This window comes from Pogona vitticeps, chromosome 3, assembly GCF_051106095.1.
Source record: "Pogona vitticeps strain Pit_001003342236 chromosome 3, PviZW2.1, whole genome shotgun sequence".
NCBI lineage: Eukaryota > Metazoa > Chordata > Lepidosauria > Squamata > Agamidae > Pogona > Pogona vitticeps.
In genome coordinates, this window is record NC_135785.1 from 111051240 (window position 1) to 111184590 (window position 133351).

General features: G+C 41.4%; 2 protein-coding genes across 6 annotated transcripts; one reads left to right on the plus strand and one right to left on the minus strand.

The window, feature by feature from the left end:
* Positions 1-48940: 48940 nt before the first annotated feature.
* Positions 48941-57315, minus strand: RPS24 (ribosomal protein S24). Of its 2 annotated transcripts, XM_020809460.3 has the most exons (7): positions 57182-57315; positions 56604-56669; positions 55528-55737; positions 53745-53855; positions 53040-53057; positions 50042-50065; positions 48941-49027 (listed from the first exon to the last, which is right to left on the minus strand). In XM_020809460.3, exons 1-5 carry the CDS (start codon positions 57182-57184, stop codon positions 53052-53054), a joined length of 396 nt encoding a protein of 131 aa, XP_020665119.1. In that variant the 5' UTR covers positions 57185-57315; the 3' UTR covers positions 48941-49027; positions 50042-50065; positions 53040-53051. The 2 variants fall into 2 exon arrangements, with proteins under 2 accessions (XP_020665119.1, XP_020665120.1); XM_020809461.3 differs by lacking the exon at positions 53040-53057.
* Positions 57316-59859: 2544 nt separating this feature from the next.
* POLR3A (RNA polymerase III subunit A) lies at positions 59860-121067 on the plus strand. Of its 4 annotated transcripts, XM_072995028.2 has the most exons (32): positions 59860-60044; positions 61266-61401; positions 62840-62977; positions 64377-64548; positions 65940-66091; positions 67566-67805; positions 68789-68951; positions 70877-71013; positions 73311-73414; positions 75300-75441; positions 78915-79055; positions 81059-81128; positions 82652-82779; positions 83729-83867; positions 86393-86557; positions 87698-87870; positions 88690-88801; positions 90141-90259; positions 91217-91354; positions 92950-93120; positions 93776-93889; positions 94570-94605; positions 103833-103919; positions 105540-105622; positions 110820-110990; positions 111614-111707; positions 111826-111918; positions 113543-113707; positions 114415-114579; positions 114988-115119; positions 117393-117525; positions 119567-121067. In XM_072995028.2, the coding sequence occupies exons 1-32, from the start codon at positions 60001-60003 to the stop codon at positions 119713-119715; spliced, it is 4206 nt and encodes a 1401-aa protein (XP_072851129.2). In that variant the 5' UTR covers positions 59860-60000; the 3' UTR covers positions 119716-121067. The 4 variants fall into 4 exon arrangements, with proteins under 4 accessions (XP_072851129.2, XP_020665118.3, XP_072851130.2 ...); XM_020809459.3 differs by lacking the exon at positions 94570-94605; XM_072995029.2 differs by lacking the exon at positions 78915-79055.
* The last annotated feature ends 12284 nt before the right edge of the window (positions 121068-133351 follow it).

A 133351-nucleotide genomic window follows, 5' to 3' on the forward strand; every position in this document is an offset into this window, starting at 1 on the left:
TATCTTAGTTACAGTTCATTATATTTAAAATTAGCTATTTATAATTAATTATTTTGAAACTTACTACTTCACTGCTTTGTCTTGCGTTAATACAAACAGATGACCAGTCAGATCAAGGCCTTTACTATCGGGTCCCGTTTTTCCACCTGGTACCCCCAACTTCAGTTGAATCATGCAAAACCAAGTTACTTCAAGTCACTGACTTTTCCTCAGATCCACAGAGCATTCACAGATTTGGGCAGATGACCACAGCATATCTTGAAGGGAGGTATAAGGGAATTCCAGCAGAGGAGTGGAAATGTGTCTATGGCTGCAATCAGTTTGAGGACCTAACACTACTTATTACTCTGTCCTCTATGATAACCCCAAAGAAAGATTTTTGTCTCCCATTATTCATCTGTATCCCAACTATACTTCAATGGAAATAATAGTAAGACTACTCGCTGATACACAGCTGTATATTACGTACTCTGTTGCAGAATTTGCTCTAGAAGCTAAAATGTTGAGGATTTGATTTGTTAAGGTTCATAATATTACATAAATGCTGAATATAGTGACTTTGATATTATACACTATGCCACCATTCCCAGAATGGGTTTATTGACACCTGCAGCATCCTTTTGTTTTAAACATTTTTATGTAAGTCTGCCTTTGTAAAGGCCTATGGCCAGAAATAATAAAGGTACAATGTGTGTGTAAATAGATGACCCAACCAGTAACCTAATTTTAGTAACCTAAAAAGGTATTTTAAATTATAACCAATTTAAAATACCTTTATAAACAAATTATTTAAAAATTCTAAATAGATTTAAAAGCTATTTTAAAAATCAAATCTCAATTATACACAAATTAAAAACTCATTTAAATGGATTGGAGTAGGGATGACTGTGGTAATCTTCACACTTTAAATTGTTCCCTACTCCATTCTGTGACTCCCAGAGGCTTCCCCCGGAAGAAGAGATGCCTTAGGAATTTCTGGAAGCTAAGGAGGGGTAACCAGGAAGCTTTTTATTCTGCAAAATGGCCACAGAATGGCTGCAACTGATAACATTATCTAAGTTGTGCAGCGTAGCTTTTACAACAGGATTTCAGTCAAAATAAAAATATACCAAAAAGCCATATAAACAAGTGGGGTTTTTAACAAAAATGATAAACTATTTTAAATAGCACTGTAAAAAGTATTTAAAAACAAATTAGAAGTCCACAAAACTAATAAAAAGACATCATAAACCAATTAAAATCTATTAAGACAAATGAAAAAAAAATAAATTCAAATCCATTATGAACCTATTATAAACAAATCAATAGCTAACTATAAACAAGTTAAAAGCAATTTTAATAATCTGAAATTAATTAAAATAAAAAAACGGAAACAAATTTAAAGCCCACAAAAAATTTAAAATCCCATTATGAACAAATTTAAATTCTGTTATAAACAAATTTGTGCTAATTGTAAATTGAAACAAATTAAAAACCTATAATAAACAAATTAAACATTGTATTCTCGAAAGCTTTCATAGCCGGGATCCGATGGTTGTTGTGGGTTTTCTGGGCTGTTTGGCCGTGTTCTTAAGGTTTTTCTCCCTAACGTTCTGCCAGTCTCTGTGGCCGGCTTCTTCAGATGACAGGAGTCAGAACTCTGTCTGTGCTCTGGGGATTTAATAGGCTTATAATCAATTAAGCATTGATTATAAACCTATTAAAAACTCATTATAAATTTCCTTTATAAGTTCAACTGCAGGTGCAAACCACATGACCTTTGAGCTTCTTTCCGACTCCATGATTCCATGATTCCCACATGCTAAATTACACCATGGTGGAAAGAATACAGCCTTTAGTGTAGTTGCTAAAGAACATCCTTTCGGCCCTCCTTGCTACAGATGCACATTCACTAAAGCAAACACAGGAACATTTGTAGGTTATTGGTTAGGCCAAACATCTGAAGAATGCAACCAAAATCATAATAGTTTTGATTTCTCTAATCCATCAGGCACATTCAATCTGCCATCGCAGAGAGTTGTGACCATTTGATTTTATATGCTGGGGAGGATACCAGCTGTAAGTGTTTGAGCAGCTGAGAATACAGCACCTGCTGTCATATTGGTAAGAAAATAACCAACATATGTGAAGGAATTTCAAAGGACCCTTCAAAAAGATCATGGGACATCAATTCTCAAAATAGTGCTGCTGCTCTCAGACATTACAGAAAAGCCTTCCATATATCTGAGAAAATGTATGTACAGTATCTGACACAATTAATCCGTTCGTGTTTCAAGACCAGAACTTAGAAAGTTACTACTAAAATGTAGCTCCTATTACTTGTTCCAGCGTTTGAAAAGTAGTCCACCTCTAAAAAGAGGTGTTTTTAAAATCAGAGAGTCATCTGGAGAGTCATGTGGCCCCCAACCCTGTATTAGCATCTAGGAATGATTTTACTCTGTGTGCAGCAGCTATCCACTCTGAAAACAGGCACATATCCTAAAAGGTCAGAGACACATATAAAGGCAACTTGTGTCTCGAGGTCACACTAGATTAGAGCCAAACACAGAGCAAAATATCCTAAGATATATCCAGAACTGAGAAATGTGACCCTCAAGTTTTTTTAAGTCATATATAAGCTGAAGACTATATCTGGGAAGCAGCCATATATTGAAAGACTATAGGAAGGGTTAAGATGATTACTGTACTGCCTCCTAGCAATAAATGGTTGCATTACCAGCTAGTCCAGCTCCACATCCATCACATTCCATGTGCCATGACAGTATTTCTAGAGAATCAGGATTACCAGCTGCCAGAAAGGTTTCAAGTGAAGACACATGCAACATTTTTGGAGCAGATGTTTTAAAACATCTCCTGTGCCCCCCTCCATATATTTTTCCCTAGTCATCCTGAAGCAAGCAATGACAAAAATGACTTAAATCAGTGGTCCCCAACCTTGAGCCTCCAGGTGTTCTTGGACTACAACTCCCAGAAGCCTTCACCACCACCTCTGCTGGCCAAGATTTCTGGGAGTTGAAGTCCAAGAATATCTGGAGGCCCAAGGTTGGGGACCACTGACTTAAATGACTTAGCAGGTTTTTACCATAGGTTGGGGCTGAAATAGGAACAACCAGATCCTTTTCTTTCATTGTTTCTTCAGTTGGAAATTTTACTGTTTGGGATTTTTGTTTCCAGAATCCCTCAACCAGCATGGCCAGTGACCATGTTAGGAATTCTGGGATCTGTAATCCAAAGAGGTAACTTCTAAGAGCTTCGATGTTGCAGCTTGGATGGGCTGTCACCCATGCCACCATCAGCTCCTCTTCTTCAGTCCCTGGAAGAATTTAAAGATTGTGAAGGACAATTGTTTGATGTTGTATGGGAATGACATCCATTCATATTCATAAACATATGTGCCGGATAGAGTAACTGATGCTTGAGGGAAGGGCAGAATTAATAACTCATCAAATGTTCATTTTGTTGTGTATATGCTAATCACCAGCAATAAAATAGATGTCAGAACTCAAGAGACATCTTATTGAATGATAGCTTCTGAACTCTCTTGGGGATTCTGAAAACTGTAGTCCAAAAAAGTAACCTGCCTAACCATCACTCTTGCCTCTCTTTTGTGTACTGTTCTTCCCTAAGATGATCTCCAGTGCCATCTGTTAGGGGTTGCAACAGGTTCAGATCAACCAGCATGTCTTGTTGAATTTGGTTCCAAAGTATACCAATCTGAAGGGTCATAAAAACATAATGTAATTCAGTTAAAACCGCCCCCTTAGGTGGCCTTCACAATGTTCAGGACACATACTTGGAAAGAAGTTGGCTAGAATTGTGGGGAAGTACCTCTAAGGCAGAGCTCAGAAACTTACTTTTTAAAAATAGATGAGTTATGAATATAGTTCCAAGCCCAAAAGTAACTGGTGTCCCTTACATTTAACTATTTTAACTTATTTTTCAGTTCCTCAAAAGGGACTGTACTGTTGTTTTCCATTACATTCTTTAAAACCCTTGAATGCCTGCGGTACAAAACACATTCTCATCTGCCCAACTCAATGACAACTCAGCACCCATAACAGAACAGGAAGGACCAGCTCTAAGTAGTATGTTGATCCAAGTAATGGATCTGCCCCAGGGTGTTCCCCAAGAGGGGACTTGCACGCCTGGTGTCTTCAGTCGTACTGTGACTAGAGTTGCAAGGTCAACAGGCTGGTATATGTATTACCTTTGCTTCCCTCACAACTCTATCTGCTCTGCCATTATGACCTCAGAGGCCCCACCCCTTATCATCATGAGGACTTGCCCTGTGTCATCTGAAGGACTTGCCTTCAGGCCTTAGGTTTTGAAACCTCAAGGTATGTGATGCTGTTTATTGGTAATTCCAACGATGGGTTAGGCACAGGATGGGACAAGGTCTGGACTGCTTTTTAGGTCATCTGGCTGTGTAAATGGGCATTACAGGAATCCCAATGCATGGACCCAAAATCCAGGCAAAACCTAGCAAACCAGGTAATATAACAGCCCAAAAGAAAAACAAAAAAGCATTAAATGCTCCTAGCAGTTGCTGCCATTTTTTTCAAAGCCTCGTATTCTATGCTGCCTTTCCCACAGCACATATGACACATCAAGTTTTTCCTGGTTGTATGTTTTTTGCTTGGACCTTTGGAAGCTCACTCCAGCCCATAGGAAATGGCACTAGTTGGGTGGCGATATGCCAAGGATTTAATGCCATCTCACCACAGAAACCAAACCTTCTCCTCCAGCATCACTCATGTGAAATATGTCTTCCCACCAGATGATCTTGAGCAGCATAATAAGCTCCAGCCAACACCCCAAGCCCTGGTAAACCTAACTTGGTGGTGTTGCTACAGCTGCTAAGAACATAGGAAGCAGATCATGGAGCCATCTACCTCAAAATCAAAACTAACACAGATCGGCAGAAGTTCTTCAGAAATTTTGACAGAAATCTTTTGCTAGAGATGTTAGCCTATGCTTCTTATAGTTGCCTTCAGCTTGGAGTCAACCACCATTTTCTTCAACTTGTTTTTCTCCGACAAGAGCCTGAATCTCACGGTGGCAGTCCTGAATCTGGATGTAGCAGCAAAAATATTGTGTTGCAGCTAAACCAGTACCTCAGGTTCTTCAGCCAAAAAGCACTGATTTCTCCTTTTTTCCCTCCCTTCAGTGGTCAGCTCCAACACATTACACTTTTCAGTTCTCGTTAGTATTGTAACTTTCTAAATGTTATGAGTTTTATGATTCCTTGCTCTTTATTCATTTGTCATAGTTCTTTTTTGTTGGTCCAGCTTAAAAATAGAAAAAAACTGACTGGGGGGAATTGGATATTAAGGGAAGACTTCATCAGGGTGGGTGCTCATTTTTTTTTCTCCTTACCAGTAGTCACTGTGAATGCAGACATTCCCCAAGCACAGACATATTAGTGGACCTCCAAGTCTTGTGTCTGAGGAAATTTTATTGCTGTTGTTGTTGGCCTTGTTTAAGCATTTGTCCCTCACCTTTCTACCTGCCAGAGTTCTCAAGATGATTTACAACAAACTGAAATTATCAAAAACAGGTTAAAATTATTTTAAAAATTTAAAAACCCTGAAACAGATTATAAGCATTTTAGAACAGATCAAAAAGATTCTCCAAACGACAGTTAAAAAACAACCAGAGAGCTCAAAGCCTCTTGGAACAGCATAGATTTAGCTGCCCTTCAGGATCTAAACAGAGATGGAGCCAGGCTAACTTCTCACGAAAGGGAGTTCCCCAGTCAAGGGGCCGCTACTAAAAAAGTTCTGTTTCCCATGACACAGTGTCTTATTTCATGTCTTCACAGCTCACAGCATTTTATTTATAGTTCCCGGCACACAGTATCTTATTGTGTGAATTTTGCATGTACGGTATTGTGTCCAAAGCAAAAAAAATATTAACATTTTAGCACTCATTTTTAGTCTGAAGTTAGAGATCTATTGTCTGAACTGTTAATGTCACCTTAATGTTATTTGCCTGGGACTAAAGAGCTGAGATCTAAACTGATGGGGTTTTCCATTTCCTCTTACTGTGATATAATTAATGTTTCCTGAAACTAGCCAGGCTTGGGATATATTAGTTCAATTGTAACTAACTACACAAGATACGCTACAACTAACTCTGTGAATCAAAACTAGTCAACTTAGCACATTACTACATTTGAAACCAAAGTTGCATTGTCTCTTTAAAAGAACATAGAGAGATGGAAAGAACTGCTATAAGTATGATTCAATAAGACACAGAGATTCCAATGTGTTTTGTACTCATGCTCTTCCAGCTAAGGGCTTGAGGACATGGCAGAACTTGTGGTACACCACTCTGTCTCAAGATATGCTCCCTAATGAGAGCCAGTTTCATAGAAATGCTGTTGCAACTCCACGCTGGAAAACCATCACCATTGCTGCAACTCTTCCAGCAGAGGGCCCAGAACATAGATGAGGATATGTCATGTGTGGGCCAGGGACAGAGTCCATGTATGCCACTACTGGGCCAGTGTGATATGTGTCACAGAGGTCAATAGGGGGGCTGTCCACACAGTGGGAGCACCTAGGAGTTATTGGTGATGTATTTTCTTAATTCTATTTGCTGGCTTACTTACCTACTTAGCATTTGATATTGGGCCTGTCAATACTGTCATTAATAGCTTTGACAACATCCTAACCCTTGGATTAGCTATTTTTTAAGACCACAAATGGTTGCACAGGCTGGAGGTTTCTGGAAAGTGTTGTCCAAGACACGGAGTTTTTCCTCATATTGATGCCATCAGCTAAGATGGGGGCAAAAGTTTGGCCATTTCAGGCTGGTCAGAAACAGACTTTTAAGTATCTGCCACTGGTTGGAAAGTAGAATTAGGGAGAGAGCTGCAGCTATTCTTCTGAAATGATTCCCCCTACCACCCGTTATTTGTTCAGCCTCTCTTCTTTCAATGTTTTATTACAAAGTGTTTCACAACTCTCTTGTGTTCTCTTCTGAGAACGAAACTGATCCTGTGAGACTGGGGTAGGGAAAGGTAACACTCTGTCTGTGGGACCCATCAGCCCTAACCAGTAGACTAGCACTAAGCAAGTCCAGGAATTGTAGATCAATAATGTCTGGAGGGCCACACACTCCCCACCCCTACTGCAGGAGGCTGACCTTGGAAGCTCTTATCACTTGGCGGAGCAGACAGCATGAAAGGTTATTCCTCTCTTTTACTGAAAAAGGCATTAGAAAGCATGTGCCCCTGTGTGCATCCCATGGCCTCAGGCCCTCCCAAACAAGGCTAATCATCACATGAAGCCACACAAACACGCAGGGAGCTAACTTGTATTCATCCTCCCACTCCAGTTGGGCTCTCCAAACCAGTTGATGCACAGGCAGCCCTGGAATATCCTGACAGTCCCTAGTCCGAGAGCCCAGAGAACAGATTCTTCCAGGACTTTTTTTAAATTATTATTATTATTTTATTATAGTATTATGATTCTCTAAGCTGCCTAGAGTGGTCATATCGACCAGATAGGTGGGATATAAATAGAATAAATAAATAAATAAGACCGCAAGTCCCAGCAGCTTCCAGCCAGGACAGCCAGTGGCTTTCCTGTTCCTTTCACCTTGTGGGTTTTACTCTTGTGGGTAGAGTATGCAGTATAGCTGCACTGGAGGGTAACAAGGGTATAGTTTCATACAGAAGTGGGTCCTTCCCCATGTGCCAACTCTTTAAAATTGTAGGAACAAGCCGTCAAGGAAGGGATGTTCAGTTTAAATAAAAACTGTTTCCTTACTTACAGGGCTAGCACAAGAGGTAAGTTCAACAGGCCCTTTCTGAAGCCCCTCATTCCCAGGAAGGGGGCCGCACTGTTGCAGACTTTTGAATTTTTGGTTAAAATTCTCCTTTTTGATACACAACAGAAGTACAGAGATTCACAGAGTAGAATATTTTCAAGTCCATCCCTTTTTTTCATTAGCTGGCACTTACAGTCTCAATAACTCACCCTGAGAAAATAGTAAAAATAATAAAATGGTTTAATTATTTACAGTTGGGAACAGCAAACTAACAAACAACTGACAAACAATTCAAACATTGATTTACAAGGAACTGACAATAAACTGAAAACAGACTAGAGGGAAAAATGAACTTTCAGCATAGAGGTGGGCTCTCTTACAATTCTGAGGTATGAAAGATTGATTGGGTTAGTGCTAGATAGAATGCAGTCAACCCAGCCCAGAATGGTCCCTCCCAGTCAAACAAACTACAAGCAGCATGCAAGTTTATAAAAACTCCAACACTAACTGCCAATCTTTCAATGCTTCTGACCCTGTTGCTCCTCTTTCTTGCTCCTTCTTCCCTCACTGCAGCAGTGAGCCATGAGAGTGCTCCAAAGAATGAGAAGCACCTCCTGTATGCCTCCACAGACTGGACACAGAGAAAAGACCAAGTATATGTGCAGTGGAAATAGTGCTTGTTGAGTGGGGGACACCAAGAGCATTCAAGATTCACCAAGATCATCTTGCCTAGTTCCTCTTCCACAAATACAACATGGAAGTGCCCATACCTAAATAGACCCCGGGGGGAAATGAGAGGACTGAGAACCATTTTGAGGGGATGCAAGCACCCTTGACTCCTGCAGTTCCTGCTTGACTGGTTGACAAGCTTCCTTTCTTCCACTGATGGAAAAAGAAAGCTAACATTTTTATTGGGGGGGGGAGTTGCTACTCACTTTCTTCCATTTTTGTGACTTATGAGACACACAGCCGAGCGATAGAAATCTCATCACTTACTCTTATCTAAGGGATATCCTCTAATTTGATAGGAAAGTGCGAGAGTGTTTTGAAAAATAGATCTCAGCACAATTTACTGTAGATGCCCTTCAAGCCTCTGCCAGAGGAATCATTTATCATATATGCGAGAACATGCCACAGCAAGGATTTCTGAGCCTTATCCTAAATTGCATTTTATATATGGATTAATGAATGAAGTAATAAATCAGGAAAGACTGCCGATTGCACTTGGTTCACTGGCTATGGCATCTTTTCAGCATCTTTTCCTGCTAAACACCACAGAGGATGCTGGGAAGAAGATTGTTATTATTAAAAGGTGTAAGTATTCCTCTTTGTCCACAGTCACCAGTCCCCCTTTCTTTTTCCCATGAACTCAAACGAAATGTTTTGTGAAGCTAGTGAAAACACTTGTATATGTGTGAGACGGATATGAAAATGTACTTCCCACTTCCTCTCAAGGGTCAAGCTCTGAAAAGGACAATCCCCAGGCCGTAGTGCAAACCACTCAACAACATACTTGCTACTCCCATGCCCTTATGTTCTCCCATCACAAGGAATCCACTTTTGCAAATTCCTTTTTTTTAAAAAAAGAGGGCAAGAATTAAGAGAAATAGATGAATGAACAGCTCTCAAAAGCTGGGACTGGACAGACATATTTGTGAGTTTCAATTTGTCCCAGCTTTCCCACAGTTCTTGCCACCCAATATACGAAGATCTTTGCACATGTTGGTGAATTCTTATCGAAAACTAAAAAAAAATTGCCACTCACTCATAGTCAAGAGTTTGAAATACTTGGGGCATTCTGGGAGCTACAATTTAAAAAAAAACTATCCTAGCTTGCCTAATAAAGTAGACCCCGGAGACCTTTCCAGTCAGCAAACCTCAAGGTATAATTCTTAAATGGAAGGATATGCTTTAAAAAACAATCTTCAAAAGGAGAAAATGAACAATGGGAACTGCCTAGAATATCACAAGATGACAAGGCAACCTTCAATCAAAGACCGGAGCCACACACAGAGGCGCTCATCATCTCAATAACATAAAACTGAGCTTGTCAAATGGTTCTCGCTTACTCATCTGTGCCTTTACTCTGTGTTTGTGCAGTAGCTTTTGTGTGTGAAGGGTTTCAGGTATCATTCTCTCACTAAAATGGAAGAAGGCAAATTCCCTGTTGCAGCCATACAAAATGCGTGTGGTTGATGATGGCTCTTTGGTACTGATTTCTTCAGAGTCTAAAAGCCTGTCTCCAAAGGTAAGCAACCACATGAACTTTGCTTCACAGCTCTGCTGAAACTATCTGGAAATAATGAAATAACAATAAGAACAATAACATCAAAGAAATGGAATAATATAATGCAATTATCTTGAAAGTGAGGTGAGCATCAAGGAAGTATTTCTGTTGTCAATAGCAGGGGGACTATCTGCTGTTTCTATGGAAATCACCAGTGGGCTGGGGGGAACATCATTATCTAGCTGCTGGGGTGGAATGTGTAACTATGCCCAAAGCACTAGGCAGGTTTTTGTTTCTCTCTCTCTCTTTCTCCCCCCCCCCCACTCGCCCGCTCTCATTTGCATCCCTTCGCTTTCATCCACATGTAAACAGGAGCATAGTGTTCAGACAGGTTGTCACCAGCATCATCTTTATCCTGAGGGCTACTACTGTGATATACAACTAATCCCTTTCATCTCGTCTACACAGAGTTAAGGAGAAGGCTGAAAGATTCCACTACAAGAAGTATGTAAAGCTCATTTTTACATTAAATATGACAAACCTGGAAAGAGATGAATAAGAAAGCACCAAACCTGTGACATCAGTTGTGAGATCCTTCAGTTTGTCACAAAACAATCTGTCTTCACACTTATGTCACCCGTCTCCAAAGGACTGGATTATCATATCAAGTGCTTCTTTTATTTCCCCGAGCTCATCTCTGTTTGTTGTAAGCGAGATGGAGAAGAGTGAGGGGGAAGACACCCTTATTCCTTTAAAGAAATCACAGGAACCAAATAAATACCCTTTTCCAAACACATTCCACAGCCCCATTCCATAGTTCCAGTATCATTATCTACAGTCAGGGAAACTGGAAATTTACATAGCCGCAGATAACACCACAACAGTTGTACATACTGAGAAAGCTGGCATAAGGGGCAGCAGAAAACACGGAGAAGGCTGAGAGGCACAGAAAAAGAGTCCCAACCCAGGGTGGGCAAGGCATGGCCCAGGGGTCCCATGGAGGCCTCCCCTTCTCCATGAGGTTATGGGCACTTTCTCTGACTACCATAAGTGTTCGGTAGGTTTTGGTATTCTTTGCTGCACCACTTTGCCACACAGTGTGAGATCAACTTGAAAACGACATTAGACACCAGGCCTGCCCAGATAAGTAGCATAATAACTATTAAAAAAAGAGAGACCTATCTGGCAAACAGGGTATTTATTGACATTGACCCAAAGCTTTGAACCAAACTCTGCACAGAGGACGTACGGGCAGAAATCACTTGCACGCACACAGCCATACACCATACTATTTCAGCTACCAAGCGCTAGAAAATCACAGATGCCACTGGGGAAAAAAAGGCATATCCAGCTGCAGGCAGTCAAGGAAGCAAATATGAAAAGATGGCTCAAGACAAGTCACATACCATCAGGAGTAGAGTCATATTTGCTAAATAAATATAGGCTCAGTTTGCAGAGTGGAATTCTTCTACTTTCCATATGTAAGGACATCATGCATAACACCTGGAGAGGGTTTTACTGGCCAAGAATGAAGCCACAGCTTCAGCTCTTGATAGAAGGTCATGACCAGGTTCAAGGTCCTAGTACATACTAACAAATGAAAACCTAAACAGTTTGGGGCCTCACTACTTATCTGAACATCTTCCAAGCTCTGCTGCCCATCTTACCCAGTCCTTGCAGACCTCATGTCTGTGGGTGTTGACACCTAGAGGAGCCCATAAAACAGTAACCAGAAATCGGGCCTTCTCAACAGTCATGCCCTCTGTGCGGAATGCCATCCTGCAGGAAATATGCCAGGAAACCTCTCTCCATACCTTTAAGAAGCCTCTGGAGAAGTACTCATCAGCTAATGGGACAGAGAAGAAGAAGAAGAAGAAGAAGAAAGGCCAAATGAGGGGAACTGTTATCTTTTTCACTGATTCTCCTGCTGTGTCTTATTATAGTTAGTTTAGTGGTTTTTACAGTTGGTTTTATAATACTTTTATTTGCATTTTGCTGTACACCGCCCAGAGTAGAAAAACTTGCTAGATGGGCAGTATAAAAATCAATCAATCAAACAAACAAACAAACAAACAAACAAACAAACAAACAAACACAAATAAATAAATGCAGGGCCGGACTGGCCATCTGGAAATTCTGGCAAATGCCAGAAAGGCCGATGGTCAGAAGGCCGGTTCCTGCCTCAGCCGGTTCCTGCCTTTGCCTAGCAAGCCGGCGGGGAGGGATGAGAGAGGCTGCAGCGCTGCTGTCCTCTCCGCCCGGGAGGGCTTACCTTCCCCCTGCACTTGCCCAGCGGGATGGTGGCGGCGGCGGCCGGCTGGCAGCCGAGCCAACCCCAGCCAGCCGGCCTCCCTGATCCCGCTGCCCGTCACCTCCCTTGGAGCGCAGCCCGCTCTTGGCTCAGGGCTCGCAGGCCTCTCTGGCCCCAGGGCGGGGCCGGTCACTGCCGGGGTAAGGATCGGGGGTGGGGGGGAAAGGCTGCCTGTTGCCGGACACCAGAGCAATGCGGCGGCCGCTGGAATGCCGACGCGAGCCCAGGGCGGTGCTGTCAGGGGGGGGGAGGCTCGCCTTCTCCGGGGCGGGGTGGGCAGGGCGGGTGCGGAACCAATGGAAGGCAGCCAGAAAGGCAGCTCTCGGCCGCCGCCGCCGCCGCCTCCCCGTCGGGTCCGGGTGAGCGAGCGAGCGAGTCAGCCAGCAGCCGGCACCGGAGAGGCAAGGGGCGGCCCCACCCACACAGCTCGAGCCCGACCAGCAGAAGCCGCGAGCGCCTCCGCACGCACGCACACACGCCTGCCTGACCCCGCCTCCACGTGCCTGGGCGCGGGGGGCTTGTTTGTGATTTCGCCCTGCGCTCCCAGAGCTTGGATACATTGTCACCCTCGCTCGGCTCTCTCTCTCTCTCTCTCTCTCTCTCTCTCTCTCGCCGCCCCACCTCTTTCCCGGGCGCGGATTGGCCACCTGCAGGAGGGCTGCTGGGCGGGCCTCTGCGATTCAAACGCAGGTTCGGGCGGGAAGAGGTTGGCTCGACTCTCCCCCCCCCCGCCTGCCCGGTCCGACCCCGGAGGGCGAGCAAGAGGTAGCGACCTGGGAGAATGGGGGGGAGGGGAAGAGAGAGCCTGCAAGGCGCGGAGCAGGAGGCGGCGGCTGCTTCCGAAGGGTGGGTGCAGGGTTTGCCTTCCTGAAAACAGCCGCCCCCCCCCCAGGTCGCTCAATCTGAGATGTGGGCTTCTTTCGAAGGCACTTCCTTCCAGGGAATGCATAAGACTGAAGAGGAAGCTCACAAGTGTTGCAGCCGAGCAGTGGGGGGAGGGGTGGGGGCTCGCCTCCCACTGACATGGCATGGCGCCCCTCCTTATCTGCGATCAGCCGTCTCCGGCAGCCCTTGGTAATAAAAGGCGTCCGCCTGTGGTGGTGGTGGTGGGGGCTCCCCCTGCGCCTTTGCTGGCCCCTTCCAGCCAAAGCAGAAATCTCCGCGAAGGTGACACGCGCGACCCGATGGTGAGTCGCACCTTGACTTCCAAGAGCCCGATCCTCAGGGAATGCTTTGAAGAAGCAACGCCCTTTCAGCACGCCACAATATTGTGAATGGAGCCCACAACAGGTGGGCCTGTGTCCCAAAGCCGGTGGGCCTGTGTGCTCTAAATGCCAGGGCCGATTTTTGGTCCCAGTCCGGCCCTGAATAAATGTCAGTTAATCATAGGCTAATGTACATCAGGAAGCAATTCCAACCACTTGTTACTCCTCAGACCAGGGGGAAAGATTAGAATTGACTGCTTTACTTTCAGAGATTAAAAACAAGTCTGGTTACAGTTTATCATTATTCCAATTTCTGAGTGGTTGGTTCTCTTCCAGACACAAGGACTAAGCCAGTCACCAGTAAACTGAACCTCATTTTGCAAGATAAAGTTATCTGTAATACAATATTTTCAGAAAATGTGCCCCAGTTTGCTTCTGATAACTGTTTTTCCCCATTTGCAAACAACTGAGCATTTGACTGCTATGTTTACCCTCCTGTATAGTGAGGTGCCAACTGCTGTGAAAGCAGCTTTGAAAATTGGCATGCATGGCAATATTATCGGGTTCCAGCTTTGAGTCAGCCTTCCTGGCCCATAGGAATATTCCATTATAGGGTTCTAGCCTGGTTTAGGTATTCATGGGATGTCAAGTAAAGAAAATCAGATAAGGGCTTCTGCAGCAGGTTTGGGAAACTGCACGGAAGAAGTGTCCAACAATCTCAGACAGGAAGGATCTCTGTGCAGTAAGAGAGCAAAAGACCAAACATCTTTAAAACCAAGTACTCTCATTAGTACTTAACCACTTGCCGTGAACAAGAAGGAATGGACAAAGATCAGAAGTGAGAGGCAAAGAGGCCCCTGGTTGTTATGATGTGGTTACAGGGACAGCCGATCTTCAGAAATCCACCCAACACCTCAACCAGGTGCATCCTGTAGCTGCAGGTAGAGAACGTGTGGTCCTCTAAATGTGGTGGATTGCAACTTGGTCATCCTAGCTAATGGCAGATGAGAGCAGCAGTCCAGCAATATTTCATGGCTTCACATTCCCTATCTGTGCTGTAGATGCTATAGATGGAGACGTAACACCAAAGAAATAAGAAGTCTTACCTGAAAGGTAATTCAGCACAGAAAACAGAATTTAAAGAAGGAGGACACAGAAATCAAGCTGTCTTATATCACCCTGCTTACAGGCTCCTTGCTGTGCTGTTGGTTGCATGACCAATAGCATGACCAGTGTGCGAAAGAAAACACCTGCATCCACCCTCTCTTGAACTCAGCCCTTGGAATGCTGTCGGACGGAACTCAATGGTAGAGTGTGAGGGTTCACCTTGGTCTAGATTTGGAACGTTCATCTGTTCTTCTTTAGAGTAAGCAACAAAAACTGTTCTAACAGTTCCAACACATTAACATTTACTATACTGTATTTCAGGTAACTCAAAGAAACAGTTAACATTAACTGAAATGTCTAGCTTCTCCTCAGTTCTGGGAACTCCTGTGTAGCAACTGGCAGAGTTCAGGGAAAGATTGGAAACAAGACAATTATAACAGAAAGTGAATGCTTGGCAGTTAGCCAGCCTACCATTGTTTCAACCTTAAATATACCATTTGACTGTTATGTGTTTTCATCACTACTTGGATCTATTTGATTGGTGAGCTGTTGAGTTCTAGCCATGCACCAACAAAACATGGAAAATGCACAACCCCATCCTTCAGTAGAACTCTCTTATATCCTTTAGGAGCCCTCCGGAAAAGAGAAATGCATAGGAGTCCCAGGCAAGTAAAAAATGGCTGCTCAGAGGTTGTGAGCACAAACACAAGAATGGACATGTGGATGGGGGCCAGGTGATTGATGTTCCACTCTGCCTTTCTGCATTAGACACATTGTAGATGGGCGGTATATATGTTTAATAAAATAAAATACATAAATTAGGTTACTGACCATAGTTGCTGATATGTACCATCAAGTAACAGCAGACTTAAGGTGATCCTGTGACTAGCAAGTTTAGATCTTTCTGCCTGGTTAATTTTAGCAGACTGTATTCAGAAACCACACGTGGAAATTATGGTGCAGCTCACTGGAGAGCTTGAAAGTTTACTTTAAAATTTTGTCACTGTTATAATTCCCACCACCACCCACCACCAAAATAGTTCGTTTTTTACCTACAGTATGAATTATTAAAAGTAACTCTTTCCTTTCCTTCTTCTCAAAGTAGCTGAACTAGTTCGGTTTAAATTTCTAGAGGAGGAGACCCCTGAATGCTACTACAGTGGGGTCTTGACTTGAGAACTTAATCCGTATTGGAAGGCGGTTCTGAAGTCAAAAAGTCTGTAAGTCAAGTCTCCATTGACCTACAGTGCATTGAAAACCGATTAATCCCGTAACAGGCCGTTTTTGTTCCATTTTGGTTTTTTTTCTGGTCTTTAAGTCAAATCTCAGTCTGCAAGTCAAACCTAAATTTTGCGGCCAGAGAAGTCTGTAACTCAAAAAGTCTGTAAGTCAAGCCGTCTGTAAGTCAAGGGTCCACTGTAATTACTGGCCTGTGGTACAGAATACATTGCTTTCTTTCCTGTTTTATATTGCTTCAAAATCTGAAAAAGCACATTGTGATTGTTGTTGTTTAGTCATTAAGTCGTGTCCGACTCTTCATGACCCCATGGACCAGTGCACGCCAGGCCCTCCTGTCTTCCACTGCCTCCTGGAGTTTGGTCAAATTCATGCTGCAACTTCAATGCAATATTGAACTTCAATGACACTGTCCAAGCATCTTGTCCTCTGTCGTCCCCTTCTCCTTCTGCCTTCACACTTCCCCAACATCAGGGTCTTTTCCAGAGAGTCTTCTCTTCTCATGAGATGGCTGAAGTATTGGAGCCTCAGCTTCAGGATCTGTCCTTCCAGTGAGCACTCTGGTTTTATTCCCTTTAGAATGGATAGGTTTGTTCTCTTTGCAGTCCAGGGGACTCTCAAGAGTCTCCTCCAGCACCACAATTCAAAATCCTCAATTCTTCGGCAGTCAGCCTTCTTTATAGTCCAGCTCTCGCTTCCATACATCGCTCCTGGAAAAACCATAGCTTTGACTATGCGGACCTTTGTCAGCAAGGTGATGTCTCTGCTTTTTAAGATGCTGTCTAGGTTTGTCATCGCTTTCCTCCCAAGAAACAAGCATCTTTTAATTTCGTGGCTGCTGCCCGCATCTGCAGTGATCATGGAGCCCAAGAAAGTAAAATATGTCACTGCCTCCATCTCTTCCTCTTCTATTTGCCAAGAGGTGATGGGATCAGTGGCCATGATCTTAGTTTTTTTGACCTTGAGCTGCAGACCATTTTTTTACTCTCCTCTTTCACCCTCATTAAGAGGTTCTTTAATTACTCCTCACTTTCTGCCATCTGGGTGGTATCATCTGCATATCTGAGGTTGTTGATATTTCTTCCGACAATCCCCCTTCATGGATTGCTGCCTTGTCATGGCGAAGGGGCTTCAGTAATTCAGAGAAGCTATGGGCTATGCAGTGCAGGGCCACCCAAGATGGTCATAGTGGAGAGTTCTGACTAAATGCGATCCACCTATCTTTGCCAAGAAAGCCCCATGAACAGAAAAAGCACATGGCCCAGCACAAACCAGGGTTTGAACTATGTGATATTCCCCCTTCACCATTTAGCATGGCCAGACCACAGTGACCAGGTATTGCTTGTGAACCAGGATGGAGGGGTCCCAGTCATGAGCCACTCTCATCTGTAACAAAGCATTACAGTTGACATGGTAATAAAGTTACCAGGGAAAGAACTAATTACAACTAGCGATGTATTTATAACTAGGTACTAGTTCACATTTATTATTTATATATATTTTTTCCATTCCCTTTTATAATTTCTTTTGGAATACCTGTTCTATTTTTTAAAAACTTAAAAAAGACTTCAATTTAATGAAATAGCTCTCCTTATCCCTGGCTGAACACAAAACTTTTCAGAGTAAGAAATCCAGATTAGATTTTAAAATCCAGTAGTAAATCTGAAATAGATGAGTAAATCCATGCCACAAAAAAGTAAATTGAGGCTGCTATAATTGCTCCAATAATGTTTCTCTTCCTTAAACGTTGTTCTGCGTGTCAAAAACGCTCCTCTATCTTAATTACAAATCAAAACAAACCAGAGAGAGAGAGAATGAGAGATCACACGAGCCTCTCATTGAACGCCTTTGTTTATTATCTCATCTGCAGCAGTATTTTAATATGGCAACTTTCAGCTAGGAAACAGATGCACGGGGGGGGGGGAGTTTTTGGGTGGTGATGGTTTCACACCCTGCTTCTAAGGGCTTAATTCTCTGGGTAGGACAAGGAAACTTGACGGGCAGGAGAAGCGGGAAGAGAGGCGGAACAGGAACACGGAACTTTTGAGCAAATGGGCTTGAATATTCATTAAACAACATTTAAATTAAAAAAACCCAAACTCCGAAAGCAGCAACATATGGCCTGCTTTATTTCACATAAACCAAAGAGGAGGTTGTGCCATTAGTTTCTGCAGACATAACGTTCATTACAAATGAAGTATGTTTTCCTTCAGGGACTGCGGCACCATTTCGATAACGCCACCATTTCCCCAAGAGCGGCGGCGGGTACTTCACATGTGAAGCACTCTCGGCGCTCCGCGTCAAAATGTAAACACAATTCCCATCAATCTTCCGCCACGGATAGGACGGGGGGTGGGGTGGAAGGGTAGGGATGAGCAAATTAAACCCTTTAATAGCGATTTAAAAATAAATAAAAGGAAGAGGGCTTTCAAATGGCAATATTTCATCATGGATTGGTAGATTCTGTTATCCTTCTGCATATTCTCCACATTAGGCGCTCTTTTCCCAGACACGCATCAGCTCCCCAGCGGGTATTTTGGCGTCCACGTGTACTTGCTGTAAGCCAAGGGAGCCCCCTACTGGATAAACGTTTGCTTTGCATCTCTGGAGAATCTATGTCTTCTCCTTTTTGTAAAAGAGTCCTACGGTGTCTGTGGTAAATCTTAACTAAAGAAACCTGCGACTTCTGTTAAGGCTCTGAGGGTGTTTTTCCCTTCAGTCCAAGATATCTGGTAAAACGCCGTTCCAAGATTCTTAGCTGAGATAGCAGAAGTGCATCCAAAGGAGATGTTTTCTACCTTTTACAAAAAGTGGGTTCATATCCCCTCCCGAACCTATTCATCTCATGGCTAATTTCAGAAGCTAAAATAGGGCACAAATTCTTACCTGCTTTCTGTACTTTTAGAACAGATTGAAAACTGGACAGGTTAACATCAGCTCATGATTAAAATTATTCAGGGCCATGAAATTTATTTTCCAGTACAGACCCAGCTGTACAGCATGGAGCAAACAAAACTAGATATAGGGGGCAAGTTTGGGCTGATAACAACAGCCATGTATAGATACACAGAGAGAGAGAGAGAGAGAAAAGGATGGAGTAAAATGTAATAAAGAATGGTTCATCTTTCTTAGAAATAAGGAAATTTCCAGGTATCATTTCAAATTATAGGTGTGAGGCTCCACCTGACTGAATGGTCCCCTATATAAAAGCAGAAAAGGAAGAGGAGTCTTTTTACACATTCTGAAAGCAAAGGCAGATGATGTTTTTATTAGACCACTAATAAAATCAAAAACATAACCTATCTGTCAACACCGTACAGGTCTTCATCAGACATGTCAAAACAGAGCCCATCCACAGCCCAACTGGATGAAGACCTGTGTCAGGTTGAAAGCTGGTTTATGCTTGCGATTTTTTGGTGGCCTAAAAAAGGTATCACCCACCCACCCTTACCTTCAGATTTTGTGAAAGCAGGTATCTTTGCTTTTAGATTTGGAATTACAAATATTATTGCATTACAGGAATTGACATTTGGAAGTACAGTACAGTATTTGGATCAGATATACTTCAATATAGTTTACTATAGTTAAAAAAAAACAACTTGTTTCAGTCCAAAATCCAGCAATTTATCCAAAGTGAAAGCAAAAGCTTAAAATCATGCCCACTGAAATGCTTTGCAGAAGGAAATTTAAATCCATATGTATAATCTAATGTAACAATGGTTTTGAAACTCAGCAGAAGACTGCTAAGGAAGGGGGCATTCTAGGGTGAAAGAGTTCCTGAATTTACGTGTTGTCACTGAGAAGGCCTTGTTTCTCATCCCAGCTAGACAAGGCTTTAAAAACAAAATCAAGGCAAGTTCATGTGGGAGAAGGCCATCCTGCTCCACGATTTTGTGTTCTGGCAAGGGAACAGCAGGGATACACAGGAAGTAATAATAAGTTAACTCCTTCAAAGACAAATAATTCTGCTGCATCTTTGAAGGGGATGTGAAGGGTATGATCTCAACGTTTTCAACTGAATTCAGGACATACACCAATGTTAGTAGGTTAATATAGTCATATACAGCTGTCTGATTACAGTGGTGCCTCGCATTACGACGTTAATTCGTTCCAGCAAAATCGCTGTAGAACAAAAACATTGTGATGCGAAAATAAAAAGCCATTGAAACGCATTGAAACCCCTTCAATGCATTCCAATGGGCTGGAAACTCACCGTCCTGCGAAGATCCTCCATAAGTCGGCCATTTTTGGTGGCTGTCTTGCGAGGAATCCGTCCCAGAAAACAGCAGGGAGCCATTTTATTTACCCGGTGGCCATTTTGAAACCGCCGATCAGCTGTTCAAAAATCGTCATTTTGCGAAGAATCAGTCCCCAAAGCAGGGAACTTCTCATCACAAAGCGAAAAACTCCTATTCAGACCATCATTTTGCAATCGCACTTGCAATAGCAAAAAGAATGTCGTAATGCGGTTTCATCGTAATGCGGGACAATCATAAAGCAAGGCACCACTGTATTGTTGTTGGCATTTTGTGCCATCAAGCTGCCTCTGACTTATGGCAATCATATGGATAAGCAATCTCCATAATGTTCTGTCCCCCTCAGCCCGGCTCAACCCCTGCGAATTGTAGTCTGTGACTTCCTTGTTTGAGTCAATCCATCTCGTATTGGGCCTTCCTCTTTCCCTGCTGCCTTCAACCTTTTCCAGCAATATTGTCTTTTCCAGAGAATCTTGCTTTCCCATGATGTGCCCAGCTTAGGACAACCCCAGTCTGCTGCCCTGTTGGTCATTCAGCACTCTTAATCTAGATTTAACTTTGCTTTTGATTTCTTGGATCTCTTTTTTCCCCCTGTAAAGAGATCAAAAAATTGCAACGTGGGCTACAGGAAATCATAAAATGTGCTGGAAGAAATTGCAACGTGGGCTGGGGAGTCCAAGTGGGAAAAAGTGAATTGAAAGAAAGAAAGAAAGAAAGAAAGAAAGAAAGAAAGAAAGAAAGAAAGAAAGAAAGAAAGAAAGAAAGAAAGAAAGAAAGAAAGAAAGAAAAAGCGATGGGGGAAAGCAAACAAGTCAATGTTTTATGTACTGGTTATGAAATATTTTGTTATTCTCCAGCAGGATTGTGCTGTTATTTTTCTGTCTGATTATGTTGTAAAGCCCTTTGAATATATTTGTTACTGAAAGATGGCACGTCTTGCAACACAGGTATACCACAATTTGGAAATGCCCCTCTTCTTTGGGAATCCCAGAATCCCCTCAGTCGCCATAGCTACGTATCACAACAGATCCTTCTTTACATCTTTTATGGGACCAACACTCTGATTTGTTGAAGATTCAGACTGATGGTTTCCTGATGACAGAGATTGATGGGTTCCGACAGTTGGCATGGGTACAGCCCAGGCCAAACAGAAAGAGAACTCTCTGATGTCAGAATGAGGTCACTACCTGGAGAGCTTCTGTTTTTCTTCCAACCAAGTGACAGTTAATCATCAGGCTGAGCCTTCACGTGGTCAGGAGGACTCTTTGTGATGACTGGTGAAGAAGAAGAAGGAGGGTCTGTATTAATCTTTGAGGGTCCCTTAGGGTAGCCCATGACAATGACATTACCCTTTCCTGGATGGGAAAAGATTTTAGAAGGATTTGTAGAAAAAGTGTTGGTAGCGGTTTTCTGTCTTGTAAGGGAAATGGCTGGCATTTCAAAACAGGGATGTTCTCCAAAGATAGCATTTTCCCCAGAGCTTGCAAAGTTTCCGTTTTGGGCCAGAGTTCTAAAATTCTTGAGTCAGGATGAATGTGGGATATCAGGAGACCGTAAGAGCCTCTTGAAGGAGTAGGAGCCAGTCACTGAGATGACCTTCCACCCTTTTCTAGAGGACTAACATCTTCCTTCATTTCCTCTCAATTCACAGGTCTGGGGCAAGCAAAGACAAAACCATTATTTTGTGTTAAATTTAGGATCGAGAGAGAGGTGGGTGGGTGGTTTCTTCTGCCTCAGGTGTCAAAATAACTTGGCCAGCCCTGCATTCTACACACTTAATACAAATCGGAAAGCGGATGGTTTGAAAGACTCCTTCAATGCATAAACACTAACAGATATTATTACTGAGATATCTGATGAAGGAACAAGGCTATATAGGGTACATGTTACCACGGCCAAGAAAGAAGAGGGGACAGAACCAAAAGGTAAAGAAATGTGATGTCTTCTTTCTTAACTGGCAGGAAAAAGCAATGAGCCACAACAATGGGAGAAACCATAAAGTATTCAAGCACCCTGTCCTGAAACCATTCCTACAAATATTCAAGCACAATTTTATTTGGGATGATGGTTCTTCATTTCAGAGTACAGAGGTTGTTGGGATATGGATTTGTTTGCACCCCTTCTTCTTTTAAGAGTTCAATATTCTTGTTTAACCTTCCCTTCTTTTTCCATATTGGTCATTGTTGGAAAGAGTTGTGTTGGAGAGGATATTCTCTGCATGACACAAACAACAATCGTATCATTTATTTGTATTCAAAAGTTTTTTTTTAATCCAACAGAGCTTCCCCCAAACATCTGATGATTAACAATGTGCTCCTGCAGACCAACATTTCATAAGGACAACCAGCAACACCAAAGGATGTATGTTAACAACAGGATACCTTGTGTGTATTTCTCACCTATATACCACCCCAGAGTGGTGCTAGAGGACAGTTTGCTCTGGACCGTTTGCACCATGTTGGAAGTCACTCATCCATAAGGTGGTCCTAAGTCAAAGGCAATGTGATGGCTCATAAAAACATTCCAAGCAGAGCTTGGTAACTGTTCCGTTTTTGGACTATGGCTCCCAGAATCCCCTGTCACCCTAGGCATAGGTCAGTATAGACTGTTCTTCGGGTCCATTACAAGACCAATGCTTTGATTTGCTGAAGGTTTATATTGATGGTTCTGTAATCACAAGGATTGATGGGTTCCTACAGTTGGCATGGATACAACCCAGGCCAAACAGAAACAGAATTCTCTGATGTCAGAATGAGGAACGATCTGGAGAGAATCTGTTTCTCTGCAAACCAAGTGACCGTTAACAGTCAGGCTGAGCCTTAACATGGTCAGCCTGGATCTTCAGGACAGAGAAAGGAAAAGGTTGGATGGAGGGGGAGTTGAATTAATCTTTCAGGGCAGATGTGGTATAGCAGATAAAGCGTTGGACTACGGCTCAGGAGACCTGGGTTCAAATCCCTCCTTGGCCTCCAAAACTTTCTGGAGAATAGCAAAGGTAAACCACTCCTGGAAAATCTTAGGTACTTCACAAATCCTATCAGGGTCAGCAGAAGCTGGAACTACCTTGCCATAAAAGGACAATAAAATTGCTCTTTTAAGAGTGGGGAGCCATTAGAAGGATTTATAGAGAAGGTTTTCCTAGTACTTTCCTGCCTGTTTTGTGTGCTTCACAGAGCACATTTCCCTCAGAGCTTTTTTGGACCACAACTCCCAGAAACCTTGGGTCACGATGGCCAGTGGCCATCCCCATCTGGGAATTCTGAGAAATGGAAGTAATTTTCCCAAGCTCTAGTTCATCCTTTGAGATCAAGTAACTAGATGACTGTGCCTAAGAAAGAAAGAAAGAAAAAACCAACATCTTTAATTTTTATCTGATTGCACATAGATGGTCATGAGGAATGCCAGACAACAGGAGAGTGCAGGTTTTTGAACGAGGAGTCAGTCATTCAGGTGACTTTTAGTTTCTGCTTTCTTTCCACCTTTTGCTGTAGAAGTAACGTTTTTCTCAGTTTGCCCCTGATTCACAAGTCCGGGGCAGCCATGCTACGATGCAGAGAAAGGAAGCCCATTCAGGTGTCAAGCAGGGACAATAAATTCTTTTATGTGGTGATACCTTGGCTCCCAAAGAGGGAGGGATGTGTCGGATGTTCTGCCTCAAGTGTCCAAATACTATTGTGGCCTGTCCTGCATACTATGCACCTTGATTTAACACAGGTGGGAAAGGGGATGATTTGGAAGACTTATTCAATGCATAAACACTGAGAAATATTATTATCCACGTATGAGGAACAAGATGATAGACAATATATGTTTCCACAGCCAAGAAAGAAGGACAATCAACAATATCGAAGGTTGTGTGGCAGTTTGAACAAGCCATGGACAATGTGAAGAAAACCGTCCAGAGAACCTCAGAAAGGAACCTACTTTCTAGAATTAATGTGCAGCCATGTTAGTTTCTGAAAGGTGAGGAGGGTGTGGATTGTAGATTGAGTGAAGCCATTCCTGTAAAATATTCAAGCACAGCTTTGTTTGGGAGAGGACCTCTTCACTCCAGGGTATAGAAGTAGTTGGGCTCTTAATTTCATTCTCACATCCTTTTCTAAATGGTTGAATATTGTGTTAGGAGCCTTAGCTCTTTTTTAAAATTGGTCGTTTTTGCAAGGGGCTGTGCAGGAGAGGACATTCTGTCTCTCACACATACCTTTCATGAGGACAATCCAGAAGATCCATGGCTGTGTGGCAATTTGAACAAATCCATGGATGGTTTGAAGAAGCCCACACTAAGAACCGAAGTGAGGAGCCTGCTGTAAAAATTGAATGTGCAACCATGCTGGTTTTTGAAAGGTGATGAGGGTGTAAGAAGCAGGCATAAGGTCCAGAGTCAGAACTAGGACTTGAGAGACCTGGGTTCAAATCCCTGATTGACCACAGAAACGTCCTGGAGTGGTAAAGCCCCTCCTTCAAAATCTCACATACCTTGAAAAAAATCTATTTGGGTCGCTATAAGTTAGATAAAACAAGATAACACATAAAATGCACAGACTTTTTAAAAAGATAAATATATTACACAAATATCATTTAGTAATCCATAACAGAAAGAGCCATCTATTTTCACATTGCATTTCCTAATGTTCCATGACCCTGATTTTTGCAGAACTAATCAGGATAAGGCATTCCAAACTTTACCTACATTTATACTAAGAAATTATAGATATCTTTCACAAATTTCCTTTTCTCCCCCCCTCCCCCAAATAGGTCTCTGAAGAGTGTTGTGAGCCCTCTTGAACACAAACCACAGTGGACTTGCCAGAAAGATGGAACTGAACATCAGAAACCATTTTGCACAAACTGTTATTAGCCTCTGTGTGGCCATCTCTGCTCTCACTCTGCCCCAGGATCCTGTTCCCTCTCAGCAGATCCCTCCCTCCCCAGGAGTCTGACTTGCTGTGGCTCCCAGAGCCCCAGTCCTTATCAATACCTGGAACCAGAGCCCCTTCCTCTAATTGGGAAACCAAGAGGGACATGCCCAGGGATGCAACGATCCAGATTGGCAGATCTCTCCGAGCCCTCCCCCAGCCCCCATATCCCACCCCTGTGAGCCTCATCCCATCCCCCCACCTGCGGACCCCCAGACACCCTCACCCGACGGCTGTAGCTGCTGGGCTCCCGTGAGCGTGCCAGAGGCAATGGCAGAGCAGGAAGGAGGGTTCTCTCCCCCTCCCCCTCCTCGCCCCCCAGTTTTCTTGGCTCCCCTTCTCTCTGCCTCTCTTCCTTCTCCTCTTCTGTTTCCCTCTGGCTCTTCCAATGCTCTTTGGGTAGCCTTGGCAAGGTCGGAGGGGCAGAGGAGGAAAAAGAAGAGAAAAGAGAGGAAGGGGAGATGGGGAGGGAGTGGAGGAGGAGTGGGAGAGAGGAAGGGAGGGAGGGAAGCCATTGCTCTTCCTCCCTTTTCTGCCATCTAGTGATGTGTGCCTCCCCCCCCCCATTTATCCTCATTTGGGCTGAATCAAAGCCCATGACTTGGCCTTTTCCAAGCAAATTGGGCTCCAATTGGATTGTGTTGTCCCCCAGTGGGGACACCAAACTGTGAGAGGACTCCCCCAGCCCTTCCTTGAGTCTCCAAGTGTTTGTCCCAAATGAGGTGGACCAAAGGGCTGTGGGATGGAAGGGAGGGCGACTCAGAGGGGGTCAGAAAGAAGCGAAGGGAGGAACGTGGGGGGGAGCCTTGGAGACTCAAGAGAGGGGACCGGGGAGTTGAGTTCTTCCATGGTTCGGATGGGCATCCCAGCCAGGGAAGAACTCTGGGGGGGTCGTAAATCTTCCCTCATATTTGAGGCGAAGATTACGATGCACCATCGTTGTGATCTGAGCCAAGCCATGAGAAAGCTTGGCACCTCAGCACCGTCAGCCGCACAGCACAGCCAAAGTCGGGTAAGTGGATTGTGAGTGGGAGGGAGGAGCAGCCCACTGCCCTCCTAACTGTCCTCTGGCTCGGAGGGTGAGACGGGCGCCAGGTACGAGCGCACCACAAGCCTGCTCCCACACCAGGGAAGCAGGAGGTTCGGCAGGTCTTTACTTTCCCTGGCACTTGAAACAACGCTGCTATGGCCAAGGAGAAAGGGCACGGAAGAGGGGTGGGAGGCCAAGGAGAAGCCAGCGTCTGACAGCAGGTGCAAAATCCTATCTGTAACTAGAAGAGGAGGCGGTTTTGCAGGCTCCCTAATGTAGGAAAGGAGGAGGGTGATGAGGCGGGAGTAGCAGAAGATAGAGAAGGATCTAATCCTCCCTTTCTCCTTGCCATCACTGTTGCTGCAGCCAGAAGCTCCAGAGGGGAGTCAAAGGATGGGAGGGGAGTAAGGTTTTCCCTCCAAAGCTTCTCCAAAATAAATTGCATTCTGTGGTGGAGAATCATTGGGGGAAAGGATGCAAGACAGGACAGGAGCGTTGATGATGATGATAGTCCCTTTATATTCTGATTAGATCTTGGATGGGGAAAAAGATGGGCATGTTTTTCTTCTGTGCTGAAGTGAGGCTGGAGGGAAGATCTCCCCAGCGTGGAGGGGGCAGGAAAGGGATGACTCCAATCTCTTCTTGTGCTGGGCTGACCCTGCAGGGTTATAAGTCCTCCTTGACCGCAGGATCTCACCACTCTACCATTTCTATTGTACAGTCGTGGACTTTCCCTCTTCCTCCAGAAGCTCCTTGTGTTTGATTCTTCAAATAAGGAACTTAGTTCACATTTCTTCACCCAAAACATTCTCTTCCAACCTTTATGAGGATTTTTCCATGCCTCGTGAGGGTTCTGCTCAGAACTGATCATCCTGTCTTCTCTTCCCGAAGGGAAAGATTCTGCTTCTCTGAAAGTCTGCTTTTGCCTGATGGATCAGATTTCAGGGTAGCTGCACAGAGAGGGCAAAATGCAGACTCCTTTGCACTGAATTGAAGTGTCCAGTCCAGAAAACCTGTTTCCAAGCTTTCTCGCCTTCATGGAATGGAGCACCAGGGTTGTGGCGGTCGTTGTGTCCTCCTCTACTTGACTTTTCTCCTTGGCTGAGTGTCTTCACCTGCTTTGTGGTAAAGGACCTGGTTTGAGGGCCTCGGTAGAATTGAAGGTGCCCTGCAGTCCATGGGACCAGGGTGTTTTTTTCCAGGGGTCAATCATTTATGTTCTGTTCTCATGATTAGATGTGGTCCACTGATAAAATGTTGCATCTGTTCCCCTACCTGCACAATGTCCAGTGCTTTGTGTGACCAACTGGTGCAATCCATTAATGTTGTTGAATATCTTCTTCACACAAAAAAAATAATGAGGGATGTTTCTCAATAAACCTGACATTTTTGTTCCTGTTCCAAGCCTATGAATGTCATTTCTTTGACTCGTTAGATTTGACCTGGATCTGCTCCTTGTGATCAGAGTAATTCTGATCTCCTGAAATACCTTCTTCTGAAGCTCATTTGTGGCAGATGATTTATGGGCTGTGTTAAGGGTTCCGTATCTTCCATTATAGTCATTTTCTTTTCTCGACTTGGTCAACAGCCAAAGATTTGTCAAAGAACTAATAGCAGAGAGAGGTTTGGGATCTACTTTCTCTTTAATCGCATGGGGAACCCCGTCCTGCTCAGATCCTGCAGGAGAACAGTACTTTCTGTGAATGTGGTGTTTAACTCAACTCAAGCACTGACACAACCTAATGACCTAACAGGATGTTCAAAACTCTGGAGCCCACATTTCATTCCTGTGATTTCTTCCTTTGCCTTCTGTACGTGGTGGTTTTGACTCTTCCTGCTCTTGCCAGTCCCTTTCCTGGTAGTTTGCTTCAGGCTCATCTCTAACTAGAAGGCTCTCTCTTGACCATTGCCCCAATACAACAAGGGGAACAAGCTCCTAGTCTAGCTTGAATTCCATCTGGTGTCCATCCTTGTTGATTCCTGCCATGATGTCCACAGTCTTGAGTGTTTCATTGGGCAAATTCCTGTGGGTGCCATTTGGCTGGTGTAAACCAGGATCAGCTTCAGAGGCTCCCTAGGGATCCCTTCTGCCCTGGGGAAGCCTTTATTTCCAGAACCCCAATCGGGTTTATGCTGGAAGACCTACAGCAACAGGATTTTGTCAATTATCTGCTAAGTATCCCAGACAAATCAGATGGATTAGTTATAATTTACAATTTTGCTGTGGTTCCAAAGCTCCCCCCACCCCTCCCCCATTGGTGCCCAAAGCATCCTCTTTCCGTGCGGGAAACCATCCTTTGCTGTTTTCCTCCTTGACTCTTTCTGTTGCCTGACTGTCTTTTTTTTTTTCTTCCTTGCTTTGAGGGTTTGGTCTTCGTGGCTGGCCCCGCAGCTCCCCTTCGCCTCCATTGTCGGTCACTGCTTTTTTGTTCAGACCCTCTGCATGGTTCAGACCCATACAGAGACCCTCTGGACACCACAACTGGAAAGGTGCTGTATTTCTATTGCTCCACAACGAACCAGGGGAAGCCTTTTCTTAACTCTGATACATGCTGGGACCTTGGGAGGATTCTTTATAGTCTTACTTCTATATGCTTATTTAAATTGATTTCTATTATTGTTGTGCTTTTTGAGTAGGAAACCTCTCTCTCTCTCTCTCTCTCACACACACACACACACACACACACACACACAGAGAGAGAGAGAGAGAGAGAGAGAGAGAGCGACAGAGAGAGAGAGAGTAAAGTGACTGGCATTTTGGCTTGCTTGCTTTGTGTGTTTCTCTTCCAGTCGGTCCCTGAGCTTCCCATGTCAGGGACACCTCTCATTTACTTAGAGTTGCTCAGATCCTTTGAGATCTTTGTCCCGTACAATAATTCTGCTTCTGGTCATCTCAAGAAGGAGGGTGCTGTATTTCCAGGACTCTGCTTGGGAGTAGAGTAAAACTGCCCACCAATCTGTTTTTTCCATGGGTATGTGACTTACACTTTGCAGGATGGGTCTCATGGTAGACAGTTGTCAAATCTTTCAATCCTTTTCTTGCATTTCTTTTAATCTTCTCATTCCAATCAGTGGGCCTGATCCTTTCATTACTACTTCTGAGTTTAGTTGCTCCTCTTCCATTCTGTTTTTAAACTCTGCTGCCTCTTGGATCTGTGCTTCACTTTGAGTTCTTACTGGGGGATCATCAGTGGGAAAGGCTGAGGGGATTGGGCACCAACAAATGCTCCTGGCATTATGTGTCCACAACCCTTCTCCCTCCTTGGTTCTCCAAAATGCCTCTTCCTTCTTTTCTGCTTTTTGACTCGCCGTTGGTGGATGGAGGCGTGGAACCCATAGTAGGGCTACCACGTACCGCTCGGTGTCCACCTTAAGGAAGAAATTCCACAATGAACAAGCCTTGTCTTCACTCAGCGACATTCTATTGATGGCCGGATGCTTTCTCGCCTCTTATTTAAATCTTTTTCTATTACTGTTTTGTTCTTTTAACAAGAACGTTCCCTCACAGGACAGCACATAAAGATAAAGAGTCTTCGGACAAGCCCCTTGCCTTGCTTTTCCTGCTGTGGTCAGAGTCTCACCTCAGCACTAGAATTGGGGAGAGTCCCCCTTCAGTGGGGAGATTCCCTCTCCTTTCCCATCCGGGGGTGCAACACAGTCTGAACAGGGCAATGAGGAAGCTCAGCAACACCTGATCCCCTACCTTTCCCAGGCTCCCCCATCTTGGAGTTCAAGGCGGCTCTGGGGACCCTGGGAAATGTAGCTGCCATAGCAGCCTTGCATGTGCCTGAGGAGGAGGGGCAGGGAGGTAGAGGGGGAGGCCTCCCTGCCCCTCCCTGCTGCAGCCCGGAGCCGGAGGCAGTTCAGCGGGTGTGAGAGGGAGGGACGGGCCACACGGGGGGAGGGGGCAATCCGGAATGCGGGCACCAATCAAAGAGGCGTCCCCTTGACATTCCTGAATTGGGGGATTCCAGGGCTCAGAGGCATAAATTCTCCCAGGGGCATCAGTTATCCATGCCTTGAGGAAGGCTTGGGTGGCCAGGATGAGAGACTGGGGCAGGAGACTGAGCTGCAGCTGCCTGTGGGAGTAGTGGAGGAAGAGGTGGAATCTGCTGGGAACATACAAGATCCTCTCTATGCTGTGTTGGTGTTAGGCTGGTGTTTTACTTTCTTGGGCTGCATGATCACTGCAGATGGGGACAGCAGCCATGAAATTAAAAGACGCCTGCGTCTTGGGAGGAGAGCGATGACAAATCTCGAGAGCATCTGAAAAAGCAGAGACATCACCTTCCCAACAAAAGTCTGAATAGTCAAAGCTATGGTTTTTCCTGTAGTGATGTACGGAAGTGAGAGCCGGACCATAAAGAAAGCTGACCGCCGAAGAATTGATGCTTTTGAATTGTGGTGCTGGAGGAGGCTCTTGAGAGTCCCCTGGACTGCAAAGAGATCAAACCTATCCATTCTAAAGCAAATCAACACTGAGTGCTCACTGGAAGGACAGATCCTGAAGCTGAGGCTTCAGTACTTTGGCCATCTCATGAGAAGAGAAGACTCCCTGGAAAAGACCCTGAAGTTAGGAAAGTGTGAAGGCAGGAGGAGAAGGGGATGACAGAGGATGAGATGGTTGGACAGTGTCATCGAAGCGACCAACATGAATTTGACCCAACTCTGGGAGGCCGTGGAAGACAGGAGGGCCTGGCGTGCTCTGGTTCATGGGGCCATGAAGAGTCAAACATGACTAAACAACAACAAAGGCCACAAATGTGAAAAGACATCGGATTGCAGTCTGAAAAACACTAACCGGGATATTGAGAAATGTACTTTTTAATTTAAAAAAATGTAAACTTTCAGATCTTAGAACTGGAGGACCAGCTTGAACAGGAGTAAGGGGATCATCTGGGAAAAGCCAGAGCCAGCCTAGCCCAGGAGATTCCTTGCCCCCAGATGGGGAGAGGGGCTGTGCTAGCTGTCTCGTTTCCACCTGACAATGCCTGCAACTCCCTTGGCCTCCCTCTGCTGTGTTCTGGAAAGCCTTTGCTGCTACTCTTGCGTTCCTCATCATTGTCAGAGAAGCCATCTAGACTATGACATTATTAACTGTTTTGATATTGTTTACGTATTTGTAATGTCATGAAGGCTTGTGATATGGTTCCTTTGATATTTTTATTTATTTATTTATTTATTTATTTATTTATTTATTTATTTATTTATTTATTTATTTATTTATTTATTTATTTATTTATTTATTTATTTATATGCCACCCACACTACCCAGAGGTCTCTGGGCGGCTTACAACAATTAAAATTCAATACAGTAAAAGATAAAATAATTAAAATACAATTAAAATACAATTAAAATTGCCATCGGACCCACAGCTAATATTATTTCAATTAAAAGCCTTCTGGAACAGGAAGTCGAGAAAAGGAAGGTTTTGACCTGGAGCCGAAATGTCATCAGTGTCGGCGCCAGACGAAACTCAGTCGGGAGGGCATTCCATAGTCTGGGGGCAGCTGCCGAAAAGGCCCTTTGTCTACAAGCCGTCCCTCTTACCTCCTTAAGGGACGGCTCTTTCAAAAGGGCCCCCTGGATAGATCTTAACTGCCGGGTAGGTTCATGTGGAAGGAGGCGGTCCTTCAGGTATCCAGGGCCCAAGCCGTATAGGGCTTTATATGTCAAAACAAGCTACGATGTACTTGTCACAAGTTTTCTTCAGTGGGATTAATTTTTTTGCATATTTCCATCTGACTCTTTTGCGGACTACCTTGACCATATTGGTTACTAAAAGGTTTAGATGCTTTATTGCTATGTTTCATGTACTTGAATCTATGAAAGTCTTTGGCTGATTTTTTGAAAGCCTTCGTTGTCTGGGTTGATTCTTTGTAAGGATCACCTTATAGTAAGATACCATGAAAACTAAATAAAAAATAAATCTTTGTATTGGAAAAAGTCAAATTTATCTTCAGTATGTTTTTAAAATAATTATGGGCACTTCACACACTTAACGTAAAGAAGTGGGTGTTGTGAAATAGTCATTCTTAGCAAAACAAGGAACTAGCTTCCAACCTAGACATGTATCTCAAGATGGAAAGAGATCGGACTGGACATATATTGAGAATTCACGCTTTCAGCCTGAAAACTGGGCTAGGTTTTGACAAGCTAAGCAAAGGCAGGACTCTATCAAGCACAGTACCATCCTGGTATGACAGAGACTGGACACCGGCTTTTGGAAGCTGCTAAAGAGCAGTTTCTTTGGCCACCTGCTTTCTGGGATCTATCATTCAGTCGTCCCAAAACTTAAATTCACCAAAATTGGACAGGGTGGGGAGAAGAGACAGCTGAAGATTCTTTGTGAGTTTGGAAAGTTTCTGAAAGTTTGTGGTTCATGAATAGTGATGAACCATGAACCATCACGAATCACCTTTTTCCTGGTTTATGCCCATCTCTAATATTAAATATTAAGATGCAAATTACCTTTAAAACACATAAATAAGTATTGTGCACATTTTTAAAGTCCCAATTTTCAATAGTCCCGCAGTTCCAACAAGTTCATCTACATAACACAACAACAACAATATCTCAGAATGGAAGAGCTGGAAGAGACCCTATGGATCGTGAAGTCGAGCCTCTGTCAAGGAGGCCCAGTAGGGAATCGAAGTCCCAACTCCACAACCAGAAACCTAAGTCACTGAGCTATCCAGGAATTCTTTGTCTTTGCACAGAAGGACAACAGGAAGGGGCCATCCTACTTGCCCACCCTTGGAAGAGTCACTGGGAAGGGACACATCTGAGTCTAAAATAAAAGGGCCAATAAGAGTTGTGGGCCCAAGGGAAGGGGCTCCCCTTAAAAAAATCTCAGAACATGGGCATGTAGGCCATTATCTCCTTGGGTTACCATATTATCTGTCTGACCAAGTTTTACCTGGATTTTGGGTGTACTGTATCACCCTGTTCCAGTTAAGACCATAAGCTGGCCTGGGTTCCAAGTTTTCATTTTTATTTTTCAGCAAGTCCCTTGCCCTTATAGATACAAGGCCAGGTCTATGGTTGAGACCAGCTCCTTTGCAAGAAATGAATGCAAGCTTTTTTTAAAAAAATGCTAATGCTACAGGTGAGAAAATCACTGCTTTTCATCCTTATGCAGAGGTGAAAGATCTTACCGAGTAGTAATTTGACAAGATAATAATTTTCAGTGTTGTTTTGGGATGTGTTTAGACACTTTTTTTTGATTATGAGGAAATTCATAATTCTTAAAATCATTAGATCCATTGAGTTTGACCCATGCTTATCATCTTCTGCTCTTTCCCAAATTTATCCTCTCCTTTCTTCTCTCTCTCCCTCTCTCACACACATAGAGAGTGTGTGCCCCTTCTCTTAGCTAAAGAGGTGGCTCACCTCCCTCAAGCACTGATGATTTCCCTATTATAGTAACCCTATAAAGGTTGGGCTCAGACCTTTTGCTGTCTGAAATAGTGCAACAAATGCCATCTTCTCACTCTCATACCTGAGCTGCCTAATAAGCCAGGCAGACAGTTTCACTAGCCTTTCTCTCTCTACGGCACTATTTTTTTTTTACATTCTTCTTCTTGCTTTATGGTTTCCAGTTTACCTTGATTCATACTTCTCACATACCATGTTCCAATTGTATGTGTTTTGTAGCATCACACTTCCCTTTCTATTCTGTGCATGCCAGCCACTAGACATCCTTTCGGCTTTAATCCAGTTGTATCATTACCTATTTGTTCTTGTCCTTTGCTCTTCCCCAGTAGGTGATTGAGTGCTTTTTGACCTGGAAAAGCCAACTGTCTGGTAGGGCTTCTATAGAAGCCTGCTGCAAGATTTTCCTCAAGCCAAGGGAAAGAGGGGAATAAGGACCTGGGTTGTGCTGGAACAATTTGCATTACATTTAGTAAGCCCATCTGCAGCACACCTAACAAAAGCTAATTGGAAAGAGGCAAGGCCCAGAACAGTTAATCACTCAGAGATGCAATGGGCATCCTCCTTGGTTTTTAGACCATGAGAACTATGTAATGATTACATGACTATTGACTCTCATGATATCTTCAGAACAACCAAGTATATTTCCCAGCCGGACTGCAAAAACAAAACAAAAGCACCACAATCAAATATTTATTTTGCCAAATACAGAACTTGGTAGATTCCTTTGTTCCAGCCATCATCCACACAGAACACACAGAGAAGTGGAGAGGCTGAAAAAGCCACCGTCCTCTCCTCCTCCCTGTTGTGAAAATTCAGCCCGCTTGGTAATGCTCAGCTCTTGGTTTATTGTGGCCAAATGATAACATGGGACATGCACATGATGCGTCACAAAGAGCCACTCCTTCTCTTTTAAGCATGATGGAATGCCTATACATCAAAGCAACAGTTCAATTGGCTGAACTGGGGTTGCCTGGGTGATGATTATGACCAAACACTTGTCCCAGGAGGCTGGGAGCCAGCTGCATAATGTGCCCCGGAGAAACTCCATCTCAGAGGAAATCAAACAGACCTGAGCAAAAGGGAAAAGACACTTGGCAGGTGCTTTTAAGCAGGTAATTGAACTTGTAGGGCTGGAGGGAATGCTGAGAGGGGTCCAGGATTCCCCGATGACCATCATTTCTAAAAGTCATCAGCCACTGGCTGTTTTTTCCTTTTCGTGCCCTGGCTGGCTGCAGATTTTATTCCATGCACCAGGAGCAGAGTGGATGGGAAACAGGGGACGATCAGGCTGCAAAGAAATAGGCTCCTTCTTGCTTCTCATTCTCTTTCCACTTGGGATCATTGTTAGGGGTTTTGAACTGTGGTCTGCAAGCAGCGTGTGTGAATGGGGCAAAAACGAGTTTGCAAACATAATGCACACTGCAGGAAGGGCAATCGGGTGGTGAGGCAGTATATGCTAAGTGGGCAAAAGGCCCCGCCTTTAACTCCTGGCTTCTCCAAAACCCCTGTCCAGGACCCCCAGAGAGCTCCTGTCAGGCTAGGTGTTGGAGAGTGTCCCCTGACAAAGAGGGATGACAACCCTCATGAGCCCTTGCTGAAGGCTATGGTAGCTAGGATGAATGGGAAATGCAGTTCAACACCCTCTGGAGGTGGGCGCAGGTTCCCATCTACACTGCAGGCAGTGTAAATCCTGATGAGAGTTAAATTACTATCCCCAAGAATTAATATCTTTAATTCTTCAAGATGGCTTCTGCTTTTCTTGGCTAAAAGCAGTGTGTCAGAAGTTAACATCTCTAGGCTTCTCACCTCAGTCTTTTCTTACAGTGGGATTGGGGCACTTGTCAGTCAGAGGGTGTTTGAGAGAGAGAGACAGAGACAGAGACAGAGAGAGAGAGAGAGAGAGAGAGGAGGCAATATTAGCAGAGCCCCCATTTTCTCGCAGTAGATAATTCCAGATATATGGTAACTCCAATTGCCTGCCTGCCTCTCCTGGACTTGCCGACCCACGGCAGGGCCTTCACGTTAGCTAGATGACATACTGAATGGTGCCAAGACTATTTCCTGGCTTTTTGCCTGTCTCTAATGCATTAATCAATCAGCCAGAGATGGAGAGGTCCAATAGATATTTGTTTATTTTCCGCTGAAAGCAAGCAAATGGCCGCAACTTCACTCACAGAAACATGCGAAGAAGGAGCACGCTGCGCTCATTACAGATTATACTTTTATATGCTTCTAAATGAGTAAGGGGAGGCAAAGGATGGAGAGCAGGAGAAGGAAAGGAGAGTTTGCAGACGTCATCCCTCCCAGTTCCGGCCAGTTAGACTCCCAGGTCCCTTATCACTGACCAAGAACACATTTTCAGTTAGACTAGTTAGTTGCAGGCAACAGCCATTCAGGCAGCCTCCACCCTTTGTTGTTGTTGTTCAGTTGTTAAGTCGCGTTCGACTCTTCATGACCCCATGAACCAGAGCACGCCAGGCCCTCCTGTCTTCCACTGTCTCCTGGAGTTGGGTCAAATTCATGTTGGTCGCTTCGATGACACTGTCCATCCATCTCATCCTCTGTTGTCCCCTTCTCCTCTTGCCTTCACTCTTTCCCAACATCAGAGTCTTTTCCAGGGAGGCTTCTCTTCTCATGAGATAGCCAAAATATTGGAGCCTCAGTTTCAGGATCTGTCCTTCCAGTGAGCACTCAGGGTTGATTTCCTTCAGAATGGATAGGTTTGTTCTCCTTGCAGTCCAGGGGACTCTCAAGAGCCTCCTCCAGCACCACAATTCAGCAAAGTCAATAAACAATAAACAATCTTGGCAACTTAATGAATGTTTTGCTTATAAGTTGTAAACACAGAGATAAGAATTTATTTTCCACCATAGATTTTAACTGGCTTGGCTGGATGAGAACATGATCTAATAATTTTTCTTTCTGATCAAATGTGCTTAGAGGTTAAGAAAGTCATTTTATTTTATATGTTTTTACTTTTAACAACTGTTTTATTTTTCCATGCTTTTAAAGTACATATAATCCTTTTAATACATTCTTACTTTTAAGAACTTCAATATTTTAAGAGATGTTTTATCTGAATGTGATTGTATTTGCCTTTTAAAACTATAAGCTTTTTTATTTAATTTGTACTTACAGCTTAAGTTTTGTATTTGAATGCCTTCCAATTTCTCATAGTTGTAAGACTGCTTGGATGGAAATCACACCTGTAACTTTTAATAAGTTGAAAGGAAGAGTTTCCAAGTATCTGTGCCTACAGTTTTTCTTGCAACTGTAAGACTGTACAGTAATAGTCTTCAGTACATTCTGACTTGTTACTTTTTGAATTAATTCTGCCTGTATGTAACATAAAACTAATGTCAAGTAAAATAAAGTTGTAGAAAGTCAATAAATTATTGTTGCCTGGAAATATTACAACAGTGAAAATATACTTTGATACTCATATGAATTTTGATATGATTGTCTGTGATTGTTTGGTTTTATTCTGGAATTAACCCTTTATTAGGATAAAGAATGAACATGGACCTCTGATTCTCCCACCTCCCCCGAGATCTATAGATTTTGTAGGACTCCTGGGGGCATTTAGGTGTTGACAGAATAATTTCTGCAAAAAATATTTTCAGCAAACAAATATTCAGCACAGATCAATCTACATACAGTAGCAGAATTCTGCTTATTTCCAAGCATTCCTTTCCCTCTAATGCTGATATTTGGGGATGCTGTGCCATTGTCTCCCAAGAGTTGAAAACAATGAATGATAACACAGTTGTGGGAGATGATGGAGATCTGGAAGCCATCAAGGAGAAAGCGCTCTTGATTGTCACAAATGCCATCCAAGGAGCAACGGACACCGTGGGAAACCTGCAGAAGGAAGAGGCAGGTATTGTAAAATAAAGCTTGTTGTGTTTTTAAAGCCTCTTGGAGGGTTTGCAGTTCATCTGCCGTGGGGGAGGGGGTTCATCCATGTCCTTCTCAATTGCAGCAGCCAAATATGAAGTGCCAAATATTGCGTGGATGAAGTGCCAAGACTTCACAATCGGAAAAGGGCTACTGCAGATTGAGGAGTATATGAGGGTAAGGCATCTTTGCTGTTCACAAATTGGGCTTAAGGGCAAAGGGTTGGCCTCGGGGTGTATGAATGGTTAGCACAGCCAGCTGGAACAGGTGATCCCTATGCAAGTCATTCAGGAGAACAGGTTTGCAATTTTGCATATTTACTTGGAAATAAATCACAGTACACTCACTGATGCCTCCTATTTAGTAAGAGGCTTTCTCTGCCCTACAGATCAAAATAAGGAACTGGAACTGTTGTGATTAAGAAGCAATCCGTCTTAGAAGAAAGAGGAAAATAGAAAAGAAGAATAAAAACAGTCACGTTGTCTCTGTGGGGCAACAATACTCAGGGTTTTGTAACAGCTTTATTGCAATCTTTAAAACTTCACAAACAAAGCAAACTTTTAGGTTCTCCAGAGCCCTGATTCAAGATAAAATGTACAAAATTTAGTAGAGAGGGAAAGCACTTGATGGCTACAGCAGAAGCTCCTCTCACCACCTCCTGCCACTTATCTTGCTGTGTTTTGTGACATAAACATAGAGTTCGTCCCAATTTATGAGATTTCTCAGACATGGGTCTGCCAGAAGCGTGTTTCTAGAACACCAAAGTGAATTCTTCTTCTAAGGACATAGAGTAATTAAGAAAGTATTCTTCCAAAAAAAACCCAAAAACCTCCAGTTTGATGAATGTGGGATATTATGCTTCTGTAGCCATGGTTCAAAATGCCAGAAAATGGCCAAATACTGCTGCACAATATCATGCCCATGTTGCCAGTAAGAAAAAGGATGCCAAGCTTTACATAGCAAAGTAGAGCCTGAATGTTGATGACACCAAAGGCAACAGTCCAGATGGTCCACAGGATACCCTCTTCTGCTCACTACCATTCACATTTGTCAAAAAAACAAGCCCTGACAATTGCTTTGTGTTTGGGTGAGAAGTCAATAACTGATGGGAAAGGGAGTCAGCTTCTGGGATTTCTCCTTGCTTGGTATCACATTTTGAATGGTAGTGAGCAGAGGAGGATATTCTGTAGGCCATCTTGACAATGGCCATTGGTGTTGTCAACAGTCAAGCTACCCTTTGCTATGTAAAGCTTGGAATCTTTTTATAATTTTTGTTTGGGTTGCCACCAGTTTTAGAATTGCCTTGTAAAATGTTGATTTGCTCTTCTGCACTGTAATGCGTAAAAGATTCTTAAAAGTTAGGATGGCTCACTGGAAACCAGCCTCTGGAGGCCCACGTTTGTGCTTGCGCTGTTTCTCGTTCTACTAGTGCATGAGTCACAGTAATCTAAATATTAAAGAGATAATGAGACAACTGGTGCAATCAGTCAGCCACAGAAATACTGCGTAGCAACAGGCCCACTGAAATGAATGGAATTGTTACTTCTAACCAAAGTCCCATTGATTTCAATGTGTCTAAATGAGATGACACTGGCAGCCATGGAGGGTTAAACACCATTCTACTCAAGTTTTTCCCACACTTCTCTCCTCTTTCTTTTTTTTTTCAAAATCAGAAGTGACTGAAATGTGATTTCCAACTTTTAACTTTCAAGTTTTTGGGAACTATTAAAAAGTGTGTCTGAGGGATAACTTTAAATTGGACAATCATGTCCTGCAAGATTTCAGGGAACACAACTACCCATTTAAAAAATCTATTCTATTCTATTCTATTCTATTCTATTCTATTCTATTCTATTCTACATATTATAGGTTGATAAGCAACCAATGGGCTCTGGGGTCAAATGAAAGGCCTTGGCAGACTACATATCACCTGCAGGCCACACTATTCACCCCTTTATCTGAAAAGAAGATTTGATATTTGAAACCAACCTATTAGAAATAGTTGAACACGAACACTGAAACACTCTGAGGCTGTATGAAGGGCTGGCCTTAACAAAGAAGCCAAAAGCAAGCAGCTATTGCTTATAGTGCCGCATCTGCAGATGACAGATGCAGGAAGGTCAGCAGGAGACACAAAGGTGTCTTCAACACACAGCGGGCACAGCATTAAAAGCCTTCAATTCATCAATACCTTCCACATAATTGCCTCACCTCCCACTGGAAAAAGGGTTACCCAAAGTATCATCACAGCATGAAGCCTGCAAAAAGCAGCATGTTTTCCCCCCTCTAAACTAGTTATTAAAGCCTGATCCTTATTTGGGCTTCGTTTTTAAAACAGACAAGAACACCAAACCCATCTACAACAACATCTGTCTGAAGAACATTTTTAAACTTTGAGATAACGCCAGATTCCATGAAAGATCCGCCAATTGTTAGTTTTTCAGTTTATTCTTACTGGGGGAGGGAGGTGATGTTAGTAGAGATATTTGTGTGATTCCCTCCCCCCCCCCGGCACCAAAATGCCTTGCTTGGCCAGTGGTACCAGCCTCCTTCACTTTGAGACAAGGTGAGGTGCAATCTGCCTCACACAGCTGACTGTCTTGGGCCAACCCTCCGTCTACAGCAACATACTGTCAGACACAGCAGCTTCCCTAAATCCATCCCATACTACACCCAAGTCCACAAAATCCCATGCTTCCTCATTCTTCTCCTTGCACCATCCATAAAAATAACATAACAGGTGTGTGTGTGGGTGTGGGTGTGGGTGTGGGTGTGTTCGTCTCTGCAATACCTCCAGCCCATGAAACGGAGATACTTGAAACTTGCCACGAAATTTGGCATGGGCACTAAAGTGACCCTGAGGATATTGATCTCCAGGTTGTCTTATTTTTAGATCAGGGTAATAAATTTTAACTCATTAAAATATGTCCATAAGCTATGTTTCCCTCATAAGAAAGCAGAACAGTGGACGCTTTGCCTTTTTTCCCTTTTTAAAAAAAATCTTTTTATTATTGCTTTATTAAAATGCTCCAGTTCTATCTTTCAGTCCTGCCACTTTCCTAATGCCTTTTCCTTGACATGGTTTTTGTTCTCTTTTATCTCATTATAGCAGGGGATGGTGCCTTCTACCTTGAAAGAGGCTGAGGTGCATCCTCTCCTGGATAGCACCCCTCTGGATCCGGAGGTGCTTGTCAACTACCTCCTCATTGCAAATATCCCCCCTTTTTTTGGTATGGTGCTTGACTGTGTACTGTAGTGGCTGGGCAGCTTCCAACATTCCTGGAGGAAACTGATTGCTTGGACCCATTTCAGTCTGGCTTCAGGCCAGGATTCGGTACTGAAACAGCCTTAGCTGCCCTGACTGAGCTAAAGATGGGGGAGTGCAACCCTGTGGATCCCCCTGGACCTCTTGGCAGCTTTTTGACCACGGTATCCTCTTAGATAGACACCATGGAATGGGAGTAGGAGGCACTGTGGCTCTCTTCCTATCTTCAGAACCAGTTCCAAAGAGTGGTATTGGGGGACTTTCTGCTCGGCCCCATAGCTATCGAGCTGTGGGGTACTGCAGGGTTTTCCCCATGCTGTTTACTATCTATATGAAGCTACTGAGAGAGGTCATTAGACGTTTTGGGGTTGGGTGTCATCAATATGCTGATAATACTCAGCTCTACTCCTTATCATTGAGGTTGGCTGAGACTGTGCATTGGCTGTAACCCAATAAACTCAATAAACCTGGTTTCCAGGTCCATGAATTGGGCAGGAGACCTGTTCTGGATGGAGTCGCATGCCCTGTGAATGAGCAGATGTATAGGGGTTTTTTTGGGGGGGGGATATGCCTAGATTCATTATTGGAGGCTCATATGCGTAGGCTTAGTGACTCAGAATGCCTGGGGTTGACTTTGACAAGTCCTCCAGCTACAACCATTCCCAGGCAGGGGTAACCTGGCTGTTATAATTGATGCCCTGATAACCTCCAGGCTAGGCTCTTGCAATGCACTCTACATTTCGGTAGAAGATGGCACAGATGCTGCAGCAGGTGTAGAGTGCAGCAGCTAGACTCCTACCAGGAACATCCTTCTGAACCCACACGGCACCAGTTCTGAAGGACTTGCAATGACTGCCAATATGCTTCCAGTCAGAGAGCTGACAATGACTTAGAAAACCCTAAATATCTTCGGAACTGGATGTTTGAAGGAGCACCTCTCCCTGTATAAGACTGCATGATCACTAAGTGAGGAGACCTTCCTCCATTTTTTACCATTCAGAACAGTTTGTTATGTGGAGATGCGAGAGGAAGTCTCAGGGGAGGGCATTCAACCCCAGCTGTGCAAAGCCCTCCCCTTAGAGGCTTGATTGGAACCGACATTGGCATCATTTAGAATCTTTGGGGTTTGAGGATTGTGGCCTGCATAGGTTTTAGTGCAAAAGTTTTAATGTTTGAATGTTTTGATTTTGTGCTGTTTGATTTTTTTATAAAAATGTTTTAAATATCTTACATATTAAATTGTTTTATGCAATTTTGTAACCCATCCTGATGGCATGATATAGGATGGGGTATAGATGGATGGATGGATGGATGGATGGATGGATGGATGGATGGATGGATGGATGGATGGATGGATGGATGGATAGATAGATAGATAGATAGATAGATAGATAGATAGATAGATAGATAGATAGATAGATAGATAGATAGATAGATAGATAGATAGATAGATAGATAGATTTGCATTCCATGGATATTGGAACTAATCTGCAGGGATAAACATGCTTATATTTTAGTAGGCATGCAGAAGATTGCACGGTTTTTAAAAAGAAGAAGTTTTGTCAAAAGTGAGATGCCTTTTGCCCATGTTTGAAGGCCAATGAACTTGGTCCTCCAGTTCATTTCAGGAAACAGGAGCAGGTTTCTTTCTCAGAGGAAATTTACTGCAGAAAGGTGGTATTTAATTCTATTCTTGCTATTACTATTCCATTTTACTATTACTATTACAAGTTTTTTTCATATAGATTTAATAAATAGGGAGATAAACTATAACTTTGTCTGACATGTTTACCAACTGGAAACCATTAAGTTTCTTCATAGTTCGTCCTGAGAGTAGCCTCTTGTCCAGAGGTATAGAATCAAATGCAATTGCACACCTTTTAAAATGATGTGTATCTTGTCACAATACAAACAGTCAAAAATTTTACCATAATCTATAAAGTACAAAATAATTTTCTTCTTGAATTGTTTGGAAATGTCCTGTAGCTAGAATGTATTTGAAATATGATTTCTAATGCCTCTTCCTTTTCTAAATCCAGCTTAAAAATTAGGCAGTTCTCACTCCATATAAGCAGAAAGTCTTTATTGTAAAATCTTGAGCTTTACTCTGCTTGCATGGGAAATAAATGTGATGTCTGTATAATTATTGTAATCTTCGACCCTTTATTTTCTGAAATTTATTTATTTATTTACTTTTTTCTTTAAAAGGATCCAAGGCAGCTTGCAACAATTAAAACACAGTATTTAAGCTAATAACAGAGTGTACATTGAATATTTCCAATTTACAGGGCATAATTTTGCTTTCCATATTTGTTGGGATATTTTATTTATTGATAAATTCAGTGTAGTTTGAAATAGTTTTTAAAAAGAGGGTGTCCCTTTTATTCCTGATTATTTTGGCTGAAGATGTTTGTGTGAGGAACTGTATATGTTGTCTGTTCCTAGTATTTGTACAGCATTCTTCTAAAAACCAAACTGTTCTTCCACATGACTCGTAGATGATGGATCATTACGTGTGGAGTGATTTGACATGTATGTATGTTCTAGACCTCCCATCTGACCAATGGTCACTCTGGATGGTGTACAACAATAGAAACAATATCCCAAAAATACAGAAATAAAAACCATACAACGTACAGCACAGAGTAACCAATATAACATTGCATGGCAAAAACCGCTCATTACACTGTAGAGAAAAAATATATGTGAACTAATAAGCATCACAAATTTTGTGTGAGCAGCTAAAAATACATGTTTTTGCATCAAATCTGTTGGTTTACTTCAATATGTATTCAAATAGTCAATACTAAGGGGGGAGTTAAACATTAAGATATTGAATTTGAAAGAAAAAGAAACAAGGGTAATTTCCCCATATTTCAGATGTCGAGCAAGATGTTAACTTTATGTGACTGGAGGAAATGTGTCTTTTTTACCTCATGACTTTGGCTGTGAGGAACCCGTACATCAGTACAGCCCAGCCTTGTTTTCAGCTGCTGCTGTGTCCCTAGTGCCCTCTAGTGCCAGCTGGAATATGTGAAAGCAGTGTTGCTTTTTACTTGACCCAAGTCAGCATTCTGCATGACCATCTTTCTTGTTCTTTGTGGAAGCTATCCAGATCTTTTAAGTTCAAGACCCACACAGACTTTTTTGAGATTATCAGATATTTTCCTAACAGTTTCATGTGTGAATTACACAAATAAGTGCAAATCTTACTGGTAGTGGATGATATGTACATCATGAGGCATCAAATCAGTTCTCACAGCGACCCCGGTCTGTTTCTGAGGAATGTGAGATAAATATTAAGGAGTGGTTTTGCCAGGGCCTTCCCTCTGTGAGTTTAAAGGGCTAAAAAGGGATTTGAACCCAGGTCTTTTGGGTTCTAGCTTGACACTCTATCCACGCCACTACTTTGGCTGTCAGCAGCTAATAGAGAGACTGATACCTTAGTTTAAGTAAATAGAGCTACCAACATATTACTGTTCTCCAGAGCTTGCAGAAAGCATGATTGAAGGTTTACCAACGATATGAAGTACATCCTTTTCCTTACTGGGACTATCATTTATTTATTTATTTATTTATTTATTGGACTTATATACCGCCCCATAGCGCTACCAGCACTCTCCGGGCGGTTTACAATTTTTTAATTATACAGGCTACACATTGCCCCCCCCCCCAGCAAGCTGGGTACTCATTTTACCGACCTCGGAAGGATGGAAGGCTGAGTCAACCTTGAGCCGGCTACCTGGGATTTGAACCCCAGGTCGTGAGCACAGTTTTAGCTGCAGTACAGCGTTTTAACCACTGCGCCACGAGGCTCTTCGTTGACTATGTTTCATTGACTATGTTTTGAACATAAGGTACCTTCTTTGCTTTAGAATAATCAAGTTATTAAACACAGTTGTTTCAACAGCTCCTCTGGAAATAATTTACAAGAGGCATAAGGTACAGCTGCGATTTTTGTCTGTTTCCCCCTACTCTGCTTTGCAATGGAGGGGAGTTTTTCAATATGAAATTCTGTATTAAGTCTAGCATCTTATGCCTGCCTTAACTGCTTCTGATCCAAGATGCAAGTAAAGGAATTTGGTTAGAGAATACGATTGTGAAGTTGGAAGGGGGTAGGGATGGGACTTTCATATTAACCCCAACAGCGAAAACCACAAAAGAGGTGTTTTCTTTCATTGGTAAATTTCAGTAAAGAGCCTCTCAAATCATCTGGTTTTCTGAAATATAGGGACATGAAAACATCTGATTCCTATTGCATTTTCTCTATTACATTGCCACTATTTATATGTGAAATCACCTCACGAATATCCCAACAAATAGCATTGTCAGGCTTGGCAGCAAGAGTTGTCAACTGTCAATTAGGATTCAGAGAAGCTCCTGGAAGCGAGGAGCTGGAAAGTTTGAATCTTGAGAAGGCTCTGGAGAACTGGAATGGCTTCTCTTTTGCTGCTTGCTGAATTGTTCACCGTTGGTGCAGGAACTCCTCTGCTGGCCTCCAGCATGGATTTGGATCCTTACCATACTTACTGCTGGCCTGGTGCTGCTGTTCCTCCATTTCATATCCATGTTTAAACTGTTTGTTCCTTCCTTTTTCATCCTTTTGAATTCATTGCGCTCTCTGACTCTTTTTTCTCTCTTTTATAAATTAGGGGAGATTTCCCCTCATTTCTTTTATTTTTCCCTGGAGTGTCTGCCTGCTACTGACCGGGGTTGCTGCCTGTGCTCTGGGACTGAAGCCATCAAAACAGTAGAGGAAAGTGAAGTCTCCTAGGAGCTTGGAGTGGCTGATTGTTTTTCTTCTCCTTAAATGAGTGCATGTGTGGCTTTTAAAAAAAAATATTTGATTTTCCCTCTATGGGTTGTGGGGGGAATTGCTCTTAATCTCATGATGATTATTTGTTTCTCATTTGTACTGTTTCCTGCTGATAAATTGAACAGGAGACAGAGGATGCGATGATAAATGTGAACTTTACTGTTAATGCCTGCATAGATCTGATTTATCTCTCTTTTTTCTAATGTACTGTTTTAGACTACATTTTTATAAGGCTGTCCATCTTGTCCCTGGTTTTTTAAGAATGTAGTTTTGGACGTTCTATAGGGCTTAACTTGGTCTAGCACCAGAAACCCAAATAAAGGGAAACAAAAGAAGACATAAGACATAAGACATAAGAAATTTATTTGTCATTGCGCTCACAAGTGGGTGCAACGAAATGAGGTGCTCTTCCCCAAGGTAAAACTGGACAACACTACAAAAAAAAAAAGTTAAAATATACACAACTTTCACCATCCAAATATAGATACCCCGTTTTCTCTCAGCAATTAAAAAGTCCACCAAAAACTTATGGCCCCGCATTTAAACTCAATACTGCACTTGGGTAAAAACTGTTCTTGAATCTGCTCGTCCTTGCTTTCAATACCCTGAATCTCCTTCCTGATGGTAATAGTTTAAAGAGCTGATATCCCGGATGAGAGGAGTCTTTCAGTATGTTAGATATCTTCCTCTTACATCTGTTCTTATACAATTCTTCCAAAGAGGGGAGTGAACAGCCAATGATGTTTTGGGCCGTCTTGATCACCCCTTGAATTGCCTTTTTCTCTGCCACTGTGCAGCTCGTGAACCATACACAGAGACAGTAGGATAATATGCTCTCAATCGAACTCCGATAGAAGGTGATTAACAAACTCTCAGTCAATTGTTGCTTTCTAAGAATCCTTAGAAAATACAACCGTTGTTGTGCCTTCCTGATTAACGCAGCGGTGTTTGCACTCCAAGTCAGGTCATTTGTTATGATAGTCCCAAAGAACTATCATAAAAAAAGAACCCCAAAGAGTCAGTACTTTTCATGTTTAATGAAAGACACAACTCAAAATCAAATCAGGCATGCAACCTCAAAAGAACCCAGAACATATGCAATCTGAAAGTGTTCCCCATTCATGTCCTCAATAAGGGTCCTCTAGAACAGTGGTTCTTAACCTTGGGTTACTCAGGAAATAGTACAGAGGCTAAACTGACTATTTGAAAAGTTTTACGTGACCTGCAGTCCGGTCATTTAGTAACCCAACTCCCAGAGACCTTCACCACCAACTGTGCTGGCTGGGGTTTCTGGGAGTTGCAGTTCAAAAGCATCCGAGTAACAAAGGTTAAGAACCACTGCTCTAGAACATTGGTTCCCAACCTTGGATAACCTAGGTATTCTTGGACTGCAACTCCCAGAAGCCTTCACCACTAGCTGTGCTTGCTGGTGTTTCTGGAAATTGCAGTCTAAGAACAGCTGGGTTATTCAAGGCTGAGAATTTTGAGATTCTAGAGTGGTGGGTTTTTACATTCTAGAATGGGGGCCTTGTTGTTTGGCCTACCTAGACCTCAATATCATAGAGAAGCGGGGGGGGGGAGAGAACTCTGCCTCACATCTTTACAAGCTGGCTGCAAGTAAAGATCAGAATCTTATTCTAAGTTTGGGTCAGGTTGCCTAGTCTCTGAGAAAATGGGAACGACATATCCTAACACCTTACCTATACAGTAATATCATGAATCCATACTGGTTCAATTGCTCCTACTGCAGAGTTGTGCTCTACTTTCTAGTTAATTTCCCACTTTATTTTTCTGGAGGCACTACCCACTCAGTTTACAGAAGCCATAACAAATGGCTAGCATTATTCTAATGGCCCAATTTACTGACCTGAGGACATTTCATGACAGGAAACCTAAAGCACAATTTCATCAGTTCAGTGGAAGTTCTCCATCTATAGGCACATCCTCACAATAAATGACCGGACTGCAGGTCACGTAAAACTTTTCAAATAGTCAGTTTAGCCTCTGTACTATTTCCTTCTCAGCAGAAAAACTCCCCTCAAAACAAAAGTTAATTTGTTAGCACAAGCGAGGGTGAGGAACTTGAGAGGTAACACACTGGAAAGCTTCGGCGTGAAGGCCTAATTGCCATTTTCCTGATAATTAGGCCCCAGAGGCATCATTATCAGATCAGAACCATCAACTGAAAAGTAATTTCAAAGGATGATGTTAAGAAGTGAGAACTTATGAGGCTACTAAAAAGACAGCTTTGCTAACACTAAGTTTCTGCTCTGCTTCATTATTTAGAACTTATTATATTCCATGCATGCCAGTGGTTTTAAAATTTTCTGCATTCAGGACTCCCGGTTAATAATAAATCATGGGCTACAAGAAGCCTGAATGTGAACCAGAAAAAACTCAGTGAGGAACATTTGAGTCAGCTTGTGTGCCAAGGAAAACAGTATATAGGCTAAACGTATCACTGTTCCTTCTCACCTTGAGTATGAAGTCCAGAATACGCAAGTCATTCTTTTGCAGTTTTGGGAAAACTGGCAGCTGGAGGGTGGGAAAGATCATTCACAAAGCTTGCTCACCACTGCTGTTTCCACTAAGGGACATTAGCAAAGCTTCCAGTGTTTTCACCAAAAAGAAGCTGCTGGCACATGTAGGTTCCCGCCTGACAGACACCCACACCTGCCTCAGCACTAGAGATGGGCATGGCGCTGGGTGGTTCGTACCAGTTCATTTGTTGGCCAAACAGGTGTTCAGCACTTCAAAGCCCTGCCTCCTCCTGCGGGAACCAACTCAAGAGGCAGCGGCCTGGCTTCCCTGCCCTGCCTCTTCTTTCTCCTGCCACATAATGGTGGAAGAAAACAGGACAATAGAGTCAGTGGTCTAAAAAAATAGGAGCACAGCATGTGGTGGTGACAGAACTGGGAAAAAATAGGGTTGAGATAAGACAAGCAAAATCCTTCTCATCCACATTGGACAGCCCCCTTAGGAAGATGTGGCCTGTGCAGTATAACTCAGCCCTGGAAAATAAAAGGGTTTTTGGATGGTTAGGTAGATTTGGTTAAAGGGCTGCTAAGATTAGAGTAGAGAAGGCAAATTGTGGCTCTTTAGATGTTACTGGACTGCAACTCCAGTTTCCATTGGATATGCTTGCTGCAGCTTACAGGAATTGCAGTCCAACAACATTAAGTGGGCCAAGAAGCTGCTCACGACCCTAACAGGGAAGCTCTGCCAGTTGTGACTTGCATGATCATTGCAGCAGGCAGGCAAGGAGGATCAGAAATTCTCTGGTTGTCCACTAGTACGTCCCTTGGAAGGCAAACATAAAAAGCACACTTATTCCTTATTAGGCACATAAAATACAAGGAAAACTAGTGTTATGGAGTTTGTTTGTGGGGGTTTTAAAAACCTTTTTGTTGACATATACACACCTGTGCACATTAAGGAAGAAATTCCAAGGAACACAAGATTTCTGTTTTTATAAAATTTATTTGGAGAGCTACTGGTAAATCAGTACCATCTTCATATATTCTTCTGCCAGGATAATTTAGTTTTTCTGCAAAGGAAAGGAAAAATAAATGTCAGTTTTAACATTATGAACGAAGATTTCGTTCATCTTACAAATCTAAAAAAATCCATTGTCCCCAAACTTCATGAATTGATCTGCCGCCCAGAGACCTTCTGGTAGTGTGGGCAGCATGCAAGTTAAATAAATAAATAAATAAATAAATAAATGAACAAACAAACAAACAAAACAACATCCTCTCATCACAGGAAATGGGAGGGAAAACAATCGATTTGCTACACCCTGCCCTTGCTGAAGTAAAAAGGCAGCCTTTTGGATGCGGTGCCATGGATTGTCTCTGCAGTTAAATTTGCGCTGTCAAACACTTAAGAAAAAGTACTATCACACACCCCTGCTAGGAAGCCTGCAGATGCCTAGATGTGTATTTTGCTTTTGCTTGCTTTCCCCCTTTTCTTTTCAACAACTCTTCCACCTCTCTGACAGGAGAACAAATGCTATGGCATTGGAAGCAGACAGGGTGTTAGATGGCTTCCTTCCAAGGCCCAGATTAAAGGTCCATGTTGCTGAACCCCAAATTAACATGTAAGAAATGGCAAAACAAAATACTAGTTTACAATATGCTCAAGACAAGAAAGCTTCCACAGTGCAGATAATTTTAGTAATTACTGGGCATATGTCAAAACTAGATAAAAATAAAATTATGAGAAAAGTAATTATGCGGAGCCTTGTGGAAGTGGTTAAACTGCATTACTGCAGCCCAAACCCTGTTCCTTATCCAGGTTCAACTGCAGGTAGCAGGCTCAAGGTCCACTCCACCTTCCATTGGAGGTGGGGCAAGGGGGATATGTAGCCTGCATAACTACACTGTAAACCATTCAGAGAGTGCTTTAAGCATTATGGGGCAGTATATAAGCAGCACACTTTTGCTTTTAATTACCGTGTATTTGACAGACAGACTTTAAAAAGAATCTCATATCTAGCAATTAGTCAAAAACAGAATGCAATAATTAAGCTACAGAGCAGTGAAAACTAAGACTGTTGTACCTGTTAAGTCCTTTGGCTGGCTCACTGTAAGAAGAAGAAAAATTGTCAGTACATATATGCTGAAATATATAGATTTGTGTTCCTTTCACAAGAAATACTGCTTTAAGTAATGCAAACTTATGACTGCCACTATGGCAGACACTAACTAGTGCCAAAGGAAATAAATTGCAAAGTCAGTGAGTTGATCTTAGAAAACTAAAACCTAGACCTTCAACTTTAAGCAAACCTCTGGTCCCAAGTATGTTAAGATCCACATCTGTGGTACAACAGGCTGGCTGTGCAGTGAAGAAACAAAGGATTGAGGAGTGGGTGAGTCAAGGTGTTGTAGGACAGTATTGAGAGTAAGCAAAACAAGTTAGAGGTTGTTTGAGGGAAGACCTGCAAAGTGAACAATTTCAGCAGCAAGCTGCAAAGATTAAGCACATGTTGTTTGCAACTTAAAACACTTATAAGGACTTTTGTAAGCTAGGTAAAAGCAAAACATTTTAGATGCTCAATCTTTTTTGCTGTTTTAATTTTTGTAAGCCGCCCCGAGTAGACATGGTCTAGAGGGGCAGGGCAAAAATCAAATAAATAAATAAATAAATAAATTTAAATTAATCATCAGGATAATGTTTCCTGGAAGAGCACCCTTTAAACAATGCAAGTCCAAACATTTTGCCAAAGTCCATTTTGGAAAGATTCAAATGTACTTCAGGTGTTTGAAACAAATTTTAAAGTACAGAGATGAACGACCTGGAACACAGCACAACATATGAACTCGTACAGGCACAGCAGGTGTTTGAGGTATAACTGGACAGGAGCAAGGAGTATATGAGGGCCAACGTAGGGTAGGGTGAGGGCAAAGCTCCTGCCTCGTATTACACACAAACATAGGAAGATGCCTTATCCTGAGTCAGAGTACAACTGGTCCATCCAGTGCTGTCAACTCAGACAAGCCGGGTAGATTTGATTTTAATTAAAATCAGATTCTGTGACAATTTAAATAAAAAACAATTTAAACTTTGATTTAAATCAATTTGATTTTTAATAACATCATTGATTTTTTTCCCACCTTGCTGACAAGTGACAGCTCTCTACAGGCAGGATTTTTTCTTAATCCTATCAGGCAACCCTAATATTACCTTGCGTTCTCTAATCCAAGTACTAAACAGACACGGCCCTGCTTAGCTTCCAAAATCAAATCAATGTTTACAGGCGTATCGTTGCACATTCTAATATGGCTTCCCACCCTAGTTCATGAACTAGAACGGAAACTCCCAGCCATGGCAAGGGAACAATGCATACAAAACTAAAGTGCACATTACAAATGATGTCCCCCTACACTTCTGCTACATTTCCTAAGCAGATCTGATGGCACCAAAATACAAAGCAGAGCTGAAGCTGGAACAGAATAAAGGTATTATGACCACTTCTCCTTCAGTTATCAGTCTTTAGTGAAGAGGTGTGTCACATAAGGCCCACACCGTTCAAACTTGGGGGGGGGGGACTTTAAAAACACATTTTGAGGTCAAACAAGGCATACTTACTTCCAAAAATTGATTCTCCTTTAAAATGAATACATATTCAGCACATTAAACAAAAATGCTTTTTTCACTGACCTGACCTCCACTTCTGCCACAAGTGGTATTCAGTGGCTTCCCCAGCAAAGGGACTGGTCCCTGGATTTCTCCAAGGGGCTCACCTCTACCTCTGCTTTGTAAGCAGATCAGCATGCTCACTTTTAAAATGAATATACATGATTGAACACTTGTTCCTTAAGAACAAGTGCAGAAATCATGGGTTACTCCATGGATTTCAAAATTGGTCGAAAGTAAAGGTCGAGGGTATTCATATTTGAATATCCCCCACAGGTGCAGATAACGAGGGTCTGACCCCCTGGGGCCGGACCGACCACTCACAATTCCGCCGTTCCACGGAGCCTTCCTATCGCTCCATTGCTTGCTATAGATTACGCCAGTCCTGGCAGAAGGCGGGATGACGGGCCTCTCTGCCAGGTTACAGAGTGGCTAATCCATCGCAAGCAAGGGAGCAATAGGAAACCTCTGTGGAACTGGCAGCAATTGTGGTTGGGTCTGGTCCCAGGGGGCTGGGCCCTCGTTATCTGCACCTGTGTGTGTGGGTATTCTTATTCGAATGCTCCCATCTCTAGTCAAGACTTCAGATACCCAACCAGATGCATCTACTGTACTGTCCTAAAACTACAAACTGACATTGAAAGTGCCATGTCCCTTATTCCCTCACAATAAGAAGAAACAATTTTATTACTTAGGAAAGTTCCAGATATACACCATATCTCACCTTTAAAAAAGCCTAGGATAATGCAGGTGTTCTTTGACAAGAGTTACGGGGATACTAACCAGATTTCTATATCCAAAGAGTTAATCACAAATCTAAGAATCTGTATTATATAGAATTTGCCACTTACATTAGGAAGGGAAAAAGCAGCATAGTTCCTTGCCCTTCTTATACAACACAACAGGTATCTAGACTTTCAATTACTTATGTTTTTAACTTTATTCATTTTGGTCCTTCAAATTATATTTTATACATAAGTCACTTTGATCCTACAATTGACTACATAATTTGCTCTACTTAAGAGCGGAAGCCACAAAATGGGACTTGCTAGTTGCAACTAACAAATCCCATTCATTTCAATGGATCTACTCTACATAGGGCAATGGCTGTCCATTGGTATGGAAGTTTGTTATACTTTCTAGATGACTGTTAAATGTTGAGATTTAGGATCACGCTTATGGTCTCAATGCGAAGCCTGTTAATCAACTTTACGATTTTATGAAGACATTTTCATAACAGTTACTTTTCCAACCAAGACAAACATGCCTGAATCAGTGGCATATTGTATATTTGAACTAAATGTATACGAAGGCAGGGAAACTGTTCCAAAGCAAAAATACACAGACAAAGCCAGAGAGCATTAGGAATCAAGCAGGTGATGCATAATTCATGCAATCACATCCATGCTTATTCTCTGTACCTGCTAGACACTTCATTTCTGATCAACAGAATTCCAAGAAAGTAGAAAAGAAAGGTGAAAGTAAAAGGTTACTACTAATCAAAAGGGAGATTTTCACAAAAAGCAATTCAGAGACATCTAATGAGAAACTTCACCATCCTTCTAAAAGAACCAGAGATACTTAAAATCCCATTTTTAATCATGCTTGTTAAAAATACCTCCCCAGTATGAGTCTTCCTACAGTGTTTTTTGTTCAGTAACACTACCTTCAGCTAGAATGATCTAAGTGTCTTCATGTCTATTAAATACCAATGAGAGTTTTGCTCTTCACCTGCAAACCCACGTCATTTTCAAATTTCTCTTTAGAAATTTGTCATTAATATGTACATATTTGAAGGATAAGGTGGGGTTAATTTAAGGTAAGGAGAGGACGACTGTTGCTATGCATGGAAAAGAGGAACAAGAAACATGCTCCAGAATTCTCCATCTTAAGATGAAGACTTTGGAGACCAGATACTATTCTTTCTAATGCTGATATCTACGAATTAGCAACAAAGTGGACAACATAAAACTATTAGAACTACTCTGTTCTTGAGTTACCTTCTGCAATCCAGAAGAATTGGAGGGTGGGGGAGGGAATAACAAAAAAGTTATTTTGCAAATGAAACATCTAACAAGATTATAAACAGTGACTGCATTTGTAAATTCCGAAATTGTTGATCTCACCTTCTTGCCAGCCCCCACGCTCGCTTTAGCAGTTCCCCTGACCTTCTTCATCCTGTTCTTACGTTCTTTACGTTGTTTCCTTGAGGTCTTCTTCTTTTCATACAACCCATGCTAATAAGAAATAAACAGAGTTAATGCACTGAACACAAGGGAACTGCCAATTCTTCTAGAACCTTGAGAACACTAACTGCACATTACCACGAACCTTTATGGTACTAAGGTTATGATTTACCCAACACCATCAGTGCAAACAATACTCTTGTTAAATGTACGTACAGTACATAAAATTTATATTACATTTAGCATATCATATGACCATTTCCCCTTAAACTCTAAGGTCAGTATCTTACTGCTAGTCCCAACTACAGTATATACATTGTCTCAGTGGAGTTTACTTGAGTGTTGACTTTCTATTCATCAATTAAATCAATGGGTCTGTTCTTGAGTTGGGACTAGCAAGTGTCAATACTGGCCCAGTTAGGTACAAAGATTAGCCCATTTCAAACAGCTACATGCTTTTATAGTATAGTAGTTAGTGGCTGAAATCCTGTTGCACTGCTATTCAAAAACTAACTTTCGGAAGCAAAGTTTAAAAATCTCTGTAGACGTTACCCTGTTTCCCCTAAAATAAGACCTAACCTGAAAAATAAGTCCTAGTATGATTTTTCACAATGCTTGTAATGTAAGTCCTACTCCAAAAATAAGCCCTAGTTAAGTGAAACCCTGCCTTCCACCATTGTGCAGCAAACAGAAGATGACATGACTGTATTTGAATAAATGTTGTACATGGCAAAAATAAAACATCCCCTGAAAATAAGACCTAATGCGGTTTTTGAAGCAAAAATTAATATAAGACCCTGGCTTATTTTCAGGGAAACAGGGTATATGTTGCATACTGAATCACACAACTTGGTGTGCAACAGCTAATGTCTACAAAGGTTTCTTAACTTGAGGCAATTCAACTCCAAAAATTATGCCTTCTGCATAGAAGCACAGGATTTCAGCCAGTCACTAGAACCACAAAGGAAAATTTGGTTCGAACTATATTACATTTATATCGTATATGACTGACCAAAGGCACTCAATGAGTTTCAAAGGTGAGTGAAAATCTGAATCCCGTTCTTGAATCCCAGTGCAATATTCCAACTATCCCACTGTGCTGGCTGCACGGACATCGTATCAGCTTAAAATACTTTACAAGATTACTCTATTAGCTATGTTTATAATCACCTTTCTTCCCATGAAATAAAGGCGGCATAACCTGGCTCCCCAGGTTCAACTCTCAAGTTGATGAAGCCAAGAGAGAATGACTGCTCAAAGTTACCTAGTGAGTTCCATCCATTCGTGCAACAATTTGAACCATGTCACCCAAATCCCAGGCCAACATCACTTTTTTTTTTCACTATACTATGTTGCCCCATCAGGACGGATGCAGAAGAAACATGGGAGATGGTGCTCCTCAGGGAAAAAGCACAATGTACTGAACAGCAATCTTCTTAATAAGTTTTTTAAATCACTTTACTAAAATTATATACAGCAGAAGTGTGGAACTGCTAAGGACTGCAAGCGTCATCAGTTTCAGTTCACTGCCAATGAAAAATACCCAGAACCACAGTATCTCTGACATTGGGCCATTGGGCCTCTTATTAAAACCCTCCAGCAGGAATCTACCACTATTCTGGAGGAGTCTGTTCCATTTGCTGAACACAGTGAAGAGGCAACAAAATAGCTTGAACATGAACATTGGTCTATTTGTACCAAATAAACAATTCAAGAAGCTTACCCTGGCTAATCTATGCTTTGGTTCATTTTTCTTTGCATAGTCCAGGGAATCATAGATCATGCCAAAACCTGTTGTCTTTCCACCACCAAAGTGGGTCCTGAAGCCAAAGACAAAAATGACGTCTGGTGTTGTCTTGTACATTTTGGCCAACTTTTCACGAATTTCAGTTTTGGGGACAGTGGCCTTTCCAGGATGAAGAACATCAATTACCTAAAATTAAAAAAAAAAATGACCAAACCAATGTATCTCTTAAAATATTTTGTATACTGTGAAAGCAGAACTCTAACAAGCAAACATAGGTCTCACAGATGTATGGTTGCTGGTCACCACCTGTAAGCCCTACACATGCTGTATGTGTACTTGCCCTCTGCCACATCACTACATAAATTGGGCACTTCTAAAGGGGGGACTCTTGGTGTTACGAAGCAAAGAACACTGCACATCCATGAGAATGCAGTGCAATTTTTTAAAATACATCCATAGAACCCTCCATTACAACAACTGCATCCTTACAACAATCAATTTCAACTTACACAAAACAACTAATGTGTTGCTTAGCTTGCAGCTCTGAACAGAGTTGGAATCTTAAATTTAAGACCAACATTAGCCACTATGGTTAGCTCCAGTTCTTTTGCAACAAATCACCCGCCACTGAGTTTTGCTCCTGTTTGTACATAAATCTAAGTTGTGCATTTAGGGCAAGACAACCGTGCTGTGAAAAATAAAATAATGCACTTGCTTTCTACAGACATAAAGAACAACTTTCAAAAAGCTTCTAAATGAAACACAATAAATAAAAAGTGTTCTGGCAATTCAATTTGTTAGCATGATACAGAGATCTCCTAATGATCATAAAATGGCATCATTCCCGAAAATGAACTTAATGGAGAAAACATGTACTATATTTTAGTAACCTTTAGGAAATGGCCACTACTATCTGCTCAACAAGACTTGTTTATAAATCAATCAGAAACTATTAGCAAAATATAAAGATACAAATAAAGCACCATCTCAAAAGTTTTCAAAACTCCAGCCACAATACAAATTAAACAGAAGTATCAAGAGCATCTTCTCACCATCTGCTTACGCTGAAGCAGCCTGTTGGTCATGAACTTCCTCGTTCTGATGGTCACCGTGTCATTCTGCAAGGCAAAGAAAACACAAAAATCGCATCAGCGCTCACTTGTGCTGCCTTATCAAAGCAACTGCTGTTTTTTCCAACGCCCCCATAATATACTCGTTTCAAAGGAAAGGAAATCCAACTGAACCTACGGCCTACCAGATGTTGCAGAACTACAACTCCCATCACACCTGACCCCTGTTGTAGGACGACTGGGAGCTGGAATCATACTTCATCTGTTAGGTTACAGAGAAAATAAATAAAGCAGGATACTCCCCTCTATCACCCCATTCTAGTGCCTAAAAGCAGGCAGAACACAAGTACTTTTCGGCCACAGGAAGAGGGGGGACAGCCCGACTCGGAGCGAGATTCCTCGAACCCTCTCTTTCCATCCAATAATCAACCAAAACCAATCTGGGAGCCCAAGTGGAAGCGGGGCGGCCGCCCCAAAGGCTGGAAAGCTAAGGATGGCGCCGAGCGAAGGCGGATTGAAAGTCTCTCCCCACAATCGGGCGAGGCCGCAGAGGAACTCACCATCTTGGCGGCCTCCCCTGCTATCACGAAAGGAGGAAAGAAGGAAGGGGATCTCGGCAGCCAATCATATAGCGGCGCGCGAAGGAAAGGCGGGGGCAACGGGCAAGGGGGCGGGATCGTCGCCTCGGGAGGTAGGGCCGCCGGAAGGAGCCTCACCGGAAACCTACGAGAGGAAGACCATAGAGAGCGCTCGAGAGAGAGGGAGAAACCATAGAGACGGTCTCGGGTTCTGTCTGAGATATGGAGAGAGGGAGGGAGGAGAGGGAGGGAGAATAGGTATGTTTTAGGAGGTCCTTGTCCAAAATCATTCCCTATTTGTTCAAGCCTTTCTGCTTCCGTGGAAACTTCGGGTTCTTCCTAGTTCAGCTAAGCACAGCCTAATAAATAGGGGTGCAGTTTTTTTAATACTAATAATAAAAAAAACCTAACCCTATGCTATGTATTTTTACACAAAAATAAGTCGTATTCTTGAAGCATGGTTGGCATGATAAGCCGTGAAAACCGATATTTACGTGGACGGAAGACTCGCCGTGTGCGCGGAATCCTGCGCCACCTCTTGGGGGGGTACAGCTCCACTGTGTCCAATAGGACCTATTTCTGGACTCAAGCATGCATGGGGCCGCTGGCGGAAAGTTTCTTCCACGAAAATAAGTCGTGCAGCATCATTAAGACGAACAGGTCTATTACCGAACGAGTTTTTCTGAGCACGCACTCTTTATTCCAAAAGGAATCTGCATCCTCAGATTTTTTTTCCAGGAAGAATTTAGCCACAGCTGGGAAATGTGCTTGGTAGCTTAGTTTGCTTTGTATGGGGAGGGGGGGGGGGAGGAAATCACCAGGTCCGTGACGACCTTTAACCTTCTGTTTCTTCCTTAGGCCTACAAGAAACTCCACTGAAGATCAGGGCTGTCCCAGGGGATTAGGGAGCAGACTTGTTTCCCTTGAAATAGAGGGGGAAACACCCTCGCTGGGTGTTTTTAAAAGCCAGCTAAAAACCTGGCTCTTCAGGCAGGCCTTCCCTCCAGTCAGTTAACCAATCCCTATCCTTCTTGTTTGAGTTATGCCATCTTGGGTATATGCTGCTTAAAAATAGGTGTTAAAACTGTTTTAGATTACTTTTATACTGTTTATATTGCTCTGTTTTTATTCACGTAAGCCGCCCTGAGTAGATGTTGTCTAGAGGGGCAGGGTAATAAGTCTAATAATAAATAAAAAAGAAAAAGAAAAAAGGTGAAGTCCGTGCTCTAATGTGTTTTCATTGGGGCTGGAAATTACCGTTTAAACAAATGCCAATGCCTAAACGCTTCATTATTCCGGTAATGGAGGCGTGGGAGAGGATCGGAGCATGGAGAGATCAGTTTGACGTACTGTATTTGCATTATAGTCCACTGGAAAGGGGAAACACCCCTTACAGAACACCCATCAAGTACTGTAAGGGCTTCAGTACCAGTCAAACAACTAATCGGCCCTTCAGGTCCAATCCCAGCACATATGCAGTGCTAAGTTACTTCGGACATTTGCACTGCAGTGATTTTTTGCAAGCACATGTTTGTGTAGTGCAGTGGATAGAATGACGGACCTAGGACCATGGAGACAGGTTTCGAAGCCCTGCTCAGTCATGGAAACTTGTTGAGAGAATGAAATCACTCCTTAAATGTCTGGCTTACCTTGAAAGCCCTCTTAGGATCACTATAAGTCGGTTCCAACTTGATGGCACATAAAGTTGGGATTTAAAGTGTGTAAGGCTTCAGAGGAATTACCCCACTTTGAAAGCGAAACTGACTTAGAAAAAGTAGGAAACTCCTGTTGATGTTACTTTCTGGGCATGCGTTGGGGAGGAACAGAAGTTGGACCTCACATAGGTATCCTGATGTTCAAAACTGCAATCCAGTATCCCTTTACTCATTGTTTAGGAATAAGTCCTGCTGAAGGTAGGAGGACTAACTGTTGAGTTCACATGCATAGGATTTTGTTGTAAATCTGGAGTTACCACTTTCAGATGAATCACTGTAATGTATCAGATAAGTGTCAAACTGGGGCTTAGGAGACGACGGTTTGAATATCCATTTGGCCATGGACACTCACTAGGCTAGGGCTTGGCACTGGTCAAATCACTTCTTAAATATCTGAAATACGTACATCGTCGTTTAGTTGTGTCCAACTCTTCATGACCCCATGGACCAGAGCACGCCAGGCCCTCCTGTCTTCCACTGCCTCCCGGAGTTGGGTCAGATTCATGTTGGTTGCTTCGATGACACTGTCCAACCATCTCATCCTCTGTCGTCTCCTTCTCCTCTTGCCTCCACACTTCCCCAACATCAGGGGCTTTTCCAAGGAGTCTTCTCTTCTCATGAGATGCCCAAAGAATTGGAGCCTCAGCTTCAGGATCTGCCCTTTCAGCGAGCACTCAGGCTTGATTTCCTTTAGAATGGATAGGTTTGTTCTCCTTGCAGTCCAGGGGACCCTCAAGAGCCTCCTCCAGCACCACAATTCAAATACTGTATGTACAGTACTGTACCTTGGAAACCCTGCTACAGTTGCCATGAGTTATTATTACGTATGACCAGAGTTGCACCTCCAGCCCAATAGGTGGCGCTCCAGCATTGGCGTGCTTTGGGCTTTTACGTCACAGAAGGGTGATCTCTGGCCGGTGCCGGTTCCTCTCCGCTTTGGGGGGGGGGGCGGGGAGAAGGAGGGGCCCCTTTCCTCCGTCCGTCGCTGGCCAAGGCGAAGGCGGGCACGTGGGGCAGCCCTTTTCTGCCGCCTGCCTGGCTTCGTTCTTCGTCTCTGCTTCGAGCGCCGCTGCCGCCGCCGTCGCCATGGTGAAGGAGCAGTTCCGCGAGACGGACGTGGCGAAGAAGATGTAAGCCCGGTGGGGAGTGCGCGCGGAATGCTGTATGCGTCGGTGCGGAGGCGGGGCTTGGGCTGCGACTGACAGGAGAGGGGAAGCGATCGAGAGCCCACCGGGGGGCGGCGGGAGTGATGGGCAGGGGGAGCAGAGACGCCCGACCTGATGGAGGCGATGCGCGAAGCCGCCTGGGAGCCCCCCCCCCCTTCCGTGCCGACACCCGAGAACGAAGGATGCTTTTTCGGACGCAGGGTCACTCGTTTTGCACTCGTCCTGTGATGCAGTGCGTTTGTTTTAGATACTGCCACTTGTCTCGGAAGCTTTTTAGGTGAAAGTGAGGGCATCATCAATATTGTGAATATGTAAACATTTTTTTTAAAAAAAAAACCCTCCACGGTTCATTCACCCTTTTCCAGGGTTTGTTTTCATGTTATCGCCAGTTTATTCCCTTAAGTGAGTTTTAGAAAACAAAATATTAGAGCCATGGAAAAGCAGCCACCCATTTTCCCCCAGCAATTGATAGAAAGCCATATAATTGCCTCTGGTACTGGAGAGGGTATTTATTCATCTTGGCCAACAAGTCGCACAGAACCCCATCCCTCCATGTGTTTGGCCCGATCACCTCTTAAAGCTGGCCAGGTTGGCAGCTCTCACCGCTTCTTTGGCCAGTGGATTCCGTTGTTTAGCTATATTTTGTGCAAAGAAGTATAATTTTGTTGTCTGTCCTGAATGTACCATCATTCAAATTCAGTGAATGGCCCTGGATTCTGGTACTCTTCTTTCCTGATCCCATGGCCTGACAGAAGGAGAAGAGGCCAAAATCAAGCTATCATGTCAAAATCAAGCATACACATTGGTTGTGTGGGACAGAGTTGATCTAAATCCTTGAGGGTGAATTCAGTGCTAAGTAAAATGTGTGTTGTAAATCCTCTTTTTCATTTAGTTCTCATCTTTGAAAAATGAGGCAAGTTTCAAGTAATCAATTCATGGTTAGTTTAAGATGCAGCTGTGGGCAGATCTTAGCAATTCCACAGGGATGTGGAGAAGGAGATGGTCTGTTGGTTTTTCAGACCGTTCATGGCTTATATATTAAGACCGATAGCAAGAACTTTACATGCTAGATTCTGGGCATCTTTGGTCTGTTAGAGACAAGCCACCATATGCAGTAGCAGCAGAGTCTTCCAAAGAGTCATCAAGGCATTAACAATATTGTATTGGGGGGGGTGTTAATTCCAGAAGCCACATCTGTTTTGGGATGAAATCTCCTCAAGAAATGAGGCAGCAGGCTCACATCCAGGTGGTTAGTAAAAATCTGTACAGTCAAGATAACAATCATTCTCCTCTACCATATGGCGTTCTTGATCATCGAATGGTAAGACATTTTACTGCTTAATCTTACCCTGTTTTGGATTCACTTCAGGAAAAAAAATTATGAAATATTTTGTAAATTCCAGAAAAAAATCCAAAACTTGATATGTGTTCAGCTACTAAAGTTCTGTTTCAAATGTTCATTATACCTTTAGTTATGGTAGGATCCCATGCGTACTAATGGAATGTCTGCTTTGCACGCAGAAGGTCCAAGGTTCAATCCCAGCATTTCCAGTATGAATGAATCTTGGATAGCAGGGCTTAGGAAAAATTCATTCTGAAACTCTAGGAGCTAATGATATCAATAAATGGAGGCCATACTGGCTTAATGGCCAACTTGAATCAACTTGGTATACTTGCTCCATGCCAAAAGGAACAGAGTTTTGTTACTAATGTGCTTATTTCTAATTGGATCATCTGTTTCCTGTATGCAGAATGAGTCTTGGCAGAATATTTGGGGGGGGGTGTTGAATCCTTTGGTAAAAGACATTTTGAGTTCCTCAGACCAAAATCTGAAATATTTTACAAAAATGAATCCCACTTACCTTTTCATGCTTATTTCTGCTAATTTTATTGCTTGTGTGAGTGTGTGGTGGACCAAAACCTAACAACATCTGGAATGTGTGTTAGAAATCCCTCTTTTTTTAGGAAGAAAGGTTGAATGGTGCAGAATGTATGTGGAAGGTATTTAATAAATCACATTGGTAGAGGGTTGGAGTCGCATTCTGCCAGGTTAGTATTCTTTTGTTGTCCAGCAAACGTGGTTAAGAGCAAATGTATAATAACTAAGATCAAAGCCCAGGCTTTTTTCTCTGGCTTGAAGTTCAGAGAAAACTGGGCAGTTTGCTCTCTCACAGCTGCGGTGCCTTCTGAGGAGGGTTGTAGAATATCTCAGAAGTGCAGGGCAACTATGGAGGAGATTCCTGCCCTCACTGTGGGCTGGAAAGGAAAGCTGGGCTTTGTTTTGGCATTGGGACAGCTGGTTTCTGGAAGCGTTGCTGCCTTTGCTGTTAAAATGTTTGTTCCAACTCCTGAGCTAATTGGTATTAGAGGCTTTACTGATCGAAGTGCGATCTAGCATGCTATGTAGTAAGTTTCCTATCATGTTTTTGGTTGCTCATGCTTTGCTCAAAATTTACCCTGTGTTCTGTCACCGTTAGTATTTTAATGAGATCCTCTATGCCGTACACAAGTTTCTGAAGCCATGTATTTTCTTATAATGTTTTCAATCTGATTTAAATGGTTTCAGTCTTTTGTAAATTGTGTGGGAGTCTTGGTGGTAAAAGTGGTAAATGTTGCCCATGCATGAGGGTTGTTCCCTCCCCCCCGTAGTCCTACAGATACTGTACTAGCCATAGGATGGCTAATTCATATGACAAGAGCCTAGAAATGTTCACTTCTTCCTGTTCATGTGATTTTTTTTATGTTTCCCTGTTACCAAGGGTACAAGTGAAAAAGATCGTCCATGTGAAACCTGTGGAAAAAATCTGGCAGAGTGCTTGGGACATTATGGATACATTGACCTAGAGTTGCCTTGTTTCCATGTGGGATATTTCAAAGCTGTGATAGGCATTTTACAGGTAAAAATGTGTTTAATGGCAAGGGGTAGGGGAACAAGAAACTGTCTCATTATGCCATTCTAGCGATTGGTTCCCAATCTTGGGTTCCCCAGATGTTCTTGGACTGAAACTCCCAGAAGCCTTCACCACTAGCTGTGCTGGCCAGGATTTCTGGGAATTATACTTCAAGAATATCTGGGGATCCAAAGTTGGGAACCATTGGTTTAGAGCCATTGTTTTTCTTTTGACACATTAAAGACATTGAGTTGGGTTCAATGCACTGTACTGCATTGGTTCTATTAAAGAAGCAGCTTAGTGAACAAAACATCTGTTATAATGTCCAAGAATGTGCCGAGATAGGACCCTGATACAAATTTCCCATAGCTATGAACTCCCAAAGTTAGCCTGGCTCCCTATCTTGATATCTACGGTGTTTGGAAGAGAATACTGAGCTTGTCCTGCGCAGATGCTAAAAGGATTAATGTGTTGTACTTAAACAAGCAAAGGCATAATCCTGCATTTGCTCACCAGAAAATAGATCTGGTCAACCCCAGAGAAATCTTCTGAGTAATGAAGCATTAGGATTGGGCCTCGTAGCAACATAAGCATTCTGTGCAAAAATACTGCTTTCTGGAACTTTCATGCTATTAACAGATCAGAAGTGTTTTTCTGGTCTTTACCATTTCTGAGTAATTAATTTTAATAAGGTGCTGTATAGAACAGACTTCCCGAAACAGTTGTGCATATTTGGAAGTATATTTTGTACAAATCACGTAATTCCCCATTTGGGGAGTTGTACAGACAGACACCATGTAGACACCTAAATGTGGTTCGCCTGGGAGAAAGGCCTAAACTGAGAGGCTTTGCTGTGTAGCTAGGCCCACTTCCACCTAACTTCCTCTTCCTGCCTCAGTGCTAGCTAGGAGCTTGCTTTCTGAACAGAAAGTTAGGCAGAGGTAGGCCTGGCTAGCACCCAAAGGCTTCCAGTTTAAGCCTTTCTCCCAGGTAAGCCACATTTAGGTGTCTGTAAGGTGTGAAGGCAAGAGGAGAAGGGGACGACAGAGGACAAGATAGTTGGACAGTGTCATCAAAGCTACCAACATGAATTTGACCAAATTCTGGGAGGCAGTGGAAGACAGGAGGGCCTGGTGTGCTCTGGTCCATGGGGTCACGAAGAGTCGGACACGACTTAACGACTAAACAACAACAAAGGTGTCTGCCAGTCAGGTGGAAGTCCTGGAATGGAGAATGGTGTACTGCCTCCCCCAGAAAATCCTGTCCCTACTCAGCACATTCGACCTTCTATCTTGAGTGGCATTGTGTGTAAAAATAAATTCTTGCAGTGTTCCAGCAATGAGTTGTCTTTTGATGTAAGGACATAAAAGCAAAGCTGAAAAGATCTTTCTGCTTTTGCTTTAAGATGATTTGCAAGACTTGTTGCCATATTATGCTAACAGTTGAAGAGCAGAAACAATTTTTAGATTACCTGAAGAGACCTGGCTTGACCTACCTTCAAAAACGAGGCTTAAAAAAAAAGATCTCTGAAAAGTGCAGGAAGAAGAACACCTGTCCTCACTGTGGAGCTTTTAATGGTGAGTAAAAGCAAAAAGCAAAGTGTGCTGCTTATATACCACCCCATAGCGCTTCAAACGCTTCAAGACAACGACCGTTCAGTTCTTTGCTCCCCTTCTGGTTTTGCCATCTCAGGGCCTGTTAGATCAGCCAGTGGAAATTTGTACATCTTGCCGACTACAATCCATTTATGAGTAAAATAAATAAAATGCAAACTTTTTCACCACGTGCAATCCAATAATATTCTCTGAAGCAAGTCTGGGAAAGGCTCACACTTGTATTGTTATTGCCTTGAGGTTCCTGCCTATAAACTGCTTTGAACAGATTATTTGTTTCCCATTTCTTTTTCATAGCAGCACCATACATTGAACTTTATTCAGACTCATTTCTTTTTACATTTATAATGATTCTGTTAATTTGTATGAAAGAGTTTTAGGTCCCGACAAACTTTTTAGGTGAGAGGATGTTACATATTAAAAACAATACTGTAATGGATTGTTTAAAAAATGAAAGCAACTAAAAATATATGTCAGGGAAAAAGAGAAAAAGTACAGTACCCAGAATTCATCTCAAAGAGAAGAAAACTTTGGTTTAAAGGAGAAAGTTATAAGTTGAAGCTGTGCCCTCGAACAAACAAAGTAAAAGTAATGGACACAGTGATGCACCCTTCCTGTCACTTAACTTCCATCTCAAGTACAGTGGTGCCTCGCTTTATGATTGCCCCACATTACGATGAATCCGCTTTACAACGATGTTATATATAGCAAAAAATTTGAAATTTATTTGCTTAGCAACGGAATGCAAAATACTTACAGAATACAGTCAATCTTCGACTTACGAATGTTCCTTCATATGAACATTTCGATTTACGAACGGCTCCATTCGCAAAAATTGGAATTGACTTGCACACGGAGCCTCGACCTACGAACAGGGTCGAGGCTCCGTTCGTAAGCCAATGCCATTTTTTGTGAACGGAGCCGTTTGTCACCTTCAGAGGTCTCAAAGGGCTTTCCCCTCGACATTGGAGGAAGCCCTGTGAGACTTCCGAAGGCAAAAAGGCAGGTCTCAAAAGGCTTCCTCCAGTGTTGGAGGAAAGCCCTTTCAGACCTCCGAAGGTAATTTTTTGAAATGCTGGAACAGATTAATTCCATTCCCATGCATTTCAATGGAAAATGGTACTTCGACTTACGAACTTTTTAACATACGAACACCGTTCCAAAATGGATTAAGTTCATAAGTCGAGGTACCACTGTACTAAGCAACAGAGTACATCAATACTTAAATCACCAGTGAACATGTTTATTGGTGTTTGTCTTGTATGGGTTTTACAATGTTTTTAAAAAACTCTTTGCTATGCAGTATCTATTGTTTAGCACAATATAAATTTGTTTGGAAATTATTTTTCTTGTAGGCACTGTTAAGAAGTGTGGCTTACTAAAAATAATCCATGAAAAATACAAGACCACTAAGAAGATGGACCCCATCGTCTCTAACTTCATACAGTCATTTGATATTGCTATAGAACATAATAAAGAGATTGAATCCTTGCTGGGAAAAGCCCAGGTGAATAAGAAACATACACAATCATGTGCTGCTTTCATGTTGTTGTTTTTCTTAGATTGAAACAATGATTTGCATATAGAACTATTGAATTATGCTATGCAAGAGGATGGTTTTAGTCATTTGTTTATTAGGCTAGCGAGGTATCATGTGCCTCTCCAACCTAAAGATTGTGGCACAAGATCCTAGGTTAAAAGTATTTCTAATTTGAAGTATTGAGTGATAAGGTTTGGTTTGGACTGCTGTCTTTATGTGATCTTTAAGAACATAGTTTGAGAAGCTGAAAGAGTGGCATGAATAGGTTTTACAAATTATGGGTTCAAGGAGCACCTATAATTTCTGTCCTAAAAAGTTTTTTTTTTTTGTATGTCCAGAACTGATGATGGCCTGTTGACAAAAAGCCAGTTGTGCTTATTTTCTCACAGAGAAGAAAAGTAGCAGTTCATGAGGAATTGTTATCTAAGATGAATTCCTATAAATCCTGGTTGTCATTTAAGGAGCTGCTTCCTTATGTTGCCAAGTCTCACTTAGGTGCCATTAAGAAAATGGCCAAGAACCACTGCTTTAAATCTCTTAATTCTATCAAGAAAAGATTGCTAATTTTCAAACTTATGGGTCCTCAGACCACAATCTTTGGCTAAATACCATGGCATATGAGTGACTTCAGTAGCAAGCAGCAAATGGCTTGTGGTTAAAGGCCTCTTTTGGTGATTTTTGGGTGCACGCAGTTTCATAGTATTGTGTACAAGCTGCAGGATTTCAGGCCTTCTGTGAGCTCTCCTATGCTCTGAGAACAGTTGCTTATGGGAAATCAAACATATGTACATGCGTTCATTAACACACCACCAGTCAAGACTTGGGATTCCCCACAGTCAAGGTTTTAGTCCAATTCCAGTTGTTGAAATGGAGGGCTGCTGGGAATTCCCGCCTTAAATTGGAGGTGACGTGGTATGGGAATCCTGAAGAAACAAAAGGAGAAGTGGCATAGCTGTACGGTAGGAAGCCAGCTGGGTGTGAGTGGCTTTCCCTTGGAGACCTTCCCCAGCAGCATGGGGAAATAAAGAATGGAGGGGCCGGCTTCTTCTCCATCCTTATCATTTGAAGTGCTTGGACAGGGCACCTGAGTCTAGATACTCACTGAGATTTCTAGTTTGGGAATGTGGGGGCAAGAAAGAAACAATTACTTTTGAAGCAGTGAATTACTTGAAGTTTGGGAATTGGAGACATTAATCGTTTAAACACACTTCAGCTCATGTGCAAATGCTCATCTAGCATTTGCTGGATGGCTGCTCTCCTGTTTTGTTTACAATTTATTTGTAAACATTTTTGTCCCTGAAATGGTGACATAGCTCTTTCTTGTTGCTTGAAAGCTACCCAGGGAGTCTGTGGATGGGAGTGTGTATTGAAATTTAACTGAACATGGGACTCTTTTCCCTGTAGCGCTGCCATGTGGTTGTAAATCTTCTGACTTTTGCAGGAGAACCTGAATCCCTTGGTGGTTCTGAATCTATTGAAGAGAATTCCAGCAGAAGATGTTCCGCTGCTTTTGATGAACCCTGAATCGGGTAAACCTTCTGACATGATCCTGACCCGACTCTTGGTTCCCCCACTGTGCATACGGCCTTCTGTGGTGAGCGATTTAAAATCTGGCACCAACGAGGATGACTTAACAATGAAGCTAACAGAAATCATTTTCCTCAATGATGTGATCAAAAAGGTGAGTTGCCATTTGATTTTGCATACAGGCATAAATAATAGTGGCGGCTCATGTTCTGTTTCTTATTGGTGCTTTTTGACTGACTGCCAGATGGGAAACTATTAACTCTTATGGATGGAGAATATGCCAGACAACATTTCAAGTTCTCCTCTATGTGCATTTATTGTGTTGTAGTCTCATGCCAAGCATAGGTGTGGCATCCGTATCTACCGGTACATACAAAAACATGCAGGCTGGTCCTGTTCATTTCTAATGAGTTTGCAGTCGTAGGAGATATTAAACAACGGCTACCTTGATTCTGACTTCCGCTCTTCATATCACTTTTTTCAGATACTGAAATCATCAATAGAAGAGGAGCTTGAACTAAACTGTTCCATTCAGTTACCTTCTTGCAGTTTTGCTTTAGACAATGGATTGATTCTGGATTAAATTAATTGGATTTCAATCTCATTGAAACAATTAAGTTCAGACTAAATCACTGTAGACAACTTTGGTAGTCCTAACTTAGTTTGAAACCAATTCAGTAACTTTCCTGATACACAACAGATGAAAAAACCTTAGTACATCACCAGGTAAAACTGATCTTCCCACTGGTGAAACATATTCTCTTAGATGCACTAAGATCATGCCCCAACACTCTGTGGCCCACACATATTGGTGTCGTTGGTATTTTACAACACTGTTTCACAGGGATAGAATGGTACAATTCCATACTATATTTTGCTATTCTCACACAGCTATTGCTTATAAAAGATAGCTATTGAAACATACTGGTGGCCCAGGATTTGAGCAGGGGAGGAGGGTGTCAAGCACTGTGTAATGAAACCACTTTTCCATTTGGATCACAAGGGCTGAAGCAGAATATGTCTAAAATTTGCATGTGAATGTCAATATCTTGGAATTAATTGTGCCATTTCTTCTCTCTCACTCCCTCTCTCTCTCTCTCTCTCTCTCTCTCTGTGTTTGTGTGTGTGTGTGTAAAGCATAGAATATCAGGAGCAAAAACTCAAATGATAATGGAAGATTGGGACTTCCTGCAGTTGCAGTGTGCTTTATATATTAATAGTGAACTGTCGGGTATTCCTCTCAACATGGCACCCAAGAAATGGACCAGAGGCTTTGTTCAAAGACTGAAAGGAAAGCAGGGTAAGTGTTTCAACATCATCACTACTTGCCTTGGCAAATCATGTTTGCACAAAACTGCCTTAGTCAACCTTTCAAAGTGGGCTTGGTTGGTTTCGAAAAAGACGGAAGCAAAAATAAAAGAATATATTTGTTTGGAGTCACCCTTTTGTTCTACTAGATGGCAGTGGAAAACCGATGTTTGTCTAATCTTGTTTAATTTTTCACCTTAACAGCTTCAAATCAAGTTTTGTAAATTTTCACATTTATTGTCAGATCAAATAGTTACAAGATTATTTAGACTAAAGCTGTGATAACAATGTAACAGAACCAGCAGTTACCAAAAGAAAGTGTCTACAGGTAGCAATATAGGCAACATAGAGAGGTTTTGCGAACTGGTTATAACCACAGTAATTGATGATACAAATATGGTTCTTATAATTAATCCTTGCAAGCAATGTTGGTCAGTAAAGACATATTGATAGATACTGGTAGAGATAAATTTGAAATAGATAAGCATGTGACCAGTTTTCACTTAATAAAAACTATTTGTGATAGCTGTCCTTTAGCTATTTTGGGTAAAACAGCTACATTCTAAATATTTTAAATATTAAATGGAATGTGTTTTTAAATTTTTTAATTTGGCTACATAGTAGGATAGAACAATAGAACAATAAAGTTGGAAGGGGCCTATAATGTAGAAATACAAATCAAAGGTTATCTGCCAGGTAGTTGTCTAAATTTCTCTTGAATGCTTCCAGTATTGGAGCACTCACCACCTCTCAAGGTAATTGCTTCCTTTGTATAATCTACTATGTGGCTGCAATATCTTTTTCTGGCTATTGTTAGCATGATAACATTTTTTTCAATTTTTTTTCCAAATAGTCAACACCAATTTGTTTAATTGTATTAAATAAAAGAATATGAGCTTGACTGTTACACAGTTCATTTTTACATTAAAAACATCAAAGGTCAGGAAGATAAAATACCTGAATTATTAGAACAATAGAAAGTTTTATTTTATCTTAAAGTGTTATATATTATATTATATATTTTTTTGCCCAGAAGTGGGTTAAGAAATTTATACAAGGACACACGGAAGACTTTTTAAAGCGCTATGCAGTGTTTGAGGTCCACACAAAGGGAAACTTCTCTATGAAGAGAAATGTCTGTGTGGGTCGAGTCGACAGGCTTCTTTGACCCCTTAGAGTCTACAGGTCAGCAGGCTGTGTGGAGGAGCTGAGGAAGAGATGATGCATTGGACTGCAAATCAGACAAGCCAGTCCATCTGACCCCATATTGGCTGAAATCTAGTAGTAAGTCACAGAGTATGCCCATTGAACCACTGCGGATTTGGTGAGTCATTTCCTCTCTTAGCTCCATTGGTTCAGTGGACCAACTCTAGTTGTACTTATGGATTTCAGCTATTGATTACTCTTGATTATTGCTATTGCCATTAGGCTGACTGTGCATGTGGTCTTTCTAAGTTGTTGCCTTGGGTTTCCAGGAAGGCTGTCTGTCACTTGGCTGTATTTACCCTAGAACTAGACTGTGAGCTTTGCGTCAATGATGAACTTGTATCCTTTTAACATTTCTTGTTTAAACATAGCTTTAAATGAAACATTGGCAGTTAGCAGGCAAAAGTACTGGAGTAAAAAGTCCTTCAGTAACTGAGGAGAGATTGGGGAATAGAGAGGAAATCCACACTTCATTGGAGAAGGTGTCCCACAATATTCATGCAGGCAGACATGTTAAGTTTGTAACTTCTTCAGCCAGGTGTGTGGCTCATTTATTATCCTGTGAAGTACAAAGTGTACTAATAGCGCCATAGAAAAAAATAGTGAGAAGAATGTTGCTCTCACGCCCCTCTGAAAAATGAACCAAGTTTTAGTGACTGACTTAACTTTGCTGCTGCACTCACTCTGCCTTTTCCCTCCCCGTTTTTAAAGGTCGGTTCAGAGGCAACCTGTCTGGTAAACGAGTAGACTTCTCAGGCAGAACAGTTATCTCTCCTGACCCAAACCTGCGAATTGATGAAGTAGCTGTGCCTGTTCACGTTGCAAAAATACTAACATTTCCTGAAAAGGTAACCAGGAAGAATTAAGTACCTTTTTGCCCCCCGTGTGGTACAGTGCCTTTGCCACACTATCTCTCAGAACACCTATGTGCCATCCAGAGCAGGTCATCTACGTAATGAGTCTTCAACCTTCAGAGCTGGTTGACACATTTGGAATCTTGAGAGAGTGTCACAAACGGATGTAGCAGGCACAAAAACTCTCTTTCATGGAAAGGCAGGCTGTTGGGGCTAAACGTTTTGCCAATAACCTGGTCCGAATCTTCAGCATCGTTCTGCACTACCAAAGCAGAATATCCAATCACGTTACTCAGAAATTTCAATTTCTTACTTTCAGGATCATGCTTCTTGCCCAGCACAAACTTTCTCATGATGCCTACAAATGCACAACCCCATTACACACAAACTATCCTATTTTTAATACCCACTCTCTTGAGTCACTCTCATCCCAAACTCAGGCTTCCTTCTTTTTTCCTCCTGCTACATTTGGGACGCCTCTGTCCTCTCCCCCTTGCCTGCTGCCTCACTTCTTAACATAATGAAAAATATGGTTTTACTCTTGTAGCTTCGCAGGTATATTTTACTCTGTTGAAGTGACTTGAACAGCTAAACACTCATGCATGTGTGATGTCACAGCTCAAAGTGACTTGTGAAATGTTGTATAGTGAAATAAATACTTTATCTGCTTTTACAATAAGGAAATTACTCCCTGACTTTAACTTTAGGGATTGGTAATAATTTACTGGAAAACTTAGCTACATTTAAAAAACATTTTCCTCCAATGTAGAATCTTCTTGGTGTGCCAGCAAAACCAGTTTTTTTCATCATAGTTATATTTTGCACAACACTAACTGAACAAGCTCCTGAGGTCAGTCTTTTCAAACTACAACACCGTCCTCTAGCAGTTTTCAGAGAGGTAGCCCGGTTAGTCTGCTTCCACACAAAGAACAACAAAACAGAAGCAAAAGTATTGTGACTGAGACAAACACATTTATTTTAGTGTGACCTTTCACATACTATAATCCATTTCCTCAGACGCAGACGCTAAAATTCTGTTGCTTATCGTAGTAAGTCACAACCCGAGCAGGCCCATTGAATTAGTGTGAATGTAGTGATTCAACTCCTCCATAGATTTCATTGATTTAGTGGGCCTACTCTAGTTGTGACTTACCATGCTGAGCAACAGGATTTCAGCCATAATGTACAATATTTGGATTACAAGTTTACCTACGCATACACAGTGTGGGGGTGAACGAGATCAGGTATAAGAATGGAAGTAAGAATCAAGTGGGATTGAAAACAGAAAATCACTGTTGCATATTAACACCTGGAGGTGAGCTAGCAAGGTGAGAATCGAGTTATTAGCACAAGTAGTAAACTTTCAGGGTTTAAATAATACTAACATTCTGAAAAATCACTCTTCTTTAGTGCCTTGTACCAAATCAGAATGTTGCACTTGGTAAACACATAGTGCCCGTCAGTGAACGGCAATCAGAGCCTTTCCCTGTATGGTGCCCAGTAAGGCAAAGCAAAATGTACTGCTTACATACTGCGTCATGGTGCTTAAAGCACTCTCTGGGTGGTTTAAAATTTAATACACATCTCTTCCCCCCCCCCAAAGCAAGCTAGGTACTCAATTTACCAACCTCAGAAGAATGGGAGGCTGAGTGAACCTTGAGCCGGCTACCTGGGATTGAACCCCAGGTCGTGAGCAGTTTTGGTTGCAGTACTGCAGTTTAACCCCTGCGCCATGAAACAACCTGTGTTATCCAAAATTACAAAGTACATGATGACACTGTTTTGAATTCTGTGCACAAGGGTGGGGTAGTCCAGCCTGTAATCCGACTACAGTTGTGGTCCTAAAATACTTGGGCTGATTATCTCAGCTATGAAAATCTGTGGAAAAGGCTGCCAAATGGAGGCAGAACACAAAGGCACTTTTTCAGCTTTGCAGTTTCTCTTTCTTGTCCTAGGGAACTATCGAACTTTCTGAACCTTATCACTTTTCATCATTGAATATATTACTATTTGTTGCTTCCTATACACAAAAGGGAGGAAGGAAACATAACTTTGATTAGCCTGTCTGATGTAATGGACTTGTCCATGAAAGCTCACATTAAAAAAATATAAAAGTTAATCTTTGAAGTTCCACCACATTTTTTGTCTTTTTTTTTTACTGTTTTTTTTTTTCTATTTTGCTTTTTCCTTAATGTTTGATTAACCAGAATCCTTGGGCCCACCTTCTAAAAGAACGATAGGTCTGAAAAAAAAAAATTTATTTATCTTTAACAAGAGCGTTCCTGTTACAGGTCAATAAAGCTAATATAGACTTCATGAGGAAATTGGTCCGGAATGGTCCAGAGGTTCATCCTGGAGCCAACTTCATTCAGCAGAGACACACGCAAATGAAAAGGTCTGAACTTGTATTTGAAATGGCTGCTTTTGACTTCGGTGTCACTTGATCTTGCTTTGCCCGTTCTTAGCCCTATTCCAGTGTTCTGAAAGCTTGAGGAGAGTGCACTTTATGAAGGGAGTGCAATAGCCTTGCTCCTTCTATTGTCCGGTCCGTACCTGAAAGCAATAGTCTGAAGAGATCGAGGTTGCTGCCTCTGTGAAAGCTCCATATATTTGCCAGAACAAGCACATGAAAGGTGAGAGTTCTGGCGCACATGGGGAGCCTCCGTGGAAAACCACCACCTCCACTTCTTTCATTCCTGGCACAGAGTTTACTTTTAGTGCAGTTGCCATGTAGAGCTATGGGCCAACTGCTGGAGCTGTGTGCATGGGACCCTCCGTAAGAAGGCGGCTGACGTGGGTTGGCTTCTTGACCAGATGCTGGCTTTTCCTACTCTCTTTCTCCCTCTCCCTCTCCAGCACACACACATTGACAGCTGATGAGCATAATTACGAGGACATAAAGCTTTTATGGGTTAAGTGAATCAATTAAAAGTGTTTTGATAACTAAAAGATACCCCTGATTGACTGGAAAAGCTGTTTTTAAAAGCTGATGCATTTAATAGGAGCATTTAAAAAATGGCTAGGCATTATTATCTTAAGAGACCCAGTTCTTGTCATCACATAGGAGAGGCATGACCTAAGTTCATGCATATGCCTGCTTAGATACAATTTGAACATGAGCTAAGTATGGTTTTCCCATTCCAGGTGTGGTTTTTTTTTTTCAAATGCAAGTCTTAACCTAAGGTTTTTTTCACAAATTTCTTTTTAAAGAAAGTTCTGCATGCACACCACCTCTAGCTGCTGGATTGAGCAGAGGACTGTGTGTTGAGCACAAATAGTTTCTCACTGTTATTTGAGCAAAGGTAAAGAACTCTAAAAACTTTCCTTACATGGTTTGAATTGCTGGGCATGGAAGCAACATATTAAAAAGTTATAACCCTGAAAGATAAGGTTGTTACTTTCAGTGGGATGTTAAGCTTTTGAGTCCTTAAGAGTTGGGCATTGTAAATCTGGGGGAAGGACCAAAAACCATAACCTTTTCAATTTCTTTCCCAGCCCCCAAGAGTTCTCCAATGCCTAGCCTGATAAAAAGCCCTGAAAATTCTGAAGCTTGTGCCTTTTGGATATTTTAGTTGTCCAATAAAGTTATAACCTAGTCTCGCTTCTGGATTTTGCTCATGGATGACATGGCTGCATTCCTTTTTCTAATAATAATCATGTTGCACAGTTTATAATAATGAATGACATTTAGTCACTACTGCAAAACATTATTTTTTGGGTTATTGTGAGGAATTTGGGACAATCTTCTGTATTCTTTATTTTTTTTAAAAAAAAAATAGGATTTCAAAGTTATGTGTGACATAACAGTGTCTTTTGCCAATACATCCTCGGTAATGGCAGTGAATTACATGCATGTAGCCCAAAGTAATGCCAGTGTGTTAGCTTTTCCAAACAGCATTTCCAGGTTCTGGCAAAATGATATAGAAAGGCTTTCATCTGTGATAATCATTCTGTTAAAACTGGTGATGAGCTGCTGGCTTTGTGTTTTGGCACAATTCATTTCCTCACTGAAGAGCTGACCTCCTTGGGCGCTGCCAGTGAGTAGGCGCCTGCTGGAGGGGTCAAGGCACCAAACTGCGGATCAGCTGTTTGGCTGGGAAACAAACCGCAGTGAACTTTCGAACTGTCAGTTCATGCCCATCTCTAGTTGCCAACAGTTTCAGTGTGACTTTGGCTCCAAATGGCCAAGATCCTTGTTAAAACTGAAAAACACCCAGTTGCCTCGCGAGTTTTTGCTTTATTGTTACTGATTTTCTTTCTCTTTCCTCTCCCTCATCCAGGTTTTTGAAATATGGAAACCGTGAAAAGATGGCTCAGGAACTGAAGTATGGCGACATTGTAGAGAGGCACCTTATTGATGGTGATATTGTCTTGTTCAACCGACAGCCGTCTTTGCATAAACTCAGCATCATGGCTCATATAGTAAGCATAGGACTTGCGCGCGAAGGTGGTGGTTTTGCTGTTGTTCGAGACTTTTCAAGAACCAGAACATGGAAACTGTTGACTGTGTCAGGCTTGTACAATCATCTTTGTGACATACTGCAGAAGCGAGCAGATTTTTGATTTGTGGGATCTACTTTTATGTTTCGGTACAACCTTGGGGAGATTAGGTTTCAGGTTCTAACAAAACAGCAATGTAGGCAGGAATGCAGTATAAAAGGAGTAATTCTAAACGGATGCTCATCCCTGCAATTTATTATCACTACCAGAACCAAATTCAAAGTGTTGTCGCACAAAATATCTGGTCCCTTAGGTATTTTTTCTCAGGCTTCTAACTCGGGGGATTAATATTTTTAGTTAGCCGACAACTATCAAAAAACATTGCAGATCTATTCTGAATCACTTAAATATGTAGTAATAAACCCCTGATTGACCACCCACCTTCCCCTGAATTTCAGAATTCAAATACTGCATATTATATGCTACAAATATTGTCATAGATTCTATAGCTTCACCCATGTAATATGACTATATAGGCCCAGATTTGGCAATGACACTGGCTTGGATTCTAGATTCTGCTCACAGAGTCCATGCAACCCTTCCATGCAATCCTCCCAGTGAACATAGAGCAAGAAAACTAGTTCCCAGGCCCATGTTAGCAACAACAACCTGAATCCTTGCACATGGCAAAGTAAAACTGGGTTTAAATGTGCAAAAGAATGACATAATCAGGGCTTGAAAAATGCACTCGTCCACTCGTCTGTGACAAGTGAAAAATGCTGCTCGACAAGTCAGTTCCCTGCCTGCCTGCCTCCTTCCCCTCTGCCTGTCTCTCTCTCTCTCTCTCTAAATCTACAGTCCTCCCCTCCCATTGCAAAAGAAAATGGCCCTCTTCTCGAGAGAAGAGAGTTCAAGCAGTACATAGAGATATAGCTCTGCAGGAGAATGTAGAGTAGTCCCATGCTGGAGAATATAGAGATTCCCTGCTCGTAATTTCAACCGAACGAGGACACATCCTGGGTGGGAGGGAACCGTGGCTTCTTAAGAGGCCGGGCGTTTTTGCTTTCGGTGTTATTTTTGCTGGAGACATTCAAAAGAAAGGCATTCAAAATACAAGCTTCATGATCTCACAGGCACACATGTAATAAAGCAACCAAAGTCTGAGGGTATAAATCAGTGATTCCCAATCCCAATAAATTGCAAGGCTATAGTCTGGTCATACTGACTGGTGAAATTTTTGACTCACTGGTGAGACATTCTAAAATTTTTCAAGCCCTGGACATGATAGAATTTACACTTTCAGCATGTGAAGAAATGGGAAACAGTATTCCAACTTTCCTTTTTGTTTTTTAAAAACGGAATTTCTCTACCCAACATTTATTAAATTTACACATTGAGATGGTCACTGTTTGAGAATCTCTATCTTAGACTGCTGTATTAGTTTTTGTTTGGAGGGAGCACTTTCTTCTTTAAAATTTTATTATTATTATTATTATTATTATTATTATTATTATTATTATTATTATTATTATTATATTTATATTTATATTTATATTTATATTTATATTTATATTTATATTTATATTTATATTTATATTTATATTTATATGTATATTTATAAAATCCATCCATGCTTACTTAACATTGTGTCACCTGGGTTCAGCTTATAATCATTTGTTAATACAATCTACAACGTGCTTCTAGAATTTTTCTTGTTTACTATTAGGTACATATATTGCTATCATCAACATCTTTTTTTAGTTTATTGTTATTTCTACCATTAACATTCTCCCTTCTTCATCAGAATAGATATGTTTAGAGTTTAGTGTTTCTTTCCCATATAAAGATACCCCTCTTTTCTTTCATTGTGCAGCTGAGTAGTAGAGGTTCCCAATCTTTGGGTAAATCAGATATTTGTAATGCTGCTTTTTAATGTGCGTTACTTGAATTATATATTGATTATATCTGTTTTAGTTTTTTGTAGTTTTGAAAAGACATGATTCCTTTTTCTTGGCGCATTCAGGCCATTGATGTTCACTGAGGAGATCCCAATTTCGTTCTCCATCTTGTTTACTTATATTTAGGTTTTGTTTCCCTGGTATTCCTTTTCTCTCTTTGTATTTTGTTCAGATATTGTCCAATATCCTTTTTCCGACTCTCTTCTTCACTTAGTTCACTCTCCTCTTCTGGTGTTCTCTCCCTCTGTTTTCTACTTTCTTCTTCATTTATATCTTGCCCCTGTGCTTCTTCTTCGAAGAAGGTTATATGTTTTTCAAGGAATTCTCTTGCTTTATGTATGGAGGCAAGCCTAAATCTTCTTGAGTTCCAGTTGATCAGGATCCCTTCAGGTACCAGCCATCTAAAATTCACTCCTTTCCTATTCAGTTTGGTAGTCAAAAATTGATATTGTTTCCTCCCCTCTCTTATTCTCCAAGGTATCTGTTTCAATACCATGATTTCCTTTTGTCTGTATTGTATTGGGTCTTCACTGGTCCTTTGCAGTACTTCATCTCTTGTCGATCTTTTCACAAACTTCATGTGTACTTCACGTGGTATTCTATTCTTTTTCGCATAACTTGAATTTAATCGATATAGTTGGTCTATCTCATTTCCCAAGTCTTCTTTTCCAATTCCCAGTACCTCTGCCAAAATGGTTGCCATCAATTCTGGTAAGTCCTCCTGTTCGTCTTCTGGTATGTTTTGGAATTTAAAAATGTTTGTGGCTCTTTCCATCTCCATTACTGCATTGAATCTGTTAGATTTTTGTTAGCCTGAACCAGTTTGTGGTTTTCTTTTTTCAATTAATCTAATCTCTTTTCTGTTTGATCCGCTTTGTTTTCCAATTTTTCAATTCTTTGTTGGTTCTCTGTGGTGTTTTGCTAGATTTCTTGGAGTTGCGTATTCATCATGCAGATCTGCTTGTTGATTTTATCCAATTTCTCTTCCAGTTTCTGTTGATTAAGTTTGGCTTCTTCATGGTTTCTTCTTGATTCTTCTTTGTCTCCTTGGAGGGAGCACTTTCAATGGGGGGAGGGAGTGGATTTAAGTATGCAAGTTCCTGCTTGTGTTTTGAAGCAGTATTTGTTCTGCTACCTTATTCTGTTGCACGTATAGATCCAGCCAGTGTTTTATATCCTTGAGATAAAGCATATCTAATCCTTTCAGTTTCCCTGTGAAAACCTATTACCATCTGTGTAAGCCCAGTTGCCATAACAACATCATATTTCCTCCTGCCCAGCATGTGGGTAAAGCTATTAAATGGATATAATGTGGTGTCATGTTGAGCCTCTAGCAGTGTGCGGAGGTAAAGAACACTCTCTGTGCACACACATACATACACATACATGTGTGTAAAACAGAAAATGTGAAAACAGATTCAAAAATTTGCCAGGAATGTGGTTGATGTATTCCGAAGGTCATTTTGTTTTCTTTCATGATTTGATAATATTTTTCAGGCTAGAGTAAAACCCCACCGGACTTTCAGGTTTAATGAATGTGTCTGTACACCATACAATGCTGATTTTGATGGCGATGAAATGAATCTTCATCTTCCGCAAACTGAGGAGGCCAAAGCAGAAGCACTTGTTCTAATGGGGGTGAGGAAACCACTGTTCCCACTCTTTGTTGAGATGAGGTTGATCAATTCTATTGCTGGTCCTAGTCTTCTGAAAGAACTGTACAAGGTTGCTACTATATATTGCTGCTACGTTGCCTAATGCATCGGTATCCCTCTTCCATTGTTTTGAAAATGGAAGAGGAGATTGTACTAGGTTAGGAGAAAGGGAATAGGAAAGTAAACTACAACATAGTATAGGAGGAAGCAAATTAATAGTTATGATCTGGGCCATTGCATGTGCCACAAAAGGTTAGGAAGTAACTAATCTACATCGAGAAGTGTAATTTAGTGGCAGTCTTTAGCAAAGACAAACGTTAACCTTGGAATCAGAATTAGTTGGAATTTATAATCAAGAGCATTTGATGGCTGCTTCTGCATTTGTGGGAGCCACTCCCTGTCAGATCAGTGTTCAAGAGTCCATGCACCTGACTTGTAAGTGAGCAATTATCATATAAAATTAACACAGGAGCTTTCAAGGTATGAAATGCAACCTCACACATACTATTACAAGTGTGATATACACATATAATCAGGGAAAGTGTGATATACACATATAATCAGGGAAAGAGATGTAACATTGATTTCTGGAAGTGAAACCAAGAATGGTCTTTCTATGATCTTTCTAGAAAAATACTTTAGAGTTATTGAGTAAAACAACCCCCGGTCTGATGTGATCTGGAGGCCATAAATTGGCCTCATTCCTGTTGTAAAATAACCTCATGAGATTTTACATGTTCTAAAACTTAGGCTATAATCTAAACAAATTGTCTGAGGGGTAAGCATCACTGAACCCAGTGGGATTTACTTCTGAGGAAACATGTTCAAAATGATATTGTTAGTGTCACCTAAGCAATTTGGTCTGTAATGTTAGGAGACAAAGCACTGAGGCCTACTGTTTGGCCTGTCTGTGGAACAAAGGGGTAAATCTTTAGAAACTAATGTTATGGCTTAGTGTGGTGTCCAAATCAAGAGCTTTAAGATATAATGAAAACTTGAGTCTTCCCATTGGTTCTTGTGCTATGGAAATACAGTAATTAGCTATAAGCAAAGCAACAAAAGGACTGGTGGCACCTTACATGACTAACAGTGGTTTGGTTTGTATAACCTTTCACAGACTAGAACATTTTTTTAGATGCATGACATGTTACCAATTTATTATATACATACTTATTTGTTTATATTATTTATATGTTCCCTTTCTCCCCAAGGCGGCTCACAACAATTTAAACTGTACAATAATAAAAAGTCAAAAAATACTATACAGAACTATAAACACAATTAAACATTGATCAAGATTAGAAACAATTTAAAAACATTTTAAGTTTTTTTTTAAAAAAAAAACTAAGTGTAATAAATGGAATGTTTCCTTCGTCCAGACTTATTTAAAATCCTGCCTGAAAATGATTACCAGTCCATTAGTATCATAGACACTCCCCGTACCTTCCATGGGAAGGTGCAAAATCCTTGGTTTTTTTTTAATTAATATATTGGAAAACAGAATCTTGGCAGCTGCTGTGTGATATTGATAAGGTTTTGGTCATATTTTGATTGTGTGTCTGATCATACACGCATGGTGCTGCTCCCGGCATATGAGGTGGCAGCTTGTATAGCTTCATTTCTTTACATGAAAAACAATAGGATTCTTGCCATTCTGTTAAACTCACACAGTGTAATTAAAAAGATTTTCTTCCTGTTGAAGCCCACAAATAATGGAGTAGAATCTCTTGATGAATTTTTAGTTCAGTTCTTGTTCTGTGTCTAATGTTATGAGAAACAAATAAGCCTCATGGGAGTTCTGATGAGTTGATTCGGTGGTACAGATGGTACCTGATCTGCCAGTGAGCCTGGTTCATAGATTTATCTCACAATCCGTGTTGTGAGGTATGTTACGAGTCATAAAGCAGACATAGCTATGGATGATAAATAGTGCAACATTTTGTGAAATTGCCTAATGAGTGAGTGAAAAAAATTTTCTTTTACCAGACTAAAGCAAACTTGGTAACTCCAAGAAATGGAGAGCCCCTGATTGCTGCAATTCAAGATTTCCTTACAGGTCTGTGCTTTAAAGTCATTTTACCAAGTGTTTGTGAGTGCGCATGCCCTGCTTGTTTTGAAGCATTCCTAAATGTTCCTGCGTGGCAGTGATGTTAAGTATATCTGGATGAGATGCTTCTTGTTCATTCTGATAGAACCTTTCCTCCTTAGACTACTGTCATAGTTAAGGTTCTTCTGTGCTGAAAGAGAACTTTGCCTGTTAGAGCACTGTTGCTGTTGTCTTCAGTATACAGTCAACCCTCGACTTACGAACGTCCCTAGATAAGAACTTTTCGATTTATGAATGGCTCCATTGGCAAAATTGGCATCGACTTGCGAACGGAGTTGGACCTACGAACGAGGTTGATGCTCCGTTCGCAAGTCAATGCCATTTTTTTTGCCAACGGAGCCATTTGTAAGTGGCTCCCTACAAAAAGGCAGGGAGAAAGGGCTGGAAATATGAATACATATCCCGCCCTTTCTCCCTGCCTTTTTGGCTTTGGAGCTCTCAACGGGCTTCCTCCGATATCAGGGGGAAAGCCCATTGAGGGTTCCAAAGGCGCCGATCGCGGCGGCGGGGACCACCAGGGAGGTCTCCCAGGGCTTGCCCGCCACTATGGGAGACCTCCTTGGGCTCCCCGCTGCCGCGATTGACACCTTCGGAGCTATCAAAGGGCTTTTCCCCCGACATCGGAGGAAGCCGTTTGAGACCTCCCAAGCCAAAAAGGCAGGGAGAAAGGGCAGGAAATTGGAATTTCCAGCCCTTTCCCCCTGCCTTTTTGCCTTTTGACATTCTGGAGCGGATTAATTTCGTTCCCATGCATTTCAATGGGAAATGGTATTCGACTTACGAACTTTTTGACTTACAAATGTCATTCCAAAACGGATTGAGTTTGTAAGTCGGGGTACCACTGTATGACCAACCCAAGACAGTTTTTCATGTGAGGCACAACAGTAAATGGTGTTTCCCCCAAGTCAAAATATGTTGCCCCAAAGAAAATCAAGTTATTTTGACACATGAGGCAGAAAATTCTACCATCTCCAGCTCTATCTGGCAGTAAATATGCAATAAAATAAATAACATTTTGCCCCTAATACCTCATAACCTGAGATGGGTGCCTCTTTTTGTGTAATGGTAGGCCTGGTCTTCGGTACAGATGGTAGGGAGACCAGTGCAGAGTTTTAAGTGGTTGTTACATGGACTGCAACATTTCATCAATATTAAATTGCCTTTAAGAAAGACGTAGTCTTAAAAATGGCCACTTTTGACATTTCATCCTAGCTGCTTTGTTTTCATAGAATGCATACAATGGGTATATGCCAGAAACAGCAAAATATTTACCTTTATAATGGTCATTTTTAATATCTGATAACTATGAAAATGACAGGTTTTTGATAAACTGACACACAAGTGTATTTTGCTTTCACTGTTGTTTTCTGTAGTGCTATTGTGTTAAAACGTATGGCCTGTAAGATACATATCGGTCAGTGCCACCTGCCTTCTCTTCCACTAGAGTGCTTTTCTCTCATTTTGTTTTTTAGGTGCCTATCTACTCACTTTGAAAGACACTTTTTTTGACCGAGCTAAAGCCTGTCAGATTATTGCCTCTATCCTGGTTGGCAAAGATGAAAAAATTAAAGTGCGCCTTCCACCTCCAGCAATCCTCAAGGTATGGGTCATGTTGCATTTCGACACTAATAGCTTGTTCTTCTCCAGGAGTAGTATCTGTTTGTGTGAACATAGAACCAGTGTCACCGGTGCTGTAGTCCAGTGTATCAACAGGTGTATTTTGAGACAGGGCAAGAAAAGAGGCATATTGGAAAGACAGCAAGCTGTAATTTGAACACAGTTGAGTGGTTCATCTCAACAGCTTGTCTCTCTTGGACTAAATATTTTTATATTTCATTTTTGACTGTGCAGAATGATGCTAAAACCGCATCATGATTTTAAAATATCCATTGTAGGCAAAACAGCACAGTGTTCTGATCTGTGAGTACAGTTGTTCTAGATATGTGGTGTTGTTGTTTAGTCGTTAAGTCATGTCCGACTCTTCATGACCCCATGGACCAGAGCACGCCAGGCCCTCCTGTCTTCCACTGCCTCCTGGAGTTGGGTCAAATTCATGTTGGTCGCTTCGGTGACACTGTCCAACTATAGATTTGTGTAGCTAATGCAATTTGTAGCCCTGATACTATTCCATGGCCTTTTGTGGGTACATTGCTACTTGGGCTCAAATGCTTAGAAAGTAGTGAAAGAGTGAGTTAAAGTCCCTACAGCAGGAGTGGGAAATCAGTAAACTACTGCAGCCATTTTCCTTCACTATTGACCAAACTGATGGGAATTGGAGTCAACAGCATCTAGAGCAGTGCTTCCCAACCTTGAGTCCCCATATGTTCTTGGACTACAACTCAAAGAAAGCCTGGCCAGCACATAGTGGTGAAGCTTTATGAGAGATTTAGTCCAAGAATGTGTGGGAATGCAAAGTTGGGAACCACTGATCTAGAGGGCCACAGGGCACCCTTATCTTTGCCCTAAAAAGTATTAGAAGTTTTGTTTTTCTAGTTTGGTAGAAACCATTCAGCCTGCATTCGCCATCTTTTCTCTGTGTCTTCTTTCAGCCTGTTACACTGTGGACGGGGAAGCAGGTCTTCAGCATAATTTTAAAGCCCAGTGACAGTTGCCCTGTCAAGGCCAATCTCCGAACCAAGGGCAAGCAGTATTGTGGCAAGGGAGAAGACTTGTGCAACAACGATTCCTGTAAGTGAGGATGGCCATTCAACCCACAATTAGATGATTGCAAAAGTGAACTATATTGTCTCTTCAAAGAATCTTTGAAAATTGCTGGATAGCTCAATGGTTTAAGTATCTGGCTATGGAGCCAGACGTTGGCAGTTCAATTCCCCGCTGTGCTTCCTTGACAGGGGTTGGACTCAATGATCCATAGTGTCCCTTCAAGCTCAGAAGTTCTATGATTTTGTTTATGATTATACAAATTAATTCTTTAAGAATTGAAGTTTAAGACCGATAAAAGAATGGGCTTTTATAAACATACAGTGGGGTCTCGACTTATGAACTTAATCCGTATTGGAAGGCAGTTCTCAGGTCGAAAAGTTCTTAAGTCGAATCTGCATTTCCCATAGGAATGCATTGAAAACCATTTAATCCGTATCTGCTCTTTCGTCCATAGAAACTAATGGGAAGCTGCTATTCCGCCTTCTGCCACTAGAGGGGGATATTTTTTTCTTTTTTCCTTTTAACCTAAGATGACTTAGCTTTTAAAAAAAGGGAAAAAAAGAGTTCGTAACTCGAATCTAAGTTCGTAAGTCGAGTCCATATATTCCTATGAGAGCGCTTCGTAAGTTGAAACGTTCGTATGTCGAGCCGTTCGTAAGTCGAGACCCCACTGTACTGCATAATAGTTACATGGAAGGCACTGGCAAAACGCCTAACGAAAGCCTTTGACTGATATGAAAGAAGATTTTAAAAATCATGGAGGGCAAGTCTGTTAAAAACTGTTGGTTGTGATTCCTAAGCATAACTTGTGTGTTTGATAGCAAGTCTATGTCTGGCAATCAGTGCTTTGGACAATCATGGCAATCCTGGGGAGAGATATTGCTTTTATGCCAGGCTTTGGAGCGCAGTGATGTAGAGCTTTGGAAGTTCTTCCATTTTTGTTTGTTTCACCCAGGATGCCCTACCCAGCATGTTCACGTCAGTTGTAGATTTTTCTCTCTTGTTTATTCTGTAGAATTGTTTTAAGTGTCTTTTCATGTCTGTACCTATCCCAAGTACCTCCAGATGAAGGGCAGGACAGGTAAGTAGTATGAAATAACTGGTTTGTGAGCTTCCCAGAAGCAGCTGGCTGGACACTGCTGGAAATAAAGATAAAATAGATCTTTCTTCTAATCCAGCAGAGGCATTCTTTTCTTTTATGAGACCACCAAAAGAGTTTGTTATCTGGCTTTTGATAAAACAAAGTTGGTTTGTAGTGAAATATCTGTGCTTTTATTTCACTTGAAGATTAGAGCTAATGGGTTAATACACGTTTGATTGAAAAAGTGGTTAGAAAAGGCAAAGTTGAGTAACTTTAGATAGAATATATAGAAAAGCTTTCTGGATTAAGCCAGACACCTTGAAACTCTTAGTGTTAAGGAGGGCAAACCAATGAGTTTTCAGAAGAGTGTTTTGGTGAGGAATTAGAGGTCCTTCTGGAGAAAACTCAATACACCTGATATATTTAGTAGAGTTGGCAGATGGAAACTGATGGATCACTAAGCAGAATGACGTATCTGCAGATGGAAACTGGCTCAATTCTATTTGTTTAGATTTAGGTTTGAGAGCTAATTAATCAAGAACATCCTTTCAATCCAATCAGGCTGTTAAGTATTTCCTAATTTTTTTAATTGTTTTAAAATTTTTAATTTTTAAATTTTGATTTGGCAAGAGCTATGCTTAGGAAATGAACGAGACTTCACCAAACCCTCTCATACTTCTGGCATATTTTTTTTTGATAAGTTCATGGGGTTTGCCTTTTGAGTGTTCTTAAAATTTCTCCTTTCATATATATGGTTTGACTTGGTAATGATTTCTGAGTCTAACAGGTAACTTGTTTCTAGGTGTGTACAGTGGTGTTCCAACCAGGTCAGGACCTGCCACCGGATTATTCTGTAACTCGCAGTAGGTTTCACAAGTGGCACCATCCCTGTAAAAAGTTTGGTCAGATATATTAAGAGAGCAGAAGAATGAGGAAAGGAAGTGACTGTGTTGCACATTGGGGTTAAAGGTGGATTCTGAGTGTGAAAAAGCTGAAAAATGCGATGTTAAGGGATCTCATAGGTACTGTAGCTGCCTTCTTTTTAATATTATTTCCAAAGCACTTGAATTAGTAGTTAGGAAAATGATTTCTCTAATAGATGGACATTGAGGCAAGGAGAAGGCCACTACATCATATCCTTTCTGTATTTATGGGATTACTTAGACTTAGTTCTCATTGAAGCTATAAACCTAGATGTGAGCTGTACTGTTGCAAATTATTGGTTGTTATCTACCATATCTACACTACTCACTATGAAAAACTAGGGGGTCTGAGGTTCTTATGTAACCTCCTCTACAGTATGCTATTTTTCAGTATATATGTGAGGGTAGGATTGAATGGAGGAATTTGCTGTCAGTTGAGGTCTTAAAGAGATACAGAGTTGTGTGTCTCTGTGAGAATGAGCATTGCCTGGGCAAAGCAGATAAAGGGGGCTTAGTTTGCCAATTTAAGCTGGTTTGTGTTTCAGATGTTACCGTCCACAATAGTGAGCTGATGTGTGGCAGCATGGACAAGGGAACTTTGGGCTCTGGATCGAAGAATAATATCTTCTATATTTTGCTGAGAGACTGGGGACAAGTGGAAGCAGCTGATGCTATGTCACGACTAGCCAGACTTGCTCCTGTCTACCTCTGTGAGTGCCTTTGAGAAATGATTTGTAGGAATTTTATTTATTCATGACTGTATTGCCATCCCTCCCTTTCTCCCCAGGATTTCAGGCCAGTATTTTAGGCCAGTGTACATGATTATCTCCACTGCATATTTTATTCTTGCAGTGACCCAGTGAAGTAGGTTGACATGAGAGGTTTTTTTACTGCCACCAAGTTGCCTGCTGAGTTTTGTGGTAGTAGGAAGTTTGGAACCCAGGCCTCCCTACTCAGAAATATCCCTATTAAGGGTTTTTCTCAAATGTTTAGGCTGAATGATGCACCACTATTAATCAAGGCAGGGAACAACTCCATTCAGGAAGACATATTAACCCATCGTGTATAGAAATGTCTAATGAACTAATGCAGTAGGGAAAGAATGAAGGGGCAAAAAGAACATTCTGTACAGAAATATAGCATAAGCATCCAAAACCATTGACCAAAAATAGCATTTAAGCTAGTTTTGCAAGTTTTAGAAAAGACAATTACCTCGTGGTTTTGCAGCCATGGTTTGAATTCAATACAGAGCTACAGTGGTGCCTCGACTTATGACCATCATCCATTCCAGAAGATGGGCGTAACACAAAATGGTCGTTAATTCGAAGCACCATTTCCCATAGCAATACATTGAAACCCCATTAATCCATTCTGGCTGAAAAAAATAAACAAACAAATCAAGCCGTATCGGAACGTGATGGGGCTGGGGAAAAACGCACACAAAAAAAATCACAGCACAGAAACATAACCCCCCCCAAAACCTAAACTCGCCCTGCAAAACAAAGTAAATGTACTTACTCAGGAGCAGAAAGCAGCTCCAGGCAGTCCAAAGCCTCCTCCAATGCACTCACTCTAGCCATTGGGGTGAAAGAGCTAGAAAAAAGCTCTTCCCTGACCAGCGGTTAGTACCTACATTTGAATTCCCCGCCTTTTTTCCCTGCCTCTTTTCTGTTTGCAACTTGAAGCTCCTGCCGCAAGTCGAAGCAAAATTTTGTGGCCGGGGCTGGTCGCAACTCGAAATGGTCATATGTCGGGATGGTTGTAAGTCAAGGCACTAGATCAAATAAAACTCTCTGTGTGACCTTAAAGAAGCTGAAATGGAAATTTTATCTTTCTTTGCTAACGCTTAGCTAATCGAGGGTTTTCCATTGGAATTGGTGATGTAACCCCTGGCCAGGGTTTACTGAAAGCAAAATATGAACTTTTGAATGCTGGTTATAAGAAATGTGACGAATATATCGAAGCTTTGAAGACTGGCAAGCTACAGCAACAGCCTGGCTGTACAGCAGAAGAAACATTAGAGGTGAGTTAATGACAGTGGTTCATTGTTTGGAGTAATGGGTCTGCATAGCTCAGGAGTCACGCCTCTACCACGGACTTTTTATATTTGATAGGCTCTCAAGCCAGCCAGGGGTGAGGCATAGTCATTAACATTCTGATTGATTTACTGTGATTTGGCCACTTGAAATGCAGTCTCTGTTTCTACATCACAGTGCTCTTCAGTTGATATTCTCCTTTTGTCCCTTCTCAGCACTTGTTCATTTCCCTTCATGTTCCCATTCTGTCACCTGCCTGCCTTTTGCAGAAGGGCAAATGCTCTTGCCACAAGCTTATTTGACATGTGATGGTCATCGCCACAGGAATAGTGCATCTCTCAAAACTGGTTAGAACAACAGAGGGAATCGGGCAGCCTCCTGATCTGTGTGCCAGACAGGGATTATGTATTCTTGTGCTCTTGGTCAGAGAGCATCCTGGGATTTTGCTGTTTTGTTTTTCTATTCAATTCATCAGTCTATTCACCACACAACAATTCAGACCCTGAATTCAGTCACTAGCATGACTGCCATATCAAAGTTCTAAAAGTCAAACCCAAAATCCAGTTACATTGTGTGACTGTGGCAATCCACATGTTCTTGCCTCCATAATTTGGTTGCATTTTATTATATTGCAGAGAGTACATGAATGATGTTCTTTGCTAGGGACAGTGTGCCCATTTTTAAGCTACTTTTTCTTCTTTGGTGGTTACAGTCTGTTGCAATATCATGAAAGCTTTGAGGTTGATACTGCATACTGTAAATAAACTGTTGTAATCATTATTTAAGAATTGTGAGTCTCTTTCTAGGCGCTGATTCTGAAAGAGCTGTCTGTGATTAGAGACCATGCTGGGAGTGCCTGTCTTAGAGAACTAGATAAGAGTAACAGCCCCCTCACCATGGCTCTTTGTGGTTCTAAAGGTAAGATGGTTACAATCTAAAAAACACAAGGATCAAATCGTTCTTCCATTTCTGTTGTCAGTCCATACAATATTATATAGCAAAACTGTTTTCTGAAGGGTATATCTAGTATATAGACTTCCTCTCCCTGCCCTAGCTCATAAAAACCTGAATCTGCAGCAGTAAAAGGAAGTGTAAATATAATGCTAAGTATGTATATGCAAACAGTCCTTCCACTTGATTGTACATGGTTGGCATCTAATTGAAACAGATTTCCTATTTCCAATATTCATTTGGTTTTAGCAACTAAAGATTGGTGGTGTGGCCAAAGTCAATGCCAACCAAGGTCGTCTGGCTTCAATGAGATTATGGAATCATGAACCCTGCACAAGCAGGGTGTTGTTTTTTTATGTATTTTTATTTTTATGTGTTCAACATCCTGTTCAAATCAGATTCTTTGTCTGTTAAATGTCGCTGCAAATCCCTATTCCCTTCTTTGTGTGTTGAGTTTCATCACATAGTTGGAAGACAGACAGCTCTGTCTTCATTTTATATCATGTCATGTACTGGTCAATTTGCGGGCCACCCAATTATGAGTAGATTCAGAGGAGCCTTGTGTTGGCATTTGGTTGTGCATGTTGAAAAACAGTTCTTAGCTTGCAAAAGTATATTCAAATCAAATACAGTGGTGCCTCGCATTACGATTGCCCCGCATTACGATGACGTTTTTGCGATCACTTTTGCGATCGCAAAACAATGATCTAAATGGGTTTGTTTCGCTTTGCAATGATCGGTTCCCTGCTTCGGGAACCGATTCTTCGCAAAACGACGATTTTCTACAGCTGATCGGTGGTTTCAAAATGGCTGCCGGGTAAATAAAATGGCTCCCCGCTGTGTTTTTGGACTGATTCCTCGCAAGAAAGCCACCGAAAATGGCCGCCGTATGGAGGATCTTTGCTGGACGGTGAGTTTCCAGCCCATTGGAACGCATTGAGGGGGTTTCAGTGCGTTTCAATGGGCTTTTCGCATTACAATGTTTTCGTTCTACAGCGATTTCGCTGGAACAAATTAACATTGTAATGCGAGGCACCACTGTATATCCTATATGTAGTCTAACCTTAGAAGAAGTCAGTGGATTTTATCACATTTTCCTTTTAATTTGGTAATAAGATGTGAAATATTTCACACACATTAATATTGACTATAAGTCATACTTCATTTCTTAGTAACCAGTAAATTCTCCATGGTGTTTTGAGAGTTTACATGAGAATGAAAAATAGAAGGGGGGGACTTCTTTGTGAATTGAGATGTGAGACAAGAATGCTGCTTAACATTTTTTTGTATGTGTGTTTCCTGGTAGGCTCTTTCATTAACATATCCCAGATGATTGCTTGTGTCGGACAACAAGCTATTAGTGGGTCACGAGTGCCTGATGGCTTTGAGAACCGATCCTTGCCTCATTTTGAGAAGCATTCCAAGGTGAAGAGCTTTTTAGTTAAACAGAGAATTGCTTCTCTGTTAAGAATTGCTAAGCACTGTCATAGAATGGAGCAGGAGCAATCCCCTAGGAAATAGATCTGTGGCTTCTGGTACTGTACAAGTCACTCAGGAACCTGCCATGGAGTTAAGGATGGAGTATTTGGGGCGGGGGGATAAAGATGAAAACAGTGCATATAAATATTAGACCTGTGGTCATGGGCTGTGGGAAAAACAAGCCATCATGTGAGATTGATGTTGTGACAGACAACCCACCGATTGACTCAGCTATTGCTTGAAAGAAAACTTTCTGAGTTTTGTACAGCACCCCTGGTAGGGCTTTCAAAGTTAGTGGGGTATTTTGGGGGTGACTTTAGCACTGCCATGACGCCAGTGAGTTTCCGTGACTGAGCAGAGATTCGAACCCAGGCCTCCTGAGTCCTAGTCCATCACTCTATTTAATACCCCACACTGAGTGTCTTTGTGGTTTTCCCTGCAGTTTTGGAATGGGATGTTGATCTCTGTGCAAAAAAGGCCATCACTCTGTTGCTCCTTATCCTTACGGGTCATGCGAGGACACTTGTTCACATGCTTGTTGGCTACAACGGATTGTCTCAAATGTGTGTATATGGCATTTCCTGAGGAATCCACAAGTCAAAGCCACTCAGGCAAAGATACTGGCTTAGGTACCCAGTGTGCAACCTGTGTTCTGACAAAGTGTGTGATGTTAACACTTCTATCTTTGTTTCAAGTGTATGGTTTCCCCTTTCTTATTTTATCTTCTGTGAGGTAGAAAACAACAACAAAAAGTGACCAACCCAAGATAGCTCAGTGAGCATAATGTCTCAGAGAAGATTTCAAGACAGATTTGGCTGACCCTAGTCAGACACTTTTCGGTATTGCTGGAGTTGAATACAGGCTGTTGTGGAATATATTTCAGACAAGTTCTTTCTCTTGCAGCTTCCAGCAGCTAAAGGTTTTGTTGCCAACAGCTTCTATTCTGGCTTGACACCGACTGAATTTTTCTTCCACACAATGGCTGGTCGTGAAGGTCTCGTGGATACAGCTGTAAAAACAGCTGAAACTGGATACATGCAGGTAGCTGGGGGCACTCCCCTGTGGGCACAAGACAATCTTGGCAGAACAAACTATCATGATCCATTACTCTTTATTATATTAACAGTTTCTTTTGCCTCATTTAAATCAAGAAAATAACTAGTATTCTTTTTCCCCACGGGTAACTTCCATCCCCTTTCAGTTTCAATTCTGTGAGTGAAGGATTGGAGACAGACAGAAAGAACCACATGTACCTAGACCCTTGTATGAAGATGGTAGGGAAGATAATGGGTTGGCAGGTTTTTTTTAACACAGAGATAGCTTTGCAAAGCCTAGAAACATTTATACAAAACAGTAAGCCCACTTTCACATATTAGAGGCAGAATGTGGAAGTCGTGCTGTTTTCCACTGCATCTCTCAAAATCCTGCAACTACGTGGTCAGTGGTAGGGCTGTTTAGGGGATTCTTAGTGTTATAGCTGAAAAGGGGGGAAAAGCAACTTCTCCAAAATCTAGCTAAATTTGGTTGTTGTGGGTTTTTCGGGCTCTTTGGCCGTGTTCTAGCTAAATTTGTGTGGCCATATTTTTGATAAGAAAGAGACTGAACTGACTTTCATTTTATAGTTGATTTTCTGCCTCATTTCCTAGAATTTATTTTTGTTGTTTTTTTACTGAAGTGAACCGGACAGGTCACTATTTATATGTCTATGTGAGGCTAGTTTCATATTAAAGAATACCTCTGTTTCTTGCTAAAGGGCACATAGGAAGGGGGCTAAGAGGGCTTATGGTTCCAGATAATTTTTCTTCCAGCCACTGTATTCTTAAAAACTATCTCTCTTCCTTATTAACTCTTAGAGACTTATGTATCAGACAAAATCCTGTTGATATTCATGCAAAGTTTGCATAACTTTCTACAATTAATTGCAGCACAGTGACAAAGTGTTATGGTGCACCTTGGATGCAAAGCTGGTCATGTACGTGACTAGGCAGCCAAGATATGCCCCAGCACTTCATGAGTTACCTGCCCCAAGTTACACAAACTTTTCACAAATACCACAATAGACTTCTGACCATAATATTTGCAAATAGGAGTTGTGGTGCACTTTTCAGTTAAGTAAATTAAGATTTTCTCGATATTTTGGTGAATAAATGTTAACCGTTGGTTTACACAAGGTGGTGGCAACGCATGAAGATGGTTGCCTGATAGCTTCAGTCTGTAATATTGGTGACATGAGTCAGAGTTACAGGATTGTAGAGGTGAAAGATCATGTATTCTAAACCCTGCCAGAGTAAGAAATACACAGTTGAGCAGAATCATAGAAGTGTGTTGGAATGTTCACTTCAGAGACTCAAATGAAGTGGTACATTTGCAATTATATTCCGTATACTAAAATGTGTGTGTGTGTGTGTGTGTGTGTGTGTGTGTGTGTGTGTGTGTGTGTGTGTGTGTGTGTGTGTGTCCTTGTGAATTCAGTTGCACAACTGAATAAACATTTATTTCTATATCCTTTTGCAAATAGAATGTCATAAGAGCCATCCTGTATTTGGCAGCTAACAACATCCGATTTCTAAACTAAACTGTGTTGACCCATGTATGTCTCAAAGAGACTGTCCTTCACCCAATTCATCTTTTCCCAGAGACGCCTGGTAAAGTCACTTGAAGATCTGTGCTCACAGTATGACTTGACTGTCAGGAGTTCTACTGGTGACATTATACAGTTCATTTATGGTGGGGATGGTCTAGATCCTGCAGCCATGGAAGGAAAAGATGAACCTCTGGAATTCAAGCGTGTGCTGGACAACATCAGAGTAAGTATAGAATGCCTTCTTATATTGGTAGGAATATCAATAAACTTGAAGATAATCCTGACCTTTAATAACAGATTTTCCCACTCATGATGTTAAGCTGTGAAACAGAATTCTTAATGTACTATGTTTGATCTAGCATCTATTCTGCAAAAGTGTTCTTCAAAATTCTGCAAGATTTCTAAAGCTGTTGAAAACAATGTATTCTCAAAGGCTTTCATGGCTGGGATCTGATGGTTGTTGTGGGTTTTTTGCGCTCTCGGGCCGTGTTCTGAAGGTTGTTCTTCCTGACGTTTCACCAGTCTCTGTGGCTGGCATCTTCAGAGGACTGGAGTAGGAACTCTGTCCATGCTCTGTGAGTTCCTACTCCAGTCCTCTGAAGATGCCAGCCACAGAGACTGGCAAAACGTCAGGAAGAACAACCTTCAGAACATGGCCAAAGAGCCCGAAAAACCCACAACAACCATCTGTTGAAAACAACTTTAAAGGATCTATCTCAGAACTGTTTGTTGTTGTTCTTTTGCCTTAAATGGGAGAATTTGTAAAAGCAATGTGACCCACAACCTACAATATGATTTTGAAAGCATATTTAATTGTCTGAAGAAACTGAATGAAAAATGCCCATGTAACTCGCCTGTATACTACTTTGTTGCTTAAGGCAGTGTATCCAAGTCGAAGTGAGCCAGCACTCAGTAAAAATGAATTGGTGTTAACTTCTGAATCCATCATGAAGAAGAATGAATTCCTTTGTTGCCAGGACAACTTCTTACAGGTGACGTCTTTGCTTTTTCATATAAATGTTATTTTGTCATAAAAGGAGCTGCATTTCTTTGAACACAAAGCAAGCTTCCTGTTTTTACTTGTTTTGTGCTACCTCAGTGGTTTAGCAGACAGATTTGAAGTACATAATGTGTGTGTCAGGTTGATTCCAACTTATGGCAACCCTCTCCAGGGTTTTCCAATTAAAGAATGCACAGAAGTAATTTACCAGTCCCTTCTTTGGGGGATACTTTGGGATTGTGCAGCTTGTCCAGGGCCACGCAGGCTGACTGTTCTCCCAGAAGACACAATTTGGAATCAAACTCCCCACCTCTGGTTCCACAGCCAGATGCCAAAACCACTGAGTCTTCCAGCCAGCTGTTGAAATACATACCATTTGCATTTTCTTCAGCTCACAGGATTCTGAGAAAATTGTTTATATTTTTCCGTTCGAACCAACAGGACTCCTAAATCTTCCCTTTTAAAGTAGTACTGCTCTCATAACCATAAACTAGGCTGTAGTCACTTTGTTGTTCTGTATTTAGCATAATTGTTGAAGTGCAGTGGTAGAGTTTTGCTTTATAAGCAAACCAAGATGTATAAGGGACATGGTGTATTTCTGTGAAAAATTCGTGAGGTGTATTTCAGTAACAACAATACCTGTCACTCTATTTGTTCTGTTTTCTCTTGAAGACATTTACTGAAACAGGTTATGCAACGTATAATGAGGTAATTGTAGCATTTGTGTGTGTGTGTGTGTGTGTGTGTGTGTGTGTGTGTGTGTGTGTGTAAAGGCACACTGTGTTGGTCCCTAGAATAGTAGTGCTACTGGAACTGTGAAATGTGTCTATAGATTCTTAATCCCTGGCTCATCCATTGCCATTTGCACGTGGGGAGGAGCAGTGTGACCATTTCCTCTGCTCCATGAGGGATAACATCTTGTGTGAGCTGAAAGTTGCATACCAAGATCTGGTTCCCTCCCCTTGCCTGGGTGTGAGTGAGCTGTAGGATCTGCAGTACCTCCTCCTGGTCAGAAGGTGAGGCTGGATTCCAGGTTTAAAAATGGGATGTGTTACAGAGTTTCCCAAACGAGCTATGGATGGCTTTCAGGTTGTTTTGGATGTCTTTGTGTGCCTGCTTTTCTGGCTTTTCTTTCTTTTCTCCCTTTTTAAAATGATTTCCCTTTTGTGATTCATGAAGGCCTTACATGCATTCCTAGCAGGGATTACAGTGTCCTTCAGATTTCATTTGCTTCCATATTTCAAATGACAGTTTTATTTGTCTAATGACAGTTCCCCTCTACTCTCCCCCACATCTGTTTTCACTCGCAGCCGAGAACACATGCGTGTTCTGAGGCTGCTGCCAAGAGACTGCCAGATGAAATTATCTGTTGTCACAACAACAGGATGATCACAACCTGAGAAAAATCACATCAACAATATGACCTAGGCTTTGGGAACACAAGAAAAGAGTGCTAAAAGCAGCTGCTCTTCCCCTGCCCAAGGAGTCCAGCATACTCACTTTTGTAGCAAACTGAAAATGAGGTTCTTTCTTTGCCCCAGTGCCTGCATCCTCTTACTCACTGGAGCAAATTAATATACTCTCTCTCTCTCTCTCTCTCTCTCTCTCTCACTCACTAACTGTAGACATTGTGAGATGTAAGGGCACCCTTAGTGGCCAGCATTGAAGCTGCAGGTGTTTTTTGGTTGCACCTGGCAGTAACATTGCTTTTCACATCTTGCCGGTGCATGCAGCTGGGAGAGCAAATAGACAGCATGCCAAACGTTGCTTTCACAGTTAAGCACTACTTTGTTTCCCACTTGTTCCTTGCTGGAAGGCTGAATCACAGCAGGAACCTCACCATATTACTCCTGTTTAAATGGGAGGTAAAAACCAACAAATACTCAGAAACAGGCCTTAGGCTGTCTTTGGGGGGGGGACTCTGTTGTGAAGACATGTTATGACACAAGGGAGAGCATTGGTAGCATATTGATGTATGCTGTGTGTTAAGTAGCCATTATTCTAGCTCACGCTTTTGTGACAAGCCAGAACTGGGAGCAGAATTCAGATTATTTTCAACTTCCTTTCATTTGCAGCTATGTTTGCAGTTGGCAAAGATTTGAACTGGAATAATGGCTTCTTAGTACAGCTGAAATCCTGTTGCACAGCTCCAGGTGCACAACAATGATGATGTCATTAGCAGTGGTAATCACTTCTGAATAAAGGCTTCTTTGGGAGATTGTGGGGTATATGTGACTTAGTCACATTGTATACAAGTTCTGTGAACCCCAAAATGAATAATAGTTGGTGGTGATTTGTCTTAAATCACTAGCAGTTTGGTGCTGATGGTGACATCAGTTGTGCACATGGAAGCGAGCAACAGGATTTCACACAGGCTGCTTTGTGCTCATCACAGTGATTTTATGCTGAAGTTGAATGTGTCTGTTTTTTGGGGGGGTCTTTTGCATTTCAATTATGACAGAACCCTTTCAGAAAATTTTACTGTTTTGCATTGTGAAGCAGCTTCAAAATGGAAAGAATGAGATCTGCTCTATTAGGTAGCTTAGCATGAAATGGCAGATTCTTATTGCATCCGGTAGTGCCTGGATGCTAATGTTAATGCTGTTATCATTCCATTTAACTTCACTGTCACCTCTCTGTGTACATTCCACCCAGACAGAATTATCCAATGCCCCTAAACTAACTGCACTCTCTGCATTTGAGGAAGTGGAACTGTGTGACCATGAATGTTCATGATGTGATATATGTATTTGTCTTGAAGGTCCAACATGAACTCTTTATCGTTTTCCCCCTAACACTGGAATCATTCCCAGGGCAGCTGGGAATAACTGCTTGCCCTTTGGTAAATTTTGGTGTAATCCTGCACTCACTCCCTAAGGGGTCATAAATTACTCTGAATTTAGAAAATTCACCTCTGCAGGGTCAGTCTATATAACCTTGGAGGCTTCCAGTGTTGAAAGCATCCAAACGTGAGTTGGAGGAGGAACCTGCTTCCTGCAGCTTTCCATTGGACAAGCCTATAATGTCTTAAGAAGTTGTAGTTTGAAGTTTCCCTATGAGGAAGAAGGGTTTATACTAATCAAGTCAGCAGTGAAGCACAATTTAGATGAGTCCTTTGTTGCCATCAGAGCATGGCTAGTATCATGCCTGAAGAGAAATTACACCCTCTCTGAATTCCATGGTTTTAGGTAGGACATAATAAAAATCATCTGGTCCTTAGTGGATCTGAAAATTACATAAATATAATCTCAGAAGAACACATAACATATTACACTGTGCCTTGACTTATTTAACAAAAATAAAGCCAAACTAGAGAAGCCATGTGTGAAAAACCAAGTACAGTGGTGCCTCGCTTAACGAGCGCACCGTTTAACGACGAATCCGCATAGCGACCCATTTTTTGGGGTAGCTAATGCGATCACATTGCGATGTTTAGATAGGCTAAACATCGCATTGCGATCATTTCTGCACCTGGCGGCCATTTTGGGAACAGCTGATCGGCAGTTCCAAAATGGCCGCCGGGTGCAGAAAATGGCCGCCCGCACCATTTTCGTGCCCTGCCCTCGCTTACTGAGGGCGCGAAAATGGCAGCGCTATGGAGAAACTTCGCAGAACGGTGAGTTTAAGAGCCAAGTTTAATGTGTTTCTATGGCGTTTTCCATTCCGTATAGCGATGTTTCCCCATAGCAACGGTTAATCCGGAACGGATTAACCTCGCTATGCGGGGCAACACTGTAAACCCTTACTGCTTCCATTGGAATTAAGAGGCGAAGTAGCAGCCAGGTGCTACTAACCAAATGCGCTTGAGTTGGCAAGTTTGACCATCTCTTTAAAAGGTGATGTTTTAGCACTTTGCTGGTCTGGGGCATTCAGATGTGTGTTAACACAATGCCAAGGAGGAAACATATCAGCAATGATCATAGACAAGCAATTGTTGCTGCCCCTCATTCTACAATGAGGAAGATTATTCACAAGTGGAAAACATTCAAGACAGTTGCCAATCTTTTCAGGAGAGGACATCCAAGTAAATTCACCCCAAGGTCAGACCGTGCCAAAAAACCAAGAATTACATTTCGGATTCTACAGGCCTCAGTTATCATGTGAAATGTTAACGTTCATAACAGTACAAATAGAAAAAGACTGAACAGATATGGTTTGTTTGGAAGGGTGGCCAGGAGAAAGCCTCTTCTCTATAAAAATAACATGGCAGCACAGCTTATGTTTGACTTCTGGAACAATGTCCTTTGGACGATGAGACCAAAGTGGAGATGTTTGACCATAATGCACAGTGCCATGTTTGGCGAAAACCAAACACTGGGGACATGGTGGAGCTGTGGGCTAAACCGCAGAAGCCTGTGCTGCAGGGTCAGAAGACCAAGCAATCGTAAGATCGAATCCACGCGACGGAGTGAGCACCCATCGCTTGTCCCAGCTCCCGCCAACCTAGCGGTTCGAAAGCATGCAAATGCAAGTAGATAAATAGGGACCACCTCGGTGGGAAGGTAACAGCGTTCCTTGTGTAAGTCGCACTGGCCATGTGACCACGGAAGATTGTCTTTGGACAAAACGCTGGCTCTATGGCTTGGAAACGGGGATGAGCACCGCCCCCTAGAGTGGAACACGACTGGACAAAAATTGTCAAGGGGAACCTTTACCTTTACCTTTACCTAAACACAGTGCATTCCCACTGTCAAGCACAATGGTAGAGATGTGATGATTTGGACTTGTTTTGTAGCTATAGTCACTGAGTTGACTGAACTCCTCTGTATACCAAAGTATTCTATAGTCCAATGTGAGGCTGTCTGTCTAACAGGTAAAGCTTGGCCAGAATTGGGTCATGCAATAGGACAGTGATCCCAAGCACACCAACAAATCTACAACAGAATGGCTGGGGGGGGAAAACAAGGTCTTGCAATGGCCCAGTCAAAATCCAGGCCTAAACCCAATTGAAATGCTGTGGTGGGCTTTTATGAGAGCTGTGCATAAGCAAATAGCCACAAACCTCAATGAAGTGAAGTAACATTGTAAAGAAGAGTTAGCCAAAATTCCTCAACAACAATGTGAAAGATTGATTGAGTCATACAGAAAACAATTACATCAAGTTATTGCTGCTAGAGGTGGTTCTACAAGCTATTGACTCATAAGGTGCACCTAGTTTTTCACACGTGGCTTCTCCATTTTGGCTTTAGTTTTGTAAAATAAATCATGACACGGTGTAATATATGTCATACGTTGTTCTTCCATTGAGGATGTATTTTTAAAAAGTCAAGAGTATCTCCTTCTATGTCAAAAATTTTCATTGGATGTGGTTTGACAGGGTGGTAGGTTCTTTGATTGATAACATAATAAAATAATGGAGCCTCTGTGAAACGGATGATTCAGTCTGAGTTGGCCAGTGTAACCTTTTTTAGTTCTGAATTCTTCGGGCTATCCTTGGATGCTATGTTCACAGAAATATGGAACAAAATGAAAATCTTGCTTACAGCAAAGAAAGAAGAGTGAAAAGCTAAGCAATTCTACTGAACAGGCAGAGCAACCAGCTCATGCAAGATGTTATCTGTGTGGGGGAGGTCAGAGCTTGCATCCCTCTTCCTCAGCACAAATGGCGGATCAGTTCCCATAAGCTTATGAACCGTGGTTATGAGGATAGCAGCCACAACTTCTGTAGATGTTTTGCTGTGCTTCACACTTTCTGCCATGCAATAAACATATAACTGCTTTCCCCATTCTGGCAGCTTTTTTTCTGAAAGTTAAACTGAATAAATAACATAGTGTTTTTCCTCAGCTGAAATATAAAACTGCTTCAATCTTTTGCCCTTTCCTACCCCACCTTTTTAAAATATCACCTCTTAGATGCTGGGCTTTTGTAGTGCTCTTCTCCACCTAACTGCTTAGCTGTGTGAGGTGCTGATTTCCCTTATAGTTTTGGAAATTGTCATTTAAGTGCTTAAATGTTTACAGTCAGAGTTTTACTTAAAATCAGACTCAAGTAAATGCTTGAGGAGTATCCTGAGGAGTAAATCTGTGTGTTCCTCACCTGGGATAACCTCTCGAGACCTGCATTGTATTTGAGACATTGTAATAAGGCTTAAGCAAAGTAATGTTAGCCTAATTCAAATATAATAGTAAATTATTGTTTAGTGTTAAGAAGGAGAAGCAAGCACAGACCTTTGGCCAATTCCCAATTCTGTCCGGCATGAATGAAATAACATTGATGAAAGATACAGGTTTGTTTCCGTCACTGTAGTTCAACACATAATCAAAGTGTAGTTCTAGATCAGTGGTGTCCAACCTTGGCCCTCCAGATGTTCTTAGACTACAGCTCCCAGAAGACTTCACCACCACCTCTGCTGGCCAGGATTTCTGGGAGTTGAAATCCAAGAACATCTAGAGGGCCAAGGTTGGACACCACTGTTCTAGATCTTTGTTTTTAAATTACCCATAACTAGGGCAAACCAGTTTTACTTACTCAAATCTAGTGTGAAACTCTGATCTGAGAAACTTTGTTCAAAACTAAGAGGAGGGAAGAGAGAGGATTGAAGAGGGAAAAAATGTAGCCATGAGTCCTCTTGTGGTCTGTTCTGGTGACAACAGACCATAGGTTTAAGATTCTTCATTTGAGCTACTCTCTGAAGGTTGCAGAATTGTATCTATTGCAGGCAACCTGCAGGTCATGTCTTGTCTGAAATTTCTGAAGTACCTTACATTGCAGATAACATAGCTGCAAACACAGCTTTCCAAATAAGTCCCCAAAAGTTACTAGTTCTATGTTTTTAATGAGTCCATATCATTCAATTAGCCTAAAAAGTAAAGGGACTAATATGGTTTGTGTACAAAATTCATACCACATTGCCTGGAGATGGTTCGCATTTGTAGCTAGACGAGTCATTCCTTCACCTGGCATCATTGAGTGATAGTTTTCCTATGTATTATTATGGCATATTTTGGGGCTAACTCCTTCCAACATACAATCTGGGAATAGTTCTTTTAGTTCACTTTTCAACAGGGAAGTTGTTCAGGCTCTTCAGAGGAAGTCTCTGAAGTGTTTATGCATGTACAGAAAAGCTCAGAAAAAATGTGAAATCATTTTGTAAATCCTTAAATGTCCACTTTGTATAAGTAAAGCAAAACTGGAAACTAGAATGATCATAACGATGGATGAGATGGATTCAGACTTCTTGTTTTTTTAAAGTGTGGTTTTTATAAGCTAGATTGGCTGTTAGAGCACATGTGCCTGTGTGGCAAACTATCCCTCTCATCTTTCATTCTTCCTCCTGCCTGTGATCCATGAGGTACCTCTGGAAGCACTGCAGTGCATGAAGTCAACAATCCCATTGGCAATAATCCTTCTTGTGATTGCTCCTTGGCAGTTGCTATACAGTAATGTAATGCCTCAGAACCTGGAGACAGAGATGTCACCATTGTGACTTCTATCCATGGATGGGCTTCTCTGATTTACCTTTCCAGAAACTAATGATGTCACAAGATGCCACCACTGCATCTTGTACCAGATAATTCTAAATCAACTATGTCCCATATGAAGAACAATCTTTAGTCTGTCCTTAATCTCTTGCTGCTCCAGTTGTAACGGAAGACCCTAGGTTCTAATATTTGGTTAGAGGAGTATGGTCTCCCATCCCATCCCCCCAATCCTCCTCTTTCTGCTAGTTCCACAGAATTTTAAACACATTTTCTTCATTCTCTTCATGTGAATTCTTAGATCTCAGAACATTAGAGAATAGAAAATGTCAGATAATAATATTTGTCAGATTATATATTCCATATGAAAGGCATCCCAGAATCCTACTGCTTCTTGTTAAGTATATACAAAAACAGGAAAGTCTTCAAAAAGCTAATAAAGAAGGAAAGTATCATTGCTTAATTTCTGCTTGACAAGTAGCCACAATTATTTATTTATTTCTAAACATTTGTATCCTGCCCAACTTAGTGGGACCACTATTATGAGTATCTTTACAGTATCAAATACTGTACAGTGGTGCCTTGCCGTACGAACTTAATCCGCCCCAGAAGATGTCCGTAAGTCAAAATGTTCGTAAGTCAAATCAGCATTTCCCACAGGAATGCATTGAAACCCGATTAATTCATTCCAGCTGTTTTTTGTTCTTATGTCAAGGCATGGTTTGTAAGTCAAAGTACTAGTTCCCATAGGAACTAGTGAAAACTGGTTAATCTGTCCTCTATCACTTGGGGGAGAATTTTTCTTCTTTTAACCTAAGATGAACTTAGGTTAAAAAGGGGACACGAAAGAATGTCATCAATGGGGCACACAGACCCCTCAGACAAAGGTTTTTTAAGCACAAAAAGAGAGAAGACAGAGCGCGAGAGGAGATAATGGGGGGAGAGAGTTTGGAGTCTAAAACACATTTTAAACCTACACATTTTACAACAACACATTTTAAACCAAACACATTTTAAACAAATCACATTTTAAAACCAAACACCTTTTAAACCCTCCCACCAACACTTTTTAAAACAAAAGAGATACCACAGTACACAAACCCTATGAGCAACAGAATCCAGCAACCATTATTCCAGCAAACAGACTCCCTCAGCACAAAAACAGAGCATAGAGAGAGAGAAGACAATGGGGGGGGGGAGAGACTTGAGTCTAAACTCCATTTTAGAACAAACCAGCCAGCACAGACCCTTGCAGAAAGGGTCTGAAAGACCCATCAAAGCAAAAAGCAAGGGAGGCATGCAGGAACCATTGCAAATACACAAAACAAACGCAGATCAGAAATGCACAAAGCAAAAAGCAAGGGAAGCATGCAGGAACCATTGCAAAAACAAACGGAGCAGATCAGAAATGCAAAGAGAACAAAGCAAAAAGCATACAAGACACATCGGAAACAGTGGGGGGGGACCAAAAAAACAAACAAATTCCCCAAGACCAATCACAAATGGTAAAAAACACTCCAAAAAGGAACCAAACCCCCCCATCGGAAATGGGGGGGGGGACAAAAAACAAACAAACCTCCCCAAGACCCATCACAGCACAGACACATAACCCCCCCAGCCAAAAATCACGCTGCAAAAATACCCAGAACAATTTTTTAAAGTACATATAAAGCAACACCTTATCTTAGCAAGCAGCCTCCTCAGATCGCACACTCTCTAACTGCTGGGGCGAAAAAGCTACAAAGAAGCAGCCTCGTCGCCACCTACAGTTAGCTATTTTAATTTCCCACCCTTTCCCCTCGCCTTTTTTCTGTTTGTAAATCAAAGCTCTGTTCGCAAGTCAAAGCAAAATTTTGCAAACGGAGCTGTTCTCAACTCAAAACGTCCGTAGGTCAAGGCGTTTGTAAGTCAAAGCACCACTGTACACCCAACCCCCACAACCCCTAAAAATAATCCCAGACCATAGAACAAATAAACAGCTAAATAAAACAAAATAATGGAAACAGCTTTCCGGTGGCACAGGGTTGAAGGGCACACTAACTGAGAGGGAGAGTATCTTTAGAGGCTTCTTTTAAAAGTGTGCTTTTCAGCTATCTTTTAAAACTCTGGAGGGAGGAAACTTGTCAGATCTCTAGTGGGAGTTCATTCCAAAGTGTGGGGGCCACTTCCAAGAAGTTTCGCGTTCTAGTTGAAGCCTTCCTTGCCTTCCTCAGCATGACCACCCACAGCAGCAAGGCCTGAGAAGATTGAGTGGAGCAGGCAGCTTTTCTGTAGGAGAGACACTCCAATAGATAGCGAGGCCCTGAACCATTAAGGGCTTTGTATCAAGCCCACATATCCATTTCTATCAAAAAACCCAGTATGGACATAATTCTAGCACCAAATGCATTTTTCAGATACCCTTATTATTGCTATTTGCTGTAAAAGAGTACTAAATGTGTGACCTGTTGGTGTCTTTAATGGTAGCGCTGCAGAAATACAAGATACAACCTTGAAACACATGCTGTTTGTTGCAGGAAATTAAAAAGTTCATCAAAAATGTGTCTGAGAAAATCAAGAAAACCAGAGACAAGTATGGCATTAATGACAATGGTACAACAGAGGTAATCTACTTCTTAAATTACACAATAATTGCACATCTTCTAGCAGATGAAAATTGGGACTTTGGGGGGGGGTGTTTTGCAATCCTTTACTTTTGTATTGAAACTTATTGACAAAATCTGATCCACTTGCCCTTTATATAGCTCAAGGCTTTTTTCTACCTGCTTTATATTACATTTGTCTAATCTGTAGCCAAATGTCCTACACTGGAGTTCTAACACATGCCAGTTTTGAAGCTCAATGCAATTGTAAAGTAATTTTCCTTTTCTTTTAAGGGTTTTAATAAAATGTTCAACCTTCTAGTGGATCTGGTTGTTTGCACTGTTGAAATGGTTGCAGGTTGAGCATGTTCCAACAGTTTTTAAAGATGCCTTTGTACAGTGTTCATAATACATGCATATGCACTGGGTCTTGTGTAATACATAACCTGTGCATTACATCTGAGTCTTTCAGTGGTTCAGCTATTAAAGACTGGAGGAAAACATTTGAACACCTGAAGAATCTTGGTGGCTGTATGTGACATTTTTAAAATGCTTTCCTTAAGCGATGTACACTCTAATTTTCAGCCCCACTGGCCAGGGTTCCACCTCTCTCACACATGACTTGACACACCCCCAGCGCAGGGTACTGGAACCAAAGGGGCTGAAAATTGTTGTGTGGAGAAGGAGGAAAGCTGCACGGAAGGATGCAGAGTTGCATGCACGCCTTAGAGGAAATCTTGTCCTTAAGGTTTATCTGAAACTCGAAATGCTTCCGGTAGTTTTCCAGAGATTTCAAGCACCAAAAAACAGGACTGTACTGAACATAACTGAACACTAAACCTCTATATATTGTGCCCCAGGTCACAGGAGAAAAAAATAACCAAATTGGCACGAAGAAACTTTGACCACAACAAATCATGACAATTACACATTTACTGGTATCTAACGGCATTATGGAGGCATAGGTTTTCAAAGAATTCTATCTAGATTTAGAGGAGCAGAAATCGAAGTAAGTGAAGATAGGAAAACAGGAAGAAGTAACAGAAAAGGTGAAAATATAGTGTCATGATATTCAAATTTTCCATGTCTTCACTAGATGCTTATCATAACTTTACATTGGTCCAGCTCAGTTGTAACGGGAAACAAGTAAGGATTATACTTTCGTTGTTTATATGTCGTCATTCCTCACAGAGGGCTCAGGGTAAGGCTAACAACTTACATAACACAAAGTCAGATTTAAAAATAACACTATTAAAAGTGTGATCCTAAAAACAGAGATTTAAAAAATGAGATAAAGCAAATATCACATTTCTATGAAAACATGCACAAATATATGTCTTTTTAGATGACACCTAAACAACAATAGAGAGGGAACAACCAAGCCTTCAGTTGAGGACAAGAACAAAGTTCCATAGCCAGATGGCTGCCACCAGGACTTTATCATGGTTTTATATTGTCACTTGTTGTGAAACCATAAACAGTTTAGATATCAAGTTCATCATGCCTTAGTGTAGAGTGAGGAGGAATTCTCAGTATAACTTTTTCTCAGTGCCACCCTGGATCATTAATAGGCAGCACAGTACCAGTTATGTTTTTTTGAACACATTTCTAATATTTCTGTTGTTGTTTTAATTGCTTTAGCCATATGTTTTATACCAGTTGGACCGAATCACTCCATCCCAGCTGGAGAAGTTTCTGGAGACCTGTAGAGAAAAGTACATGAGGTATGATATTTTCTTTTTTCTTTAGGTGTGAATTAACACCTTTAAAATTGAGTCACTTATCTTTGATTATGAGAAAATAATTGGAAGAATTAAGCATCCGGAGTTGAAACTATAAAGTTCTGTCCTCTACCCACATGATTGTTCTCACAGTATCATTCCAATTAAATTTAAAAAAATTACAGTGGCTTTTCACTTTTCATCAAATTTACAACAATAAACAAGTGAACACTTCCTTTCAGATTTATGTAACATCATTTGCTTTCTCTTGCATGTACTTCAATTTTTGTGCATACCAACATTGTCTTTTAAATTTGGCATTTTTGAGTATACAATACAATTTTCTCAACAATAAGAACCACTCATTGTAACTGCAGTAATCAAACCAAGTATAGGTATAAATCTCTTAAGATTTCGCAGTACTAATACTGGTGGATTTAAGGGAACTATGTTATAACACAATTCTCCAATGTGACATTTATGGTCATAGTTAATTATGACCATAGTTAATTAATCATGTTAATTATGCCTGCAAGTGTAAGGCAAATGGCATAACTTTCAGAAGCAAATTGTCTCAAGTTAGGAAAACACAATAGACATTATCTGACACATACTGTCATGTGTCTCAGTGAGCAGCAGATGTTATATATCATGATTTCTTTTCTTAAGGCAGTTTCCCTCAAAAGGTTATACTGTTTGTGTTACGCCAGTGTAAAATTCCAATAGGATTTTGACCTTTGTCGTGTGTTTTTAAAAATTACATTGGGTATTTGAATTAGACTTAACAGTAACTGTTAAAGTTCATGTTAGAGTGAAAGGGTTGAACACAGCCTCGCTTCTTGGACATGCAAATAATCTTCTTTTAATGTGATCCAAAACAGAAAATCTCAAATCACAATGAATGAACTAAACACAAGGAAATGCAAAACTGGAAAATTATGCTATAGTCAAACTTCTTCAACTATGGAAGTTTAATAAATCCCACTAATAGTTATTGATGATTAAGTGTTTTGGGTCTGTAGTCTCTCAGTAGGTGTGTTGATATGAGAGAAATAAGATGATATTAATAGCTTCTTTCCATTAATTTATGTTTTAAATTTGCATACCACTGTTTAACCCATAATGACATGAAAACAACAGTGGGAAATACCAAGCTGAAACCATATAAAAATATAAAGCATCCTAGAGAAAGCAGTAGTGGAAAGATGGCATGTGTGAGTCATGTGATTTAACCACTTGGCTAAAATGAATCGTTTGGTCTTGATGGAAGACTACTCAAGAATACCTGTTCTCATCTGCTTGAGCTCCTTAGTAGAACGGTGGGATGGAAAGATAATAAGCAGAAACCACTTAATTAACCACCTTTAATACTTTGCAGTTATATTAGACTTCGGTTTGTGTTCTCTTTGATTTTCCATAAAAACAGGAGCAACATATATTGCTTCCTTGTAGACTGTATTGCATACCTGTAAAAGAAGATAATGTTTACTTTCAGTGTTTATCTATTTACTAGTGAATGTACTTGACATCATCTGGGTTAGAAACTCATTAGCTTTCTCCTCCGTACACCGATGTTTTCTCTGGTTATTGCCATTTCTGATGTCATCATAAAAGACAGCACACAGAAACTAATGACAGAACATTTCAGCTTCCGAGGACACTCTTGTCACAGATCTTGAAGTAGCTGATGTAGAAAAGTCAGGTTATAAAAATACACAGTGTTCTAAAAAGCCCTCATCTGTGTTTACTACATTAAATATATACTGGAGTTAATGAAGATAGTTACCTTCAGCCTTTTCCTTCTTAGATCTCACCTTATTATTCCTTTGATCTACAGTGTGTAGAAATTGTATTCCTACAAGGAAGTGTACATGACTTTCTTCCTCTCACATTATCCCCACAGCAACCCTGTGAAGCAGGATAGACTTAGAGAGTGTGACAGTCACAAGGTCACTCTGTGAGCTTCATACACATGTGGAGATTTGAAGTTGGGTCTCCTTAATTCATATCAGCAGATGCAGCTGAATCAGCAGAAGTGAATTGATTGTTCCAGTGATGATGGGTGCAGAAAAAATCAAGGACGGTTGCTAGATAGCAGCAATAGTGGGAGGTGATGGCAGCAGAGGATCCTTCATGGACATTAGCATTCATACTCAAGCTGACACTTGTTAGTACTGCATAGACGAAAGCAATGTTAAACCACTTCTGATATTTTATATCTTGAAAACCTTATGATGAGACATCTTAAAATGAAATAAGTGATAGAGCTAGAAATTTAGACTTCCATATTGAAGGGCACTCAAATCTGCTACTGGGGAAGAGCAAAGATGAGTGCAACATTCTTAATGAAGTGATCAGATTTAAGCTGAAAGGACATCTAGTTGCTGGTATTCATAAATGCAACAGGAAAGTCCAAAGGTGCATGATGTAACTGGAAGATGGAAGGTTGGAAGAATGAACCAAGATAAGCTGATTCATCATGAAATGAGAGGTGGAATATTTAAGCATTGTAATATGTGTTGTGGGTGAACAAAAGGGACTGGAATATGACATCTTCAAGTAATTAAAAACATTTCACTGGCTACTGGTTCATTTTCAGACACAATTCAAAAGGATGGTGGTGACCTATAAAGGCCTAGATGGCTTGAGTCCAGGCTGTGTCTAAAAAACCATGTCGCCCTATATGAGCCTGTGTTGATTCTAAGACCTTCAGAAGCCTCCCCCCTCACCATTTTCAGAGGGAAGGCACATGTAATGGCACCTTCTCAGTAGGTTCTCCCAGGCTAGGAAAGCTAGGAGACACCCCCCCCCCCGCCCTTACTCTGCTTCTACCAGCAGGCAAATACATTTTTATTTAAACAGGCCTTTGACCAATGATTAGGCCCTTTTAATTAGTAGATGTTGTTTTGCTGATAGAAGTATTGTTTTAAAATGATTTAAATTTGTATTGAATTCTTTTCAAAAATACTTATCGCAATTATTAGTTGTGAGTTTATTTTAGTCTGATAATTTACTTAATACTGTTTTAATATTGGGGCTTATTCTGGGAGGAAAGTACGAAATAAATAAGTAAACCTGAACTTTCTCTAGAAGCTGAAATGAGTAAACTGAAGATTTCATACTTTCAATGTATCATGGAAAGACAAGACTCAGTGGAAAGGGCAATAATGGAAGGAAAAATGCAAGTCAGTAGGAAAAGAAGTTTAAGCCCAGACGGGATGGATTCACCCAATACAAGAAACCATAACCTTGAGTATGGAAGAGCTGTTAATGACAGGCCCTTTTGGAGAGCCTGAATTCATAGTGTCATCATGAGTCGAAATCAGCTTGATGGCACATAGCAGACCCACATCTACATTCTTGCCAGAGGATGAGACCAATGCTTGCTCCAGTGGTTCTTATCCTCTGGCAATATTACTGGTGGTGATATTTTAAAACCTAAATTTTGAATGAATTAGACATGTTTGTTTGTTAAGAACAACAAAGCACAATTACTATTGAGGATATAAGATTCCCTCCCAAGCGACCATGGGGAATAGTTATTGGAGTAAATATCCTTGGTTTTTACCCAGTCTCAACATTGCCTTACATGAAAATACCTTTATTTCTAACCAGCATTCTCCTCACATTGTTTTTTGGAACATGGAAGTCTTATTTAACACAAGACAAGGACAGTACTAGTCTTGAGGTAGTTGTTGCTCTCAGAGTCTATTTGCTTTTTTATAAAGAAGGTCCAAATTATGCCGTAGGATTGTTTTCCTGGGACTTAATTGGGGGTGACAGCTGTCCTCTGATCTGCTGCTTTCTCTGTTGCATAAGGTCTTTTAGTAAGCATATTGCTGCTAGGAGTTGGTGCAGCTTGGATCCCTACCTTTGCTCTTCTTTATGAAGACAGTTAGGAAATGTTATTTAAAAGAATTGTCTGATCCTGATCTCCTTGGTTGAGATCACTTTGCCTGTATCATTTTCCATGTGGTATTCACATAGAGGGGCTGGTCCAGTGCTCTTGGCAACAGCCTCAAATGAATATCATCTACCAAATTAACTCAAATTAATATAATAAAGAGTCTCTCTTTGCATACCATGTGTTTTATCCCCTAAACACTTCCAGCATTCACTTTTACAGTATTGTTGCCGTTTGCAGTCAAATCACAGCTTTTTTTATATAGGGTGAAATGTTTTCAGTGTACATGGACAGCCTTTAAACGTGTTTTAGAATAATTATACAGGAGACCTTGTTATGCCATTCTAATGGGAAAGAGGCATGAGAGAGAGTACTCCTTGGAGGAGTCTGTTGAACAAATGCAATACCATGTGTTATCTTCTGTTATACACTTCATCATTATCCATATCCAGTATATTTTTATCATCACCATCTTCTGTCTACTAGGTGAAAATTGCACACATAGGTATGGGGGCTTTCCAATAAACTGTGCAATACTCTGTATAATTCCAATAGCCAGAGCAATTGCCCAAATACATCAAATATGCAAAATACAGAAAAGATTCAAACTCCTTTGTACAATCGTGAACAAATGCTCTTGGGTGCTGTTTCAACTCCCTGCCACTGAAACTGATGAGGGATGAGTGTTAAGACATTTGTGCTAAGAATTTTATGGTTTGGAAGGAGAATTGGGATTATCGGACACAATATCCCTGCCAGGTTATTATACTGGGAAATCTTAGCTTTCATATTTTAAAATGGATTTCTGGGCCTTGGGCAATGTTTGCTTGCAAGAGTGTTCCCAGTGCCTGGTGAATTCAGAGGTGTTGGGGGGAAGTTGACAAAAAGATTTCCACATGTCAAAATATTGGAGTCCATGAGTCCTACACAGTTTCATGTCCCTCACCAGAATTAAAAGAAACATAAGAAATTATTCAGAAGCATGTAAAGTTGAGGATAAGTTGTACAAAAAGAAAAGTTACACACATGAAGTTAACAAAATTTATCTGGTCTTTGGTTGCACATTTCTGGTTTTACCTCTGGTGTACAGATGGCTCTGGCAGCACTGTTTGGTAAGCACGTTTTACTAGATCTTCAGACAAATAATGACTCCAGAGTGCCTAGTTATCTACTAGGAAAAGTATGAGGCTTTGTCCTTAGAGATCTGTTACAGCTCAGCCATGAACTCTCCGAAATGGATGTGTAGAGGTAAAATGAATGAATGAACACAAACATTTGCTTGCTTTTACAATCTAGGGCACAGATGGAGCCTGGTTCTGCAGTGGGTGCTCTGTGCGCTCAGAGCATTGGTGAGCCTGGCACGCAGATGACACTGAAAACATTCCATTTTGCTGGAGTTGCTTCAATGAACATCACACTAGGAGTGCCAAGGATCAAGGAGATCATCAATGCCTCCAAAGCAATCAGGTATTCCTGTCAGATTTTAATATCAGCTTCAATATTGACTAGATTTCAAGTGAAATAAGTGACCATACTGTCTGTCTCTCATCAGCTTACTGGTTATAGAACTTGAGTCTGGCCAATTGCTCTTGTCATCATTGTGATCTGAAAATTCTTCAGATCTATTCAGTGCTGTTTCCTAAGAAATGAAGCATTGATTGTATTTTCCTTTGAAAAGCAAACAAGATTAGCAATTTGATTTCTGCCTGTAAGTTACGTACAACAAGATGTTTGCCGCTTGTCTGAAACTGCACTGAAATGTCCTAATTTTGTAAGGAGTGAAGCCAACAGAAGGAGAGCTGTCCGAAAAAGGGATAATAGCTGTTAGGCCAGCTAGTCATGGTGTGCCAGACAACATCCTAAGGCACCGAGATAAGTGAAAATGGGTTAATTTAATATGTGTAATTCTATTGTAATTAGTAGTCTCAAGAGTTGCTTGGTAAAGTCAAGAGATTCTTTGAACAGGATAAAGGCTTTCAATTAGGTCCTATAAAAATACAGATGTTATAAAAGATGTATGTCCATATAGATATATAAAGATACCAGGCTAGTAACTTTTTCTCAACTGTGCTTTTGCTGCCCATATGTAGTACCCCAATTATCACGGCACATCTTGACACTGATGATGATCCAGACTTTGCCCGGTTGGTTAAAGGAAGAATAGAAAAGACACTCCTTGGAGAGGTAAACTGTTCCCTGTGGTTGCTTAATACACAGCATTTCAGAGTCTGTTCTCAATGACTGCTGTAATGTTTAACCGGAAATGAATACTCTTGAATTGTTGTCTTTTTTTTAATTGTAGATTTCAGAATATATTGAAGAGGTTTTCCTGCCTGATGACTGCTTTATCCTTGTCAAGCTTTCTTTAGAACGGATTAGATTGCTGAGGCTGGAAGTGAGTGTGTCGATCTTCCATATACTTTGTTTGAGAAGTGGGTTTTTGCAAGTGGTTCACCCTCAAAGGCAATAGTGCAGTCGTGTGTAGCTATACATAAGTAGGTCCCAATGAATCCAATGGGATTTAGTCCCAGGTAGGTATGAATTGGATTGCAGCCTCACCCTGAGGCATAATGGGGAACCTTTGGCCCTCCGGTTGTTTCAGAAAACAACTTTCATGTTTCTTTGCCCTTAATCATGTTGTATGAGACAATGGAGCAAAATTGTCTGCATAATTAAAAGTTATCCACCTTTACACTGAAAAGCAAGCCCCACTGGATGTAGTGAGTAAACACTGTATAGGAATGTACAGTAGCTGAAACTTGCAGTTACTTTGCATTCAGTATTTCAGTTAATGGGCAGAATTCTGTTGGAGTTCTGTACACATAAAGGAGGGGGAAAATGAAAGTCATTGTGGCTTGTTAATGAGGTGCTGGTTGAGTACCTGGTGGTCACATGACTGGCATGTCATTCATTAGCTTTAATTAGTTGTTGCAATTTCTGCATTTTTGGTTCCATGTGCATAAAAATGTCAGTAGAATCTTGGCCAAGGTATGACTATGTCAATCCACTGTACCCCATTGAGAGCCTACATGCAAGCAGGAGCCCTTCCTCCACAAATTTACTAACTTTAACATGTAGAAAGTGGTAATAGAGGTGGGGGAGGTTCAGATACTCCCCTCAAAGTGTGACGAGTCTGTGAATGTTAAACCTGAACAAGGCTCTTGCCTCACTTCTGTAATAGCTGTAGACCTTTCCAGTTCTACACATTATACTGAATATGTTCATGAAATTTCTGATTTCTAGCACTTCAGAGTAGAGTCGAGAAAGTATACTGCATTTTATGCATGTCTTCTTGCCCCTATTTCTCTGGATTGGTAAAATGATCTGTAGCACTACAGCTGCAGGCAGGAAGGAACCACTTTTCATGTAGGGGGCTATTAAAAGCCTCCCTGTATATCGTACACTAACATTTAAGAAAGAAGGCTATAGAACACAACATCCTGAGAGTTACAAAGTTCTCTGCAGGGGACCTGTAGTCTCCCACCACTGTAATCTGAATCACAATACACTTAAGAGTTGTACCCCTGGAACTGACTGAATAATAAAAATATGTAGAATGATGTGTGCAGCTGACTTGAGGCATGGGCAGGAGTACCTTGCAAAACCAGGTGACGGGTGGTCTCACTCTAAAATTTCATGTTCAAGGAGCTTCTGCTTCCTCCAGTAATGAATTCATGTGGCATGGGATATGTGGCAGCTGCTGCTTCAAACATTATGCTGGAAATTTAAGAGTAGATAAATCACACTGCTGTAATTCACTAAACCTCTCTCATTCTTTGGTGCCCATTGATTTCCATTATCACATATTTTGGAAATGAATATTTCTGGGGCTCCTGCACAACAGCACATACAGTACCACCTTCTTAAATAATGTCTTCTGATTATCATCAAATAATCCATCACAGCATTTGGCCAAACTTGTATTTTGGGTAGCTTATGGCATCGGAATCATAGCCTACAGAACTGGACTTAGTGTCAGAAGAATTATGCAGATACTAAAATGATGTTTTCTGTTATAGGTTAACGCAGAGACGGTGCAGTATTCTATTTGTGTCTCAAAGCTGCGGGTAAAGCCTGGGGATGTGGCTGTCCACGGTGAGGCTGTTGTGTGTGTTACTCCCCGGGAGAATAGCAAGAGCTCAATGTACTATGTCTTGCAGTCCCTGAAGGAAGAACTACCAAAGGTAAGAAGGATTTTCCATCTTACAAGTGTGTTACATGGCAGCAAATAGAGTATGCATTCAAAATACTTGCTGTTTCAGTACTTACACAAACTTCACTAAACTTGCAGAGCTTGTAGAGGAGAGTCAGATGAAGTTTCTCTGGAATTTTGGTGCTTCTAGATAGGAGTTGTTTTATAGGGTTTTAAAGGCAAAAATGATGAATCAATTTGTCAGGAAAAAATCTTACGTTTGTTACTTGTGATTTGTTCCCTTGACGAATCAAAAGAAATCACCATTTTTCTGATTCATGCTCATCTCTAGTTTAGGAAAAATGTCTGATAATTTGAAAAATTGTTGAGAACTTTAAGCCTCATAAATTGTATGTACTGTATATTTACAGGAAAGAGATCTGTTACTCACCTGACTGTTGAGACTTGCAGAGTTTTATGTTATTCATATTATATAGATTTGAATGGGGTGGCCAAACTCTGTCCCTCCAGATGTTTTTGGACGAGAGATCCCAGCAAGGATTTCTGATCCTTGAATATTCTAGCCACCTTCCTTCTTGCAGATCTTTGGAATAGGTTCTTACTGACATCCATCGATTAACTCACTCCCCATCTGTCTATAGAAAAGTAGGTGGGGGCTTTTTGGGCTACTGCAATTACATGGTACCTAAAGAAACATTTATTATGACCTCTACCTTTTTTCCCCTTTCAAACATAAAGGTGGTTGTGCAGGGTATCCCAGAGGTCTCTCGTGCTGTCATTCACATTGATGAACAGAGTGGAAAGGAGAAATATAAACTGTTGGTAGAAGGTGACAACCTGCGAGCTGTCATGGCCACACACGGTGTTAAAGGAACAAGAACAACCTCTAACAACACTTATGAGGTTGGTATGGTATGGTGCAGGGCAGTGGTTGAGAGATGGACCGAATGTTGAATTAAATTGATTAAATCTTGCCACTGCCATGAACTCACTAGGCAACCTAAAATACGCCACACTCTTACTTTCAATGTCAGTCCCTTATCTGCAATGTGAAAAGAATCTCACTTCACTCCATGATAGTGTTGGAAAGATCCACATGGTAACATAGTGAAGCACTCTGAACAGTCTGTATGGATGCTTAGTGTGATGGTGGTTAAATATATATTGTTCATAAAGCTGAGGAGCAAACCAAGCCATTTTTTTTTAACAAAGCAAAAACAGGGATGTGTGGAGGAAAGAGCTACTAGGAGACATCATACCATTGCAGGCAAGCAAAACATTTCTGCCACATCACTAAGTCTAATCTTCTAGGTCGAGAAGACTTTGGGCATTGAAGCTGCTCGAACCACCATTATTAATGAGATACAGTACACAATGGTGAACCATGGTATGAGCATTGACCGAAGACATGTGATGCTGCTGTCTGATCTGATGACATATAAGGTCTGTTTTCTCTTGTTCTTTTTTGTTAACTACACAGGTTTACTGCTACCCGCTTTACCTCCTTTCCTTCCAAATAAATGTAAATGAAGAAAATAGTTGTCTGTTGTTTTAGAAATGATATGAGGGGCTCCGTGACATTGTCTTTCCTTACCTCTGCTATAGGAAGCTATGTAGCAGCCCAGTAATTGCATAAATTTGTTTGATTCAAGTATGACCAAAGACTTAAACCTATCAGAGAAGAGTATTACTCTCTCCTGGTTCATTCACAAGAGATTCGACTCTTGTTGAAGCCTGCCCTATGATTATATCCAAAATGTATGATGTTTCCTTAAATCAGCTGAGATCACATCAGGGTCAGAGATGTTACCTGCTAAGTCACACAGTCCTCTACTTTTCCTGTCCATATGATAGCATCACAATTATATTTACAGTGCATGTAAAAACTCTGGGCAGTAGCAGTTCTCTGTACCAAGGGCCAGAATAGAGATCTGCAGAGGTTAATTTTTCTTCCGTTACTGGGAAGTGAGAGTCTACCTTTCATGCTGGCTTCTGCATTAAAATTATCCCAAGGCCTTTTATTCTTGGTTTCTTCCAAGTTTTATTCTTCTTTCCTCTTCCAAACAGTTGCAGTCAAGACAGTCAGGGAGGTAGGAACCTTTGGAATGTGTCTTCTCAGGAATAGCCATAGTATATCTTCCTAAGCCTGGTCTACCTTGCTTCCTCTGAGAAAAGACAGGAGAGTGTGAGCTCTTCTCTCACCTCAGGAGCTGAGAGGAATCAACTGCCACCAGCAGAAGCATGACAGAACCACAGTTCCCTGTCTTTATTTCACTCCCAGTCTGGGAAGGCAAAATGGGTACTCAGTAAAGCGGGCCAGTTTCTTCCCATGGTCAAAGCCAAGATTTGATGAGGAGAATCTGAGCTCTGTGCCTCCATATTCCCTTGGTGAAGAAAAGAAAAGCATGTGAATGGCAGGTATAGGTGCCTCATTCTCCCCAAATGTAGTAGTGGGAACCCAATGGAATGTTGGCAGCTTGTCAGCGCTAGATATGTTGTTGTCATGGTCCATTCATTTCTGAGTACAGTTATGTTGTTCAAACACACTGAGGGTCAGGCCAAAAGTTCAGTCCAATAAACCATTCATCTTGTCAAATGGAGAGCAGACAAAAGCACAGTCATCAGCTAATCTGTGTCACAGGGGTTTCCAAGAGGTTTGGGTAAGCTGAAATTGGGTCAGTTCGGGTCAGTTTAGGGGTTTGTCTTCCACACTTAGCTAGCTGAGAAAGAAGAATTGATAGCTCGCAATATACCTCTCCCAGGCCTCCAGCTGTTTCCAATTAATTACCAGATGTGTTTGACCTTGAGATGCCATCTTTGTTTCTGCTCCAAGAGCTGAAGCTCTCGCTGCTCCTTTCAGCAGATGGCCCACCCATCAATCAGATTCCCTTCATCTTCTTGAGTCTTCCCTGGTAGAACTGGCCTCTGCCCTCCACCCCATTTTCCTTGGGAGGACTGGCCTCCGCCCTTTCCTCCTGAACTTCTTGAGAGGGTGCTGCCAATTGGGCCATCAAATTCCCCCTCAAATTCTCCTCTGGCTGTGAGATATCATCTTCCCCTTCTGAAGATGACTCAGCTGTTTCCCAAGTTGGGACCTTGTTGTAGATCTCTCAGGAAGCAAATAATCAGGGAGTCCCACTCAACCTTCCTTTCAACCATTTACTACAAACTGTAGATTCTTGCACACTGAATTTCTGAAAGGGATGAACAAAATAGCTGAGGCCTTGTTTGCTGTGAATCAGAGACACAGGTACTGCAAACACAGAGAAAAAGGGGGAAACACAGAGCCAGTTGTTCTTCATCCTCAAATTCCCAGTCCCAGGAATGCTGGCACAAAATACATGAGATAGATAAGGCAATGTGAGCAGTAGTCACACACTCTGTTCCACCTTAGGATGCAGGTTTGTAGGGAATATTGTAATCTAAACAAGTCTGGTGCAGGGTCACATTATAGTCACCTGTATGACCAGGGTTTTGATGTTCACCTTGGCTGTGAGATACATATCCTTAGTTTCTTTTACTCCATCCCCATCAATCTTCTTAAGCTATCAGTAATACTACTTCAGTGGTCCTCTTTAATATCCACCCAGAGACCACAGCATAGCTACCTGCTTGCCTGCCTCCTTTGAGCTGAGCTCCTAACACTGTCAGCAATTGTACTTTGAGGAGTTAATCATAATTTTTGTCTTTGAATGGTATTCCTTTTTTTTAACTAGGGTGAAGTTCTGGGCATTACTAGGTTTGGCCTGGCAAAAATGAAGGAGAGTGTATTGATGCTTGCTTCTTTTGAAAAGACAGCTGACCACCTCTTTGATGCGGCATACTTTGGGCAGAAGGATTCAGTGTGTGGTAAGTAGTCTTGAGTTACCCTGAATTAAGATGAATGCCTGTCATTAGGCAAGGCCCTGTAAATGAATTATTGGTATATGTACACCCTCAAAATCTGAAGCTCCAGAATGGGAAGTGAGCAAAGGAACAAGGCATTTTGTTGTTGCTGCCATAAAGAATCTCCCTGAAAGAGGTTTAATGTTTTCTTTCCTGGCCTTTTAAAAGCCGATAATAAAGTTTCCATTAAAAAAAAAAGACCATCCAGATGCTGGTTGTTCATATGGTCATGCTACGAAGTTATAATTTTAATGAAATGGGTGCTGTGTTTATTTGTTTTTAAAGATGGAAATGCATGCAGACTATTACTGGTTAAATCCATTACTTTCCCACTTAGAAGGCTCTCCAGTGTCTCATCTCAGATCTCTCAGAAAGCTCGGAAAGCTACTGTCAGTTAGAGGAGACACAACAGAGCCAAACAGACCTGAGTGAGGTCTGTCTCACTGTAAGGCAGCTCCATGTATTAGAGCACACTAACATTTGCAATTTGGATAGCACATTGAGATCATTTCCTTGACTGGATTTTACTGAATCATTGTGATCCCCAAATGTGTTTCACTTCAGCTCCCATCAGTTAGGACTCCTGTTAGCCTAACCAGAGTAGCTTGTGGTCAGGTGTGATAGGAGTTTTATCCCTATCCTGTTGTGTTCTGGTTGTGTTCTAGAATGGTGATGGAGCCACAAAGAACTCTGTTATCAAGCAAGGAGGGAGGGGCGCTCCATCCCCTGTGGATTCACCTTTGCCTCTAGCTGATGGGAAAGATCCAGTTGTCTTGATTCCTTCCAGGGCTAGATCTAACCTGCTTGGTGAAACTTAACAAGTTTTGAGCCACGCTTCCTAGCCCAAACGTTTCCCTTCCTTTCTCCTTCAGAAATGCTTCTTTGCTTTTCATTTTTTGTTTTTTGTTTGTTTGTTTGTTTGTTTGGCCTTCTCTGCCACCATCCCTGGTGAAACCCACATCCCAACATGGTTCATGTGTGGACAGGACCTGTTTTTCATAGGGAGAGGCATCTATTTTTCTTTGACAGGAAACGTTCCCTCTTCCCCAACTGCCAGTTCAGTGAACAGTTGGTAGGAATGACAAGAGAGCTGTACCACTCTAACCAGACCACACTGCCATTTATCTGTGGTGCACATAATGCGGTCAGGAAGCTGTGCCATCCCAGCTTTACTAAGCAAGTCCCTTCCTTATCAGACCAAACCACACTACCTTTCCCTTGCCTGCAGGAGAGAGTACAGAGGTTCTGTCTTATGAAGAAGTGCAAAGGTTTCCGGTCTTCTTCCTCTAGCTCGTCTTCTGCTGCTTTGTCCTCAGATTTCCCATCCCTTTGATTGTTAGTTCACAACTTGGATTCAGGGGAGGGGGAGACAATAAAGGACCCACAACCTCTGGCACCAGATCTTTGCAAGATCACAGGAAGGACAAAAAGCGCCTTAAGTAGCAAAGGCCATACTCTCCAAAGCTTCCCCCAAGATAAATCTGAGGTTTCTATTTGCTTAGACTCCCATGCGAGGGGTAGCTATTTGAGAAGGAAATGGAATCCACCACAGCCAGCCAAGAATGGTTTTCCTCATACAGTTTTTTTCTACCAGTTTATATTTCAGAGATAACAGTGCCACCAAGTTCAGCCTCAATGAAAGCTACTCCCTAAGGGACTTAGAGTAGTTGTTCTCTGGTTAAGGCATTATTGAACTTTTTCAGTCCAATCTAGGGAATGTAGGCTAGCTCCTCGTCTTGATTGATTTGCTTGAACTCTCTCCATTAACTCTGTCCTCCAGAAGATACAGAACATAGGAATTCACTGTAGGAAATACATCATTTCTGCATAATTTTTTATTGTGAATTTGGTGTGCAGGTGACAATTACTTTAATCTGGTCTCTGAAATTGCAGTATAATACTACTGTTAAATCATCTCTTAATCAGCCAAGACTCTGTATGTTTAGCATGATGATGTACAAGGGCATATTTAAAGAAAATATTTTTCTTTCTTAATCATCTCTAGGTGTTTCTGAGTGCATCATTATGGGTATTCCAATGAACATTGGAACCGGACTTTTCAAGCTGCTGCATAAAGCTGATAAGGAAGCAAGTCCCCCAAGAAGACCCTTAATTTTTGATAATCCAGATTTCCATATTCCCCTTACTACATAGCATCTGGACAGCACTGAATTACAAGCAGATGGTGTACTCTAAATGAGAGCATATCTGTGTCTCTCTAAACATGGTTAGGAAGCTGGGTACATGAGAGGTCATGACGTGCTCAACTGATCCACCACTGATGCTGGTGCTTATCTTCTCTTGTTTTAATCCGCAGAGCTGATGATGTTTGGTTTTGAAAAAAAGAATTTTCCCTTCTACTTTGGAGAGCCATAACAGATTGCAGGAACCCAGATCTCTCTGAAAGGGAATGTGCTTAATGTTTATTTGGATTTACATTGGAAGCTCAAACTATGGCAATAGGAACATTTTGCTTCTAACAGCTGTAGCAAACATCTGTCAAAGCATCCAATGTACTTTCCAATTTTATCAATTTTGGATAAAAGGGAGGGGGACTTCAGTTGTTGTTTTTTTTTGTAATACATTTCCTTTTTTGCATTAAGTGTATCTTTGCTTTTGCCAGTTAACTTTCGACAAATATGACAACCTAAGGGTGGATGATATTGTAAAACTCAGTTCAACACAGGTTCATCATTAAAAAGAGACAGATTGAGAAATGGAAGTCCCTGTTATCTCTTTTGGGTAGTAAATTTCAAGGAGGACTTAAGTAGCATTTTAAAACACAAGGGTTGGTATTCATTGCAGTGAAGATTTTGTAATACTGGAGAATCATATGTAATGGTAATTTTAATTATTTTTAAAAAGAAATTCACCAAGCAATTCAGGCATGAAATACCTCTGCAGTTTAATAAGTGCAGTACAGTGCATGTTAATCGTGAGCTAATGGCAAACCCCCAAATTGAAGTGACCTAAGGGCAAGATTGTAAGGCAACATCCGTTTTGGTCCTGGATTGGCTGGATTTTGGTCCCACTTAAGCTTGTGGGAATGGTCAGAATGAGGGCAGTGGGTACACAAATCTTTTGGGTACCATCAGTGTTAGGAGCAAGCATGTATGTTTTGGGAAAATGGAATTACTTTTTAAATTTATTAGCAGGCTAATCTACACCTGGCAACAGACCATGTGTTTGCTATAGTTTGTGTTTCCAGCCTGGGAGTTTAAGTAATTTTATTCTTGAGCTGCTAATTCATTGGTTCATTCTGTCATATCCCAGGGAATGAGGCAGTATCTGAATCAGGAAGCAAGAGTATGCATATTCCCCTCTCCCCCAACATTTAAGGAAAGCTTTGTGTTGCATGGGAAACTCTTTTTTATATACTGGATGTGAATAAAGATACATGAATAAATAAACATTTTTCCCAGATGCATGTTTGGTTGTTTTGTTAGTTGAAATCTGCATAAAACTGCTGTAAATGTCCTTAATAAAACATAGCTATTTTAAACATGTATGTGTATTTGGCACTTACTAAGGAAAAAGCAGTGGAAAGTGGGTCATTCTGTTGCATTGCATTGCACATTGAATTCCAATACCTGAATGCATCTTCCTTCATGGTGTGCCATAAAAGTAGAAGATAATTTCTGTTCATATATATTTGTTGAGTCACAGGTACAGTTTAATTCACAAATACTTTTGATGACCTGAAGCCATAGGATATATCCATTAAAAGCAAAAATAATATATTTCCACTTGCAATCCAAGAAGAATGCATAAGCAGTATGTCCACGCAACTCTGTTGCTTATCTAGAAAGATACCTCTTCATCCTTGTTTTAATAACTGAAAGGACTCCAATTTCTTTTTGAAAGATGACTGGTCTCCCTTTATTTCCCATATATCTTGGAAACATCGGCAGCCTAGACTATGATTCCCAACCACACAGGGGAATAAGTCCTATAGAACACCATATGAGTTATGTCTTGAGTAAATTGTTAGCTAGCTGTGCCACAGGACGAGCCATGGCCTTTTCCAGGCAGATATCAGTAACCTACACAGATCAGCCTTATTGTCTGAAGTTCTCCATTAAATATTTGTCATTAACCAGTATCGGTTTCTGATGGTGTGATAAGCTGCCAGGGCACCCCACAATCTAAGCTCAGAGAAGCATAAAGTGGTGGTGGGCTCATCCCTTTCTACCTCACGTGGCTCGCCTGCAAGCCTAGCTATACCTCCCCTGTCACAGCTAGTAATGACTCTGGCATTACAGTGAACTAAGCTAATCTAAAAATGCCACTTAAACCTATTTTTAAAAGACCTAAACACATTACTGGCAGGCCAATAACAGTAATCCCCTTACATGATTTTGGGATTAGGTCAAATCATGTAGTGCAATACAGTACTAATATCACTTAAGAAAGTTCTGCATGTTGAATATGTCTTCAAGTACCTTTTCATACATTATTATCTTTGTGATCCTCCAAAAGCTTAATGAGCCCTCCACTGTTCCTAGCAGATGCTTTTACATTACGGAGTCCAAACAGAATGAGGTTTCTGACACGCTGCATATTTGAGTGTATTTACTCCTTGTTTTCTAGGAAATATTCAAGAGATAAGCTGCCCAGAGTGGCCTCAGATGGGTGGTATGAAAATTAAATAAGTAAGTAGGCAGAGATACATCCTGTAGCTCATGGTTGTTGAAAGCACGATGTCACCATTAGAGTGCTTTACCCAGAGCAGATCTACAACTGATCCTGCATTACATTGCTTCATTACACTGGGGCCGCATGAGACTGCCACTTCTATCTGTGGCTTCTCTAATGGACAAACATAATGGGAAATCAATTCAGCACACCAAGCCTGCATCTCTTATGCTACAATTTGCCTCATTAGCAATTTGTGTCATTAAACAGCCAATACTGTCTGTTTCCTTAGGGTCTTCATGCACATATTGTGTCCAACATGCATGTCATCCCTTGTGGTTTTACAAAATACCTTCACACCCCTACCTGCCCAACAGCAAAGCTGTCCCCTATCCATGAAATGGAGGGGTTTTATTTCAAGGCTTTCTGAACTCTTGGACAAAGGATAAATTGCTACTGGATCATCTGGGGCTGATCTTCATATTTACCATCCATATAGGTGGCAGCAAGCAATGACGTGCCTGTTCGGCTAAACCAGAAGTCCAACACCCCAGGCCAACACTTGACTTTGCACAATGCTTTTCAATAGAGAATGGTCACACTCAACTGTGAAGGGACCATACAATGTGCTCATGTAATATGTAAACCAATCACCAATTCTCCCATTCAGGCCCTGTGTGAAGTACCACCCACACAGAATGACCACCTCCCACATAAAGCAGATAATGGTCTCTGTTTCTAAAGATTTCTGGCCGCGTAACTCAGCGGTTTAGGTCTCTGGCTATGGAGACAGCTATGATTCTTCACTGTACCTTCTGCAAGTAGAACCATCCTGTATGTCCTTGGACACGCTGCCCGCATTCTCAGGACACCTCCAGAAAAAGGGAATGGGAAACCACTTCTTGAGTATTCTCTACCTGCAAAAACCTGAAAAGGTGTGCCAGAAGTCAGAATTGACTTGATGGCACATGGTTATTTCTAAAGATGAGGACTTCTAACTTCTAATGATTCTGAGTGAGTGGGAATTATTACTTTTAGAAAACAAAATACCTTGCTTGAAAATGCACCTTTATCTGACATCCCTCTCTGTAATGATTTGGAAGTGACCACCTGGTTTAGGGATTAAAAGATTTCAAAATAACCTTGTGCCTTCACTTACTTAAAAAAAAAAAGGATAGGAAAGTGGGGAACAGAAGTTATGACAGGTCCAGCCTAGAGCAAATGCACAGTGCTCATGCACCAGGGACCAGATGCAGCCTTCGAAAAGCCTTCTTGCACGGAAGAATTGTTTGTAGTGGAAATCTGCCTCCTGAGGCAGCATATGGAAATTATGGCATAAAATGAAGCTTCGAAATACACAAACTATGTTTTCTGTAGTCTCAAAAGTAAATTACTTAAAGCAAACCAGAAAGAAAGAAAGAAAGAGAGAGAGAGAGAGAGAGAAAGGAAAGAAAGAAAGAAAGAAAGAAAGAAAGAAAGAAAGAAAGAAAGAAAGAAAGAAAGAAAGAAAGAAAGAAAGAAAGAAAAGCATAGATTTTTGGCTAATTGAGATGTTATTTGTTGAAGGCCAAAGCCCTGACAGAATCTTTCATTAGAGGTCCAGTTAGTACCTACAATTTTTTCTTCTTATGGAACACCAATTGCCTGCCAATGCTGACTCTTTAATGTAGCAAAGCAACCTTGCCGGCTTCACCTTAGAACTGCAGGGCTGAAAGGGACCCTACGGATCATCAAGTCAAGCCCCTGTGAAGGAGGCACTGTGGTGCAATTCAACTCCTATGGCTTCACCTAAACCACTGAGCTATTCAGCAATTTCTTTTTATGGATGCTGCAAGACTTAAAAACAAAGCTACTGTATTTGAAACCTATTGTTTGGTTAGGCTTGAAACAAATGAGTTCTGGGCTTTGGTGAAACCTATGGTTGCAATGTTCTTTCATTTTGAATGAATTAATGTTCTTGGTGCACCAAAGCATAAGCCTTCTGACTACCAGCCCCACCATAACCCAAGCACCTCTGACTTCAGGAGCTAATTAGAATCAAGCCTATACATGGGGGAGACACAAAGAAGTATGAGGGATGATGATGAAGAGCTAGGAAAGAATCCTGCCTGAAACCTAGGGCTAGTGGGATAATTATCTGGCTCCAGTGTTTCTGTGTCCTCTGTGTCCTCTGCAACTTTTTCATTCCTGACACACTTTTTCTGGTCTTGCCTCCTATAGTCCACTCTGCTTGTATAATCTATTTGTGCAATATTTCTATCTAAATCTTTGTTTTCCCACCCCATACCCAACAGTTCCCTGTGTTATATTTAGTGACTCCCATTCTCTGTTCTTACTCTTCACAAAGTACTTCTCCTCCCTCTGGCTTCACAGTGGCTGTCACTAGCAGAGACAACACAACCCTAGAGCGAAGCTACATCAACCATATTGCACCACTGGCTGACTTTAATTCAGCCATGCAGGTTCATGCTGAACCCTTCCCCTTCAGGGCACCTTCACCACTAGAGGGTAGGAAAAAAACTCCATGTACTGTGAGCTGGAATTTGATTGCCATCACAGTTATGACTTCTGACTGAAGTGTCTGCTGGCTGGAAACGACCTACTGTGCTGGAGATACAAGTGCACATGATTTGCGACAAGATAGGAGGAGATCTGCTTATCATGCTACATCTTCCTCATCTATGTTGTTTATGGTGGACAGACAAGGCAGCCCAGATAAGATAGAGGAATATGTTGTATTATCACTCACGGCCTGAACATCTGAAGCAGAGCATGGATCAGAGAGGGCCCTGTGGATAGCTGTGTTTGGAGTGGAACCAATTAAAAAAAATACTTGTTAGGGCAGCTGTGACATTTGCTGCCAGCCCACATCGGTATATTGGGACAGTAAAAGGTCTGTCTACCCATACAGTTTAGCTGATGTTGAGGGTTGTTTGCTTGGACTTTATAAGTCTTGCATGTTATGTTTGCTGTATACAATTAAGTTTTCAACATGTTATAACTTACTCCGGGCCCTAGAGACAGGGCACAGTAAAGATGTGAAGAAGAAATAAATGCAAATGGATTTCTTTAAAAATAGCTTTAAGAGGTATTCCTTGCCAATAAACTGCAATTACTTAGATGGTAGGCACTTCTTCTGGATAATTCTGAATACATTAACATGACTTTTAAAGACTGATCTTTCCTTTGAATTAATATACTGATTAATGGGCATTGCACGTATGGCCTTCCAAAGCTCCCTGTGATGCTGTATATGAACATTTGAATTATTTCTAGATTTAAATAAATACTGTGTAAGTATCATATCAAACAACACGAGCTTGCTATTACTTTTCTGGAAGAGAAATGTAGACAGCTACACCTAGTCTCCCCTCTGATTTACTGACCTATCAGTTTTCTTGAACATATAGAATATGTGTTCATTTTTCTGTTTCTATTTATTTACATTTTTATCCTGCCCAGATAAAAGCGAAGCTGCGACAATGGATTTTCACAGCTCCATAAGCAACAAAGACAACATTTCCGGCCTTAAGGAACTTATGGCCAAATGATGTTGCCTCCAGCACAAGAATCACCCGTTCTTACACTGCAGGAACTGATCGAGAGAGGTGAAGGTGACTGCTGCCCAAGCAGTGGGGCTTCCCAGCCCCTCCTCCCCAAAGCCATGACTAGATTATGTGTGTCCACAAAGGGCTTGTCAACTCCTTTAAATCTAAATCTATTTATTATTTTAATGTACACAACCACCAGATACAACATCATGATGTTGTAAGCACGGACTATGCCATACCATAAGGCAGTCTCCCCACCTCCCACCAAGAGAAATCCTTACCACCCATCTTATTGTCATCAGATAAGCTGCCCTGAAAAATAGGACCAGTTAAGAGTTTTCAAGGGTGTCATTCTTTGCTCATCAAACTACATCTGAAAAGTAGGTCCCTTCTTTCTTATTCATATCTTTAACATAAGGAAGACTGAAAGGATAAACAACTATGGGGACAGGAGAGGTGGACAGAGGAGAGTCCCACAATGAATAATAATTGTGTGTCTTTAAGTCAATTCTGACTTACAGCAACTCTTTCCAGGGCTTTCCAGGTAGAGAATATTAAGAAGTGGTTTACTCCTCCCTTCTTCTGGGGGATGTCCTGGGACTGTGCAGCTGGCTCAAGGCCACACAGGCTGGCTCTTCTGGGAGGCACAGTGGGGCACTGAACTCCCAATCTCTGGCTCTGTAGCCAGATCCACAGCTCACTGAGCTACCCAGCTGAGAGTCCCACGACTGTATTACTTACGTATTTATTACATTTCTTTCCCACCTTTCTTCTAATGAGCTCAAGGGGGTATATGTGATTTTTTTTCCCCTCCCCATAGTGCCTTTACTGAAATTCTGTGTGGCAAACTATTCTGGGAGACTATGACTGGCCCAAGGTCACCCAGTGAGTGGCATGGCTTAACGGGAACTACCATCACCCAAAATCCCAGTCCAGCACCCTAATTGCTACACCACTCTGGCTCTCAATATGCAAATATTGAGAATATGCAATATGCAAAGCCTAAGGTTTTGAACTCTTCCATTCTCACATCTATTCTCCTTTGTTGACCTAATAGCAACAGAAACTGCCATGTTCCATGGAATTGATTCAAGACAAGAAAGGGGGCAAAAGCAGCAGCATAAGCAAAAATAGAAGCAGCAGTGGCATCACATGCTTGAAAGTACTTAACTTGGAATAACTGCCAGCCTACTTTGCACCTGCAGTTTATTCTATATAAATATTTAAGATAAAATTAGAAGGTTGAGACAAAGAGAATCTGCTCTTTAAAAGGTGTTTATCTGCTCCCATTGGGAGTCCAAAGAAGTGTTGATTCCAGTAGACTCAACAATTACCTAATCCATACTTAGCAGTTTGAATAGTTTGAATAGTACACTCTTAATGTACAGCCTCACCTCAGCAGTTGTTTACAAACGGCAAAAAGGGCAAGATTCCCAGTGCATGGTTAAAGGTTAAGTTTTGATTCTCAACTGGAGGCTAGTTCAGATTTTCCAGGCATAAACTCTCCCCGTGATTCTAAGCAAGCTGCTGTATTCTGTGCCTCAGCAAACCATTTGCACTGTGGAAATATTAACAGTGACCAAACATACATGGTGCTTGTGTTGTGATAATAATAACAATAATAACAATGAAATATATGAACCCTGAAAGTGCTCCACAGATTATATATTCTTTATTTAATTGCCTCCAAAGTATATCTGAAAGCTAAAAAAGAAATGGATGTTGAAGATTCTCAAACTAAGAAATATGTGCCATGTTTTCAGACACGCTAAGAGTTATGGTATATTCAATTGCTAGACCCAACTAGGGTAGACCCATTGAATCAGTGTGACTTAACATACATGTAGATTTTACCATTCAGCAATTGATTCAACTATATATCAGCTTAGATTAACGTTTGGATTTAGGCCATTGAAATTAAGTGGGGAGGGGTCAGTTAAAAGTAGTATCAGCTCCACTCATACCAGTGTGTATACTCTGAATGCGACAACAGTGAATTTTAGCCCCAAGAGTTTCTTTCAGACTTGCAAGCATTTCTTAATGGGGCTTTGCACAGCACAAAGAGCAGACGACCAGGAGAAGCTGCCGGTTGCTTATGTAACTACATTCTTGGTGTTGCAGTGAAAGGATAGCAGACTCATCATAGAGAAATAGCTTTTGGCAGCATTTTTGGTAGCAGCGGCAATTAATGATCTGGCTGCTGTCTAAGTGAACCTAAGGCTATGAAACAGCAAGAGGTGAAGAGGGAAGAGAGTTGCGTGTTTGGTAGATATGCACATATGATCCAATTATGGCATCATTTATCCAGTTATCCATCTGTATTTAAAGACTGCAACCATGAAACATCTTCATTCCCCTACCCCAAAATTTATTTTTCCACAAGAACAACTTTTATAAGGAACCTGCTTCCAGTCCTACTTCAGCCAATCTGTCAGGTCATGCAAGTGGAACAGGATGCGGTTGGGTAATATGTGGCAGAAAAAGTAATTCAGATATCCTTTGCAGGATGGGGAAGTAATCCAGTGGTCAGGTATGTACTTCCACATGTTGATATATCTAGTTCTGTGCCAAGGCTTTCCAGGCCTGGGGCTCTGAGATGGCTTTGATGAATACTGGACGGGATCTGCTCGAATTCCTCCCACACATTTCCCACAGGCACACTGGTACATTTGAGTTACCACTTCTGCCATCTAGATTCCTTTGTTACCAGCTGAGCCTAGCATCCAGAGATGTTGTTCCTGTGAAAGGCAGTCTCCTGAGTAAGCAAACCAAAGACTCCTTCCCACATCTGCTAAATCTGTTGCTGAATGGGGAACAAAGCAGCTGTGTCCTTCCAAAGCATTTTCAGACCTCCACCTCAGCTTTGACATCTTCCCTCCCTTTCCCAGACAGGTGTGGTTCATCTGCAATCCTCCAGTTTTTATTTTTAACAGGTAAGGGCTATGGATCATAGCCCAGAAGTCAAACGTATGCAAAAATTCATAGCTTAACTGTCTACTAATTCAGCAGATCTACAATAAATCATATATATGTTTAGTGGCTGAAATCCAGTAATAAGTTGCAAGTAAATCCAGTAGTAATTTGCAAGTAAAGTAGGCCCATGGAATCAAAATTCTATTGTGCAACAGTGTCCATGTAACTGAACACTGCACTCATAATAGTTATGATAGCCCCAAAGCAGAAATGCTAGCAATAAAGCCCTTCCACCAGAGCATTGTGCAACTGGTCACACCAGGGATGTGCAACTGATTGTACCATTAAGTCATACAATTCCTTGTTGCCAGGCTTAATGCCTAGCACATTTATGCTGGCACAACTTTAGCTTACACTAGTGTGAACAGGATTTTGTCTAGTGGAACTTGAAGTGTTGACTAACCAATTCCCCACTGATTCAAAAAGACTGATCTAATTGCTCCTTACTACTAAATTTCAGCCAATTTAGTTAGAACTAGTGTAGGGACAGACAGCATGCAGCCTATAGGTTGCATTCAGACCTATTTCTGCACCAGCCTCTGGTTCCTCTACCCCACATAACCAAACCATTTTCAGAAAAAAGTTTTGCAATTGTTCAAAAAACTCCCCATGTTTTCTAATAGGGTGGGATGAATTTTATCATGTTTCCAGGGCCCCCACCACCATGACCCTATTTCACCCACCCCAAATAATTGTGGGTTTTTTTTTTAAGCTGGGGGCACTAAGGGATACAAAGGTACTTTTTCAGTTAAAAACTTTTTAAAAGATCAGTCCTTTTCTTGATTAACAAAAAAAAAAAAGACTGTGCCCAAACTTTACAGTACCCAATCACTGTATTAAATTTAAAATAAATTAATAAATATGCAAGCTCACCACTTTAGCTTTACCTTTTCCCTAAACACTGGGAAATTTATAACGAAGATGAAAAGTAGTGCATGCTTCATATCAAGATGCTCCAATACCACATATACGTACCACAGCACGATCACAAAGTTGAGTAAGTTCACTCAAGGTAAATTCGCAAGCTACATAGAATGCAGTTTCATTTCTCAACAGCTTCTTGTTGCAGAGCAAGTGCACATACCCCAAAACTGTATCAGGATTTGTGGGGATGGAGGGAATTTCAGCAGTTGTCCACCACTGTTTTTAGCTTTTTGTCTTTTAATGATGAAATACACATTGGTTTCTTTTTCAGGAGAAAGATTAGTTAAAATATTTTAAATAAGCAAACAAATATCTAAATAGTATATAAAAATTCAGCCCATACATCACCATCATCATGAAGCAACTTTTCCATTGACTCCAATGAATCTTTAAGCCCTCGTTAAGCTCTTCCCAAATTACCCTGGAAAAGAAAAGAGAGCAAGAGAGAGCTGTACATTACAAACTGAAAGTTATGTGTAGTTTACTCCTTAGCTGGATGCTTCCTGTTCAGCATTGCAAACACACAAGAGACAATATCTTGTTGTACAGCTAGCTAGGCTGCACAACAGCAGTGATATTATTAGCAAACTGCTGCTAATTGAAGAGTTATTTTTATAATACAATAAGATTCTGGCCAAGAATCTTATCTTTGTTTTTAACCAAATGCTGCTGATAGGGGAAAAATAATAAATGTAGAAAGTTACTTTTAAAATAATACATTACACTTTCAAGCCCCCAAAGTACTTAGTTATCATAGCACATTTTTCTTTATTTTCCATTTCTTAAAAGTGAGGAATATTTTCAGTTACTTTAGTTTTTTAATATTTTTCATTCAGCAGAATGAAGAACAGTAAAAGGCACTGACTGAACTACTATCTGACAATCCTTATCTACCATTGAGTAAACTACAGTACCTGTAACTAAAATCTATTGCAACTTTTAATTACTTTTAGTAACAGTTAAATAGGAAAATAGAATATCGTACTGTTCATTACGTTATATCCATAATGTAATATATTTATACCCCAATTAGGGAAAGAGATTAACTGTAAGTAGTTAGACCTTATACAAGACCTATTACTGTATCTGTTGTTTCTTTTGAAACAATTATAGTCATTGTTACCATTAATGTGTAAAATGTATAAGCTTTTATGAGCTAGAATGAGTTAGATTAGAAAACAACAAAATGTTCTCCTTTTGAACATGTGGCATAGAGTTTCTCTAGAGGGTAATGATCAATACAGAAGTAACATATAAATGTTTTCTCTATTATTTAACTTTTAAAATTGAGGAACTGAAAACAGAGGTATACATGATGTATATCGATGCATATCTTTGAAGGTACCACAAAAATGACAGCTCTGTCTCAACACCTCTCTGTTTGACTACAGCAAAATGTGACGGCTAGAATCTTTTTGCTGATGTACAGTTGTATGTGTACAATGGCATAAATCATCCTGACAAACTGCTGCTAGTTCAAGAATCTCCACTTTCACTCCTTGTCACAGGCCAGTAATGTGACTTGGCACACAACAAGGAATACAAACAGCAACTCCTTAACTAGCAGTAACTCACCATAGTGTTTTATGCTATTATACTTAAAACAGTGTACATAACAAGTAATATGATTCTTTCCGATAACTGTAGTGAGAAGGACATGCACACGTAACATTACAACATAAGCTGAATGGCTGTGTCTGTTACAGAGGGGGAATTCTGCCTTGGCTTCAAGAAGCCTCAAGCTTATCCTCATCCTGAATCTGGTCTCTGAGGAGCATTAGCAGGGATTCAGCCTTTTCCTACCATTCAGTTTTGGTCAACAGTGGGAACTGGTGAAACCTGTTTACCTTGCAAAATGGAGTCACAATGTCATAGGGTATCTACCTTCACAGTTGCAGCAGTTTGATACTATAGAATCCATGTGATGTGTAGTTTGTTGAGACACTTAGAATACCTTCATGTCGTTCAAGGAAACAATACCTTGTAGCACTGTATCATAGGAGACTAAGTACCTCACCAAACTACAAGTTACACAATTCTGGTGGCTAGAACCACTGCAATTAAAGAGGTTGCAAGGTGTGATAACTATTGCAGCAGAATTAGAACATAGTTTTACAGCACATCTGAACTTTCATTTGAAATAAATTAGCTGCAGCTCACAAAAGCTTATGCCAAATAAATACTCTTAGTCTTTAAGATGCCCCCAGACATTGCATTGTTTTTGCTATTAGAGCAGATCATCAACACCATAAGAGCTAATAGGTGCATAATGTGCTTGATTTACTCAGATGATTCTAAGATATGTGAAAAAGGGAAAATACACACATTTAAAGCCTGACTCTGAATTCAACCAGATTCACTCGGGTGAAAGACGAGAGTGCAAAAAACGGTCTGAAACTCAACATCAAAAAAACTAAGATCATGGCCACTGGTCCCATCACCTCCTGGGAAATAGAAGGGGAAGATTTGGAGGCAGTGACAGATTTTACTTTCTTGGGCTACATGATCACTGCAGATGGAGACAGCAGCCCCGAAATTAAAAGACGCCTGCTTCTTGGGAGGAAAGCAATGACAAACCTTGACAGCATTTTAAAAAGCAGAGGCATCACCTTGCCAACAAAAGTCCGAATAGTCAAAGCTATGGTTTTTCCTGTGGGAAAGCGTGAAGGCAACAGGAGAAGGGGACGACCGAGGATGAGATGGTTGGACAGTGTCATCGAAGCAACCAACATGAATTTGACACAACTCCGGGAGGCGGTGGAAGATAGGAGGGCCTGGCGTGCTCTGGTCCATGGGGTCACGAAGAGTCGGACATGACTAAATGACTGAACAAACAAACAAATGGTTTTTCCTGTAGTGTTGTATGGAAGTGAGAGCTGGACCATAAAGAAAGCTGACCGTCGAAGAATTGATGCCTTTGAATTGTGGTGCTGGAGGAGACTCTTGAGAGTTCCCTGGACTGCAAAGAGAACAAACCTATCAATTCTAAAGGAAATCAACCCCGAGTGCTCATTGGAAGGACAGATCCTGAAGCTGAGGCTCCAGTACTTTGGCCATCTCATGAGAAGAGAAGACTCCTTGGAAAAGACTTTGATGTTGGGAAGGTGTGAAGGCAAGAGGAGAAGGGAACGGCCGAGGATGAGATGGTTGGACAGTGTCATCGAAGCAACCAACATGAATTTGACACAACTCCGGGAGGCGGTGGAAGATAGGAGGGCCTGGCGTGCTCTGGTCCATGGGGTCACGAAGAGTCGGACATGACTAAATGACTGAACAAACAAACAAATGGTTTTTCCTGTAGTGTTGTATGGAAGTGAGAGCTGGACCATAAAGAAAGCTGACCGTCGAAGAATTGATGCCTTTGAATTGTGGTGCTGGAGGAGACTCTTGAGAGTTCCCTGGACTGCAAAGAGAACAAACCTATCAATTCTAAAGGAAATCAACCCCGAGTGCTCATTGGAAGGACAGATCCTGAAGCTGAGGCTCCAGTACTTTGGCCATCTCATGAGAAGAGAAGACTCCTTGGAAAAGACTTTGATGTTGGGAAGGTGTGAAGGCAAGAGGAGAAGGGAACGGCCGAGGATGAGATGGTTGGACAGTGTCATCGAAGCAACCAACATGAATTTGACACAACTCCGGGAGGCGGTGGAAGATAGGAGGGCCTGGCGTGCTCTGGTCCATGGGATCACGAAGAGTCGGACACGACT

What these genes read in the sequence shown, in the direction of transcription:
- RPS24 (XM_020809460.3), bottom strand. An exon ending in TGCTTCAGCGTAAGCAGATG is followed by an intron (nt 55,738 to 56,603) that starts GTGAGAAGATGC and finishes TTTTAATTTTAG; the next exon opens with GTAATTGATGTTCTTCATCC. An exon ending in CAAAGCATAGATTAGCCAGG is followed by an intron (nt 53,856 to 55,527) that starts GTAAGCTTCTTG and finishes ATTTCTTATTAG; the next exon opens with CATGGGTTGTATGAAAAGAA.
- POLR3A (XM_072995028.2), top strand. Translation starts at nt 60,001, where the DNA reads ATGGTGAAGGAGCAGTTCCGCGAGACGGACGTGGCGAAGAAGAT. An exon ending in AAGCACTTGTTCTAATGGGG is followed by an intron (nt 79,056 to 81,058) that starts GTGAGGAAACCA and finishes TTCTTTTACCAG; the next exon opens with ACTAAAGCAAACTTGGTAAC. An exon ending in CAGCAGAAGAAACATTAGAG is followed by an intron (nt 87,871 to 88,689) that starts GTGAGTTAATGA and finishes GTCTCTTTCTAG; the next exon opens with GCGCTGATTCTGAAAGAGCT.